Source organism: Echeneis naucrates, chromosome 21 (assembly GCF_900963305.1).
Source record: "Echeneis naucrates chromosome 21, fEcheNa1.1, whole genome shotgun sequence".
NCBI lineage: Eukaryota > Metazoa > Chordata > Actinopteri > Carangiformes > Echeneidae > Echeneis > Echeneis naucrates.
The window spans coordinates 6,471,218-6,615,396 of record NC_042531.1 but is presented as its reverse complement, the minus strand read 5'-3'; the positions used below and the strand labels follow the sequence as shown (position 1 = coordinate 6,615,396).

The 144,179-nt window shown below is 41.6% G+C and overlaps 6 protein-coding genes across 9 annotated transcripts; 4 read left to right on the top strand and 2 right to left on the bottom strand.

Annotated features, from left to right (window-relative positions):
• Positions 1–33,839: 33,839 nt before the first annotated feature.
• On the bottom strand, positions 33,840–37,170 carry zic2a (zic family member 2 (odd-paired homolog, Drosophila), a). Its single transcript, XM_029530529.1, has 3 exons — positions 36,198–37,170; positions 34,790–34,953; positions 33,840–34,595 (listed from the first exon to the last, which is right to left on the bottom strand). Exons 1-3 carry the CDS (start codon positions 37,168–37,170, stop codon positions 34,401–34,403), a joined length of 1,332 nt encoding a protein of 443 aa, XP_029386389.1. The 3' UTR covers positions 33,840–34,400.
• Positions 37,171–42,676: 5,506 nt separating this feature from the next.
• Positions 42,677–45,623, top strand: zic5 (zic family member 5 (odd-paired homolog, Drosophila)). The gene is made up of 2 exons (XM_029530530.1): positions 42,677–43,742; positions 45,181–45,623. The coding sequence occupies exons 1-2, from the start codon at positions 42,701–42,703 to the stop codon at positions 45,621–45,623; spliced, it is 1,485 nt and encodes a 494-aa protein (XP_029386390.1). The 5' UTR covers positions 42,677–42,700.
• Positions 45,624–59,110: 13,487 nt separating this feature from the next.
• clybl (citrate lyase beta like) lies at positions 59,111–111,215 on the bottom strand. 3 transcript variants are annotated; one of them, XR_003842369.1, is made up of 9 exons: positions 111,129–111,215; positions 83,018–83,231; positions 72,548–72,736; positions 67,985–68,086; positions 66,575–66,668; positions 65,971–66,138; positions 62,207–62,331; positions 60,710–60,880; positions 59,111–60,601 (listed from the first exon to the last, which is right to left on the bottom strand). XR_003842369.1 is itself a non-coding variant. In XM_029530692.1 (8 exons), exons 1-8 carry the CDS (start codon positions 111,170–111,172, stop codon positions 60,785–60,787), a joined length of 1,032 nt encoding a protein of 343 aa, XP_029386552.1. In that variant the 5' UTR covers positions 111,173–111,215; the 3' UTR covers positions 59,111–60,784. The 3 variants fall into 3 exon arrangements, 1 of the variants encoding a protein (XP_029386552.1); XR_003842368.1 differs by having other exon boundaries at positions 60,725–60,880; XM_029530692.1 differs by having other exon boundaries at positions 59,111–60,880.
• A 13,652-nt stretch (positions 111,216–124,867) lies between these two features.
• Positions 124,868–126,284, top strand: LOC115061820 (G-protein coupled receptor 183). The gene is made up of 3 exons (XM_029530340.1): positions 124,868–125,216; positions 125,527–126,041; positions 126,120–126,284. The coding sequence occupies exons 1-3, from the start codon at positions 124,868–124,870 to the stop codon at positions 126,282–126,284; spliced, it is 1,029 nt and encodes a 342-aa protein (XP_029386200.1).
• A 6,088-nt stretch (positions 126,285–132,372) lies between these two features.
• On the top strand, positions 132,373–135,951 carry gpr183a (G protein-coupled receptor 183a). The gene is made up of 2 exons (XM_029530339.1): positions 132,373–132,514; positions 134,074–135,951. Exon 2 carries the CDS (start codon positions 134,097–134,099, stop codon positions 135,231–135,233), a length of 1,137 nt encoding a protein of 378 aa, XP_029386199.1. The 5' UTR covers positions 132,373–132,514; positions 134,074–134,096; the 3' UTR covers positions 135,234–135,951.
• Positions 135,952–138,988: 3,037 nt separating this feature from the next.
• On the top strand, positions 138,989–143,931 carry gpr18 (G protein-coupled receptor 18). Of its 2 annotated transcripts, XM_029530402.1 has the most exons (3): positions 138,990–139,101; positions 139,863–139,914; positions 140,304–143,931. In XM_029530402.1, the coding sequence occupies exon 3, from the start codon at positions 140,311–140,313 to the stop codon at positions 141,328–141,330; it is 1,020 nt and encodes a 339-aa protein (XP_029386262.1). In that variant the 5' UTR covers positions 138,990–139,101; positions 139,863–139,914; positions 140,304–140,310; the 3' UTR covers positions 141,331–143,931. The 2 variants fall into 2 exon arrangements, with proteins under 2 accessions (XP_029386261.1, XP_029386262.1); XM_029530401.1 differs by lacking the exon at positions 139,863–139,914 and having other exon boundaries at positions 138,989–139,101.
• The last annotated feature ends 248 nt before the right edge of the window (positions 143,932–144,179 follow it).

Below are 144,179 nucleotides of genomic sequence, written 5' to 3'. Positions count from 1 at the left end.
ACGGACCAGAGACATGAACACTGATGGACTGACAGTGTTATCCAAACACATGATTCAGAGGTACACCTTTTCACATGTGGCTGAAAAGACTCTGTTGTATGATCTGTACTTAAGTTACTTGAAGCGCTTGACAAAGAATATACAAAAGTTATAATTCTGTTTAGCTAAACACACAATTCCACTTCTTAAAAACTGGTTCTAAAACATTATCAAATTAATGTAAACATATTTTTTTCTTTTTGTGACAATTGTGTGTGGACATAGCTTACTCCAGAGAACATACAAAGCCTTGAATATAACATATATAAGCCAAAGCAATTAGCCAAACAAGGGCCTGCGGAGGTGGGCTTTGATCACAGAACTGTGAAATATTTATGAAGAGATGTGATACATGAAATGAGCTCCGAGAATGAGTGTCTGTGGGGGTCTTAAAGGAGCTCCCCTTAGAGGGACCTTCAGGGAAGGACGACCGCTTGAACACACAGTGGGTTACAGTGGGCCAGGATCCAATTCAAAATGAAGGGCAGGAGGGACTGGGCAGGCCTAAAATGGCGGCCTAGTTTTGAGGCGGAGATTGGGAGATAATCCATGGCTTGGAACAGAAGTGAAAGCAGCCATGGTGCCAATGCGAGCCGTGTTCTTTTTTTTTTTTTTTTTGGGTTGTGGGGGGGACGGGACATTGAGCTGTGTTCTCAGCTGACGTGCTCAGTTCCACTTGGTTCCACTCAGACAGAGCTCAGGAGTTTTAACACACTCAAGCATGCACTAATTAAAAATCCACACTCTGCATCATAGCTGCAGCAATCAATACTCCTGATTAACTCATCTATACGTCACTAAAGCACACAATGGACTCGGCCTGTCAGCAACGTCAACTAATTTCACCAATTATTTTCACTTTTAATTCTTAGATTCATGTGTGTGCTATCCTGAAGCACTGTTTATTACCCACTCAGACTCCACGACTATCATCAATTTCTCCTCTTGCCTCTATCATAAAAATCATTAAGATCCATTTCGTTTTCCTCACTTTCAAATTGCAACTCACCTTGTTGAAGGTGTGGTGTAAATGATATACATTTCATCTGTGATTATTGTTAACCAGATATGTATACCACTGCACACGTCTCACTGCTCCTCCTCTTAATTAATTCACACTGAGAAAAATTGAACAAGGGGAATAGTTTTATTCTCCAGCCATGGTAATAATCAAACTGCCCCCTGGAATATTTTCACACTTCAACTTGGTGGGGAACTTGGGATTCTTAAAGCTGCCCCTGCTTCTTTAAGAAGTGCTAATTTGATAACAATCAAATATCAAAAGGGAAAAAAAGCTTATTAATATTTCCTGTGACTTTGGATTTAACTCCAGCAGGGCTGACGTTCACTTTTTGTTTGTTTGCCACTCTAATTAAAAGTGCACTTGTTGAACACAAAACTTGATACAGAACAGCATGGTCTTTAAAAGGAAGAAGGGAAGGAAGGAATCCGTTTTGCAGAATGTAGGTTTCATTTTCTGTGCCAAACAAACTTTTTTGAGTCATTTTAACAGACTTATGACTTTTTGATGAGGATCTGCCAGTTTATATACAGTGTGAGCAGATTCATGTATTTTCCACAATACAAATAGCATTCACATATTATTCAGTAAATCTGTGACACAACTACAGATTAATGGACACCAAGTTTTCAGCGGATTTATACGCCTGTGTTTAATTGCAGTGTAGCTGAGAGTTGTCCCCCTAATATGTCCAAAAGAACAACCACATTGCATGTTGGCCAAAACAGAAACTATAAAAAGACATGAGGTTTAACCTGCTGAGACAAAGCGAGCACAGCAGCCACATCATTTGGAGCTGCAATAAACAGTGTTGTTGGTTGCTAGACCAAAAAATAGATTGAGACGAACACCGACTGTTTTTGTGCTGTTGACTCATTTCACTATGGAGTGACTTTTTAATGACAGAAAAAAAATGCGTGTGGATGTTGTAACCTGCGTGATCCCAGCCCTCTCTCCTTCTCTGTCTCTCCTGTTGTTAGCTCAGCCTGAGTTGGGGCCCCAGCCCGGGCTTCCCATGCTCCTGGCCAAACCAGCTGTTCCTTGAAGCAGGCCTGAAGCGTTTCTCTGCTGTTTGTTGAGAGAGTAGAAAGTAGAACCTTGAACATGACCCTCCAACCGTCTTTTATTCTCAGCTCACGCCAACTCCCTCCTTTATGTCCCACTCTTTGTTTAACCCTGACTATTTGCTGAGTTTCTGCTAGAAATCCAATTAGGTTAATTTGAAACAGTCCTGGTGAGAGAACTTTATCCTTTTGGTGCAGAGATAACTAACCTAATTAAGGACAGACCTCTACCTCTGTCGTCTTTAAGCCTGGAAATTAAGATAAGAAAAAGAAAACTTGTCAGAGATTTAGACTGAGATTAGATTCCTCAAGCAAATACTGCAAAGGGGACGTAATCTTTAAATGCATGTAAACTTTTTGCTACATTTCACTAAAGAATTTCCTGAAAATTTTAATATAATGTAAAAAATTTTTAAAGAACAATTTAAAGTGAGAAAGAGAAACAAAAGGAAAAAAGAGAGGGATGTGATTGGACCACCTGTGAAATTACATGATTGATCCTGTTTTTACAGAAACTCTTTAAAGGTGCTGCAACATGTGAAGCAACATAAGGGTGGCTCTGTTCAGGAAAATGAAACACACACACACACACACACACACACACACAGAGTAAACACAAACAACAGGCCTGCTGAGTTTAGTTTACTCCTATCAGCTGGCTCTGACCAACCAGGCAGACCACCCCAACTCTTCAACTCTGCACTCACTCTCATATTGGGACAGAGAGGGGTGGTGGGGGTGGGGGTTGAGCAGGGGCAGTTGATGGTGGGAGGGGCAGGGGGATTTGGATAGATGGGGGGGATGGGTGGAGCCCAGTGAAGGGGTTTTTAGGGGAGGAGGGGGGCCCCAAATTAAAACCCAATCAATGTGAATCTCCCTCGGCCCGGTCAAAGCCCCTTTTCCAACTAAAGCCTTTTCCCCGAGCCCCCTCCTCACCACCCTGTCCAGTCAGCCTCTATGCCACCCCCACCCCCAGCACATACACAGAATCCAAGCACCCCCCTCCCCGACCCACACTCACCCCGCACTGTCACAGAGCACTGACTTAAGGCACTGGCCTCTATTTCTGCTCTCCACACCAGGCAGAGAAACCAATGAATTACAACAGTGAGCATTAATCCCTGAACAACGACATGCAAAAACCAGCCTGATTAGAATAACTTAACGATTTTTTTTTCTTTTAGCATTTCTAGATAATGTTGACATGTGTAAGGAAGCTGTGGAGGATGCAGCAGGAAAACCTTTGACTGCACTAGTTCTGTGCAGCTGAACAGGAAACATATGAGACTCCGAGTGAAACAACACTGTCCTAATATTTACAGGCTGCACAGCACAATATTAAGCTTTCACAAGCATGCTTTCAAATACACACACAGGCATACGCTCATGCACACACACACACACACACACACGCCACCTGCTGAAGCAGAGATGGAGAGAGTCCTTTCTGGCTGAAACCTAACAGTGGGGAACAATTAAACCAAAGACATGCCTTTGATCACTTGGTCATGCAAACATGACAGGTGACCATATGGCTAATAAAATGTAAATGGCAATCAGGCTTCAAACTCTCTGGAAGTATTCAGCACAAGAAATAGGGAAGAAAATGGAGTGGAGGTCTCTTCTGATGACTGTTAGTTAAAACATCTCATTGCTGGGATTTTCCATGCCCTAAGTGTTACTGGGTTAATTTTTATTAAGTGTACACGTCCGGTTTTTCATCCTAATCAAATAGTTTGGCAGAAAAAAATATGTGCACTGTGAATCATGGAAACCATCCTGGTTATGGTGTGTGTGTGTTTGTGTCAACAAACACACAAAAAATACTAACAGTCATGCAAACATAAAAAAAAAAACATAAGATCATTAGACTTTTATAGCGGGATGGGCAGACAAGAAAGAAGGGAGCCTGAGTAACAGTCGGCTGCCACAAACAATCGCTAGCAGATGCTGCTGATGTTGCTGAACAGCATAGGGGTGAGCGAATGGAAGGTGAGGTCACATACATATTTGTGGCAGGATGCAGAAGAAAAGACCTACTGTGTAATGTGATGGGATGGAGACTTGCGCTTGTTGGCTCATGCAAAGAAGCACTCTCCCCTTCCTTGTACAGGAACACAGCTCAGAGAATGAACTCAGGCCCAGAGGCAGTTTCCATCTAGTAGCAGCAGGGGGAGCAGCTCCACTATTGTTATGACTGAATCCAGGCCCAGGGCAGTGGGCTGGGGAGTGTGGTCAAAAAACTGTTTGGGGTGTATGTTCTTGTAAATATGTCCACACGTTTGAGGGGAGGAAGGAGCGATGGGTTCAGGACTAAAGCAGCAGCGTGCTGCATACACAAGTGACCGGCTGACTGATATTGTTTCCTTGACTTACCCACCCTGTATCAATTCCAACAGCAGCGCAAGGAAGTATAAAAATAGAGGGTGTCTCGCGTGAATGGGAATTTCTAGGAAAAAAAAAGAAAGTTAAATTCAACATACTCTCTCAAACGGTTGAGAGAGAGGCTGTAAATTGAATATAAATTCATGGATTTTGTGTTTTTATGTTCACAACAAATCTCCTGAAAAGACCACAACTGCAGCTTTCATCCAACCGGAATCGCCAGTCATCCAAAAATGGTTGAAAACACTTTATTCCTCCGTTAAAATGACCATGACTGGGGTAGCTTATTTGGAATTACAGTGGTTGCATGTTTGATCTCAGGCGTTGGGTTAGAGTCTGCTTGTTGGACAGATGCTCATAGACGCAGCTTTGTGGTTACATTGTCGAGAGGAACAGACTACATTGTCTTTCTTCACTCTTGTCAAGGAATATGTCACAGAGTGGAACTGCTCACCTCCAGTGTTGTTTAACAACAAGTATGAAAGCAAAAACTCACATTCTGCCAAACATTGCAAATATTTGTCACAGTAAATTCAATTCAAATTCAATATTTTTTCATTATAATAATTTAATGCTAGGCTGATCCTGCAGTACATAAAGTGTACTGATGAATATGAACATGCAGGTACAATTGTCAATGCCCTGCACACATTTGCAAAATTTGTATAATTTCTGGTATTGTGGTTTATCTAGAGAAAAGAGGACAGTTTCTGAAAAAGATTTTCTATTTAATGCACAGAATACTTTAAACAGAAGTCCATTCATTGGTGTAGGAGGAAAAAGAGATCCCAATCTGTTTAATTGAAGTCAAAAATCTGATGTTTCTGTTGTTTTGTGTGATTTTTTTTATATGGTTGGATACCAAAGTCTCCAGAGAGAACATTGAAAGACTAGAAAACTTCACTATGCTGCTGCAGGACAACTGTTGCCATTGTGCGTCTCTTTGTGCCCTTACAGACGGCATGTGAAAGACATCAACTATGTTTGATTACGCTAATTCCCGTTTGTGTACACGTGTGAGTGTGTCTCACACAACCATTACTGTTTTGTGTGCTTGTACTCTTTGTCCCCTCCTTCACAGTTTTGTGAGGACACTCATGGTTACTGGCTGTTAACAGCACACGTGTTAAAGCATCCAAATGTGGACAATTAAAGAGCCGCTCTGGCCGAAAAGACGAATGGCTGCTGTTGGTTCAGAGAAGAGGGAGCTTTTATTCAAGAGCTCACACTTTCTTTTCTTATGCAATGTCTCCAGCTGAAAATAGAGTTTAAGAGGCCACTTCACCTCAAGGGCTGTTGCTCAGCTTACAGAACACACACACATGTACATGCATACACAAAGAAACACACACACATGCAACCACGGTCAGGCATTTTTTTCAGTATATAGCCTGCTTTCTGTAATTTGTTTTTGAAGAGTTTCCTCATAGTAGGTTTTATTTTTCAGAATAAAATGCGCTCATTCCACTTAATTAAGTATCCTCTTCCACTAACTGCTTACTTAATGAAGGTAAAAACGGAAAAACTAGAGAAGGGAAAACAAAATTAGAGGAAATTGCTTGAATGAAGAATTAATGTCAGGTGACATCAGATAGAGACAAACTGAAACACACACCGTCCCATCAATCTCCTCCCTCATTTTGGCCATCACTCTCTCCTCCCCGCTGAACAACAGACCTGAGTCATTTGCCACTGGCCCTCTATACGTGCGCGTCCTTTTACCTCCAACAGGACCCGTCACCTTGTCCATTACAGCTGGCCCGAGCCAGGCTGACCTTGGCTCGTCCATCAACGATTAATTCTGAGTTCTCTCTGTCTATCTTTTCCTCAAAGCCTTCATCTCTCAACATTGTCTCCCATGGTTTGAGTTGTGTTGCGTGTGTGTGTGTGTGTGTGTGTGTGCGTAGTCTCCCATGGTTAGGGGAGCGTACGCATGTGTGTCAGGTCCAGTGAAGGTGACACCTTATGCCTCGTGCCGAGATAATGAAGGCTTTAACTTTACAACTCAAGCATATCAGATTGCAGCACCACAGTCCCTCAGACACGCGCCCACAACATGAGTGATCTGAATGGGTCGCCACCCTCCATTTCATGTGCACTGAGCAGTGTGCACTGAAAAATCTGCCAAAAGGCCTCATCATCATAACCATCGCTTATTTCAGAGTGGGATTCAGTATTGAGTTTAGTGAGACATATCACAGTACACATGCTTCCACAGAAACACACACACACACACACACTCCCTTCAAGGAGGGCAGGCAAGGGGTTGCATACTGTTTACCAACTGTTATGGCAGCCGGAGGCAGGAAAAACAGCTCTGTGTGCATAACCGCAGAACATGTGAGAGTCGAGATGTCAAAAATCATTCACGCACCTCACAACTGGGCTAATGTGGTGAAGAAAAAAAAAAAAACATCCTTCCTAAATTCCCTCACTGCCTGTCTTCTATGCCTTCTCCTCAACTCACCTTTCCTCCCCCTTTCATTCAGGAAGGGTTCTTTCCATAATAAAAGGAACCTGTGGAACTAATCCTTGCAAATCTCCTGTGCTTTCTGTCCTATACCTCCAGGCAACACAGCACACTGAAATCCTCCATTTGCATGCCTAAACTGCACTAACTGTGAATAAACCCTTTTAGCTGCTAATGTAATAACATCTCCATTTCAGGAAAGGAGCAGGGGGTTAGCCAGCCCTCAGAGATTCAAGCAAACTCACCCCTCTCTCCCTCCTCTCGCCTACCCTCTCTCTTTTTTCCGCTCTCATCCCTTCTCCTCTGCAGTACAATAGGCCTGGCATACAGATGCATCCAGCAGCCCGCCATATCAGCCACATCTACTTAGGGTCAGCTTTGGAAATGGAAGTGGAGTCCTGATTACAAGCAGATAAGCGAGAACACACAAACACACTCACAAGCTACCAGTTTCACTTCACCTTGGCTGGATTGTGCATCAGAGGATTAAAAGTGATGTTGAACATGATTTCAATTTCCTTTCCTGTTATTAACAACAGCTGGAAGATAAAGAGTGAGTGTAATTCCCACGAATGGCTTGAAATGATGAAAAAACTTGATATCTCAATTAGCGGGCTGTTCATCTGATAATCCTCACGAGCTAGTACACAAATAACGAACCCTTATGTCTCCATGTTTGATATATATTAGAAAAAATTTGAGCGTGAAAATGAATTCGGGGAAGAGATTCACTGATAGTATTTCAGGTTGTTTTGCATCATGTAATTGGCCACGACAGCTCTTTATTTCTTAGCAGCAATAACCCTGCAGAACCCTATCACTGTCTTTCATCTCTAACTGAATTACATTAACACGGCTAAGTAGCACAGAGGCCATGAATCAGGTTCACGTTACCACACGCAGATCAACTCATATGCAGACACGTAGAGTTACGCGGCATTATTTTCAACAGTAATATCAAAATGAGGGTTAGAATACATTACAAGCTCACGTTTCTCCACCTCAGAGCCGGCAGCAAAAGATGCCAAGATATCACTTTAATTGTCCAATTACATGGAATATAGTTGTTCCAGCCCACCCTGAATTCGGCCCTCCTCCCCAAATTCGTCTTTTTTTTTGGGGGGGGATACATCAGTATGGTTGTTGCAGTGATTTCTTTTTTTTTTTTTTCTTCTTCATCTGAATTAGGGCTTGAACAGGAGACATTGCTCACGTTTCGCCTTCTGAGAGCTGGCGTTCACTACCTCACAGAGTTCACATGAATAATATTAACATCAAAGGGAATTTCTTGGAACCCGTCTGATCAAGCTGTATCATACATCGCTGTGACATGGCTGTAACACATTCCTCCTGTCTCTCTCCTTCTCTCCCACACACACCGTAGATACTGACATGCCTAACATACATTGGTATTCTCCTTGTGTAAGAGGGAGATCCAGTTACTTCAAAGGACCCATTTCCACTACTACTACTACTACTTACTGATACATCACTGATAAGACATCAATGCTGAAAGCGAGCGCTGCTGCCATGGTGCACTCAGTCAAATGCACACAGGACACAGGCAAAATTCGAGCAATATAACCTAAATGTTGAAACACAAATCTCACACATTGTTTGGAGCAACCATTTTCATTCCATTCATCCAGCTGAACATTTTTACCCTTCTTATTAAAAGTCATTAGCAGGAGCCTTCACAAAGGTATTCTTAAAGTCCACCTGCTTCTAAGTATTACAGTATAGCAGTGCATACCTGTACATATATATGCACAAATCCACAAAGACAGACAACACACCTCAGGGGTATATGACGAAACTGACGAGACTGAGAAATGATTATTCTTGATGTTTGATGGCTAAATAAATAAAAACACACTACATGCAGAAGTGGGATGAGAAAAACGCTGTGGGGGAAACAGCTTGCAGCTCTGCCACTTATCCAACCAACCAAACAACCAAACAACCAACCAAATGCCAAGCAAGCCCCGAAAAAACCCACATGAAAAAGATGAACTTATTGAGGTCTCTATTTCCATGGCAACACAGAATAGTTTTGATGATGTTCCTTCCCAGTCGGCAGGCAGGGCTTGGCCGAATCACGGCACAGATTGGTGCTCCGTGGCTTGTTACTAAGGGCTGGTTGAAAACGTGCAGAGAGAGTGAGAGTGAGAGAGAGAGAGAGAGAGAGAGAGAGAGAGAGACGCAGATGGTTGGAAGAATTGCCACTTTGAAGAAAACCCCAACCCACATTCACAACTGGGTTCTACAATATTGATTTGAATGGATAGAAGGGGAGAAAACCTAGTGGCCTATGAATAAGTAAGTACTGGATAATATGGACTAAATCAAACGGCATTCAAACTGAATAGGATATGCGTTTTCATTGATGCAGGTCCAGTGTGTCTTCCTCTCTACATGAGGGCACTGCAAACTGCAGTGCTCCACAGCACTGTCAAGCCTCCTTGTGTCATGTCTTTAATATCTTCCAACTAGAAAGCTAAGAGAGAAGACAGAAAAGCAAAAAAGATCATAAATCTTTTCTAAATGAATGTCGATCTCATTGAAATTAGCTTAACTTCTTTGCTCAAACCACTTTCCAATCACAGAGCTCAGCCTACAATGTCAACTTACAACAGCAATGACTGCTGGCTCTTTCTTTTTTTTTTTTTTGGCTTTTAAAATCTTAATTACAAATTTCTTTACAACACTTGAGAGGCCCCAGTTCTTTTTGGATAAACAACACACAATCATCAGGGGTTTTAATTTACCCAGCAGGAGAAGTTGTGCTAAATACCATCTATTTGAAAAGAGAAAATACAAGAAACTCACTCTCTGTCCTCTCTAAGTATAATTCTGCTCATCTCCTCTTTTCCTGCAGCAAAGAGCGGCACTATGGAAGTGCAGGAAACAGCGAGAGAACGCAGGGCCCCACCAGGCCACAGCGAGCTGTGATCCGTGTTCGACATGACCACACTGCTGTTTAGACAGACACAGCTGAAGACGCCGGGTTGATAGCATGGCATCATTTACACGAGCACAAGGTCCCACACACTGTCCCCGTGTTCTCTCCCCTTACCTCACCTTTTCTGATGCCTCCCCCCTCTTTTCGCTTCGACCCCACAACCCTAAATCCCCCTAGCACACGGCGACATGGCAGACAGGCCGCCACGCAGACAGGTGACCGTAAACAATTAATCAACATGGTGACACCTCTACATCTGCCAGGCCCAACATGGGGAGGGGAGCTGTCAGCTTGCAAAACAAAGCAGCCCTCAACACACAGACACAGACACACACTAGTCTAACATACACACACAATCAAGCTGGTGAGTAGCTCAGTAGCACATAAAGAGTGTCACTTGCAAAACGAAAAGGCTTGTAGATATTCAATATTTACCTAACACACTGGCGAGGCAGCAATATGACACAAAGCTTTAGACAACTGATTTCTTTCATCACCACCGTTTCGTGGCCGTGTCATCAGAAAAGTGAAGTTGGAAAAAACGCTTGTGTTAATCAACGCAAGATGTCAAACTATTTTCTTCACACTGTGGACACCATCCACAATCGAACACTAGTCATTGTCCTTTTCATTCCTGTGCAGTTGGTGTTCATTTTCTATATAATGCAATCAGAGTGAGTGAATAAAAAAAATTATAAGATTGAAATTGAAAGACAGTGCATCCTTTTATCTTGCTACAAAGAACTACTTCTTTGGTAGAAAGCTGTTTGGCTTCAATTTCAGAGACCACTTCCTCAAAACATGACAAAAAAATAAAAATAACAGCATGGGCACCTAAGCTGAACCAGACTGTGTTTGTTTGGTTTGGCTGGGTTTAGTCCAGGGTATCTGAGTTTCATGGTCCCTGACTTGTTGTAAAAACTTCAGCATTTAAAGCAGCTATTCGTAGCCTTGTTGTAGTTTTGATGTCGTAGCAACGCTTGCATCAACTGCTGTTTACGTGCCAATCCAAATGAAACATCACAATTTTACTATCAAAGTTTTTTTTTTTGTTTTTTTGTTTGTTTGTTTGTTTTTTGCTAGCTGCTAATGTAGCAACAGCAAAAACTTACTTGTATCCTTTCTATCTTCTTTCCGTATTTATAAAACTTGGGTGCACTCACTGATATGTCTTTAATGTGTTGACTGATTAAGTTAAGTAATTTAAAACATTTTGACAAAACTTCAAATAATTCCAGTTAAAATGATCAGATGCAGTTTACTCTAAGAAAGTTTACACCTTAATATTGGAGCTACGTGAACTTGACAGATCTATGATGCCACAATAAGTTTTATTTTCCATCTCCTCTCCCGTGTGCTTTCAAATCAATTCACTATGGAGAGATTTTGAAAAGCAAAATTTGTGTGGCATGACATATGTTTTCCATTTTTAATTGATCTTTCATGCGGATGTGATCTATTAATTTGTTCAATTGTATCACAGGGTTGAGGATGTTTTTTCTTGATTTGCCACCTTTGTCTCAATCCACCCCCCTCCCCTCCACACCATGCCCCGAAATCATCCTGCAGGCCAGGGAACAGAGCTGAGTGGCATATTCATATGAATGAGTGGCGCAAACAGGTGATGAATGTCAGAGCCGCTGGTGGCCTATTGTCATCAGGGACAAGGACAATATGAGGGGGAGATGGAGAGGTCAACACTTGGATGTGCTAAAGTTTAAACCATATGACTTGTGTCATCCATCAACATTAGCGCATTAAAATAGAGCAACAGCTCCCCAGGCTACAATGAATTCACTTATGTCCACATGTGTAAAACAACTTTTCTCCTTGACTTTACAGATGTATGAGTGCTCCCAGAAATGGGATTTTCCAAGACTTTTGTATTTTAACAGTATTTCTAGATCTTAGTTGGTCATATCTTGCTGGATGTATTATTTTATTTGGCTCTTTCTTGGTACAAAGATGTAGAAGGATAGAGTGTGCCTGTGCACAAACACTCCCGGGGATTCTAATAACAATGCTTGCAGTCCTGTGGAGCCACAGAGCTGCTAGAGCCATCAGGCCTTTTGTTTCAATGGGCCACTCATTACATTACAATCCCAAAGATAAGGCTCCTACAGGGGGTACAGAGGGCCATGAAGGAAGTGGGATTGTTCCTCACTCCATGCACACCTCTGTGCTTTTGCAAACCTACTACACAGTCTTCAGAGATGAACAGAGTTTTTTAAAAAAAGGATTAATGCTGACAGTAAGAAGATGTAGACAAATGGCACTTTTCACCTGGTGTGGCAAGGAAGGGAGTAAAAAAGAAGAGGAGGAGATTGAAGAGGGGAAGTGAAGGAAAGAAAAAGTTGTGTTTAGATTAGCCGTGCCATTCCTGTAAAGGTAATCATTAAGATGTCAGTAGGAAGCTTGTGGGATGTAAGCTGGGAAAAAAACCTCACAAAGCTCTTATTTGATTTTGTTTGCTCTTTACAGAATGGCTATCAGTTTGAGGGGGAGGTGAAATGTACAGTGGGGGACATGTTTACGGTGGATTTGGCTTTCGGGGGCACTTTTTCTGTGTTCAAGTTCGACTGCATCTCACACATCAAATTGAAGTAAAGTGTAACATGTGAATGTTGTGACAAATGAGACGCACATGAAGGAAAACAGAAGTTGGTGTGAATTGGGAAGTGAAAGGAAAGCTTCCCTAGGGAATGTGTGTGAGAGTGCCTGTGTGTGTGTGTGTGTGTGTGTGTGTGTGTGTGTGTGTGTGTGTGTGTGTGTATATATATATATATATATATATATACACTCACTTTCTCATTTGTTGTGGAGAGAAAGGTATGTGAAGTACAAGAAAGGTTATCAGCTGCAGTCCCCGAGCTGTCAGAAGTGAAAGGTTAATCACTTAAACATAATATTAATGAAAGGAAAGCCTGTCTTCTTCATTTATGGTAGCACTGCTGGGAACAACGTTGTCTCCTACAAGAAAATTTCTATTCTGTAACACAATGTATAGTTACACTAAATCAAAAGCTCTGTTTTAGGTCAGTCAATGACTGGCTCAAGCAGTGCTGGGCAACTTTTATTGTCTAAAGAGCAATTTTTGGTAAGAAAGAAAGAAATGTATGTCTTTAAAGTCAAATCGAAGAAAGAGTGACTAAAAAGACTCTTGCGACTCCAGAGGGATCAAGGCAGTTTTGTTTTTTGTTTTTTTTTTTGAATTTTGAGTTAGAGTTTACTCTCGAACTTCCAAATTACTTCACCTTCAACCTCTGTCTCCCTTTGAAAATGTAACAATCACACCATGAATGCAAAGCTGATGCTGTGAGATTGATATGTCCATTTGAACTAAGTTGTGGTACGTGGAAGTGAAACAAACCGGCACCAGATTGGTGTTTTACACATTGTGGTCATTAAGGTCTAGAAGACCAGTCTATGATGAAAGGGGGCAAAGAAATGAGCATGGTGATCCAAGTCGCTCAGAAAAACCTTACTCCTCTTTTGTCACCTTGCTGCGTTTTTCTTTCTGTGGTCTTTTAATGCTACACAAATGCCACCAAGACCATCTTTTAAGCAAAGATGAAAAGCTGACCGTGGATCCTTACAAATGTTTGATACTTGGCTCTAGTTTTTTTTCCATCTGCTTATAGGGCTCAGTATGTGAGCTCTCTCTTGCAAAATAAAACAGCATTTAACGAGTGAATGGTGTTTTTTTCTTATTATTACATTATTGAATATAAGCAGAAAAAGTATTTCTTCATGACCTGCCTAATCAGTATTTGTATTATTTGAGACTAAATAATGACCCTTTGAAGTGTTTCTTCTCCCATTCTACATTTCCAGTGTTACTCCATTCTCTCTCATGAAAACATTCGTCCATTGATGCACTGGAGAGGAAAACATTCTGACTCTAGACTTGTATATATCGTGTGTAGGTTAAGTTTGCATCTTCCTACCACTTGGAAAAGGGAAATGTTGATCCAAGCTATGAGCCTCGAGGCAACTTCTGTTCTGACTTGGCAAGAAAGGGCCTCAGGGTGTCAACCTGCAGGAAAAGCAGGCATTCTTAAAAATTTTTACTGTAATAAATTCAGCGGCAAATGTTCCTGCCTGCTACTTTTCTCCCTATGTCTGCTCTGCTCATATGATCGTTTAAGTTGTCTAATTATCCTTACAGAAATAATTGGTCCTCCCCCATGCACGGTGACCCTTATGTAGCGTGCATATGCGTGGGCAAGCACGCATGTTAATGCGTGTATGTGTGCAAATCAAATTTTCACCCTGACAATCACAGCTTTAATTAAATTAAAGCAAAGGTGTTAAAGCTGTTGATTGTCAGTTTGAATGGGTGAGGAGCACATAATACAATGCATATCAATGCAGCCGTGAGTGACTGCAGTCCCCCAGGTGTCAGCCAAATGAGTGTGAATATTCAGCTTTTTCCCCTCCACTTAACTCTCATTTCACTCTGATGACATTTTATTAGCCTTCCTTTGGCAGTGCCGGCAGATAGGCAGTCCACAGAAAACAGATTATTTCTATTGGTAATGTAATTCAAATACAGAAAAATTCTAATGCAAAACTACCAAAAGGGGAAAAAAGACAGTTTTAACTTTGTGTGTTTTTGTGCCAAGGTGACAGAAGATGGAAAGAGCTTTTTCATTATTGCAGTGGTAATTTTAGGGCTAAGATAAAGACGTCAATGACGTGAAGGATGCACTTTCCTCCCTCATCTAGATCCGAGCTCGCTGCTGATGGCCGCTCCTCTCCTCAGTTGACCCATTCTTTCCTCTGAGCTGCATATCGATTCAAATGAAAACAAGTTGCCAATCCAAATAAACACCATGTCAAGGAGTCATCCAAGCAGACAGAAATATCTACCCAGCGTGATACTATAGTGCAGAAATCCACAGGGGGACCTGTGCGCCTGACCTCACAGGGGGCCACAGAGGCTTAGAGGAATAGCCTATGTGTGTTTGTGGACGTATGCATCCACTCTTAGGTGCCTGGCTGCACCTATGACTGGCTAATCATGTGTGGGCATATGGCTCTACTCATGACATTTATCTAATTAATAAATGGAACCACTATTGTTGTATCCCTGCACTTTACTAAAGGCAAATCTGAAAATGCTGTAATATAACAGGGAATTACCATCTATCAAGTAAAAATGATTTGACAGACATTTTTTGTAAACATAGAAAAATTGTGTTTGATCACAGAAGTTTGAGCAATCACTTTCCCCCAAAAATAAACCTCTGTCTCCAAGTTTCTGTAGCGCTACATTTATGTGTCCCACTTCAGTTGTGAATAAATAACTCTGGATGCAGGTTGGTAGGATTTGGCTAAAGTTAAAAAAAGCACTTTAGGTAACAGGAAGATCGGGATTTAGGCCACCAGGAGGTCCTCAATCAAGACCACCATCTTTGTCCAACCAAACACTATGAGTGCCAACACATAACTATGAAGTGTCATAATTTATTTGCAGCTAGCTGGTAATTTTTTGCAGGAGCAGATATCATGTTGAAAATAAATAGAATATGTTGCCAGTGAGCATATGCTAATTTGTATTCTGTTTTTGCAATTTGGCAGATTAAGAGACGCTATTGCGTTTCTAACAAAAGTCTTTTGCAAATCAGTTGCACAGCACTGCAACCTTTGGAGACGGTGTGTTAACTTTTTGGAGCTCTTACAGGACACAACTTTTATTTCTGTTCTGCACTGAAGGAAAGATATAAGGCGAGATGCAGCATTCATCACTAACTCGTAATTTTAAAGACACTGGAAGAGACAGCAGGAACCCCCTTGATGCAGTGGAAAAGGAAATTCAAAGTATTATAGTATGCCTCAAGGTGGACCATCCTTAAAGGCAACTATTTGACACCAGTCGCTTCCTGTGCACTCCATTTGAGTAATGGTGATTTAGGGTTAGCACATGAGGAAGCTCCCTTAGGAACCTCGGGAACCCGTGACCTCCTCTTGTGTCCTGATGTGGTCCCCGAGGGCCCTGTGGAGCAGAAAGCCCACAATAATCGGTTGGAGCCCACTGAGTGTGAGCGCAGCCACAGCACACCAGGGTCAGAGAGAAGGACAGGCAGAGCCAGTAGTCCACAGGGCAAAGGGGAGTGCGCGGGGGGTGAGTGCCAAGGCCCTCATGGTGTTTTTAAGGTCATGCTAATTGCCATGGATGTACAGCATGCCTTCAGTTAGCCCTGACTCCGCTGAGGAGGAGGAGGGTGAAGGATAGGGGGGCTTGAGAAGGTGGTGGTACAGGTGTGGACCTTTAATTAAATACCACTGCAAAGGTTAATGCATAAAACCAGGAACTTCAGCCACTGTTAAGTGGAGGACATTTAAACACAGCCGAGAATATGCCCCTCACTGTGAGCATGTGCGTGTGTGTGTGTGTGAGCACGTGCATGTGTACAAAGATATGAGTGATATCAGAAATGGAGGAGAAGGTGAAAATTAAAAAAAAAAAAAAGAGGTAACATCTCTTAAACTTTTCTTTGCAAGTGCATTGAAATTGACTAGCTGTTACAGAATTGTAATGAAACTTGACACACTTCCTAATAATTGAAGTTCTGAAGAAAAGACCAAGTGGGGTAAAATTATTAAAAGACTGTAGCGTGAATGCTCTCCACAGCGTAATCAACTAACTTCATCTTCTGTTCGGTGTGAACTCTGGCATCTGCAAGATTTCTGCAAAACTATATTAGAAGCTATTGTCGCATAAGGTATTGTCACAGCACTGACATCCTTAAACACTTTATGCACGTGTGTGTGAGTGTGAGCATGTGTATGACCCATGATAATTAATGCCATCTGCCGTATGAGGACACCTCTGGAGAGACAGGTTATCTTCACACAGCCGAGACAGACAGCATGACGAGAATTTCCCTGCAACTCACACAGACAACAGCTCCGGCTTGAGCTTGAGATATTGCCTCCTTAATTATTTTCTATTTCTGTTTTGTCTCAAAAGGTGTTGCCATCACACACTATAAGAGGTTCATGGCTGTGTGTGGAGCACTTCGAAATTCAAATGAGGCAAAAATAAAAAGAACAAAAAAACAAAGATGTCAGACCCCTATTACAAATTTGGCTCCGAATCAGCAGCAGAATTAAGAACGTCGACTCACACACAAACACAGCCGCACACGTAACTTGTTCCTCAGAGTCACCACCAGAAAACTGTGGGCTGGAAGAAAAGAGCTGAGGGACTGTTTTCAGAGAAGCAAAGATATTCACAAAGACGAAGAATACACATGGCCCAAATCCACCAATTCAAATATGTCCTCCTCAGAGAGAGAACACTCTTTTTGATCTCACATCTCAAATTAGAGAAAACACACACATCGTAATGTCCTGATTCAACGGCTTGGCATGAAAAATTGTCCTTGCAAAAAAAAAAAAAAAAAATCCAACATGAAAGAAGTCGTTGTGGTCGCAGAGCAGCTTCGACACATCACAGTGCATAAGTCACAGTGATGTGAAGGACTGGGATGAGGCCATGGAGGCCATCCAGTCCATCCAGTGGTTTTGGTTACTCCAACTAGCCGAATCATGTTCTTAGGCTTTCAGTCAAAGCACTAATTGCGTATTCGTGTGGCGTTTTGTTTATTTATCACCATGTTACCATTGCAAGTCTTGGTTCAACACATCTCATTTTCATCCTGGACATGAAAGCCAGAGACAGTGGAATTTCTGCACTGTATTTCAGCCACGGAGCATAATCTCAGTTAACACAAGCCGGTCTCAGTTCTTTTTTTGCTTTGAATTACCACCCGCAGCGGTTTTGTTGTCCCCCCCCACCCCCATCCACTGCCACCACCATCCCCCTTATGTTTTGTTAAATAATTTATTCTGCCTTTAAAATTCACTCAGAATATACACCTTTTTGCATGCAGTGGAGGGAGGGAGGGAAGAAGCCAGCAAAAGTGTTCATGTGGTGAGAAGGTGGCAGTGGAGGGCTCAGCGCGGGATTGGAGGAGGGTTTTGAGGAAAATGAATACAGTGACATGGACTATGATCAGCATGGGTCTCCTTGAGTCATCACTGTTTGATTTGATCCATTCAAACCACACTGAGCAACCTGCACAACTATATCGGTCATGTCTCTCCTCGGCACCGCCTGTCTCGAGCCTCTTGCTCGCTTTCTCATTAAGAAAACACGCATGGCGGTGACTTTTTCACCTTCTGATCCACTCTCCACAAAACCTTTCCCACTTTTCTCCCAACAGGCAGGTGCACCCATGTCACACTGAAAACTCACCACTGACCCAGAGCTCCTGACAACAAGAACAACAAAATCTGCTTGTTCTCAATTTCTACATTGACATTCCATTTCCCAAATCGCACATGCCTTCCCCGTTTACTTCTATCATTCTATTGCTCCTTCCATTTCCTCACCGTTCCTTTCTGCCCCAGCTATGTTTCTTGACTGTTTCCAGGGTTTAGAGTTTGGAGTATGTCTAAGCCGCTGCCCGACTGAGAGCTGAATCTGGCCTCTTTCAGACTCACAGCTTGCGCTCGCCTCTATACTCCTCCTCCACCTCCTCCTTCGCCTCCTGCTCCTCTTCAGCTTCCATGTTCTGGCAGCCACAAGAGGCTTTTGGGAACGGTCCAATCCGAGTAACCATCGCCGCCATTTTCCCGCAACTGCTGAACATAATGTCCATCCATCCACTATGTACAGTGACTTTCACGGAGTGGTTAAGTCTGCAGCTGTTGGAGATATCAGACAGAATGGGTGCAACTTTAAAGTTCTATTTGAGTTTTTTTCTCAAATATTTCAGTTGTTTTGTATTTTAGACTATAGATTCCTGTCTGTAATTGTTTTTTAGGGACCTTTGGAGAAAAAAAGAAGGGCTGATTTCACAACCCTTTTACTGTTATACATTGTGTGTGGTAAATAGGAAATTTTATTCTGTATAGTCAATGTCTTTTGTATTTGTTTAGTTGGAAAAGAAAATCTCATCAGTGGACAAGAGAAGTTTGGGAAACAGGTCATTTAGAATGATCCAGTCTTCTATTGTTCCAGTTTTATTTTTAACTGGAACATTCAAAGCATTTAAAATGTAGTATGAAAATGAATGCTGTGACATGTTGCCATTCAACACAGTGCCCCGTCAGTAAAAACGTCTTTGTGAACTTTTGTTTCTATACAGAATAACTACAACAGCAAATACATTTTGCAGGAAATGTAATCACAGCGTGGCTACAAGATGGAGGCGGAGGGAGAACAGAGCAGGATTCGCATCCAAAGTCTTGTCTGTGGTTAGATTTGGGTAGCAAAAAGTTTTGGTTAAATGTTGTTTGGGTTAAATATAAATGAACAATGTTGTGTTGTAAGATGGCAGGAAACAAAATCGCTGTCTGTGTGTTCGTCAGTATCAATCCATTTGTAACATCCCCAAGGACATAATAATCCAGTCACAACAGTATGTTGGACAGCATAAAACTGCTAAAATGTTATTTTTGATGTTATAAACACCATATTCCCAATAAGCAGAAGGAACAGCCCCCTTTAACCCAACAACTGCAATTAATTAATTCATCCATGGCAAATTTTTTGCCGTTTTAAAATAAACTTGTAAAAGCAGAGAAAAGCCTTGCTCCTTGCTATCATAACATTTTTAACCCCCTGCTGTTCGCTCTCTGCTGTCTGCTTCCTCTTGTGCTCTAGGTGCCAAAACTTGTTCAAGCAAACAGCTCTTTCCACAAATGTGCTGTCACGTCTGAATAAAGCCAAAGGAGCATTAACGTAAAAGTCACCTATGTCGGACTGACAAAAAGCCATCACGTTAAGCGATGGATGGCACAGCAATATGAACGTTACTCCATGTGTGAGGAGGACTCTGCTGACATCGACACGTTACTTGGCAGGAACTTAAATTTTGCTGCAGCTCAGAATTTAAACTTCTGAGCAGAAAAAGAACAGCTTTTGAGTGAAAAAGCAAAAGATCCCATCACTTAGCTGCCTGGCTTCACATCCTTGTGTGCTACTACCTGTTTGAAAATTTGCTGTCTTGATTTATTATCTACTGGATTATTTTTTTAATCATTATTTAATTTGGTATAGCATGCACACGTGTGAACTGAACTGCACTGAACAGTGGGAACATGCAGATGTGCAACACAGTCTTGAGAGGGAGGGAGGAGGCAGAGGACTGTATGATCTCACATATGTCGCAAAAGATGCTAACATGAAAAAAAAAAAACCTCATCTCTGATAAGTGTGAAAGCGATGTGTTGTTTTTTGTTTTGTTTCTCCTACATCTAGGAAGAACTAGGGGAGCCTTTTAATGGTTACACACTGATCTCATCTCCACACTAATTCCCAATTAACAAGAGTTTGTGGTGCAGAGAAGGCCTCTTACCACAAATGGATCAACTTCTCCAAGTAGCTCAGCTGCTTTTCCGCGGAGCTGCACAAACCGTATATCCACTGTGCTGGAGAGTGGTCATCCTCATGGCTGCAGACATTGTTTATACATGCAGATTGAAGACGCTGCATTCAGATGCTGCTCTGTTGCTGGCACCCTGGGCAGAATGGTATAATTAAATGAATTGACTCAAAGGGATGCAATGAATATCCCAACACAGTGTCAGGTCAGGCTCGCTCACAAATTAAAGCCAGGGGCCAAAGAAGGTAAACATGAATTTATCTTAAGTGGGAAAGCAGAGGAATGTATTCAGGACTTGGCCTATGTTTCATTAATGATGTTTATTCTTCTGTGGTATAGAATAATTTGACTTGGTCTGTTTCCATCAGAAAAAAGACTTGTTTCCAGTTTAAGCTCAGAGATATGAATGAGTTATGTTTAACTGTGTTTTCTGGCAGAAAATATCAAAGTAATCTACTACAGATTTTTTTTAATATGCAATATGAAAGAATCATGTATCTTACAACATGTTCCTTCTTCTACTTTTAACTCATTGTAAGATATATATACAAATACAAGCATGGTAGTTATAATTTACAAATCAAACAGCACCTGCATGGTCTCTCTGCTGCATATGCACACAAACACAAACAAATATACCGGAGGAGCATGTGGTGATGAAACTGGAAGCTAATTAAGTGACAGACAACAACACACAGGGGAGGCATATTCTGGGAATCTTAGTACTGACTGTATGAGAACAGCAACATGGAGTATACGAGCTTTATAAGCCACTTGTTGTCAGCTTGTCTTTTCATCAAGAGCCTAAACAGCCTAATTTTCATCTGTACTAACAACTCTAATAGCTTAGTTATTTCTGAGAGAGAAGAAACGACTCTGTCTCTTATAAAATCCAGTTTAAATCCTGTTTAGTTTCCATCAGGAAACACATTTCATAGGGAGGAGGATTTTCTATGAATATGAATATGCTGTTAAACAACCAGCTGTGCATGTATCGGCCCTGAAGGTATCAGTGAGATGTTCATTGTTAACTTCTTTCATTTATGTTCACAGGTCCTTTTTTGCGAGTGCAATTCTCACGTCTTTTCTGGTTGTAATGAGTGTAATGGTAACCCGATAAACCTGTAACCTGCCTGTAAGCCGACAGTGTAACTATGTATTTTTCTTTGTAACGTTATCAAACCTCCTTTCAAATATTCCGTTACAAAGCTCATAGCACACTAAGTTATCGTTACATAGCTGATGCTAAGCTAAACATATTTGCTAACCGTCCATATGCGCTAATGTGACTTAACGTAAGTTACCGATCCGGGTGAGTTTTCAGGTGCCTGATAACAATTTGAAGTAGCTGATCCAGCGTCCTTAACTTTGGTACCTTTCAGTCTGCGCTTCTTGAGGTTGAGGCTCAAGTTTTTGATGACCACACTTAATTACGAACGTTACAGAAGCAGCTGCAAGTGTTCCAGTCGCCATAGTTACCGTCACCTGAGGTACGAGCGCGTGATGCGCGCACGCGATGCCTAAGATGGTTTCTACCGTGACAGGAAAGAGGTGGTGACATTGAGCTTCAATACGCCAGAAAAAGAAAACATAACGATTGTTCACGAGTCCGAGTCGAGTGTGAAGTCTCTGAAGTGTGCGACTCGAGTCCCCGCCTCTGATTTACGGCATCATATCTGAGCTCCATCAGATAAGCTGCCACCACAGCATGGCCAGTGACTTCACTCAGGAAGAAGCGCTTTGAGCTAAATGCTAACATCAGTTAGCATGCTATCAGTCATCAGCTGTCAAATTTGTTAGTTGGCAGTAGTCACATAATAAAAGGTAAGTTGATGAAGATATCGAATTTAACTTTGACTCGTGTCAGTGTCATGATGAAGAGTCAGAGATATGACAAAGTGCAAAGAGAATAGAACAGAGCTTTTATTGTCATTGCACGAGTTCAACGAAATTGGCTCGATGTCTGCCTGATCCTGAAGAGGACATGAATGTGTGAAGGAAAATTATGCAGCGGTTCACTAAAGCGATGGTGGAGCTAAATGCATTATTGATAGGATTCATATTCAGGAGAGCATGAATGTTGAATTAAATGACAAACGATCCTGCAGTTTGAGAAATTCAACACTGCCAATTCCGGGGCCATGCTACATGCAACATGCTTGAGAATATACTATTGACATTTTAATCCTCGTGTTAATAAAGTGAAACCTGCAGGCATAAATAGGCTATAATGACCACAAGATAAGCAATAAACTGGCCCACGCTAACTTAACCATCGAGTGAAATGCCATCCAGTGGATGTTAATTGAGCATAGAAAAGTAGGCTACACTGTGTGAGCGGGACAAGCAAGAACAGTAAGCAGAGCTCAACACTTCACAGCACACAAATCAGTTCCCTGAATATTCTTGCTATCTGAAGAGTCCCGAAATTCAATTCAGTCTCATTAATTCACTACATTAAATCAAATGTGGTCAAGTCGATACGAAGGAGTTTGCATGAGAAATGTGATTAGATTGCAGATGACACCTCGGTTTTCTGACACTCTGCCAGCTACGCACTTTGGCCTCAGAGTGGCCATAGCTGGATAACATTTTCCAACACTGCAGTGCGTTCGCTGGCTTCTAATTGATAATGACCCCTTCTGTCAGAGTGAACCGCTGCTCCATCTGTGGCTGGAAATAACACCGGAACAGCCCAACATGCTCTGAAACTGCACGCTCTACCAGAAAATAAATTTGCATTGTGGGCTCAATGGTGGTTGTGTATTGTGATGTAAATAGTCTTTTGCATAGACATGACTCTAAATACAACAAGATCTAAATTGTCCAATTCTGCTGGCTCTTCCAGTTTTGCATAGCTTGTGATTACAAAAGCATCTGCATTAGAAATGGTTCAACGTGCTTGGGTTACAAACCACTCAAAGCACTTCCAGGTTATTGTTCAAGTTATCCTGTTCCCTACATTCAGCCTGGCTTGACAGTTCAGTATAGAGGTGTATAAATGTGACTAGTGATTGCGCGCCTCCATCCCAGACTTGTGAACCCCCATACTGTAAGTGTCCCATTAACAGTTCCTCTAGGAGATGAAGATTGACTCCTAGAAGCTTTCCTTTGTGTTTTTTAATGTATAGCACTCTTGTTAGCTTAGGTAGAATGCAGCAAGGCAATCAAAATAATCAACCATTCATACAAATATAGGAAGTGGAGTGAAAAAAGCTTTGATAAAAGAAGCAAACGCATCATCCCTGTCACAATTGAAAAACCAGAAATTGAATCAGACAGGATATGAAAAATAATGAAAACACTTTAAGTGTGTTCAGCTTGGACCAGAAGGTTGTTGTTTATAACGCTAAACTGAGGAGGCCGGGAACAAGTCTATTGTGTGTAAGGCATGCCTCTTATTGGTGAACAGAGCCCCTGCATGTCAAGCAGAGGTGGGGCACTATCCCTAGAGTCCACTATCACAGCAGGTTAACCTGGCACTGCTTTTCTAAGGACTGATTGCCAGGCACCCCGCAGCTCGAGGTAAACCGACAATTTTCCATCAGCAGGGAACGTGGCTTTATTAGTAAAAGTAGAGGGGGGTGGTGGGAGGTAAGAGGGGAAAAAAAGTGAAATCAAGTTCATGGAGTATTTGTAGATGTTATGTAGGAGGGCAATAGACTGAGATGGCCGACGCTAATCCTAAAATTGATTATTATATCATGATGTGTGGTGAAGTCATTTCAGATTACAATCAATATGGACTGATTTTATTCAGCCTTTAAATGGGAGGATAAAAAATAATAAGATGGCGCCTACTCTTGAAACTCAAGCACAGAGATTTTTTCTGAGAAATTTCTCAAATAAACATCCAGAGAGGTGAGATACTCTCTACAGACCAACTGTAATGTGACACACGGTCTCATCATGCACAGACTTTCTGACAGGAGAGGAAACATTCACCTGAATAAAAACTGCAGCCCTTATCAGAGATAAGACAGATTCTGCAAACAGCAAATCGATACCATCCCCAGGCTGTGAATTTAGAAGGGCCAACTCTGCCAAAGATATTGTATTTCTGAACAAAACACAAGTAAATCTACAAACTAACACAGACTGTGAAGCTATCTGGGTTATGAAAAAAGAACAACTTGGAGGGCAAACAAGCAATGCCTTATGGTTTTCAAGGTCTCCATTTGTTTTTCCGTGTTCTACTGTCAGGTGAGGAGAGAGAAGAGAGCAGTGGAGAGAATGGCGAGCCATAGAGGGTTAAAAGGCCGTGGCTGGGATTATAGCACAAGTAAGGACCCCATACTGTGCCTTGACATGCCTCCCAGCTTACAGTGCAGTTTTCTCTGACAATGCAGGGTCACACACGGTCAGAAGGCATGAAATGTTTTCACACACATGTTGAAAGACAAGTGAAATGCTCAATGTTAAAGAGCCTCCTTCTCAAAGGTTACCTGATAGTATTATGCTTTTTTTTTTTTTTAATAACAAAGTCATGTTGCAAAGTCAAAATCAAATTACAGGGAAATGCCATCTTTATTCCCTCCATGCTTGTGACGTTTGACCTGAAAGGACGCCGTAACATGCTCACCTATTTGCTGGAAAGTTAATAGTTCATTGTGCGTGACATTTTTCTCTTTAGTTTAGGAAATGTGTGGAAAAAGCCCAGCAATCATGACCCTCACCTTGAATAATTCTGCAAGAAAGCCTATATGTACACAGAGCAGTACGCTCTTTTCACTGTTAACAAAGAGGCCACTGTGCAGGAAGACAGCGAGGGCCGCGTGCTAGTTACTGATCAGCATGGGAGTGAGCTAATCCTGCCACTGATGAACTCATCTATCTGTCCGTCCACTCCACCCTCAGACATGTGCTAACATGCCATAATCGTCATAATTCTACTCTTGCCTTGGCTCTGCCACCTCAGTCACCTTATTAAGGCCTAAATCCCAAAGGTATCAGTGATAGCTTGAGTAATTCCACCCTTAGCCTCACACCAGCCCCGTCTATAGCTTCGCCATTAAATATGTCACATCTTAGAGAGAGTGGGAGACGTGTTAAAGTGCAAGGAGGCAAGAGGGGCTGTTATTTCGAGACAAACTCTTTGTGCATCTGACAAAAACAAGGATGCTTCTCAATGTGTCATCTACAGTGCTCCCTGATGCAGCATAGGATCGTCTTTTATCAACAGCCAGCATTGACACTTTCCAAATATTTAACACTTGGGGGAATTTCTCATACAATGTGAGTGCGTTTAAACTGAAAACTGTTTACTCTTAAAAAAAAAAAAAAAAAAAGCCCCTCCTCCAAATGTTGTTTTTTTTTTTTTTTTTTTTTTCCCCAGCCGTGAAAATATCTGTCACAAATACCACTCTTTTCATGTAATTCCCCATCCTCCTGCTTCACTGTAAGCTGCTGTCAACAGTGTGTCTGATTTATTTCTCAAGTGTTGGTGGGACAGGGGCTCCCGCATGGCTCACCTGGACCAGGAAGTGGCGGGGGGGGGGGGGGGGGGGTTCCAGAGGGGGCAAGCAAAGCCTCAGTTCCCCCCGGCATGGGAGACTCGAGGTGGAGAGTAAACTTAGCAAACACTACTGAAACGGGGGGCCGCACAACCATCAACGCCTCCTTTGCAGGTGAGCGGAGAACAACAGGAGAGAGGGGTGGGGATGTCAGTCTGCAGCAGATCGCTGCAAAGAGCCGCACGTGAGCCACTTTTTGGAGTCATGTTTATATTCATGTTCTGCAAGACAAATATGGATCCTTCAAAAATATATGCACACACCTGACACTGAGAGGAGTAAAAGCACACTGACAAACGCGTGGCACCTTGACACTTTGTGCACTTCTTATCACATGTGCACACACATGCAGACAGAGACAACGCCTGCCACTATCCATCACTGAGATGCCACTCATTTTTGTGTGTGTTTCTGGGGCCTATACTCCCTGGCCTTTCCCTCAGAAAAATTTCTAACTTTAAAAACTGAGCAAAAGAGAATCACAAATGCAGAAGTGACTCAAACTCCTGTCGTTCCAAGTTACCTGTTAATATTTACAACCTGACAACTAAAGGAACAGGCATGAAATTCTTGCTAATGACAACCACGTTTTCCAAACAAAAATTTAAGAATGTGAAATCTTTGTGTCCCCCCGGTGTGCACTAAGAAACACACGCTAAATGCAATAACAACGTCAAAAACCTTGAAACTACAAAGATACCTTTGTGCTGCATCACATAGCAGATAACACAAACTGGTAGATTTCTGGCAAATAAATCAATCGCATCAATGAGAAATACACAAAAACACCCAGGACAGGGCATTGACATGTCAAGTGCTAACTGACTGCCTGTCAATACACTCACTGACCAGAAAGGTCTTCCACTGTCAAGGGACTGCGAGAAATAAAGCAGGGTGTCGGGGGGGGCGGTTGAAAGTCAATCAAACTAGCTCCTTCCGGCCCACTAGACTCAAGAAGTGGAGGTAAAACAACCAGAGGCTCTTCTAAGAGAACTGACTGTCTGTGGGGTGCAATCTGAGTGGCACCCTGTGGAGAAAGGCCAGGACTGATAAACCTGGAGAAAATTCTCGACTCTTTCACTTTTTCAGTAAAAGCAGAATACTTTGTCAAATTAAAAAAGCAAAACAAAAAAAAAAAAAAAAAAAAAAAAACAATATCGGTCTAGTGACCAAATGCTGTTTTTGATTGAAATGTTGAAAAAAATAAATAAATAATCAAAACAAAAAACTGCTGATTTGCATGTGACAAAGCCTACACCAGTGCGCTATTTGTTTGTCTCCTCTGGTGAATGGAACCCTCTGGAGAGAAGCAGACAGTGAAAATGCTGTTAAGATCAGAGTGATAATGACTTACTGGATAAGAGTCTGCATCACAGGGACTGCAACTGGTTTGATCCCTGTCCTCTTTCATTTCTGTCTCATTAGATAAACCTGTGGAAGTCAGACAGCCTTTTACCACCAATGTGTTTTAAGGCATTAAACATGCAACACAGTCATGTCACAACATATCAGAAATTAAATCATCTCAAAGAGAAGGGGAATTTTTAAAGAAATCACTCACTCACTGTTTCCTTTAGATTACGCGGAAGTCAAGGGTTGTCTTGTAAGATTTGGAAAAACAACAAAAATTTAAATGGATTATTAAGAAAAGATACCTGAAAAGAAGAGATAACGTAGCAGGCGACAGATGGGAGGCTATTGTGTGCGTTCGTGTGCGTGGAGGGCATATTCAACTCATTCCTGTGCCATGTCATATAAATCTGCTTGAATACGAGCTCTGACGTTTGCTTTCTGATCACTCCTGAATTGAATATGAGTGACAGTCGGGGGGTTGAACACTGTGCTCACACACACACACACACACACAAATAACAGTACCTCAGAAACTTTTCCAATGTGTCACCATAGATGTGAACACAAAAAGATCAACATGGAGAGATGATTATTGGTACTTTTTGATTTTATACTCTTTTTTTTTAAGTGATTTTAAGAGTTTCTTTTTTTTTTTTTAGTTTGTTTGGGTGTTGTTAGGGTGAGGGGGGAAGAAAGCAAACCAAATGCTACCCCCTATCCTGTGCAACTTGAATGACAAAAAATAAATGTGCACATTTCACCCGTCTACCTGGGCTGTCTCCTTCGATAAAGATGCAGAGTGACAGCTCGTAGATGATCAGGTTTGCCTGTTCACCACGAGCGTGTTCTCGTACCACCAACGACCAGCTAGTTTGGTGTCAAAATGCATTTGTTTCAATAGTTTTTGTCTGCATTGGCGTTCAAACATATTTAGAGGGACTTTTAATTGTCTACTAAGGTTGGAATAATTTCTAAATTAGTTTTCAATGATTTTCAAGTTTAATTATAATTCCTTTGGTCTGTGTGGTTGAACTTGACTATGACCTGGATCATGACATTGACTTTGTTTCAGCTTCATCTGAAGCAATTTTAAAGATACACAACTTTTCCAATCTCAAATTTAAAATATGAAAAGCAAAAATGGCCACAAGGTATGTTCCAATTCTTGCCAGCATTCCCATAAAACAGAAAACACACACACACACACACACCACCCAGTCACCTTTCTACACAGTGTCCCTCAGGGCACGGCTCTGGTCTGTTTGAAGATCAAAGGAGCTGCGGTAAAACAGCATGTTTACAGGTGTTGGGAAATTGAAAATTTCCTTGGCTGAGTGTGGTTTTGAATGGAAAAGGAAGTCTACGATCATGTGTGGGTGTTGGTGCCTGAGCGAGGGGGGAGACATGGCATAGTTACAGGTTCCACATACAGTATGCATCAACCAAAGATGCACCTTATACTGTCTTAAAACGGGGGAGGAGGATGGGGGCGGGTGGGCGATCTTAGCTGGTGTGTGTGTTTGGTTGGTTTTGTAGAAAACTGTCCTCTCATGGTACAGCTGTCTGTGTGTTGAGCAGTTACCTGAAAACGCTTGCTGCTCGCAGCATATTTTGTGGCAAATACACTGAATTGGCGAGGTGTTGGGTGGGAGCCATATTGAGACCCTCGCAGCAAAAGCAGCAGCAGGGGAGGGTGCTGAGTTTGTGAGGGATTAGCTGAATGCTAACACTTTTTTGGAGGGAGACCACAACAATAAGAACACCTCAGTCAAACTCAAGTATGTCATTTACTCTGCACCTCTCCACTTTGTGTTTCTCTGTGTGCATGAGAGGACCGGCCCTGCCAAGCTTTCTGCATGAAAGGGAGAGTGTTTAGCTTTTGAGGCTATTTGTGCTTCTGACTCTGTGGTGTTTGTGTCCGATGGGAGGCGCCTGCGCCAGCTTCCTTAAAGGAGTAAGGGGGTTTTGTTTGTCTCTCTGCCGTGCCAGGAGAAGTGACAGCCATTCTGGCTCTTTCACAGAAACACATTCATCTGTGTGAGAAAAGGCGGCCGCTGAACTCAGATGAAAGGGCCGTGGGGGCTACGTTGCACAGGAAGGCAGACTGTACATCTACTTCAGTACAAACAGAACATAAGCCATGTCACAGACAGACAGACAGACGGACGGACGGACGGATGGAAAGACCCTGAGAAAAGAAAGAAAATAGAGAACGAAATGTTTCATTTACATGTTGATATCTCAGATTATGTATTTATTTGAACTAACAGTGAGGGGCCTCCATAAAGGGACTCCAGATAGCCACAATTAAAACCTTCAAATAAAGAGCTGACATAGTTATCATCCAGATTCAAATAAAAATCAGTTTGATTCATATCAGGCAACAAAAGTCTGCATGTTCTTTAAGACGTTTGCAGCTAACATATGAATAAATTACAACAAAGAATCTACTGGATTTATTTGACGTCTTTTGTTTTGTCAATATTGAAATGTACGTACATTCAGTTTTAGTTTAGATTTGGTGGTGGAGGTGTGTGTGTGTGTGGAGGGGTTGGGGGTGGGGTGAGGGACAGGCCCACTGTTTGAAGTGACACCAACATGACTATAAATAACACAGACCGACCAGCAGACACATTCATTTCATTAGAGCGGTTGAAATTCAATTAAAGGATATGGCGTTTGTTTTAAAAGTTTTCTTTCAAAACATGGCGGCCGATAAACTCTTAATAGTGTCTCTGTTGTTTCTGCTCAGGAGGCCCATCTGTGGAGAGGAGGGGGAAGGGTGGTAAAATGGACCAACGAATGTGGCAAAAAATAAATGAATTAATTAAATGAAAAATACAATAAAAATAATACCAAACTATGGATGTGAAACTTTGGATCATATTTTAAACTCCAGAAATGAATTATAGGTACTGATTGATTTTATAATGATCCAGCTGTTATCATAAAGGAAGGCCTGCAAGCAGCTGTGAAAATGAATAATGTCTCCTTCACATGGAAGACATCGGGTGAATTAACACACGGGCTAAAGTTTCAGGGGGGCAATTATTTATTTGCGTTTAATTCCATTAATTGAATTAAATTTTTTTGCACTTGTTGTATTGATAAAAAAAAATAAATAAATAAAAACTCGGGCGTAAAAGTAAATACTGTTCAAAATAAACCACAGCGCGTTATTGTTGATGTTCTGATTTATTTTTAAAATAATGATTAAATTGCGGAGTACCATTTTTAGATTTTTTTCCCCCTCTACAGCATTTACATTTGATTTTTGAAGTTTAAGTATTTCGTCCTTAAATGCCGGAAACGATAAGGAGCTCCACACAGTGAATTGTAACGCGTCACAGCTCCGGTCACCGGACTCAGCTGTGTTTGACCTGATGGGGCCGTGAAAGTAAGGAAGACTTCACCTTTAACAAACAGTTATAAGGGAGGAAAAACTATCAGGGTGCCTCACATAATGAATGGAGGCTCTCCGGACTGTTAATGCTTCAGATGTACGTGTCGTGGCCTTCAGGGATTATTATAATCTTATTTTTATTTTTCAGTCACATACAGTTAGTGCGATATTCGTAGAAGAAAAAAAAATCCAGCAGTGAACCCTGCATGGTCAGTGTGTGTGTCTGTGTGTGTCTGTGTGTGTCTGTGTGTGTGCCTGAGAGCAGCAGATGAATCCACCTGAAATGATTGACAGCTCTGACGTGTTTGTCGTGGTTTCACACCAACAAGTGCAGTCCGGGACAAACACCGACACGCTGTCGTTCGTCGCTCCAACGCACCGACTTGATTTCAAACCCCAGAGCCCCCCAACGCCCCCCCTCACCCTCTCACCCCCTCACCCTCTCACCCCCTCACCCCCTCACCCTTTCTCCCAACTTCTGCCTCACCCCAGTTAACACAGAGAGGCTTTTTGGCTCACTCGGTGAACTGCGGACTTCATTTAAACTATGTTGTCCCAAATATCGACAGACTGCCCCCGTCAGCTGCTCTGATCATGGAGGTGACCCCCCCCCCCCAGCCCCCCCATAACGGCCTGCAGCGGCACACACAGACACACACACCAAGGAGGGCGGAAGATTCATCTTTACATTTGTGGTAAATAAATTTGCGTTCAGTGACGGCGGGGATTTAATAAGTAAATATCTGCCGTTCTGGTATAATCTGCTCATCCCCCTCCCAAACATACACACATGACATCAATAGGTGTTGATGACGCTGTTCAAGGCATCCAGGATAAAAAAATATTTATAGGGGAAAAAATCCAGAGCCCTGATTTTGTCTTTGACAGTGAATCGGTTTGAAGAATGGGACGTTACATGAGTCCCAGCCAATCAATAATGTGGTGAGACCCCCCCCCCCCCCCCCCAGATATAATGAATGTGGATATGCAGGTTCAAGTCATCAGTACTGTGGGTTTATCATCGGACTTGAAATATTACCTCTAAACTTTGACCTGAGATTAAAAAAAAAAAAAAAATCACCGATGAGCTGCATCAGTGGAGCCCTAAGTTCTTACAGTAGGATAACAATAGTAACTTGACAACACAGTCAACAGTGTACAAGAGCTGTGACAAGAAGAAGAAGGAGGAGGGGGGGGGAAAGCGCTTCCTTATCCGCGGATCAATATGAGCTCAGCAGGAGCCGAACAGGAACCGGCATCGACACAGTGAGCGGAGCTGACCTTTCCCACTCCCCCCAGGTCACACCTTCCTCCGCCGGAGAGGTCACCCAGCCATTAGGAGCTCATTTACACTGCTGAAATCAGCTGCATGGAAATTAATAATTCTCTCACCATCTTGTGGGGCAGAGTATAATAAATATTTTTTTTTTTTAAGTAAAAAAGAAAAACATGTTAACACACTTTTTCTCTTTTGCCAAAATAAACAAGAGTTGGCCCTCTTTTGATGGGCTGGTAATGAGGTGTAGCATAAGAAATGAAAACTGAAACTTATTACAAGTCTTTTTGTGAGGATACGAAAACACAATATTTTAGTGGGTTCTAACTGATTTTAATTGATCCCATTGCCTGGTTGTAATCAGCAGCGCTTCCCCGGAGATCCCTGCAACTTTTTATTTACTACATAATTCTGTGAGCCCAGTAATGTGAGCAGCTTGTATAACAAGAGACAACAGCAGCTCCAGAAGACAGACACACACACACACACACACACACACACACACACACACACACACACTGAGAGTGCCACTTGTAGCAGCAGCAGCGGAGAGCCGGCCTGCAGCGATATATCCACCATCACTAACAAGTCCCACAACGTGTTTGCTGTTTCTCAACATCCATGAAGCATGACTCACAACAATAAAGACTAAACTTATTCAGACCGAAGCATGTACAAAAACAAACAAACAAAAAAAAAAAAAAAAAACCCAACAACAAGCAGCTGGAAAACGCTTCTTTCCTCATCTAAAGGCTGCAGCGTCCATTCAGGCCACACTCGGACTGAAGGGTTTATTCTTCACTGACCAATCAGCGTCATTCTCTTTACTCAAAACACCGAAAAACTCCTGAAGCATCCCTTTTTTTTTAAACCATGAGAATGAAAATCAGAGGCAGGAGAAATTTGGTTTATCACCCATAACAGGCTACAACAAGCAGAGGACCGAGCCAAGTCAAGTTCAAGTCCACCAGGCTGTGCAGCTCAGTGTACAGGCCGGGTGGAGGTGGATGGGGGAGGAAGGTGGGAGGAGGAAGGGATGGGAGGGCTGTTTTTTTTGTTTGTTTGTTTTTTTTTTAAATAAACTCGGTAACTGAGTTGGGAAATCATAAAGTGACAAGCTATGATTTATGGAAGAGAAAAGCTTTGTTGGTCTCCTTTTATGAGCAAACATGTCATAAATGCACACCAGCCCTGAGTGTGTGGAGCGATCATGATGAAAAATGTTTGGTCTGTTTTGGTTTTATTCATTCCAAATCTGAAAAAAAAAAAATCAAAATGAATGAATAAAACTGAAAAGCAGATTACGACCAGCCACAATTTAATTCCTTCGAGCAGTTCACTCTCAATAAACTGCACAGATCAAGGAGAAATTCCTAAATCATATCTACAGCACCACAACAGCCACATTGTTTAGGGGGCCACAATGTTCAGGGGCCTAGAAGCATTGCTTTGCAGAGACTGAGGTAAAACAGCACAATGATCTTAATCTTAAGGAGCAGAATATAAAGCATAAGAATTTATCAAGAGCTGATGACGACCTTTTCAAATCTGAGACATTTGGGATTTTTTTTTTTTTTTTCTCTTGAGGATGTGAGCTCAGTTTCATTTCCTCCAAAAGCAAGATACAACTCACTAAACCGCACCGGCTAACCACAAAATGGGAAAATCATAAGAGAGCAAAGAAAATACTTAGCACTTGCAACACCTTTTATTATATTTGTATGCAGTAAAATTCTTATCACAATAAGGAAGAAAACACCTCTTAAAACTTTGAACAAAAGCACATAACGAAACAACTGCCCATGTTTAGCTCATAATTGTACATATTTATAGTAAAGAAACATTCTTTATAAATACTGTTTCATCTGTAGCAAGTAAATACCATAATTTAATTACAAATGGATAAATATGGCAGTTGATATTTACAAAAAGGATGGGTGTAGTTACAGAAAATCGAACGGCACAACGCTTATTTTCCTCACAATCTTCCAGATAGTATTTCACAATTCAAACTTGCAAAGCACAAAACATCACAAGTTAAGCCCAGCAAACTAAAATATACATTCACAAGCATAATATTGTGGTCTGTCGGAGTTAAATGTTAACTTTGGCACTCTCTCCAGTTTATAGGTGTTTAGTATAGTACAATCAATTTGCCTTAAGATCACAATATTCAACATTATAGTACAATTTTATCGTAATATGTGCACTAAAAGTCCAGTTAGAGAAATAGCTACCATTGAAGGAACATCTATACACCAAAGACTGACAAACTATCACAACCAATGGGAAAGTGGGCTTTTAGTAATTATTTACAATATGAAATACACCTTAACTATTTTACATATTTTCCTCTGTTGGTAATTGTCATCTTCCCTGGTGAATCAAAAAATAACAACATAAAAAATAAACAAATGTTTTGTGTGCCTCTTGTGTGCACGTGTCCCAAATCTCCTGCTGGATGTTGTTCCAGTGCTGTGAAATGAGTGTGTGTTGCTTCATTTCGTCTTAGTCCTACACATACCATTCACTGAAATTGGAGGATAGGCCGCTGTGACTGGTGGTGTTGTGGACGGCTGAGGCTGGGGACAGGGTGGTGTTGCTTTGGGTCTCGGTGGTGGGAGACACCAGGCCTGGGGGTGTGGAGGATTCATACCCAGAGCTGGCTGCTGGTGATGAGTCTGATGCTGATGGGGATGATTCGTGAACCTGGGGAGATCGAAAACACAAGGAGGGAGGGACGAGAGGGAGGGGTGGGGGTATTTAAAATCTGATAAAATGCTTGAGATAAGAATAATTTAAAATTCGACATCAGGGGCATTCATATCAGCACTTTTGTATTAATGACAAACAAGCAGTACACACAGGCCTGACTCAGACATGAGGATTCAGCATGTATTTACCTTCATGTGTTTTCTTAAGGAGCTGGGATGTGTGTAGGACTTGTCACACATTTTGCAGAGGTAAGGTTTGTCCGACGTGTGAACGTGCATGTGTTTCTTTCGGTCGCTGCTGTTTGCAAACCTCCTGTCGCAGCCTTCAAACTCACACTGGAACGGCTTCTCTCCTGCAAGAAGAAGGGGGGAAAAATAAATACACACACACACACAAAAAAAAACGGTCAGATATTTTCTCCAAACCGCCTCGGGCTGATTGTGTAACAGCAAGGAGTTTTTCTCAGATCAAGCAAAGCTTAAAAATTCAAAAGAAAAAGTTGAAAATTTCTTTCAAAAAAAAAATCACAGCAATCTGAATTTTAAAACAACTCCTACTATCAGAGAAACTTTGAGGCGTTTTTTTTTTTTTTGTTTCTCTAAACGAGATGGGGTGATGGGGGGGGGGCACACATCTTATTTAGCCTAAATAATGCGCATAGTGATTTAGAGAGGGGGTGGGAGAGGACGGGTGGGTGGGGGGTGGACAAGGCCGTCCTCAGAAGGCCTACAGAAGGCGTACCATTTGCTGCGAAACAATAAAAATCTAATTAACACCTGACCAGCTCCGTGGCTCGGCACCATCACGGATTTCCCAAGAAAATAGGTCCAAATGTGAAAGGCTGGTAATGGCCCCGTCTAGCACCTCAGAGCTGCTGTTACAGGGACGCAGGAGAAAACAAAAGGCGCATAAACAGTGTACTACTACTACTACTATCACCACCGCTGCTGCTGCTGCTGCCAGCTCAACCCACAGCACACAACTTCTGCAGAAAATAAATCCTGCTAATTTTTCCTCATTCAAAAATAAAATCTCCGTGAAGCGAAGCTGCAGAGCGCAGATTCCTGGACAGGCTGCTTTCAAACCATCGGAGGTGATTTACTACCAATGCAGCCCCTCTACGATTGCACGCAACGCGCTCCCACAGTCCCCTTTGACCCATTTTAAAGTTTGCCCCCCCCCCCCCTCCCCCTTCCCCCCCTCCCTCTCTCAGAACAATAGCACATCTTACACACGCTGTTAATTTGGTTTTCTGCGCGTTTGGGAAATGTTTTCCAGCCACGGACGTGTGAAAATAATACGGCCCCGTTACAGTGGTGCACCGGTGAGGGGAATTATTCCGTTCTTCTAAACTCATTTACTCTCTCTGGATGTGCTGTTAAATTTTTAATCTGTCTCTGCACCCTTACTATCTGCTTTAGCAGCCTAAAATAGACGCTCGATAAGCAGATCTTTATTTGCGTTTGTCGTGACAGCAGCAGAATAAATAAACAGCATGCACGCTGCAGGGACGAGCAATAACAGCGACCTCGCTATTTCAATTAGATCAATAATAATAATAATGACAAAAAGATTTCAGTGTGTCTTGATAATTACCTGTGTGCGTTCTCTTGTGTATCTTCAAGTTTTCCGACCGTGCGAAGACCTTTCCACAGCCGGGGAAGGGGCACGGAAAAGGCTTCTCCCCGGTGTGCACCCGAATGTGGTTAACCAGTTTGTATTTCGCCTTGAACGGTTTGCTCTCCCGGGAGCAGTCCTCCCAGAAGCAGACGTGGTTGGTCTGCTCCGGTCCGCCGACGTGCTCCACCGAGACGTGCGTGACCAACTCGTGCATGGTGCTAAAAGTTTTGTTGCAGCACTTCTTCGGGTTGCTGAGCTGCTCGGGGTCGATCCACTTGCAGATGAGCTCCTGCTTGATGCACTGCTGCCTCATGTAGCGGAAAAAGGCACCGGGGTGGTGATGGGCTGCCATGTTCATCCCCATGTTCATATTCATGGAGCCGTACTGGTTGTGGAGCTGCGCGGCAGAGTAGGGGTCGGTCCTCGGGCTGGAAACCTGGTGGTACTGGTCGGAGCGTCCGAAAACTTCTCCCGGTAGTCCGAGCCTCATTTGCCCGTTCAGGACATTCGGGGATCCGTGAGAGCCGTGCTGGTCGTGGATCCCCGGGAAGAGGATGTGGCCTTGCGTGTCTGTGTGGGAGTGATGGAGGGATCCCGCCGTGGGGCCAAAAATAGTATGTTGGCTGCTGGCCGGAGAGGATTCTCCGAAGCCACGACTGCGAAAGAGAAAGTCCCTGGTGGAGTTGAAAGGAGAGCTCGCATACGACGTGACATGGGCGGCGTGAGCCCCCAGAGCCGCAGCGGGGTAGCCCGGCGCCTGGGTGGTGAAGGCTGAGCTCTGTCCCGGAGAGAGATCATGGTTGAGCTTAAAGGCGCCCATGTGTGCCGAGTCTACAAAGCTATTCTGCGCCAAACTCAAGTCTCTTTCCTGCATCTCGCTCGCTGAATGATGCCTGGCAAAGGAGCCCACTCCCAGTCCGGGGAACTGGTGACCAGCATCCAGTAACATAATTTCACCAGGCAAAAAATTTCTTCTTTTTTTTTTTTTTGTTTGTTTTTGTTTTGTTTTGGTTTTTTTGTTTTGTTTTGTTTTGTTTTGTTGGTTTAAATCAGCGCCGGGCTCGGTGCTACAGCGAATAAGTTAAAGAAAGAAATCAAAATAATCAAATGCTGATGCTGACAAGCAACGATTCAACTTCCAACCTTGGAAACACCATATCAGGTGTGGTTCAAAACGCTGCTCCGATCATGACGGGGAAGAAGAAGAAAACAAGAAGAAGAAAAAAAAAAAAAAATCAGCTTGGCTTGTCGAAAGACTGAATTTACTTCTGGTTAACTTGTGGCTGGAAAAATCCAAACGAAGTGAAGAGTTTCCCGGCGTCCTCTCCTCCGGACCTCGGCGGTTGGCTGCGTTAAAACGCACTCGGAAGAATTAAATAATTATCTTTCTAGGTGTCCTCTGCGCACACAGAGCGAGAGGACCCGGAGCATCTCAAAAAATCGCCGTTCCGATTGGGGGCATGTATTTATTTCTCTGGCTCGCCTGTGTTTATCGCGGAGGGTCCCTGTTTCTCCGTGGACTGGCTCTACCTCCTCTTCCGCCCCCTTTAACTGGAGCCCGTTCATTCATTCCTCGCAGCCTCATTGGCCGCTGAGCCTCATCAATCCCAGGTGCCCCTCCAATAGCAGGTAGCGCTTTGGCGACTTAATAGCGCAACGCCATTTTCCACTAATAATTACCGCCTACTTTTAGGAGAACATTTTTTTTTTTTTTTTTGGAGAGGGGGGGTAACAGGCAAAAGGGAGCACGACAAGAGAGAGGAGCGAACATGTTTCTGTTGTTTATACTTCGTTGGTGCCAAGTTGTAGCCTGTACAATAAAATAAAAAATGTACCATTTGATGAGATACAATAAGACCGAAATATTCAAATCAGGGTTAAAAAAATGTGGAGTTTTAAAGGAAACTCTTAAGTTGTTGATTTAATCTAAATGTGATGCAACCCGTTTTACATTTGCAAGCTAAAAAATGAGATAATCCCTAATAGTTGTGTTCATAATCTATGGAGCAGTATCGTTAAAGACGTTACACTCTCAATTAGCCGCCATGACAACTCTATAATGACACTGTCTACTAACGCAACACGTTTTGTGCGCATGTCAGCATAAGTGCAGAAGAAATGTCAAATTCTACAGTCTTCACTCCTATTTTTAGTGTGTGTGTATATATACAGCGATTTTATTCACTTCCAGGCTGGAGCTTCTGAGGGCGCTTCACATCTATGTGGCTAAACGCGAAGTGAACCAGCTCTGCGTTCATGGAATTATGAAAATCTGTATTTTATTAATTATTATTATTATTATTATTATTGTTTCTTATTAAACGGTTGAAGTATCAAATTTTAAACATTTTGTGTAAATCATCACAAAACCTAATTGCTATCTGAGGTTACTGCTGTAGATCTGAAAAACGAACAGATCATAATAAACTAAATAATAAATTTCTAAAATCATTCACGTTTGACAAAAGTCTTCTCTCCCCTTATCTGAGCAGAAAGACAGCACATGTGTGTGTGTGTGTGTCTCCAGATGGAGGTCCAGTGGGTTTTTTTTCTCTGGCTGTAGAACCACAACTGGGCCTTTAGTGGTGCTCCAGCGCTCACACTGGCAACCACCAGCGGTTGTTGGTTCTTTTAATGGTTCCATATGTCACTGGTTCTGCTTCCTCGGTGGTTCTCACATTCACCACACCAATTAAGTTACACGTTATGGTGCTGAACTGCGCTCAGATCGGAGTGAATCGTTAGTGACCTGCAAGGTCGAAGCTTTGCTGAACTCAAAATAATGAAGTTTTCGCTATACGAGTAATTTTTTTTTGTTACATAATGAATTAGGATGTTATGATGCAAAGCGTGTTTGCTTTTATGCCCCAAAACAATGTGCTGCAGAAAACAAAAGGCTGCATTACTTTTTTTTTTTTTTTGGTAATACTGTTAACACACACTTTCACTATAGGATTTCCTTTTGGGCACAAATAAATAAGAGGGAAGTCACACACACGAATAAAAAAAACTAAACTAAAAATAAAAGAAATGCGGATTCGATTAATTATCTGGCAACTTTCCATTACAAGCACTGCACTGAATCTGCGTTCAAATGGGGATATAGGCTGCACACAGGCCATAAACCGCAGCTGCTCATTCAAGTACACGTTAAAGGAAGTTTACTTACATTTTCACCAAATCCAGATCCCACAGGCTGTTCCCTCGCTCCCTCTGCTCTCTGGTGCTCCGACTGTAAACGACAAATAACGGTGAAGGAGAGGGAAACGTTTAAAAAACTTTTTTTTTTTTTTTTTTTTTTTAATAGTGTCTCTTAGCTCAGAGTGGGACAGGCTGAGCGTTGTGTGCCATTCTTCCAAGTCTATTTCGACCCGCACCACAGGAAACGCAGGAGCTGATCCAAGTTCAAAGTCACGTCTGCCGACCCCTATAAGAAGTTCTTTATTTCTCTGGAAAACCACAAAACCTTCCCCAGATAGGGAAAAAAGTGAAAGAGAATTAAAAAGAAAAAAAAAAATCAATCGGGTAGAGGCACATGGCTGCGGGTTTTCCCTTCTGTGTGGGGAAAGAAAAGGGCTCTAGCCTATTGAAAATCCCCCAAAGACCAGTATTTCAACAGGTTTAAGGAACAGCAGTCTGCACTGAGAAATGGCCCACAGACGTAAAATATAAATCACATAAAATATTACTGAGGCTGTGATCTGAAGTCAGAGCTGACAGAAATAACAGTTTCATATATGTAGCAGAGTTATTGGTGAAGTCAGAGGTGTTGATCACATAAAGGCTCTGTCCGTCTCTTCCAATGGGGGCCAGAGGCATATTTCTCCTCTCTGTTATCTGACAATATCAATATGTTGACACACTGGAAGGTTACTTGTGTGGCTCCCCTGACCTTGTGTTTCATGGGTGTTTGACCTCTGGCCCGTTAAAACCACATATGTTGGCCCCTTGACTCCTTTTGGTAAAATAACCCTGTTTATGACAAAGCGTCTTTGTTTTAGGGAGAAAGGGAGGGAGGCAGAGGTATAAGACGCCCCCCCCCTTTGTGTGAGGCATCAGGAGCTTTAAGTTATTTGGAGACTATAAGTCAGAAGTTTGAGTTTCTTCCCATTTATTTAGATATATATAAAATGGTTCAGTGCTTATGACATCTGAGAAATGGTGAATAAAGCCATCCTACAGTTTGTGTTAATTCTGCAGGCACATGGATTAGACCCAGGGGCCAATAAATCAGAAACAATACATCCACTGCTGGTTCCAGAAGCTTGCACTGGAGCAGCGCATATATGATTAAAAAAATAAAAATAAAAACCAATAAACCCCCAGGACAACAGGACAGAAGTCTGAACGTGAGGTTTTAAGTCAGTTTTAAATTTTGACAATCACACAAATGTGACACATGTGGTATTTGGGCAGGGACCGTGAAAAGGCTGCATAAGAAATAACCTGATGAGAGCAGAAATAACCTCAACTACAGTATGGAAAGAGCAACACAACCATACCGAAACATGACGTTTTTATTTATTTTAGATATTTTTTGTTGCAAAAATGCAACACTTACTACGCCAGTTTGAAAAGTCCTGAGTGTTTTCAATGCTGTCCTTCAGTTTCTGCACATCGTAAGTTCACAAAACTCGTAAAACAAACACAGAACATGTAACTAACCCCCCCCTCTGCGAGACTGGAAGCAATTACTGCTGATTTAAACCGTGTTAATTAATATATTTTACGTTGAATCGTTTTCAATCCAGCTTCTGTTCAAGTCACAAAAATCCTTGCACTGAAGGATCAGGAAATGGTCTGTAGTTAAACGACAGCTATCACTGATCGATTGGAAAAGGTGTCTGAATGAAGACATATCAATGACAGATCCACGTCCTGCTGTCAACAGGGACCATTCAAATGGCCTGAGCCATCATATGAAGTGAGCTTAAATTGGGTTTAACGAGTGAGTGCCAGCCTCATTACACAAGATCACAGAAAAATGGTAAACAACGTTTAGTTTAGTTTCTGTGCTTGGGGAAAAATGTAAAAAAAAAAAAAAAAAAAGTATGTGTATATTATATATATATATATATATATATATATATAAATAACCACCATTTAAAGTAGCTGGCAAGATACTCAGCTGAGAAATAAAAATGACACATTAAGGTACTTGTCTTAGAACGTTTATGGATCCTACAAAGATCTTCCTTAAATTGTAATGTATTCAAAGCCAAGACTTCAATTGTTTTAAATTGAACATTTTAGTTATTTATTTATTTAAAAGATCTACAGAAATGAAAAAAGACATTTTTATTGGTGTTGACTAATTTGTGATGGACGACACCACCCAAGATGCTTTTTAAAGTTTCTTTAAATTCAATTTCACTGATCCTGTTATGTTATTCAAATCAACATACGAGGAGAGAGCGTTTTATCCACATGGTACTAATGATGATGATAATTAATGAGCGAAACGGGAAAATTGATTATAACATCTGGGGGGAAAAAAAGAAAAAAATATAAAACATATTTCCTTTGATGTTTTTAATCTATTGTATTTATTACTTTTTTCACCCGGTATTTCTCTTTCTCGGTAATTTAGTGAGTAGAATTCAGCCATGCACCGTTTTCCCACATGTTCGCACTTGTTATTCTACATTTTGCTGACAGATCGTGTGGGATGTCCGGAGCTGCATGGAGTCCAGATGCTTCTTGGTCACTATAAAATGTAGACAAAAAAAACAAAAAAACAAAAAAACTAAAACAACACAAACATAAAAAAAAAAAAAAACTCCAAACAAACAAATGAATAAACAAATAAACCCTGAGAGTGACGGCCGAGGTGTTATTACACATCCATGCATGTCCACGTTTGTATTCGAGCCTCACATCATTCACGCACCGGCGTCTTTATTTTCTGTCTCTCTCCTCTTGTTCTCTCTTTTTTTTTTTTTTTTTTTTTTTTTGAAGGGGAGGGGGGGGGTCATATAGAGACATGAAATGAAAACCAAAACACTAGGACAAACCAAACCAGAGGCTAAACTAGGGCTGCACTTGTCAGATAAATTGACATTTCGGTCATCCACATGCGCCGGCGCCGGTGAGGAAAAAGAGACGCACAAACACAACTGCTGCTAACTCTGTGAGTACAACTTTTTGGAGTCAACAGCGATAAAGAGAGTGAGGGGGCGGATCCCTGCTGAGCCCCTGCGCTGAACGACAGCCAATCGCTTCGTTCTCCTAACTGCCAGTCACCGAAATCCGTCCAATACCCGCAGTGCCATTTCTAAACTGTATTCCCTACTGTGTCCTCCAACTGTTGTATGTTCTGCCAATCGCTTGAGGACAGAGTGGGAAAAGGAGCAAGCAGAGTTAGAAGCCGGACAAAAGAACTTATAGACCCCTTATATACATATTTTCCTCATGTTTTAGAGAGCGTGGTGTGGTGAAAAACAATTGCGGTGAGTGCGGATGGACTTGTCAGTGTAGTTATGGAGCCCCCTTTAAGCAAGAGGAATCCAGCGATAAGATTAGCGGATTTGGCAGCGACTCAACCCCTTCCTCATCAGAATATGACAGGCTTCCCGGGGCTAGGGGGGCATCACCCTCTCTCCCATCATGCCCACCTCCACCCTGGGGAGCTGGGCAACGACCCCGGAGTGGCACTCACTCCATTTGGACCAGAGCACATGGCACAGACAAATGCTCTCAAACTTAGCCCATCTCAGCACATTCAGAGCCATCCCGAAGCCCAGACCGCGGCATCTTTCACTTCAGCTCAGACCACAGTTGGTTTCCCCGTGGCTCACCCCCACTCAGGCTACTCAAGCAGCAGGGACTTCATCCTCAGGAGAGAACTCTCAGCCTCTGCTATGCATGCACTTGGCGACCAGCATAGTTCCGCCTCCTCCCCTCATCACCATGGCATGTTCATCTCCCCAACAGGTGCTTATGGGCACACGGAAAGTGGGGCCCATTCACTTTTCACTGGACTTCACGACCAGGCGTCCCCAGGTGCCCACCACCATGCCCTCAACGGGCAGATGCGTCTGGGTATACCGGGGGACATCTACGGCAGGCCAGAGCACTTCGGGCACAGGCCAGAGCACTATGGACCCTCTTCTCTCCACAGCTACAACTCCATGAACCTCAATGTGAACATCGCTTCTGCTCCTCACGGAGCGGCGGGGGCGTTTTTAAGATACATGCGGCAGCCCATAAAGCAAGAGCTAATCTGCAAATGGATTGACCAGGAGCAGAGTCAGAAGAAGCCCTGCTCCAAAACTTACAGCACCATGCACGAACTGGTCAACCACGTCACGGTGGAGCACGTCGGCGGACCGGAGCAGAGCACCCACGTCTGTTTTTGGGAGGAATGTCCGCGGGAAGGAAAGGCTTTCAAAGCGAAGTACAAACTGATCAATCACATCCGAGTTCACACGGGAGAGAAGCCTTTCCCGTGTCCTTTCCCGGGCTGCGGGAAAGTGTTTGCGCGATCGGAGAATTTAAAGATTCACAAGAGGACTCACACAGGTCAGTGCTTGCAATTGTCTCAAACTGAAAAATCGTTGTCGATCTCGATCGCAACGCATTGCAGTGAAACGGAGGAGACCGTGTTTTGCCGTTCACATCCTTAAAGCCGACCGACGGCGCGATCGTGCGTAATTGCGCGCGTAGAGCGAGAAAAAAAAATCGGTTTTGTTCAATGACGCGTTCGCACGGCGAGTAAACGTGTTTCATTTCCTTTTCATAAATGTAAACTTTTTTCTTTTTTGGGGCCGAGCCGCCTGCGGTATGCGTGAGAGGATTAGGGCATATGATTTGTAAAACGTGCTTACGTACACGAAGGCAGCGCTAGAACACACGTAAATGTAATTATCTTCAGGCACAAGACGTTTACGCAAAAACTCGGTTTCTACCTCGACCGGTCAGGTTCAGGTGGTTCGGGGTAACTTAACACACGGCGGGGTTACTAGTTGGAAGCAGGCTGCAGTCCCTGTGCCACACCGTCAGTAGACGTGCAATCCATCCGGGTAAGTAGTCCCACCAAAACAACTGCCAGCCTGCTGAAATGTTGGCCAGGGAATTTAAAGTTGAGGGCAGAGAGTCTGTGAGACAGTGAGCAGTGTAACTTCCCACAAGGATAACTTTTCACCCACTGCTGTATTTTCAGTTGTTGTTGTTGTTGTTATGATCCAGACTGAGGGTCTGGGTCATTTGGCCGGAAAAAAAAAAAAAAAAAAAAGGCCAAATCTGAACTCTCAGATTTGGCCTCCTGCCACCAGCACAGATAGGCCTCGACACCTTAGTGAATGACTTGAAATCCCGAGGGAAATAAACTACCAGCAAAATATAAATCATCAGAAAGTAGTCATTAAGATTATGAAACAAACTCCGCTCCAATCCAAAGATGTGCACGTCTGACATACATAGTCTGTAAAAAATAAATAAATACACGTTTGTCATTTAAGTGTGTCAAGCGTGTGTGTGAGACAAGTTATAGCGTCCACCACAGTACGTAAACGACTCCTGGTGGTCTCTTGAGTACGTACACACACACACACACACACACACACACACACACACACACACACACTCACTCCCACATACACATGCATGTAGCCAGAGGGCCTGGAGGCATGTTACACGTGTTCACGCAGGAAAATGCTTTGGACAAGTGGGTGTGTTGTGGTTGTGGCGCTGCTACAGTAGATGTTAAGTGAATAAGCTGAGCCCCAGTGGAGGAGTGCAGACTGCAGCACGGAGCAGTTAATGAGGAATTGACCTCATGTTGTATTTATTTAAGGTGATTTAAGCTCATTGGTGAAATTAGTCCATCACGCTCCAGGACTGGAAGAAGGGTGGTGTGTGTGTGGTGTGTAAAAAAAACAACACAAAAACAAAAAAGCTGCATCTGGACTGAATATCGATTTCTCTTTCTGTTTTGTTTTTTTTTTTTGATTTTTTTAAGGAGAGAAACCTTTCAAGTGCGAGTTTGACGGCTGCGACAGAAAATTCGCCAACAGCAGCGACCGGAAGAAGCACTCCCACGTCCACACCAGCGACAAGCCTTACTACTGCAAGGTCCGCGGCTGCGACAAGTCCTACACGCACCCCAGCTCCCTGCGGAAGCACATGAAGGTGCACTGCAAGTCTCCGCCGCCCCCCTCCACCAACGTCACCTACATCTCCCCCACGAACCCCCTCGGAGACCCCCTGTCGCCGGGCTCCGAGCCGCACAGGAACCGCTCCGCCGCCAACCTCTCCCCTCAGGTCACCAACCTCAACGAGTGGTACGTGTGCCAGGGCAGCGGGGGCCCCAACCACCTGCACACCCCCTCCAGCGACGTGCCAACGTCCGACTCGGACGACGAGGACTCTTTCAGAAACTCAGACCCGAGGACGATGCTCTGATGCCCGCTGACCTCCCCCTCCCCTCCTCCCCTCCTCCCCTCTCTCTCTCTTTTAGACCGCATGACTGTCAAACTCGTCATCTCCAGTTGACCCAGTAAAGTGTGTAAATCCGTGGTGGGCCCACTGGTCACTTATTCCCACTGTCTGTTAGTAAACGCAGCTAATATGCTTTTACTGTGGATGCAGCACAGGCCAAAAAAAAAAAAAAACTAAATTACAGGAGCAGGAGGACACCCTCTGACGGTGACCCCTGACCTTTCTAAAGATGTGGTTCCTCACTGTCAAATTGAAAACAGTGGAACTAAAATTAAAGGCTAAACGTCATATCTGAGAGGAGCATTTTTTTTTTAAAATGAGCCCATTTTAAACACAGAAATTACAATAATGGTTATTATTTTTCCCCCAAAAAAACAATATGCAGGGTTTATTCCACTGCATGTCTCAACACTCAACTGGTGTTCTGAGGTGACATCCTCCATGTGACCTCCCATCATCCCTTTGCAGTTTTAATAAGTGGCCTGCTATCCATCACTGTCACATTCCACATGTATGGAAAATTTATGGTACAACTTGTAAACACCACAAATGGCAACAAATAGTTAACGGACAGAATCTTGTGGTTCCAGTTCAAACTCTTTTTTTTTTTTTTGCCTCCCCCTTCTTTTTTGAAAATTTTATTTCGTGTAATTTCTCTAAGATGTGGTACAAACTTTGATAAACCAATAAGGAAAACATAAAGAGAGTGTCTTAAGGGTTCTCATTCACCTATTCAGATTTATACAATACATGTGTTTGGATGGAATTTTGTAATATTTAAGAAGTATTTAAGACTATATTTTATGCACAATACACAAGTGTTATGCTCGTTAAAGAGTATGAGTAAGTCCCTTGAGACCCTAAATGTCTACACTGACAGGCTTTGGCCCTGTAGAATTTGTATATATGTAACTGTACTGATGCTTGTGAATGTTGCGTAGTTTTAATTACAAAAAAAAAAAAAAAAAAAAAATGTTGTTTTGTACATCGTAATTTATTTGCTGGTATCAGTGTTGTACTGGAATTACAGAAACACCAAAGAATAATAATATCAGTTTTGGTGATGCGTTGTACCCTGCTGATGTTTTTTTTGTTTGTTTTTTTTTTTCCTTTTTCAGACTTTTATTGAACTTTTTTTTTGTTTCTGATTTTTCATTGTGTTCTGTAAGAAAAGAAAACATTTACTTGAATAGGCTGTGTAATGTGAAAAGTCCCTTTCTCGCATGCCTTTTGTAGTGATCTGTCTTTCTCTTTGAGGTGCATGGTGCCGTTGGACATGATGGATAAAAAAAGAAAAAAAAAATATGAATCAGCTATGAATGTGCAGACCCTTGATATTAAAAAAAACAACAATTCATTTACAACAAAATTTTTGCAAAAACTTAATTTAATTATTCCAGCACATACAGCTAATAATTAGCCTGTGTCTGATTAATAAGGGCCTTGGACTTTAGAAAATTTCCCAGATAAAAATGGACTGTTAATACATAAATTCAGCTGCTGATTTTGAGATTGCTACCTTTTTTTTTTTTTTTTTTTATAAAAGCTGCACCTCTCCTGTCAAATGATTCAATTTTTTTTATGTGAACTGTAAATAAGAGTCAACAATACGTCAATGTCAGTGTCACGTCAAATGAAAGAAAAAAAGCTCTGTTCACTCCTTATGACATTTCTATAACATGTCCAAGTGTTATCTCAGAAACGGGCCTGACGGGCCAAGGAGGCTGGAATAAACTAATCACTGAGCTAATGGGAAAACTTATAGCCCCCTGATGGAGCTACCTCTGAAAGCACGACAGCACAAAGCAACCGAGGCATGAATCATTCATGGAGAAAAAAAAAAAAAAACAACAACAACAAAAGATAAAAAGATATCAGACAATAAGAAAAGCCTTGTATGGAGTGTACAAAACAAGTTCCCCCTCTTATTTCCTCCATTAAAACGCACAAGCTCACTTTCAAAGAGTTGCCTGACCGCTCTATAGAATTAAAATTGACCAACGCGAGTCCTCAAGCTCTTCAAAGGCTGCTGCCACACACACACACACACACACACACACACACACCGTTGGCAGGTAGATTACACACCAGACAGCTTTGGGTGGTGTGAGAGAAAGAAAAAAAAAGACAAAAGCAAACATAAAAAAAGAACAAAAAACAAAACCATTTAAATAAGACGTTGTCAGTACACACTCGCTCAGACTGGAGGATGCTGGGAATGTGGCCATAAAAAAAAAAAAAAAAACACTCACACTTACTCAGCACTGGAGTGTGAACAATCTCAAATATTAACCTAATTTTACAAGACTAGAAACACTTCTGTATTATGCTTTGATAAAAGACAGCAGCCGCCTCACTGCAAATACATGACCTGTATCAATTTTATAGCCGTCCTGTGGATTTCTTTAAAAAACAAACCAAAAAAAAAAAAAAAAAAAAAAAACACTCAATCTGCTGCTTCTTTCAAAGCAGAAGAAGATGTGGGCCTTCTCTGGTTTTGTATCGTGGACTTTTATGGGCGTGAGGAGCCTGAAGAGGAGCCTGCTCTTGCAGGCCCCCTGTTTGGAAACAAGCGCTCAATGAATGTTGCAAAAATAAACACGATGAAAAATAACCAGAGACAGTTCCTTCGGCATTAAAAGGAGGGGGACTTAATAAAAAAGGATTGAAGCAGTCACCCTTCAGTGAGAAACGCTTTGAAGTAGAACTTATTATCTGAGAAATACTTTTTGGTTGTCCTAACGACGCTGCTGAATGGGAAAGGCGCTCCTTTGTCAGCGATTTGTTCTCCTTTAGTGGGATGCCCGTGGAAATCACTTACATGGACCACCTTAACATACTGCCTGCAAATCAGTAACTGGCAGAGTCAGACATGCAGACGCCACTTTGGAGAGGACAAAGCAAAAAGTCGCAGTGAAAACGCCGCAGCCTCTCAATTGCGCCCTTTAAAGTGGTTGAATGATAATTTCTCAGACGAGCGTAGAGCCAAAACAAATGCCGTCTTGTCAGACTTTACAAGCATTATCCATCTCCTGAATACTGTTGGCACAATGTAGCTTGTGAAGTGATTTTTTTTTTGTCACAACAATTTAAGTGTCTCTCTGTTTAAAAAAGAAAAAAGGAGGAGAAGAAGAAGAAAAAGGAAAGAAAGACGCGCGTCATTTGATCCAAGCACCTGCGCCTGGACGCGGCAGTGCGCTTGGCTCACCTTGAGCAACAGAAGTGGTCAATTATTGGAAGGAAACAGGGGACGTGTGTGTGTGTGTGTGTGTGTGTGTGTTTAACTTTATTTATATTTTAAAGGTAAGTTTGAATGTTGCTGAACAATAAAGCAGGTGTGGAGAGGAGCCCACCACAGCCAGGCCTAGATATTAGAAATAGCAGGAGAGCAGCACCATGTGACAGCCCTGGTCAACTTTTACCTGAATGTGACAACTGAAGACGACAGACTGACTGATGACATGAGTGGGTGTAAAGAAGAGCGAATGTGGGTGAAGGGCCAAAGACATATCTGACATTAATTCACATTTGGTAAAGTCGGACTTGGGCTGTTTTCACACTGGGGCCTATTGGGGGAGTCAGGTTTTTTTTTTTTTTTTTTTTTTTTTATTAAGTTGGCCTTCTGCTGCTTTTCACATCTCCCTCTAATCCACTGAGGACAAGTCCAGACAAAATGGCTTGGATTTAACAGCACTGCACTATTATTTATACACAGGCTTACTTTGCCGTGAAGCCAAATTGTGATCTGAAGAGATCTTTGTTAGCTTCTCTACATTTAATGTTCAGTTATATGCATAAAAAGCGCCACAGAAGCAAACACCTGCTTGTCTACATTAACTCTAAACTCTTCTCCGGGTGCTCTGACTCCCCTTTCTCCAACAGACGGCCACGTGTTGTCCATCCAGACATTTCCCCAGCTCTTTCCTGAGCTGCCTGCCTACAGTCTTAAATTGCAGGACTAGAGTCAGAAGCCAAGGCGGTTCCTGTTGCTGCTCTCCACCTTCTCTCGGTGGGAGCAGAGCGCACCCATTGGGCAGCTCAGCTCTGCAGGCACAGCCAGCACTCAGTGTAAACTGCAGGCTCTCTGGTCTGCAGGTGACAATTCAGCAGTTAAAGTTAGAGGAGCAACACAACTATCTCCCCCCTCCTCCCCGGTTTGCGGCTTGTGGACGCTGAGGGGGGAACTGGAAATCCTTTGTCCGGTTTTGTGCTGGGGCTGTCGGACGTGTGCAGGGGGAACACCGCTCCTCTCCAGCCCAACTTCAGCAGCTGTGCCTTCACCTATTAGCCCCGATGTTTTTCCCAGAGGACCCCGGGAGTTAAACATCTGACAATGGGCGCGCCGGGGGGGTTAGGCGACTGACCTGTACTTGGTTTTAGTTTCAGAGGAGCTTCATTAAATCAATTACCCTGCGAGCACATCAGGATTTTGTGTGTGTGTATTTTTAATAGCTCAAATGTGTTTTTTCATTTTTTCGTGGCAGCATCTAGTTGGTGTCTTGCAGATTCATTAAAATGTAATTATAACTTGCATGACTTGTGAAGATTTCTTCTCATCCCCAGTTTCCATCTCAAAGTTAAGAGGCAGTCAGACAGCAGCCACAACAGCTGACCCTGTAAGGAATTTCTAAATGTGTGCGTCCATTTATTTCATTAGTTCAGTAAAAATTCAGATTGGACAGATTCACAGCGGCCATGGAAGGGCTAATATTTCATTAAAATAATAATAAATCCTGTGAAAAGGATGTTGTAATGAAAATGGTCGTGTGTTTTTTTTTTATGAAAAAAGGGAAAGACTTAACAAACAAAGCTTTTTTTAGTGAAAAATTATCATATGAGGTGCCAACATGAAGGCTTCTGGTTAAAGACAACAAATGTATCCATGTAATTAACGGGCCCATTTGTTATATGTATTCATATTAGTGTCATCTTATTTCTTTGTCATTTTTAGTAGAAGCAGATTTTTGAAAACAGCCACTTTGCTGTTTACTTTTATCCCATAATGAGCTGCTCTACTCCGACGTGACAGGTTAGAATCGGGGTCACAATTTTAAAACGTTAACTAAATCATTGAGGGATCAGATTGCTTCAATGATTTTCTGTCGTCAGGTGTACCGCAGCTACTTTTGCAGTCACGCACTGCTACTGAGAAGAGGCATGATGCATCACTCAGAAACTGACATAATATCTGGTGGCTCAGTAACATCTGTGGGGGTAGAGACTTGGTGCCGGTCCAAAGCCCCATCCCAGGACTGGGAGCCGCTCCAAGGCAGTAGGTGAGGAGAGCAAGGTCGTCCACGGACAACCGCATGAGCCAGGCCCTGCTACCTGGCCCTTATATAGCCCAACAGCCAGAAAGTAGAAACTAAAGTGCAGATAAGCGTGAGCATGCTGCCCCAGTAGTCACTTACTGAATGACAGGGCTTTCCTAAAAGCCTCTAAATGCAGGATGTAGGCTTCAGTGTACTTGGAAACTACGACTGAGCGGGTGGAGGGAAATGGTGAACTATACACTCTACCAAAGAGAACCAGATGGACTTTGTAGTGTAGGATATTTTGATTTGTGCCCAGGGATGATGCAGCTCACAAGGTGCTTTAGAGTGAATCAAAGAAACAGTTTCGTCTCTGGCACACACAGGATGTCCTCTAAATATGTTTCAATCTGTTCTAAATAAGCATTTTTCACTGTTTACGTGTAAGAGGAGGTCCAAAACCAATGCCGATATTATTGAACATGTTGATACTAACCTGGAACAAAATACAAGATCGAGGCCTTTGCTAATATCAAAAAGGGATTATTTCACCAAGCTAACCCCAGGTGATTAAATTTAAATCCATGTATCTGCTTCCTTTTCAACCTGTCACATCTTAAAAACCTATCTGTGATTGATAAAAATGATTTCTAAAGCGTAGTGCCAGTCCACCATTTTAATCCACCCCACTCTGCTTCCTCTTTCTTACCATAACTCTCTCTATTGTGGCCAAAGATTGCTATCAGTGCCAGATTTGTGCAGAACTATCGCACCTGCAACATCAGACAGCTGACCCCGAATGCATCTGGTTTTATTGCAGAAAAGGTCAGCATTTATTGTTGGAGGGGGGGGATCATTCTATCACAGCTGGGGAGAGGGGACATCTTTTGCAAAAAAGAGAGAGGAGGGGAAGGAAGAGGGTTATGTCCAGGGAAGAAGAGGGGACACAAGCGGAGTGGACTCAAGAATCGGTCTTGGCCATGAAAGAAAGACAAGGGGCCATCTGTGCCAACAGCAGATAAGGCCTCCACTCCTGCTCTGTCGAACCAACATCTGTCTGTCCTCACATAATCAAGCCGCTGTTTGTTCATGGCGGGCAAACTGGTGAAGTTGGTTACCAATCATCCTCGGCTTCCACTCTCCCTGTAGGAGCTCTAATCCAATGTGATAAACCACTGCACCAGCAGCAAAGCATCCAGTGTGGAACCACCACTGCCTCCTCGACCGTGCAGAGCCAAGACCTCCCTCGGATTTTGTGGAGCTGTCTGCGTGGATCCCAAACATCACAAGCCTCACACCCATTCTCTTTAACCGACTTGGGTTTGGCAGTGACAGATACGGCGCTGAATGGCCAGAAGAAAATGTGCTGTCTTGATGCTTCCAACTGACCTGGGATAAGCCGGAAAGGAAATGTGACTGGATAGGCAATGAGATTGAGATATGGGGTCTTCATCTGACCGACGGCTTCAAAGAGATGCGATTTTGGTCTGCTGAGGCCCCAGATGAGGCTTAAGCCATAAATGATTGAATACCAAGATGACCTATGGTATTAATGGTCTCCATCCACCTTTCCCATTCCTTCCTCTGCTTTGTATCGGGGAGCAGATGTTGAAGAAACATCATTTAGGGCCGAAAAACAAAAATGTAAGACATGTTGAAGCGAAGAAATCACCCCACCCCCGTCTGAGAACATAAGCAGCCCAATTATTAAAGCGGGGCTCTTTTTTTTTTTTTTACTTGCCGTGAAGATGCTGATGACAGTCATAATGTGTCTGCTTGTCCCACAGGACACTTAGCTCTGGACTGTCCCAATCACAAGACTAATTGTATAATTAGGCCGGCTCTGTTGGGGACGGCCACCTTTTAGCCCTTTGCAGACACTTGCCATTGTAAATGACGGTATATCTCACAAACTATCGACGCGTATCCATCTTAGTGACACTGAACCTTGAGAGATGGCAATATTTTATTAACATGACTAATAGTTGAGCAGAAACCTAAGATGTAAATTGCAACTCTGAGGACAAGATTATTTATCACATAATGTGTGATGATTAGAAAAATGTCTGGTCTGAACTCATCTGCCTGGTTTATAACAACAGTGTATGTTTTGGTTGGAATCTGTAATTTGACTTTTTATAGCAGGCTGTTTGAATAAGCTCTTTCCCATCTGGATGGAGAGGACCAGCCAGCAGATTAAGTATTCATCTCTTCAGTGGGAGGCTGCAACGGTGGTGACTTTCTATCAGACGTGAATTGGTCCTGAGGAGAACCGAAAGAGCCCCCCCCCTCCCTTATTTCCCTTCTACAGCCCCCTCCTTAGATTTTCAGCATCGCCATGCACATCATTATCGTTGTCAAAAGTTGTGCTTGGAGTATGAACTCTTGTTGACGGGGGGATGTTGCAGGCTCGGCACATGGGTGGGGGGATGGTGAGGAAGAGCAGAGAGAAGGGGGGAGTTTAGGAGGGGAGGGGGGGCGCGCAGGTGTCTCGCGCCTCATTTCTGACCGGCCGTGGAGAGGTTAGGACACTTCTCCATCCAGGAGGGCCCCATAGGTGCCCTCATTACGCAGGCCCCTGGAGCACCGAGCGGCGTGCGCATGGAGAGGAGAGGTGCGACTCCGTACGCTCCAAGTGTACCTCTCCCACCTGGCCTCTGTCTGTCTGTCACAGCTCCTATAGGGAAGACTCCCAATATGATTCATAATAAGCATAATAATAACAACCCCGCGGTTGCTGGAATGCTGAGGGGGGGTTGGTAATGGCGCATTATTAGGAGCAGTTAGGCGAGCATCAATTTCTCATCGCCTCTGACACGTCACATAAACCGAGTCATCACTTTAAAAGTAAACTACACACTGAAAGGCTTTTTTTGCCCCCTCTTTCTATTTTTTTTTTTTTTACTGTGACAAGAGTTCAAAAATCTCAGCTATTTTTTTTTTTTTTTACGGTGCACGTCTGCAGGGTGAAGTTTCTCCAAAGTTGCGCGCTGCACGGTGACCGAGATTCAAAGGGCAAGTGGTGCTCCATTAACCAGTCCCCCCCACCCCACCCCCACCCCCGGGACTCACACAGTCCGGATTAATGTCAATTATCTGTCATTTTATAACACCTACTACAATATCTTATGTCCAGTCGGACGTAAAAAGCAATACGGTGCATTTTGATCTCTTCACAAACTGTAAATGAGAAAATTCCGTTTCAGCAAATATTTTCAGCCTCAGTGGAAAATAAATAAAACGGCAACGTCACGTTAACAATGAAAATGTTTGATATTATTTCTTTCAATTTTTGGATGTTTTAACTAGAAACGTGCTTGCAGAAAAATTGGGTTATCACTGTTACAGCTATTATAATATGTGTACAAGTGTTGGGACGGGGGATTGAGCACTGGATGTTATCTGTCATTATTTTAAAAAGGCGTAGGTCTAATCTGCTTAAAGCATTGAGACAAACGACTAATTAGCCACACTTTCAAGATCCAAAATTTGCGTATAATTGTCTCCTAAATCCCATTTAGCCGACTGCTTGGATTACAACAAGTCTGGAGTGTTCGACAGAATCATTAAACACACCCTAGATGTCATGTAGTTATTTTGTCTCAGTATAAGGTATTCTCCTCTCACACGCACTAACAACTGTCAGCAGCTCACTGAAGGTGATTCCTGCTTTTAAAAAGGCCCGAATAAAAGCGGCTCGCTATGCACGATGACCGCACCAAACAAAAAGCCACAGCACCGGACAAAGAAAACAGCATCCAGCTCGAGGACCAATGAGGGGTTTCTTTCACTTTTCAATCACTTTTAGTCGTGCCCGGGATTAAGAGAGGGCTCTTGACTCCCCTCTTTCACACAAAACCAAGAGTGCTTGTCAGCAACTTGAAGGAAAAAAAGGAGAGAATAATACTTGAGTCCAGGGTTATCGTGTTTAATTGGATTAGATCGTGTCATGTTGAAGTCCGGAGCATGACAAACAAGAGATAGAGGGCCACTTTCATCCAACTCCCAAATATCTCTCAGAAAATTAGACATCTAAAATGTGTTTTATCTGCGTTTATGGTTGGGTATGAAATTGCTTTTCCAACTACCACATAAACTGTCCACGTCTCAGTGGCCCTGCATTTAACAAAACAATAAATAAAATGGAGTGAAACACACTCAGGCTGAGCTCTGTGCTACTTTAGAGGTTTGCATTGTTGGGGTTGTGTTGTTGTGTTGTTGGCTGTGTGCTGCGCTCATCTGCACGTCAAGCAGCGGCAGCAATAACAAGGTGCGCGCAGCTGTGCGTGCAGGTGCGCGCCCTCCACCTGCTCAACTGCACAGAGAGGGGAGGGGTGGTGGTGATGGGGGGGGGGTCAGATCAAACGCTTGTGTGGTGAATGAAATGGGAAATTACCGGCCGATTGTGAATCTCAGTTTGACAAAAACATGTAACTAATGAGATCGGTGCAGGTTTCAGGTTTAGGTGCATTTCACTTCCGGGTACAAGCTTTATGTTATCATCATTTAAACTTCAGTTTAAAAGGGATGCACACACACACACACACACACACACACACGAAAACACAACCTTGCTCTGTCGAATATGCATTCGCTTGTTTGAGAAATTGTTTCTTGGAAAAGTTTAACAGAAAAACATCCAGTAAAATTTAGGGCCTTCGTTTTGGTTTTGGATTTCCATTTTACTGCCTCGCGAGCTGCTTCGGCAGGTGTGAGATTTGTGCACCGTCTGTATGGCCTCCGCCGACCTGCCCATTTTATGAGGTGCCACCGCCCACCCCCACCCCCACCCCCAGCTCCGGACTGACTGCCGCAGAAACTTTGTGTGTTCAGGGACAAACAAACAAACACGACGGAAGCCTTTCAGCCTCGGCGGGTGCAGTTGCATCATTTCATCCAGGAGAGCTGCCGGTCCTTCCGCTAAATATAAATAAACGACAGCAGGATTTAGTGGGCTGGAAATAAAATAATAAATTTGGGCTTCAGTGAAGCTGAAAGGAGAAACTTTAAAAAACAGTCAGCCCGACGACAGATGGACACTCGAGGTAACACACACACACACACACACAAAACAAAACCAAAAAAAAAAGAAGAAGAAGAAAAAACAGGGGTAAAAAAAGTTGCAGAGACTTTTTTGTGGCTATGTAACGAGTCTCATTTCCATGCCCCCCCCCCTCCTTCCGACACCCTTCCTCACTCCTGCCAACAGCAGACAAAGCGGGCGGGTTCTCTCTCTCTCTTTTTTTAGTGGTCTCCGCCGGGGCCGGTGAGTCTTTGATCTGGGGGCCCGTTAAGGAAGAAGGGGGTGGGTGGGGGTGGGGGGGAGTTCAGGCCGGGAGGAGGGTTGGTGGAGGAAGGTAAAGTCACCTCAAAAATATTCTTACCTATAGGTTACATCTCTTTGTAAAGGAGAGAATAAAAATAAATCCTCCGACTAGAATACAGCAGCTCCTTTTTGTATTGTTGTTTTGTGTGTTCTGGACAACACACTTCTTTACTTGCATGGACCCCAACACCTCCCGAGGGCGGCGTGCTGCGAGCCGAGAAGTCTGAGAGTTTTATGGGGCAGCATCATTACTCTTTTTACTGAGCCAGGTGAACACGCCCAGACAGTCTGGACCTCCAAGAGCTCAACTCCACATGCGGAGGCCTGAACAGCCAGATACCAGGTACAGATGCCCCCCCCCCCGCCCCTCCTCGGCCTGTAGGACCGGCCCATGGCAGGTGGGCTGCACCACAGTGTTTGTACACAGTTTGTCTGGTGCTCTGAAAAACATAGAAAAAAAAGCTAAATATAGATTTATCCAGAAAAAGTAGGATCACTTAGATGACATCATGACGATCATAGGTGAGTGCATCAAAAAGACTCACGTCCTGATATAAAGGTGAGGGGGGGGGGGGGGGGGGGGTTGTGTGTGTGTGTGTGTTTTTTTTTTTTTGTTTGTTTTTTTTTTTAAACATCTCTGATCCCGATTCACGCCACAGAGCACCGTCCCGTCGGACTGCTGACGGACACACTCAGACAAAAGGGCTCCACAAATGAAGTTAGTAATGGTCCACATGTGCCAGATCAGTCATGCAGCACAGACAGGCCGCGGCGGTGAGTTTCATATCATGCAAACGAAGTGAATGAAAGGGAGGCTGGACATCAGCCTGTCATCGGTGCGGGGAAATGAAAGGTTTGAGCGGTTTCAGAGGGAAATATCAAACGCATATTCCCTCTGACACGCAGGATAAAATAGCAGATAATAGCTGGATGAATCCAGAAGGCTCGTCTGCCATTGCAAACGTGAGAAATAAAAAGTAAATGGTAAGGAAGGAGGATGCTTTTGAATGAATACATAATAATCATAATAATAAAAAAAAATATATATTTTTTTTGCATTTTACAAAGGATATTTTGAAAACTGTAGTTTCTACCTAATTTTTTTTGCAATTCTGCAACAATCTTATCTCAAAAGGAGGCAAGGGAACTAATTTCTTTTTAATTGAAATTAGTTTTTTATTATTAATATAATTTTTGGAAAGCAGTAATTGATAAAGAAGAAAACATTTTGTTTTGTGCCCGAGGGCCATGAAATGCTGAATATTAAAAAGTGATTATTATGGTTCTGTCACCATTTTCTCAGCAGATGGAACCACTCTGAAAATGTTCTCATTTATTTAAAACCCCGTTACTAAATATTGAAACTGATTTAATTAGTATAAAGTAAATGTTTTATGTTGAACAGCTCTCCACACATTTGTATTTTGGCTTTTTCCATTTTTTTTATTTTGCTAATGACTCTACACTTCTCAAACTGTGCTGCAGCTCCAATAACGAGGTATACTATCGCTTTAGAATAATCGTTTGCTGCAATTAGTTTGTCATATATTGTCATTAGAAGTCTATTAAAACATCAAGTCATTATTTGGGAATCCCCGGGCGGGGAATTAGAATAAAACCATCTTTGCCACACGGGTCCCATTTAGATTAATGGAAAAATATGTAAAACATTTCGTTTTAATTTTCCTCTGACAGTGTTTTGCATACATGCATTTTCTCCGCCTGCGCTGTCCCTCATAATTTATGAAAGCAATCTCGACCAGCACATTACCGGGCTATGAAGTACTGCTCGCAGCCTAATTGATTCCCGTCACAATTTTGTGAGGTTATAATCGTGTTAATTGTAATTTACTCTCTCAGGGAATACCGGAGAGATGTATTTAAATAAAACCGTCGAGCGGACGCACAAGATTGTATCAGTTCCACACATAATAGAAATGTCATGTAGAATTACACAGCAGAGGCAGACAGGGATGCATTCCTCTAATCTACACAGATGTCACTGAAATGTTGTACTTCTTTTATCATTACTGTTATTATTATTATTATTATTATTATTATTGTTATCATTATTGCTCCCATTTGGATCCGAATTGAAAATTCGTCGTGGTGCACCGAAAACTGAGTAAAGACCAGAGGAGTTTGTTTCACCTTTAACCAGAGAGGGGAGGAGAGGGGTTATAAATAAATAAATAAATAAATAAATAAATAAATAAATAAATAAATAAATAAATAAATAAATAAATAAATAGGAGGATGTTGTGTTTTCTTTAAATGTAAACTGGCCAAATGATTTCCTAATCATCATACTCAGAAGAAGAGTTGTCTTTTTTTTTTTTTTTTCTTTCCTGCTTCTTCTCTGCAGGATGCCCTGGGCTGCTTCCTCTGCTTTGAGATCTCCCTTCCTGTACTCTCTGTGTGTGTGTGTGTGTGTGTGTGTGTGTGGGTGAGTGGGTGGGGGCACCTGTTGTTGCAGCTCGGAAAAGCCAAGATGTCCCATCAGACCGGTCTCCTCCAGCACTACAGTCACCTGGTCAGCCTCTGCTCGGCTCTGAGTGAAGGACATTCACAGCCATGACGAAGTGAATGACTCTGCAGCCTTTACTGCCGCTCCACTGGCTCCTGACTCAACAAGACTCTCTGGATTATTTTGTGAAACATTTGAGAGGTCAGAAAAAAAAACTGAAGTTGCATCTTAATGCTTGTGTGTTGAATTTTCTCAAAGAAAAAGAATCAGACATATTTTCTTTTCCTTTGAAAATGCAACAGAATTATTATCTGACAGAACTTGAAGTCATTAATACAAAAATGAAATCAGATTGTACTGCAACAAGATTCAGTCACAAAATGATTAATTCAAATTTTAAGTCAGAGTGAAGTTTAATGTCAATAGCTTCCTTAAATGACAAACCAAACAATAACAGGATACATCATGATGTCAGATCAATACAATACGGGCTAAACAGACTACGAGAAACCAGATTGAGTCATTTCTTAAATATTTTAACATTTACGTCATGCAGGCTGAAGATATGTCATGTTCTACAACTATTCTGCAGAACCCCAGAAAGAGGATCTGAGCAAATACCGTCTGTGGATTGATTTAATCAAAGTCATTCATACCAACTGCTTTATCCACCAACCTCAGGATGTAATGCTCGATTTGGGCGAAAACAAACAAACAAGCCAAATGCAAATTCACGACAGAAAAAGTGAGCCAGGGGTGAGAGAAACATGTGGCCAAATGCCAAAGAGACAGCTTACTGTTGGAGTCTTTGGCTGGGTGCAGGAGTGGTTTCGATCTTTTTGTCTGGTCTGGCCTGGCACAGACCACAGTCCTGCCCCAGACACAATAGATCATACAGTAGGTGAGAGAGAGAGGGAAAGGGGGGGAGGGGGGTGAGGTGGGTAGGGGAGGTATGGTGCCTTTCATTACCATGGTCATCAATGGCACTATTAACCATTCAACACCCCCCCAATTATCCTCCCATCCACAGACAGAGAGACAAAGCCTCGGTCCTGGTCTGCTGGAGCAACATGGCCTCTAATCTGTCTCACTCCAACATCGCACCCACTTCACTGTCTCTGGAAGTCAGATGTGCACAAGCCCTCCACAGAGCCCCGTTGTGTGTTCATTTGTGGCAGAACAACAAACTACTTACTGACCTGGTTCAGGAGGTAATTTCTATGAACGTGACTACTTGTCACCACTGATAAAACGAAGTGCGTTCTCCTGAAACGGTAAGATGAAAATCCAGGTTTAAATGACTGTGGTGAAGTGCGATCAGGTGAAGGTCATGCTGCTGTAACGTGCACATATGCAGTGTTTATTTCTTGTACAGGTCATTGTGTGTCTGATGCATCACGCCCTCCTCATCAAGACTGCAGGCTCCCAACTGCCACAGAGTGAGCTGCCTGTCTTCGCTAAAGAGATGGACACAAAAACACTAAATCGTGAGTTTATGCACTTCCAATTGTGTTTTGTTTTTTTTTCCTCTCCCCCCACAGAGAGGGACTTTGATGTTTGTGAGTCAGACCCTGGGCAGGGGGCTGAGGCCTGACTGGAAGACTGGGGCCCAGTGAATAGATCCACAACAGTGGCTTGTTGTGTTTGTTTACCCTTTCGCCCAGCTGCCTGGACCGATGCAAGAGCATTCATCACGACCTAGGAGAGGCATGCATGGGCACACACACTCCGTAGAGTGACATGATGGCGCACACACTGCACAGAGAGCCAACAAAGTGTCCACACAGGGCAATAATCCTCCACACTCTTTCCAAAGGTTTGGTGTTGTCTCTGGCTATGTGGACTTTGTTTGGCTGAATACATTCCAGGGCACAGCAGTAGTAAAACTTCACCGCAACTGCCAAGAGAAATTCATTTCATGAAAAATTTCAACAATGATTAAAACGGCAAAATAAAACCAAAATTTCCACCATCTTAAAAATCAGTCAGTTTTTACAATTTCTACTTTTTGTCATGAGACCTGAAGCATCTTCATGTTCCTTTGTCGTGCAGTTCCTTGTGTTTTCTCTCACGTTTCCTGCTATTTCTCAGGCACCGTTGTGGAAAGTGTTATGATATTCTGCGCCTGCTTCAGCGAGGGCATGTCAATCATGCTGCCATGGAAGGTGAAGGCACCCTGAACAGTTTTGCAACAGAAACAAGAGGAGAGAGGATCTTTAGAGCAGAGCACGTAGACCATTCAAAGTGCATGTACTTTGGATGCAGATAAAGGAAGCAGATTACTGTGTGAAAAACATGACACAGCACTACAGGACGGATATCAGTGTGCACGCCCCAGATACACACACACTCAGTGTGCATGTGTATCGGGGTGGTGCAGCATGTAATGTCTGAATTTCTACGTTTTTTTTGTATTTAGAGTTTCAGTAATAAATTGCATCAAAATAAACCCATTAAACAAACCACAAGTAAATGTAATTAAATAAGAAAATATTTGAATTCTAAAATAATACACAGAGATCTAAAAAAGTCATTTAAAAGCACCACAAGGGCATCTGTTTGTTTTACAGAAAGAAACATCTCCAGGAAGCTCAAGTCAAAAATATAGTCAATGTCTGGAGGTGAGAATTATGAAAAGCAAGCACCTGTCGTTCTGTAAAACAAAGAGACTGACCCCGCACACTGTTTAAACCATAACACATACACACACACAGAAGGATACACACAATCACACACCACGGCAGAGGGATGGGTAGGATATGAATCCCTCGGGCGATGCTTAGTAGGAGCAGCTCTGGCAGTGAGAGAGGTGTGGGCAGATTGTGTATTACCTCAGCAGATAGCCCACAGAGCTCAACACACAGGATCCAACCATGCACTAAATTAGGAACAATAATATTGTACACTTAATTTGCCCCGTTCCCCCCACCCTCCATCCCCCACCTCCTATGATGTCTCTGAGAGTCACCCAGGGGTGTACAGTATGTATTCTTTGGAACTACAGAGGTGTGTGAGAGGATACACAAAGGAACAGTCTGAGGCTCTGAGCACAGAAAGACCCCTGTCATCTCCACACACAGTCAGCACAGATATTGAATAATGCCGGACACACACAAGAAAGTTCTGAATACCCCAAAATCCCCCAGATTATTCAAGATACCTCCCCGTTATAAATTGATGACAGGATTTACAAAAATGCTTTGTGAGGTCAGTTTAATTTCTGACTGAATTTGATGAACTGAAGAGTTAAAGTCACATTCAAATAAGATTGTAACAACTGACAAACCACAACCATAACAGCAGTTCAGCTGCATGTTCTTTTGGTTTTCTTCACATCTACATCTTTCATGTTATCTAACTCCTTTTCTTTCTATGAGTTTGTTCAGAAATCATCCCGCCAATGGAAAAAAAATGCAAAATTATAGAAAATATTACTCTAACAGAGAGATTTGTTTGTGTAGATTACAATAACGTGACTTGTGGGAGAGGATGTTAGCATTACCTTGCCCTCCTTCTGATGTTGGTCAAAAGCAGCAATCAGTTCTTTGGCCCACTGGACTCTCTCCTGACTGGGGGAGAACTCTTCCTGGACAGCCTGGATCTGCCCTGGGTGGATAACCTGTTTACCTGAGTGCATAACCACACACAAACCGACACACAAACAGAAAGAAAGTGGAATTCAAATAAATGCAAGAACTGTGCCAAAAAAACAAACAAACAAAAATACACTTTTACTTGTTGTTAATTACCCCTTTTACATAACAAAAAAGTTTAGATTTTTTAATGAAGACTGTGGTGCAAATAGCCACAAAAAATAAAAAGGTCTGAAAAATTGGAAAGATTGCTGCTGGCTTCACTGTGAGAGAGACCAATGACACCACCGAGAGAAGAGAGACTAAACTGTGTGTGTGTGTGTGTGTGTGTGTGTGTGTGTGTGTGTGTCAGTATGTTCAGTGACACTGAAGTGAGTCAGTCGGACGTTGTGACATCATGAAGGATATCAAGTATCTCCTCTCCCCTCGCAGCCCTGCTGTCAAGGAGAGACTTTGCTGAACGCTTAGTTAGACTTTGATATGTGAAAGAAGTCAACATGAGCAGCAGACAGAAGGGGAAGGTGGGGGAAGCAGCCGATGAAGGCACGGCTGGGCCTCAACAAACACAAGCTGACTACTACTTCATTTTAAAAATGCTGCAATTTATTTTCCAGTAAAAAATTCTTTGAGCACTTTCTTGGATAATGTTTCAAAGCTGAAAAAAATAAATTCACTCAAATTGTTGCCTTTTCTGTGAAAGCATTTCTACAAACACATCGTTTTCAGAAGTTGCACACCTTTTCTATGATAATTTCAGAAGGGACATCTTGTATCCAATTGAAACAGAAACCCCACATGTAACGTGGAGTTACCCCCCCCCCCCGACTCTCCTGCTCCCACTCCCTCTCAAAATCTGGGCAAACGCCACAGACATAATCCCGTGTACATTTGCAGATCAAACTTGTAGTGATAAGTTAAGGTTATGAAACGTCTGGTGAGAACGACGGCTCAGCGGCAGCCAGCAGGAACTCGACACTTTAGGGCTTAGCTCTGTCACCGACAACAAATCCTTCAAGGTGGCTGCTCAGGCGGGCTGCACGAGCAAAAAAGGAAAAAAAAAAAAAAAATTGGCCCAGGAGAGGTGAGGAGAGACAAGGAGGGGAGAGAGGAGAGGAGAGGCGAGACAGGGGAGGAAGGGGGAGGAAGGGGGAGGAGAGAATCCATTCCCTTCATCCAGCTCTGCTCACCCCAGTTAACCTCAGAAAAAGACACACCACTGTTACACAATCAACACGCTGTAGTTAAGTGCTTGAGCAATTACTGTCAAGAGAACATATTTCATAAACGGCAATTCATAATAAATAGATACCTTTTAGGGATGTGTGCACATGACTAGATATGCTCAAAAGCCATTTTCTTGCTGTGTGTGTGTATGTGCGTTATTACAAATGCATGATTGCTGGTGTGTGTTTGTTAGTGTGAGGCAGACAGGCTGTAACTGCACATTTTCTGTTGGACAAACAGCCTGAGGACTCCCCTGGGCCACACTGGAGATGAGTGAGAGTGTGTGTGTGTGTCTACTATCTCGTATCTGAGTGTATGCTTTGGTTTGTGTGTGTGTCTGCAGTAATAAATTAGTGGCTGAGAATTTTGGTTGTTCTATTTCAGTCCTATGGGAGTATTGTAAATTATGTTTAATTGAAACAATATCTGTGTGTGTATGTGCCTGTTGTGCTTATGCATGTCTGTGGTACATTCTATGAGGAATGACAGAAGAAGAGTGAGTCCTCCTCTGCCACCTGTTTTAGTTTGCTGCTGTAGACGGGAGCATGTTACCACACTGGAACTGGCAGGCTAGAATATACGGTGAGAGGGGTTGTGTGTGTGTGTGTGTGTGTGTGTGTGTGTGTGTGTAGGACAACAGGAGAATGACAGAGTGAGGAAACAAACAGGGTGATTCAGGTGCCCTCCGGTTACAACCCATTGGTTCTCTTAAAATGCATCATTCATGCCCTCCAGCCAATCCTGGCCTGCCATGTGGTGCTGGCATCTCATTGGAGGATTGCTATTTAGCAAAGTGCTCTCAGGCGAATGATGGGCAGGGCCCCGGGGATAGAAGTAAAGCATGGTCCTTGAAAGCAGAGAATATGGTGGAACCATTTTATATTTTCTAGAAGGCAAACATATTTACTGGGATCATTAAGTCAAACACATGCAGTTAATAGTTCGTAAAATAAGATGCTTATAAAGTAAAGATGCTACTATTAAATCCCATAGATAGTTAAAGTCGTCTTCTATAGATTCAGTGTCAATGTTTATGTAGGATTTTGCCTTCTTGCTGTCCTGTTTACCAGTAAGAAGCACTGGGTGCTTGTGTTTCACCAGTACGCTCTGCACTCAGTGCTAATGGGTGCTATAGGTGGCTTAGGTAGTGCCAAGGTCAATTACTGTGCAGGTAGAAGCTTTTGGCTGCACCTTATTATTGCTTAAGCACATTCGGGCCAGTAATAGCTACTAAGATTATACTGTACAAAGTGCCCATGGCTTGTAAGCCACTAATCCATTGCTTTGAATGGTTCTTTCCATATCAAATCTGACCATTAGTTTCATTAAGTGGCTGTTTCCCTTCATCAGCTTTTACCACATGCAAACAACACCACATGCTTTCAACTTCTATTTGTCCAAGAACCAGCAGAAGTAAGCATTACATTTTACATCTTTGCATCCATTTTAGGGAACTCTCATTAAGCTAAGTCTCACATTAGATTGGATAAATATTTCATGTTAGAATTATAAAAATTCAAATGTCAAGTTGCTGACCTCCAACATGTTTTGAAATGCAGGGAGTCTGCTGAGGGGTTTCTGGGTTTTCTTTACAGTTTTTCTTTGCAAAATTCAGTTAAAGCAGCAAACAGCTGACCAAAGCACTGTGCATGATTAAGAAAAAGCTGACTAACTCCTGACGCCACTTCGTTCCTCAAATGACTCTACATTGGAAGATAAATAACAACAAAATACTATGCACAGGTGTCAGAACAATAAACTGTAATTTAGTTCAGGTGGTTTCACCCAACAGGGTCAGTTCCTGAATTTCTTACAGGGATGAAAAGCCATCTTTTGGACTGCAGGAAATAAAATTAATGAAACATTCACATTTGAAAAGCCTGTCCTGCCTTCTGTGGTCTGTTCCATGAAGCCAGTGGGGCACAGACAGACACACAGACACACAGACACAGACACACACACACACACACACACATATTCTGAAAGCGTTGCCTGGCTACAGTCACACACGGCATGCTGTTAAAGTAGATGCTACCAAACTTTGCTAATAACTCCCTTTAATCATACTTGCACACATTCTCACATTTGCATACGAGCAGGTAAGCACCGGAGTGCACACAGAGACACGCAACCACTCATGGCAGGCACAACAGAAATGTCAGGCAAGCATTTAAAAAGAACTGCAGGGTTGTTCACAATCCACTAAAGCAGAGATAAAACTGATGAAAAATATATACATATATCAAACGTTTAAAATGCATTCTTTTTTGGAGTGAGGCGGAAGCAAGACAGTTACAGAAAGACAGTTGAGTTGTGTCACTTTGTCACTGGGAGGAATACAAAGCAAATTTAAAAAAAAGAAAAAAGATGTGAAGCACCTAGATAAATGAGGGGATGGATTTTTTGAGCTCAGGACATGATTTGCAAATGCAGACAGTAGGAAGTTCACCTGTAAAGCCCATGAGAGATCCCTCTCTCGCCTGTCGCCTCAGCCCTTCCACATCTTTGTAGTCGATGTAAACCAGGTCGATAGCCTGCAGCCCAAATGCCTTGGTGGTCACAACCACCTTCTGCCTGGCGTAAAGGAGCTCCCTTGCATCCTTGGTACGTGTGGCACCTATGGAAAAATGAGGGGGTTAATGTTGAAGGAAATGGGGTGAGGTTCAGAGGAGGAATTACAGTGACATAGATTAGATCAGTCTCTCTTCTTTTCATATCTACACACAGTTACATCTGGCCTTTGAATGTTTCATCTTTCTTTAGAAAGAATGAGTTCAAATCCTTAGATTTAGCTGATAGGTCCAGGTTACTGTGCGTCACGTCCATGGACAATACCTATCATTGCTTTTAGTTGACTCATTTTGTGATACCATCCATAAATCACCCCACAAAAACACTATATATGGAACCATTTTCCCTGCAAAACAAAGAAGGGTGAGTAAGCTGAGACATTTACTGTAACTACAGACAGGCTATTAAACTTTTGGAATTTAACACGCAATAAAAACTTTTTGGTCTATGCCTAAGCCCTGTGCAGTAGGTGTAGCAGCTACCTATGCTGGCACAGAAGTCATCAGAGCCAAACACCACGCCGTCATGGTGAAGACCAGCCTTGGGAGCAAGTCGACGAATTTCCTCACATACCGCCTGCAGAGACGAGACGTAGATTAGCATAACACAGGCTGATGAAAGTGACACAGATGCAAACAGGGAAGAAAATATTGGATGTCTTGGTACAAATATCGCTGAGTAAAACTAATTATGCCACAGTAGTTCAAACAATCTGGGGTTTCCTTTGCAAGCAGCAAAAGCATCCGAATCAGGTACCGTCGCAGGATATTCTATATAATAAATAGCCTAATAAATCCCCAGATATCAAACCGGAACCTTTGATAGACGCATTCTGGCTGTACCTATAAATTACATACACGGGAGAAAAACGAGCACTAACGAATAGTCTCAAGAAACTTTGTCATCAAGGGCTACATATTGAAAGTCCACAGCAAGTTTGAACCAGTCAGGTACAGAAACAACCACATATTTCCCAATTTAAACGTTATTTAGGCTTATTGGAGACTGCCTTTTATTTGGCAATGTTTTGTTCTGTTGCACATGTATGTAGATGTGAATATTTTTTATAAAGAAAAAAGGAATTTTGGTCACAAACAGAAATATTTACACACACCTATCCCTGTACTGACATCATCAGCCAAGAGTATTGAATGGAAATTAAAATGAATTGATATATCCGGATTGTTATGGTCTATGGTGAAGAGTGCGAAACAATGAGAACACATCTCCTGCTTTAGTTGGCCTCCAAATTAATTTCACCACTGTGCCAGAGCGATTTTTTATTTTTTTATTTTTCATGTTTATAACCTGGGGTTCAGTCTGGGCAAAGATACAGGGTGTTCTCAAGAAAGCACACAGAGGCACCCCCTGTCATCAAAACACACAGACACACAACCGCAAACACAATCACAGAATTAGAGTGGGGAGCTGAACGACAAATCAAAAGAAATAAGGACAGCTTGCTTCTCCCCAAATGCCCCAAACCATGCCCTTTTCCCCATGTAGCTGAAGGTCGTGCTGTACTATAACAGGAGTTGCTTTGATGCTTGCCAAAATATCATTAAGAACTTTTCCACTATGATGATATTAAAACAGTTCTAATTAAAAAATGTCAGCATGTCTGGAAAGGGATAGAGAGAGACACCCAGACAGACACATTGAAAGGAAACAAAAAAAAAAAAAAAAAAAAAAAAAAAAGGCTCAAAAGGCTCATTTTGCGAGACTGTCCGAAAGCTTTGAATCCTTTTCATTTTGAACACGTGCAGCGCTGGCTGATGCAGTCTTTAATCTAAAGTGAACAATGGAGAAACAGCAAAATATCTTACGCAGGCAGTTTTTTTTTTTTTTTTTTTTTTTTTTTGGGGGGGGGGGGGGGGTTGTTTGTAATTTACCTTAAAATTGAGTAGGCCCACAGCAGTTTCCACAAAGGTGACCAGGCGAATGGGTTCTGTCAGCGCCCGTCCTTTCAAGTTGTGTTGAAACCTGTCAACAAACTTAACACAAAAGGCCAATCTCACGCACAGCTCATTAACAACACCTACTGTTCTTGTGAATAGGAAACAATAAACACCCAAATAACCACAATGAATTAATTTGTTCTTATTACTTTATGCAATCACAGTTGTCACATTTATCAGATTGTCTGTGTGTAGTTGGAGCACATATATCCTCTGTGGCTTTTTGCTGTTATAAGAATAGCTTTCGGGCTTGAGATCAGCTTGAATCCTTTTGTGGTGCTGTCGATAATGGTTTTAAAGAAACACTGTAGTTTTCTTCAAGTTCTTGCTTTTCTGTAGTGGCAGATTGTTTGTACTGCTCTCAGTGGATTAAATCAACACATTATTAGTTATGAGAATGGGAAAAACTGGAAGCTCACACGGATACTGTACTATTTTGTTGAAGAGAATTTAGAACTGGAAAGAAAAAAAATGTTCAGCAGTAAACGATACGACACATCTTTCAAAATACACAGTGTGGTAAGACAGACCGTAATCTTATTGTTCAAAAACAAATATTGACACCTTTATTACCTACACTGTTTCCACTGCAGTCCTTATTTAGAAACACATCTATGAGGGTTCAAATAGCAGAAAAACGAGCACAGGAGAGCAGCAACAAAAGCGAGTGAAATGAAATATTTTACATTATCACCAGGGTTCCCCCCATCGTCTGAAGTCTTCTCCTCTACCTTCTTTCTGAGGCTCTGTGCAGCTACAGCATGTGCTTCCCTTGAGAGTGTGTGCACACATGTAAATGTGCCCATGCACGTGCAAGCACATGCATACACATGGCAAACCAAAGAGGAATGAAAAAATAAATAAAAAAAACCTTTTAAAAAAAAAAAAGGAGAGAAGAAACAAGATTTGGAATGTCTACGAATGTGTTTTACTCCTACATTATTCTGTTTTTGCATGCACACCCCCCTGCGTCTCCTTCTCCTCTATGTGGTGGAGAACACGGAGACTGGAGCAACAATCAGAGTGTGATGTGACACTTTACTGAGGCCTTTATTCTGCATGACTCCTGCTAATATGCAAGCTCACCTAAGTAGGGCTTTAAAACCAAGTTTAATTCTTTGAAGACCAAAGCATTCCAATTTTTTCCAACAGACCAGTTCACAGCTAGCTCTGGACTGCCAGTGGGGTAGCCCAAATTCCTAAATCTATCATCTGGAAACACACAAAAGCCCCCTTCGTCAGATATTTCCTTTCAAAGCCAGTGCCCCCCCCCCCAAAAAAAAAGGAGTTAAAAAAAGCTCAGAGTAGAAATGTCTAACTCCATGTCCCCCCTTCCTCTCCTTTTTCTCATTCCCTCTTTGACACACCAGGAAAAAGACCGATATAAATAACCTCAGGTACAGCACTGCTATTTTTCCAAATAAAGAGCAAAATAACCCCCGTGCTCGCACTCACCACTCTTGTTCTTGAAACTGAAAGAGTGGGCCTCCATTGAAGGATTTCAAAAATAGGGGCAATTTTAATCATCTCTCCATTCAATCTCAGTTGGATAAATCATATCTGAGAGATTTGCATAAATACAAACCATCAAAGACTTTTCATCTTCAAAGAGGTTTTCAAGACCCAATAGGCTTTGTACTGTAATCATCTGAGGTCACAACCCTGTGGGAGCAAGGCTGCTATGGCAACATAAAAACTAACGCTGGGGGCTTAGCATAATATCCCCCCCCCCCCTTGCAAACACAGGAGTGTGTGTGTGTGCGTGTGTGTGTGTGAAAAGAGGGAGCAGATAAACCTATTGCTGTGACAGAGGGAACTAGGTGTATGTGGCCCATTGCGAGGAAACCTGGCTGATATTACACAGACAGATTAGCACCACTACGCTGCGCCACACAAACCTGAGCATGGCCGCGGCGAGCCACGCAGACTGTTTAGATTGTGCTGACGGAAAACAAGTGACGGCTCAATGCAGCACCACTGGCTAAAAAGCCTCCGAGGCTCTTTGATTACACGTTTCTGTCGTTCTGCTGTATTCTCTTCTTCAGCTATTATACACTTTGAGGGCCTGATTTACACTGCGTAAGAGCTGCTTTGGTCCTCGCCCATTGTTCTTCTGGTGCATCCAGCAGCCATTAGCTGTCAATGGCTCTCAAAACTAGGACCCATTAAAGATGTTATTCACTAGTGAATTGATAAAAAGAAAAGAAAAAGAAAAAAGAAGAAATAACACTTCTTCTTGCCATTCAAAGACACGCTACAAACAAGCCCTCTGACAATTTCACCACCCAATCATGAAAAGAGAAGGAGGGAGAGATGGAGCTAGAGAAAGGAGGCTATAGTGGGACAAGTTTCAATTAATTTTCTTCAAAAGGGGGCCAGATTAAATGTTTCCGGCCTGCTGAAGTGTTCATTTCACAGAGGGGAAGCGGAGAAAGGGATGAGGGGAGGGGACAGGAGGAGGAGTAGAGGAGGAGGAGCAGGACAGGGTGTGATTCTTTTGGTCCCAGTGCACACCAAATAGTGTGGTGGGCAAAGAATGCACATGGCTCCGAATCTGTGTGAGAATTGTCCTCGGACAAAGGAGGGAGTTACGCCTGTTATAGCCCAATAAGGCCTGTCAGTCACACAAGGGCTGGGGGAGAAGAGAAAGGCAGAGCTAAAGATTTCCACACAAAGGGAAACAAGCAAGTCCATCTTTTAGCAACAAATCAGTCTGGAGGTTTCTGTGCTAATATCAATAAAAAGGGAGAAAAATAAACAAGTGAGGGATTTACTGCGCTGTCTGACAAGAGTGGAAAGAAAAAAATCTGACATGCTTACAACACTAACACAAGGATACATACACACACAGACACACAAAAGCGCACAGATGCACAGAAAGTCATGTGGAAAGCAGACCCAGCAAAAGCTGACAGGGACAAAGATAAGATTAAATGGGCATATATGAAAGAATAAAGGTCCAGGGCTTCAAACTTGACTTTGCCTCAGAAACACACGTGCACCTGCTGATAGATGGGCAAAAACCACAATAAACCGGAGGTGAAAACAGATTTACAGCACACTTAGAAAAGAAACGTAGTTTGGCCACTGCCTTGTAAGTGTTTCTTGCCACAAAAAAATATTTTTTTGGTTTAGTTTTTTTTTTTTTAAATCTAGCCAACCAATTATCCACATTTTAAAGCTCAATGAGTTCACAGCGACAGTCAACACAATAATAAAGATAAAAGTAATGATGAAAATAATAACAGGTGATTTTTTTAATGCTCCATGTAGAACAAAAGCTGCGTCTTTTAAGTGAGGAAAAATAGCAGGAGAAAAGGCCGAGCTCAGGCAGAGAATTAGTGAACACCTGTCAGCAATTATAGTGGGAAGAAAGAAAGGGCAGCAGGAAATAGACATGTTCTAATTAAAACCACTAGTTAAAAACTTCCTGCTCCTGCCCAAGACCACGTCTGAGTGTATGCTATGTGTATGCATATATCTTATAAAACACACATATGCATGTGTGCAGACTAGACACCTTCCCGTCACCTCAAATTACTCCTCCGTCAAATTTTAATTTCCCTTCTTGCTTAAGCTGCAACAACTGTGTTCACACTTAAAAACAGTAAAGGAAGCACACATGCAGCCTGGTTCCTCGTGGGAAGTGAACCATATGGAGCTGATCAGAAAGGCCAGCATTAATGATGTCACTGTCTCCTGACCTTTTAGGACCTGACATCCGTACGGCGCCCCTTTATTAGAAAGCCAGAGGGATGGCCAGGCCGGGCAAACACCTCTTAACTAGGGCACGGTTCTAAGTTTGTATGAACAAATTGCTAACGGTAATTTCTAAGAAAAAAAAAAAGAAAAAAAAAAAGGGAGGAATATTGGTGGGCAGTCTTTACAGTAAGTCAAATCTGCTCAGTCAGTTTGTGATAGATACGCAAGTTCCCTCTGATCCAATAGAGCATCAGCAACTGGGGAGTTTTTTCTAAAGTGGACAGTGTATTTACACGATCGGTATATAATATGAATGTATCATAGTATCATGTGATATTTTTATTTTGTATCTCTGTCTGAATGAGTACTTCTAAAAGTTAAATTAAATACACTGTTAAGGCAGTCTCCAGCAAGTTTAGCAGTGGCAAAAGGCACCTTTGTGTTTTTCCTGAAAGCTATCGGCCTTCTGAAGCTAATCCGAAGAAACGTCATCCGTTTCTTGAGCTGCGGCCAAGAAAAACACTTTGTCTGTCCCTGAGTCCTGCCACAGGGATCAATTCCCACTTTTACTGGGAAATATATGGAAAAGTTTGTTATGATTTCTTTGAAGATTTCCGTGGTTTCCAATTACTGCATGAGTTAGTATAAAATCACCCTGCGTTTTTAAAAAAGGCACACAGACGTGAAGAGAGAAGTGCCTTTTAAGATTTGCTTCATTTTTTCTCCAATGTTTTTTTCTTCTTTTTTTTTGCTCATTTGGCATTATTTTTGTCTTGTCAGAGAATTGTAACTTACCCATTGCACCTCCTGAGTGTCTTCAACTTTGGGTAACATGATGGCAGGAGGGAGAACCTCACCCTGCAGGATGACCTGAAGGTCAGCTTCAGCTAAGCCACTGGACACCGAGTTCACCCTCACACACTTTTCAGTCCGGCCCAGATCCAGCTCCCCGAGCATCCTGGTAATGGTTTCTCTGGCCTCCGCCTGCAGCAAAGAAACATAAAACATCAGCAGAATACCTGGTTAATGTAATGCATTTAGTCTGATTACAGTTTAGAATAATTAATAAAGATGCTAAATTACTCACACTGTGTGAAGTTGTGACATTAAAATGTCTGCCTATTGAAAGCAAGTGCAGTCATTGCGAGGCGCTGCGATCACTGTATTAATATACTAATTAAAAAGCTCAATTAGGATGAAACGAGAAGTGCCATTGTATATGCACTTAGAATAATAAAAATTCATGGATGTAAACCACCATCAATAGAAATAACTGAAATATTTTTGAAAACTGAAATTTCCTTTGAGGAAGTGTCCCTCCATAAGAAATATTGACTATTTTATTCATACCATGCATGACTGTACTTATAATGATAAACAGCATTACAGACACAAAATCTGCATGCTCAAAAAGGGAAATTTATAAAGCACGTCAATTTGGGATAGATCACATTATGGTGAGGCATTAACATTAAAAAGACACACAATTCAGCACACTTCTGCGCTTTCCCTTGACTCAAGTTCATCTATACACAGTAGGCCACAAATCAACAGAACGGAGGCTGTACACTCAACGGAGGCATTGTATGAGCTGGGCAGGAAGAGAGATGAGGAGGATGGAAAAAAAAATATCAAAGAGAAGCCTACAGTTCCAACTTCTATCAGTAACACAGTAGCACACGCTGCTTTATTCAAACCAGATGCTGGTCTACAAGAATGAGAGAAAGAGAGATGGAATAGGAAGAGAAGTCAAGAGAGGCTCTCTGGAAGAAATGTGGTCCGAGTTAAGCAGTATGAGGAAACGGTAGCTTAGGAGTTGTCAGGTCAGATCAGATGCTGGCGCTTTCGATTTGTATGTATGTTTAGAGAAGCTAAGATTGAGATTTTTGTTTGGTTTTTTTTGTTTGTGTTTTTACCTCCTAGGATCATTCATGTTGCTAAAAATCTTTTTAATAAGTGAAATAATCACAAACTGAAATTGGTTACAAACTTTTATAATAAAATGAGGGTATTTAAAATACTGCTTCAGCTGGTGGCAAATGTGGCATCCTGTGAGGCAACGGAACCTTGTGCTTGGTGCTAACTTGCAAACGCACTGCAATTTCTTTCTTTCTTTCTTTTTTTTTTGCTCTAATAACATCTGAAGGGAAAATCCAAACCAAATGATCATTAGTGGACTTATCACTGAAGTAATGTGTGTGTGCATGACAGAGAAACTGTAGACAGATATAACGCGGAGAGCTCATAGATCACATTCTCTTGTAAAAACTAGTGGACTAGAGTCGACCCAGGTTCAGTTGTATTAGATCTTATAGGGACCCCTCAAGGGTCACAGGACTGCTTCTGAGACAAAACAGCCCCTGCTCTGATCTCCTGGAATGCAGAACTGTACTTGATATTATGAACACCACTTCACTATCAATAAAATATGGTATCAAAGTACATATCAAAGATTTGCTCGGATTTAATAGGGGTCATGAGCGGGCTGGACTGCTGCCTGTCATCTGCATCTCCTTGTTCCCTCATTGAATGGGACACAAGGGATTGTCGCACCGTATGATGAGTGCACTGTGATCTTTGACTCTTACTCAAGTGTTGCTCTAACCTCTCTGTTGCTCTATCCTACTGTCGCTCTCATAAAGCCAGATAGACCCATAACTATATGGTGGTAACTTAAAGCGGATGGAGCGATTTATGCAGCCATAATTCACTATTCATAAACCTGCTACTTGGTGGATAAAATTCTGCCTGTCCCACTGCAATTCATGGTTACTGGAGAAAATTGATATGTTAGAACCCCTGGCTGCTTCATATGCCAGGAGTCACACTGATCCCTGCCCAAACAAAATAAATAGCGATCCAAATGATCAAAAAGCATGGTTTATAACATTCACAGATCAAGTAGACTGGAGAGGGCTGGTTCTCTTGCTCCAACCTCAGTCTGACATACAGGCAGCCTGCATGTATAGTCTAAAATTCTCTTGATGTAACAAGATATCACCCATTGCAGTGATCGTCTCCGGCGCTTTTCTCCTTTTGCAATAGCATTTCTGAAAACATGACTCCAGGAAGGAGCTGGCCAGGTCACAATCCACCACCCTTGCTTTTATCTCTCCAAAGTAAGAGAGAGATTATTCTGCCAGAAACCTTGACCCCTATGGGTTCTGCTACTCCGCTCTGAGCTTGAATAAAGCCCTTTGAAAAGGAGATATTTTACATTAATGGACAGGCATCCAACAAGTTGCTTCAAAGCTCCCTGCCCAATCACCTGGTGTCCTATGGAGAGCTCACCCCAACGTCAGTTCCACCTCTTCTTTGATTCCCTCCATCATCTTCATCATTAGAAGCTGACACGCGGGCAGGTGGGCATTGCAAGCAGTCGGCCAAGCAGGCAGGGCCGCTGAATGCATATATGCACACACTTTTCAAGTGCAGAAAGGCTGACCTTCCAGGAGAGCAAGGGCAGCTCCTCAACACACAGCCCGAGACTTGATGCCCAGGATCCTACAGAGTGCTGTGTATACATGACCCAGCATGGCCACTGCCTTGTAGACACCACATCAGACTGGAGCATCCAAACTGATGTGTGTACAAGTCACAGCGGGACCACCTTCCTCTCCCACATTAGATCATGGATGTCCAGCTCCGCTGTCACTCTGCTTTAAACAACTAACGTCAAACATCGCCTCTGGACAGACTCTGAGTGTAGACTCACACTCACTGTCCCTTCATTCAATTTGAATTACATCTCAGTGCTTTGGTAGTTACTGTACATACTGGACAGGAAGGACGGCATGACACGCCCTCAGAAAGAGCATCACATGGGGTATAATAATTTTTTTCTTAGTTAAAACAGCAATGATGCATAAAGAGAAAGAAAGTGAAATGGCACAAATTGGGATTAAAAAAGTCATAAAAAAAAAATCTGCAGACAGCAACATATGTGATGCAAGGTGTGGTGCACAGACACATCACACCTTGTCTAGTCTGAAAGAATATACTTGTGGTTTTGAGTAAAGTGGGTGATCATGAGCCACAATCGGCATTTTTTTCCCCTTGAGAACTGACATTTTGTACCCTGCTGTGCAGCTTGCAATGCCATTTAAAATGAGCTGCAACCTATTGCAGGTGATGGCTGCCTGCCTTAAGTGTGACTGCGTACGCATTTGTTTGTCTGCCTGAACAAGAGTGTGTGTGTGTGTGTGTGTGTGTGTGTGTGTGTGTGTGTGCGCAGTTGCAAGCTTCAAGGTATAGCGGATAGGTTTTGACAAGTGACATGCTGCACGCCAGAAAGCTGGAGTGTGATGACTGACTAATTCAGGCTAGATTGATAACTGAGATGTAGCAGAAGGAGATTCAGGCATTCACCCTGTCAGCTGGAAACACACTGCGTTATCTGCTATCCTGTCAGGGCAGACAAGATATAACTAACAGGACAGAGAGGGAGGAATTTGTAAGTCATGAAACCTGCTTGTCATAGTTGGTGAAAACTGACAGACCGAGCTGGGAAAAAAAACAAAACAAAAAAACCCAAAACAAAACAGATAGTTATTACACAGCACTTATACACTTTAATTAGCCATGAAAAGATCTCATTAGAGCTATTTAGTTACACTTCATCACAGGCAGCTTTTCAATCTTTTCAGGGAATAAAATCCCAAGGCTTTGTATCCTCACTGAACTGAGGAGGGAGGGCTCATCATTCAGTATTTTAATGTTTGTACTCACAACAACACTAACTAGGACTCACACCCTGACATCAACTGGTTTCCCAAATGAGTGTTTGATTTTAAGACTAGCTGTTATCAAGATAAGTGGCTGGGACTAAGATCAGTTGTTCAAATTGATAGCGTAAGGAGCAAGACCGTGCTTGTGTGCACATTATAACAAAAATAATCATTTGTAAAAATGAAGCACAAATAGAGTCAATAAAATATGTCAAGAATATTGTTTCATGTAATCTAGGAATGCGCTAGAAAGTTCTTGAGGCTGTGCAAATGAAACTGTGGCTGGGTAATGAAGCGGAAACAAAATACATTTTGGCAGATGCCTACAAGTAGTGATGTCTTTCCCAGCTGCCTGGAACTGACTCAGCCTGGGGTCATAATTAGTCTGTGTGACAAAAGGTGAATATGAAAGCAAAATAAGAAAATAAACTGTAAAGACGAGGTGAAAAAAGGGGGGCAGTAATTAAAGAGAGAATTTTGTGCAAATCGATAATGCAGTTGGCTATTAATAGAGACCCAGCGTCTATTAGTAGGAGGCCACTACCTTGAATAGTTATTTTAAAAAGGTGTATTTTACTGTTGTTTCCAAGTTTTGAAATTATTCACAAATATCAAACTTAGTCTATATCCTCTACATACTGATTTAGTAGGTGAAGTAGTAAATCATTTGAAAATGATTGTAATAGCTAGGTAACTTCTCATTCGCTGCCATTTTGACAGAAAATGAAGATATATTAAGATGCAAAATGAAGACATAGCCACCCCCCCCGTCTCCCTCGTGCACCCACATCTGGTCCATTCCTCTTCCCTGCCCATTCTTTCATGTTTTCCTCTCCTTGTCGCCTTCTCCATCATCACTCATCTTACTAGGGTTACTCTTCCAAGTGTTGGGTGCACTGCACAGCCCACGTAGCACAGAGCGGTGCGGACAGCAGCTCTGCCAGTGAAAACATAAGAGTGTAACAGGATAATGAGAGAGGGAGCAAAGATCTTTCTATTCTCCACGGCTCAGCATTTTCTAAACCCTCACTCAACCTCAATTCACGCTCCTTGCCCATGGTATCTGGAGTTGCTGCAAAAGGGAGTGTTTCAAAAGACAAATCGAATGAGAAAGCTGAAATATAATATGCGAGAACTACAGCTTCTATTTTAAAATAAAAAGATGATTAAAACATGGAAATCATTTTTTAAGCTTTTACTCTTTAAAAGGCCTACTTTCTTTGTGTGCAAGAGAAGACCTGTTCCTTCCTTGATTGGAAGTAATGAATGCTCATCACAGCACTGTCATCACTCTCTGCTGTACTGAGACCTCACATTCGCCTGTGGTACCCACCCAAAGGACTCCAAATGATACCTGACACACAACACTATGCAACAATTTAAGTAGCAGCCTCAATATGATTTAGATGGCACACTAACTTGTAATAGAGAATGGAGCCACTTTCATTTCCACGCCACATCCCAAATGCTTTTTCTTGCACTTTGTAACAAGCGTTTTGGTACAAAGTGTGTAACTCGTTACAGCCTTCAATTAAAATAGGTCTTAAGAAAGCCACCTATAAAAATAACTTCTCTTTATCCTCACTGTCTCAGAACAGGTGAAGATACTAGTTCCTAGCATTTATATTTCAGCACACAACTGCAACTGGTAGCTCCACTTCTTATCAGTTAGATTGGCTCAAAAATCGAGTAGACAGCAGAGGACAGTGAGATTGCTGTTGTTGCGTTTCTTGCCAGAGTGATCGACAGGCTCTTATTTCCTGTGCATGAGCTGTTTGGAGATATGATGTCCCCTGTATCATTAACCGCTTGTTCCCAAAGCTGAACACAGCCGGAGTAATTACCACTTGTGGCTGTAAAGGCTCCTGTTGCCACTGCACTGCCACTAGTTAAATAGTCTTGGTTTAACACACACACACACACACACACACACACACACACACACACACACACACACACACGATGACAGACAGTAGACAGAGTTTGGAATTGAAGTCTTTCTGATTTGGCTGGAACAGGGTCCATTTTCTGGCTGAGCAGCTCCCAGCCCTTTTGCAAAGCTTGGCAGCCTGACTGGGAGTTTCTTTCAGGTCTCATGGGTCTCCCAAGAAGTTGAGCACACACATCCACACGTATATACGGGGATGTAAACACTCACACGCGCGCACACTCATACTGGCACAAATGTTCAGTATTCATAATTCAAGTGGCTAACATAATTTCCCAAGAGTTCATTCTGTCAAGAGTTTAGCCATTTGAATGCACTTAAATGGAGAGCAGATCTCTTCAGTGTCCTCTGGAATAACACAGTGAGCACTGAACTGAGGTCATGTATCAGGTGACAGTTGGCTGCATAATTTATGTAAAGTTGAAAATCTCTGGTGTCAGACACAGTTCATGCATAGAACATTGCTCATACAACAACTGCACTACATCCAAAAAAAAAAAAAAGGCAATGGAGTGAAGATAATAATTTCATGCACTCAATGTGGCCTCTGTGCTTCCCTCACTGCAGCCAGAGGGGTGTATCCCTGAAACGGTGGATAAGGGGTGGAGAAGCAGAGAGGGCATCAGTCAACCACCACTGTCAACAGTTCGTAATTTCCCCGAAAAACTAAAGAATTTGAAATAGGACTATTAATAAACATAACATGATCAGCTCAATAGGCCAGATGTGGTTTTATGGCTTTCTTGTATTATAATACAGTACCGTTAAACTTCATGACATACTGTCTGTATCCTATTATTTTAAATCAAAGAAAGTCATTTTCCAAATATTACTTCACTACAAAAACTGATGGGCAGTTTTAATGACACCCATGTACACACGAGACAAAAATATGGCTTCCAGATGGGTCCAATAAAAGCCACTAAGGATACTGATCGGTACCAACAGTGGATGTTTTAGGGAGTAACATATTGTGAATGAACTTATTAAATGCTGACAAATGGCTTTAGTTCTGTTCTGTGCTGATTTCAGGATACCAGTGCGTCATACTTGAGTGATGTCCAGTTTCCTGCCAACTGAAACGTGTTGTGTATTCACTTGCATGTTTATGTGTGCGTGTGTGAACGTTTGCCTGCATGTCTACATGCGCAGACGTAAGTCTCTGTGCAACTTTGTGCTCTGCATGTCTTGTGTGCTCGTGTGCATTTGTAGGCACGCGCTTGTGCGCGAGAGGCGCACCCCGTCGTGCCGGCTGCGCCACCATGCCATCTGGAGAGGAAATCGAGTGTGAAGTACAGTATAGTTTGGGACCAAGCTCCGTGGCAGTGGCTCAGCAGTTAGTTCATTAGTTCCAAACTTCCAGGGATTAGGAGAGAATCTCTATGGCAGGGAGGCAGGGGGGAGTCAGGGAGGATGGAGGGACCCATGTGGGGAAAAGAGAGGGAGAGACAGAAACACCAGGAGGAACACCGGACTACAGGGCACTAAGTAAGAGAAAGAACATGAGGGAGAGATAAACAATCTTAACCCTGAGGACCCTGGAGAGGGGAGATGAGCGAGAGAGAGGGACAATGAGGGAACAAGATGGCAAGGGAGAGAGGAGGAGAGAGGACAGGTGTAGCCGTCAGTTCCGCTCCGGGGTTTCAACCTGCCCTCCCTCTTCCTCCACCCCACTGATCATACAGATATGATGATATGTGTAAGAGTGTTAGAGCAGTCAGCCTTGTCCTCCCTCCCCTCTCCCCTCCTTATTCTCTCCCCTCTGGGTCCGTGGTGACAGTGAGCAAGCTCTGGGAGGCTCCTACCCTTTACTCCCTTTATCATCTTCCTGTCTCTGAAGCAGTCAACATTACCTCCAAGATGGAGCATAGACATTTCCAGAGTCAAAGCAGCAGGCAATTAAAGCCAGCAGTCCTCGATTTCAATTTTCAAGAGCAGGAGGAGGTGTGGGGGGGGGGGCACTAACCTTCATTGTGCACCTTTTTGTCATGAATATCCTTCCCTGTTTTAAGGTGAAGGTGAAAGATAATGAAAAGAATACATTAATGAACACATAACAGGAGGGTGGGTCAGGGCAGTAGCCCTATTTAAGGCCTATCCATGCATGCTCAGAAACTAACCTCACGTTTCACCTCACCTATTGTTGTCTTGTGGTTGAGAATGGCATTTAGCAAGCTCACTCTCTTCTTAGCTGTCATTCTCTATCCCTGAAAGCACCAACCATACATTAAGACTCCATTGTTGAAGTCTGGCATTTCTTGGCGAACACACAGCACCGGCTGAGCTGTTGTCATGGTGAATATAGTCACAGCTAATGTATACACTGTACTGTAAAAGCAAAGTCTCACCATTTCCTTTCAGATTTGCAAATGATAATCATGCATAGGACAGATGTGAGCTCACGGGAGCAATATAAATTTATCACATTAAAGCTTTTAGCCAGGTGAATAGAACATGTTCCCTGACAAACACAAAACTGTTGGTCTGCGACAGCACACATTCTTCAATTTTAATTTTATCTTGGAAATAAAAAACTATGTATTGCTGCACAAGTTTAACTAAGCAAAAGGTGTGCCACAAGGTACTACTTTGGGGCACCTAGGCCTGTTTCTAGGAAGTTGAAAAAAAAAAAAAGTGCACAAATTTATTAAGACTCAGATGTGATTTTTAATCTCTGAGATTTCACGAGTTAATTTCCTATTGCTGAACTGTGCCGTTTTTAAAAAAGCTTCTAAAACCAAACTTCTTCCTCTCAAAGTTGCACATATTAACAGCTGCAAATTTGCATTGGGGTTTTTTTATGCATAAATTTTAACTACCATTATTGTTCATAACATTTTAATTCTATGTCCATCATACTTAATAACAATGCTCTAATTTTTTAGAGTCTTTAGAGTCAAAGTCTTTACACATTGGATGTTTGGTTACAATGACAAAAATGACTTGCTGAAGTAATTTAGACATACCTTATTCCCTCACTCGCATATACATGAACACAAAATATTTCCTCAATACAGTGTTCAACATGGCTAAATACAATTTACAATTAAAAAGAACGTACGAGGATTTATGACCTCTATTCAGACAGTAAACTACATATTTAGTAAATGTAAGTATGCATTAAATAAGAAAAAAAATAATGATTATGCCAAATGGATTTCAAAATAAAGTTACAAAGTAGTATTAATTTCAACTATCGCACATACGCGCACACACAAACACACACTGTTCATCCATCAGGAAAAAAAATATCTTAAGGGAAGGTATAACTACACAACAACCCCCATGGATTTCCAATTGCCACAGTGGTGAAGGAAGCTGAGAGTGTGGGAAGTGTAGAAAGGATGCCAGTAGGAAAGGCACATTTTGTTATTTGGTAAATAACTAATTTTTATATTACACAGTATGACCCGGCTTACACATAATAGGTTACAGGATTTTTGGGACACTGTGTCAGACTATGGCAGCAAAGAATAGCTGAAATCCGTTCTGGTGCCATGCTCTATACCACACAGTACTGATGGAGCTGGCTCAGAGAAGAAAAAAGAAATGGGATTATAAAGGCAGAAAACAGTTGAGGTATAGCACTATTTCTCTGCGTTTATTAGAGATATTTTGATTCTGAATACTCAGAATTCCACCGGCAGGAGGAGTAGCCAGCCAGCCAGCTGAGACAAATTAGTCCTTATTTATGGTAAACCATTGCTGTCCTGTAGCTAATGTAAGTTCCCCCTTTATTTATAATAACATATAAAGGGTCAATCACAATGCTCTTCAGGAAAAACATGTAAATGAACCAAATGTGAATCTTATATTGAAACTCCAGTTGTTTCTTAAAAACTCAGACAAAAGGTGAAAATAGTGTGCATTTTATGTGAAATAAGTGGTTTGACGGATGAAATAAGTGGATTGCTGCTGGATATTTTTGTTGAGACATAAACCTGTCACATGCTGAGCTCCTCAGACTTCAATGGCTGCCTCAGTGCTACATTCCTCCCCACATTTTCTCCTTAAAAAAAATGTAATAAAGACAGAAGCGCTGACATCCACCAGCACCATCGTGGGGTCACAGTTTTGGCCTGTCAGTCACACAGGGCATCATCTTATTGTCTTTGTCTACTACAGGAACAGCCTCCAGCCATATCAATCATCTTTATTATCATGACTTAAAAACCTTTGTTAGTTAACTTTTTACCCAGGCCCCTTCTTTATCCTGCTCTCCAATCACAATTTCATGGGCAGTTCATGAGGGCCAATGGGGAGGTCGAGTGGGTGGGGAAGAGAATGCTTTTAACCTGCTGCATCTGGTGCTTTCCCGCTGCTCACCCAGTGGGACATGGTCACCTTGTTTTAAAGGACTCTGATAGGGGGCTCCAGTGCCTTTATGCCACCATAATGGGGTGAAATGTGCTTGTTTTAAGCATGTCACTTAGGTAGTTTTCCTTTCAGTGATTAAGACCCAGCACCTGTCTGAAGGAAGAAGGAATTAAAATCATTCTGGAGCACAGCTGTGCGCTCCGTCTTTGCGTTTCCTTGCTGACCTGTTCAAACGAAGCTCCGTGCAGTTTACACATGTGCGTCTTTATGTACCTTTTTGCTGAGGGCTACACCATCCTCACAGTCTAAAACGGCACAGTCGACATCCAGCGAAGCCAGTTTCCTCAATTTTCGCTCATCATTGCCAGGGCAGTAGAGAACTGCCCTGCGGGGTATGAAGCGCAGTGAGGGAGCTGCAGAATGATGGTGAGGGCGCCATGCTTCAGCATTCAACCACCAGACTGTGGGCAGGAGCCAACCGCTCTCCCTTTCAACAAAAACATAAACATACATAAGCACAAGGTAATGATTGCACAGATTACTCATGCATACTACAAGTATGAATAGAAAGGGCAACCTCTGATTAAAAGGTTGATGCTGTATTCATCTTTATAATATCTACAGTGTTTACATTATACATGAAGATCCTGAAGGAGGCCACATCCTCCAGACTAGAGTGAAAGTCTGGAAACGTTTCATTTTGGGAGTTCTGTTTGCCCTTCAGCTATTCATTGAAGTAGATGAGAGACGTTGACCTGTGCTTTGGCACTCTTTGGTGAGAACAAACTCACCCAAACACTAAGCCACTCATATGCTAATGTAGCCACACTGCTGAATATCTAGGCAGGACAGAAAGTGAATGAGTAAGAGGCAAGAGGTGGGAGGTGGGTGGGGGTGCGGGTGAAGGGGGGCAGCAAGAGTCCGAGCTGAGTCAGGGAAAAATTTTGGTTTGGGACAGACAGCTGCTGTGATTTCCTGTGGGGGGGGTTTAAAGGTCAAATTCTGTATTTTTTTTTAACTACAGAAAACATACAACAAAAAGAAAAAATTACAGATATTTTAAGATGGTGTTTTAAATGTCAATGACAAAATACGAGGTTGTAACATTCATTGAACAACCATGCATGAAGATTTTTGTGATTTTCCTTAGTAAAGAGGAAAGCCATACGTTTTCCTCTTTATTTATTATTAAGGGGTGTTAAAACAATCCCTTTGTGAGTAATACCATAAAATATGACACAGTTTGATGTATGTAGGATGGAAGTGTTACCTCAATAATACATATTTTTATTTTGGTGGTCATTCCATTTTCAGAAGTTTTCAAATAAATAAATTTTAAATAAATCCAATAAAATGTGCATAAAAGTACCACTTTACCAATCTGACACACTTGCTCACAGCTCCTGCATATTTGTGAACACACACACACACACAAAATGATGAAACACAAAGCAATATCGGTTTGCATAGTACTCCCCTCCCATCCATATACATGTACACACCCACCCAACTGTACTCCAATATTCACAATCACTGCACACTGCGACTTAATTATTCTTTCCATCAATCTGGAGACAATTGGTCCTTCTGAATAGCTAAATGTTTAGGATCACATATATGTAATTATAGAGAGCAAACAGCATCTCCCACCAATAACTCTCGCTGGGCACAAGAATCCCTTTGAGGCATCTTTTTGGCAAAAGAAAGACAGAAAGAGGGGTATTTCTTCTATTAAAAAAGATGGGGGCGATTATTCTCTTTTCTTGTCTTTTGCTCTCTTTAAAAGGAGCTAAAGTGACTTCAATAGCCAATTAATCCTGTCAACTACGCTTCCACATGCCCTCCAGTCCCAATAAGGCCTAATCTTAACTGAGATGCTGCGGTCAGAGCAGGCAGTTAAAACCAGTTCAGATTGCTTCCAGCACTTCAGTGCTTCCAGGTACACAGAGCGTATTTGAGATGGGGACAGTACTCACAAAAGGTTTGGCGAGAAAACATGATAAAGGTCGGAGAGAGGACCATGGCTCACCGCCATGCAAAAAAGGCACAGCTAACAGTCATTTAGGGACACAAAAACAGGATCTAAATTGATGGAGAAGAAATTTTGAAAATGGAAAATAGTGGATAAGATGAGGAAAGTGGGGGTGTAAAGTGGTAGGGGGGAATGAGAGGGTTGTTGAGGTCAGTCTATTCAATGCGCACTGCTCAGGGGGAAATGTTCAAAAGTGCTCACTTAAAAGGCAAATATAGCTTGTTATAACTGAAGTATAAAAAGATGATGGCAATAATTTAAGAGTAGGTTCCATGATAAAAGGAAAAGAAACAAACAAAAAAAATAAACACAAAACAGAAAGACAGCAAAGGCCAGTATATGCACCTCCCTACCTTAATCATGCCACTCTACCTCCATCTGCTTTTTAATAGTTTTACAGTTAACCGGTAACAAAAGGGGTAAAGACAGAATGAGGCAGATAGGCCAGGTGGGACTTTTTTTCTCATCCTGTTATAGAAGTTAATACAAGAGGTAGCTCGGTATGTCCTGTACATATAACAGCATTGATCATAAAGATGACTTTGCCTTGATGTTGTTTTGTATTCTGTTCAGATATATTGGCCACCTCCAAAAGGGAGTGTCAAGGCGCACTGGGCTCCATTTATTACATAGTCAACTTCATGTAATGCTCAATGTTGATGCTTTACATGTAAGACAAGCGTGAATTATAGGAAGCTACATGACAGCCACCATAAAACTGTGTTTCTAATAATGCCAGTAGACTGGAAATGGGGAACACAGCCCCATCAGTGTCGGCGCTGACATTACATGGATAGTTACTGTTACGCCAACATCACTCTAGAAAGGAGGTCCTGCCTTACTGAGGCAATAAGCTCAATCAATCAAATGTTAATATGTCTTCTTTTGTTTGACCAACAGTTCAAAAGTCACAGATGGTCAGTGTATGCTAATATAAAACACATCAATAGCAGAAGTAAAATCCTCACTACAAAGAAGCGGGAACTACAGACTGTTGGCATTTTCTCTTGAAAAATGACATAAGAGATTAATCAGTAATCAGTTCAGTTGCCCAACACTTCTGTCGACTGTCAGTGTGATAAATATGTTTCATTTATACTTCATATTAACCCCCATGGGTATCTAATTTTACACTTTCCATACTTAAGCCCACATATTTCACTCATTTTGCAAGGTTTTTGTCTGTTAATTAATATATATAATTATTTACAGATTTTACTACAGTTACAGTAGTAACAGTCATTCCTTCTACTAATGTCACACACTATGTCAAAGTATCACAATGGAATATTGCAGAAAAAGAGAAAATCTGAGGAGCAGTCAATATTTTATGTCCTTATTTCAATGTCTGACCTGGAGGAGGCAAATTAATTTTTCACAATATGGCACGCAGTTAGTACCAACATTTTGATCAGTTGTAGGCACATCTGGTGAGTGCAACACTAGCATGGTCACTTCTAAAAAACACTTTGTAGATATAGATTAACATCACAATATATCACAAGCTGGGAATTTTTATTTCACCCTTCCACATCTGGATGATATTTTCCCATTATTATCACTGTATATACACTCATGTTCTATATATTTTACAGTTCGCAAATGGCACTGCACCTTTATCACCAATTTCTTTTCCTCTCCTCAACATTTTTTTTTTTTAGCATCAAGGGTTATGATAACACAGGGCTGTGTGGCTATATTAGCAGCTGTAAAGTGGTGGGACCTGGCCACAGTGACAACATTTACTGGTCTGAGATCAGAGGTAAGTGTGTGTTAGGGGGTTTATATGGTGCTGGATAGGACTGGTTCTCATTAGCTAAGAGGCAACAGCAGTCCCAGGCCTACAGTAGTGCCACTGAAGGGGGAGGACAGGGAAGCAGAGGGGTGGAATGTGGTGAGCTGTGTGTTAGACAAGACATGGGCCTTCCTGAGACACGTACAGTCGTTTTCCAGTCCACACAATACAGTCCACCATATCTGGCCCTGCTGTCTAACAAGTAGTTACCAGGAATATCCAAAAAAACCTTGTTCTTATAAACTGGGTAGCAGCTCCTCTGTGGCTGAGCAGCATTTGACATGCAGATTCTGACATCAACGAGCATCTTGGACAAAGCAGTTCGCTGGTGTAGACGTACCAACTGATCTTCAATTCAACAGAATAGCCTCTGATGATCTGACATCCCCCGTCAGTTCCTCTGTGCTGCTTAACTACAATAAATCTACCTTGAACTGCATATCCTTGAACTTCACATCTTATCTCCACCACTCTCAGACAACTATCTGACTGATGTACAGTTTTGCCACATTCAGCTCCCGTTTCACCACCCAAGTTTCATCTCCTTATCTCTGAAATCCCCTGTCATGTAATCCAGACTGGGTCGCCCATATTTCCCAAGGTAACAGGTAATATGGTGTTACTAAGAAATGTCAGACTGCGGGAGGGACAGACATACACAACACCTAAACCCTGTTTCAGATTACGCATCTCACATTTGGGGGGTTTTGTGACCATGCAAGTTTATCACAGAGCTACTCTTAATACCACGTATAGATGTGAGATAATCCAAAGTTGTCATTAAATTGAATGTATCTAGGTTGGATGACTGTATTTAAAAAGTAATCTAATATCAATGTTACGTCCTTCAGTAACCACTGCATCATTCACAGTCAGTGTTTACCCTGTGGCCTGGGCACTTGTATGTGATTGATTAAATACATTAAATTATGAGCAAACAATCTAAACGCCAAAGACTAGGCTTTCTGAGCTGCAGCACACAATATATTACTATTAGATACACATTTAATTTCATATAAAATCGGTGATTGTGGTCTGGCAGTAAATAAATGTATTAGAAATAGCCTGTAGTAATTGCTTCATTATCATGACGTGATGATTAACATTTCCTGTAACTCTGCCGGCCTCCACCTGGCAGCATAATGGCCTAATTCAGGTGGTAATATTCATCCTACCACATGAATTACAGCAGATAACAAGTGGCCCACTTGAAAACAGGCCCCCACGATAGCCTCCCTCTAAATATGTAGATTTCCACAATTATATCAGCATGGTGGAGAAGGCAGAAGCTGTGTCTAAAATGCACAAAATTAAAGATCTGTGTTTCTACCCCACGATAATCAGCAATTTCTTTTAAATATGTAAACTACAATCTGTGGTCTATGGTGCTTAAGATTTCAGACTAAATTTGGTGAAAATAAAGATGAATAAAGAGTAGGGAGGAAATCGATATTGGTGAAGCACTGACGGGGCCTTTGTCTGGAGAAAGCTGTCTGCGGGCGGAAAATGAAATGGTCAAAAAGTCATCAATATTTACCTAGCTTCGTGTCCACCTGCCTGTCTGACACTTTTTTTGTTTGTTTTTCAGAATGAAAAACCAAGCTGAAACATTCCCCACACAGGGTCTTCCTCACAGCATGTTACTGTATGTGTATGGGTTTTTTTCTTTCTTTTTTTTTTTTTTTTCACACTGCCTCAGGTCTGAAGATACAATTGGATGGCAGAGAAATGCTGAAAAATTAAGCAGAGACAGTCAAGACAGGGAAAGGAAGGAATCAAACACTTTTCTTCTACTGCTTCTATTTTCTTGCCCCCCTGCTTTCATTGCTTGCCCTCTAGCAAATTGGAATTTGGGATGAGCAATCCGTCCCTCTCCAGATTAGATCAGGTGGGGGGGGGGGTTTACTGTGGGCTGGCCAAAGATGACCAGGACATACAATAGCATAGTGAACCTGCTGACATTTTGTTGATTAGAACTATACTGACTGTAGTGCGTTACCAAGATAACACCACCACACTAACCCTAACCCTTATCATCATAAAAGTTCAGCATGCTGCCCCTATACTTAGAGGAGATCATGATTTATTAATTATTAAACCATTTAACGTAATTCAGCATTTGTTGTTTGGCACAGACGAGTGTGTGCATGTTTTATACATCATCAGATTGGTTCATCACTGACCCTACTCCTTCCTATCCTTCTCTATAAAAAGCTAATTCCAGGGACATCAACAAAACCCCTTACTCATCCTCCCATCCATGTCTCCTGCCCCTTTCCAGTCTCATTAGTTTGGGTTTTATGCCTTAATCTACACAATGAGGATGAAGTCATGGCGGTTATCTTCAGCAGCCAATGTCTGTCTACCTGTAATCCTTCTCAAAGTCCCCGGCTTTCTCCCAGCTCACAAATCGGCACACAATGCCTTTATGTAAGGCCTTTGCCGTAATGCCCAGAGACGACTGCAAACCCCCCCACCCGCTTCCCCAATCCCTCATCCCTCCACATCCCTCCACATAAAACTAGTTAAATCCCATTCCCCCTTAAACGAATGAAGACGTTTTTATCTAGGTCTCCGGACAGGCAAAAGTCAGATTGTAAAGGAGGCAAGAGCCATTTGAAAGGGTCACAAACAGCCTGGTTTTGATGACTGGCAGTTGTCGCTTGAGTACTTAGTCACAGACAACTTTATAAATCCATTCAGATCAGGTACTGATCGTTCAGTAGCCGTGTGGGCTCATTTAATTTGAAATAAAGAAATGAATGATATAACATCAGTGAAATGTGCACAGCAAATAATCTTGATGATTTGACTGTTAAAAAAAAAAATCTATGAATTTATCTTTAAAAGTTAATTGAGAGGGGACTTAAAAAGGTCAAACAAGTCACTCCATTCGAGGAGGGCATAAGGGGGTTAGCTTTTAACTTAGCATTTTTATTGACTCTGGCAAAACAAAATGAGCGGGCTCTGTAGGATTGTGCACTCTGTATTGGCCATTCAGGCCTTCAGAGCCCCATTGTAGTACTTTGAAGAGAATGAAAGGAAACCCCACTGGTGGAAATGCAGTGGAACAGCCCCACAACAGGCCACAACTGTTCCCTTATGCATGAAAGGCAGGGACATAAAAGACAAGATGGACTTCTGAGGTAGGGCCAAAAACAAAGGCAACAAAAGTGCTGATCACGAGGGGATGACACGACTCGTCTCGGCAGAAGGAGCAGGGAGAAAAGGGGCAGGGGACAATAGCACTCCCGGCCAAATGACATGTTGAAGAATTGAAAAATCCACACAAGAGTGTCTTCTCAATTCACTAAACCCACAAGAGCTGGGTGACTGTCGGCTGGACCCAAGTCAGCCTGAGGGGGTGGGGGGGTGGTGGACAATAACTGCCCACAGCTTTTCTCTCTTTAACTTTCTTTCCCAAATCTTTCCGTGTTTTGGCAAACAAGTTGGCAAAGGGCAAAAATGGACTGGGGTGACAGCTTTAGTCTACACACACCAAACCCAAACCAAACCAAACCTAATCAAAGCATGGTGGGTTCCGCTCCCGCAGCTTCCGTTTTGATCTGTTGGCTGTCTGTGTGTCTGATCTGTTTCTGTTTGGACCCTACACACAATTATGCTACGGCATAACCTCCATGGAAACAGCCAGACGAACAAAAACATGTTTGTTCTCATTCAAAAAGCATCCTTCTTTTTAGCGACAGTGTAATGGCTGCTGATATTCCAGCCAGCGTTTCAGAAATTACACTAAATAGCGCAGCATTAATAAGAACGCTTCCTGCCGATTTCTCCCTGGTAGCTTCCAGGATGAGAACAACTGTGCATTTCTGGTTTCCCATTGTACGAAATAAGTATGAAGAGGGACATAAATAGCTAGGTGTGCAATACCTTAAATCAATAGCTGTAATGTGAAATCTGTCCATGATGTTCCATGAACCAAGGAGAGAAATTTATGTGAAACAATGGCAACTTAAGAAATCTGCAAAATTATTTTATTGAAAAAAGTAAAAAAGAAAAAAGAAATGCAATGTATAACATATTTAGAAAAATTATTTGTCTTGTGCATAAAAAAAAACTGCAGATACATTTAAAGTGAGGGCTAGGACAAGTTGTTAAACTACACGCTGAACAGTGTACTCCACAGGTAAAGGCCCTCCTCGTCGATAGCCTGAGGCCTATCCCACAATTCTTCACACATACCCACGGGCCCTTTCACTGGCCATCACCCTGTCTGATTAATGGATCGATGTGGTAATTGATTAAGAGGAGGTGGGAATAAGAACATAGGTCAAACGTCAATAATGTCCCCCTGACAAAAGGTGGAAGACGTAAAATGTACCAGTGATAGCCTGCAGCCAGACTTCTACCCATCAAAGCCCTGGCAGCACTAACATAAAGGACACGGCCCATTCTCCAGCCTGCCCTGCCCTCCCTCCCCAATGCTCCTTTTCTCTTGGTAATGCTGTCTGTTAAAGTGACAGGAACCATTCTGGGAGCTGCTTGTCAGCTCACCTTCATAAAACAAGCCGTAAAGCAGCAAATAACAGGCTTATATGGCTTCATTATACCGGCTATGCAGGATCACAGCCCTGGGCTGAGGGGCAAGGGGTGGGGGGGTCTGTGCTAGTAGTGGAGAGTGTTGGCAGTACAGCCTGGTTCTCGTGGAGGTTTGTTGTCCCAGCGGCTGTCACCATGTCCATGTTTGCTCAGGATAGAGGACCACTTGACCCCCTTCAACCCTGTATTCCCTGAAATCCTAAGCAGGACAAACAAAGAGGTATGGCTCACTTTGGAGATGTTGTGACAGTTCAGTCTAATGAGAATTCTTTAACTTTGGCATCCTGCTACACACTTGGAATCAATTCTCAGTTACACTTACACTAGCAAGATGCTAAAATCTAAAAATTAAATTGTGCTCTCCGATAAATATCATCCATAATAAAGAATAAACCGTGATGGTGCATCTGAACAGTTAAAAAATGAGGAGAACAGGGCCAGATGGAGCATACATCTGCGACAGTAAACCTTTGGCCGTGGCAGGGCTGGACGTGAGAAAGATTCTCATTTATTTCATGCAAATATCTTTGGGTCGTTTCACAAGCTGACAGTGGGGGTTGCGAGGTGGTCATTATCTCAGGTTGTGCCTCCAAAACATTCCCCCCGTTTTTCAGAGTCAGCCACGGGTGCCTGGCAAAGAAGTCAGCAGAAACTGCAGCATAAGTGATCATGAGCACTTGTGTGCTTACCGGTCTATGGTACAAATAGGCAAGTCTCTTGTCTTCCAACATAACTCCTGGCATTTCCCCACAGACCTCCACAATTCAAATGGAAACTCAGCTCTTCCCTAGGATCGCATCTTTTATCACCTTTGGTTTTCAACATTTAACATAGAGAAAGGATTCTTGTGTACATTTATGTTGTTTAATTATTACTCTACATATAAATTAACTAAGATCCCATTAGGGTTCAAAGCATCAACAAGAACTATAAATAGGCTGCTGATATTAGCAAGTCAAATATGCAGCATAAAGCTCGCAGAACATCTGGTAAGGCGAGCTTACACGATGTGCACCAAAGTAACTGTCCCTTTATGTGCTTATCTGTCATGTGCCCAGTCCCAGTCGTGTTGAGATCAGTCACTTATCTCTTTAGCAAGGCTGTGAGGCAGCAGCACAAGCGCCATCACTGTGATCATTGTATAGTTAATTGTCACCTCCATCAACATTAGCACTCGCTAACATGCTTAACAGAGGGGGGAAAAGGGGGTACTGACTGCACGCTCTATTCTGAGGTTGACACTTGTTCTCTGAGGGGAGGTTTTTGGTGTCAGGATTACAGTGCATGGGAGAAAAGAGGCGGAGGAGAGGTGGGGAGCCTTCCCCACAACTCATGTCACCAGGTCTGTCTGTAATGGCAGCAGAGGGAGAAAGAGAGACAGGGAGTCAGGGAGGATTGATGGGTGTTTACTTTTGAGCAGTCCCTCAACCAATGACAAAGCAAAGAGACCAGCATGTACTGGGACCATCTTTCCTTGACAGCCTGTCAGGGGATAACTAATTAACCCCCCACCTCTATGGCTGGTGATACAAACTCTGACCATACAGTCACATGGCCATACACAGGTCACGTGCCTCATATAAACCTATTTGGATATAAACTTTACACACACACACACACACACACACAAAAACAAACCAAAAAAAAAAAAAAAAAAAAAAAAAAACCACACACATACACAACGTCGGGAAGGGTTCAGTGTAAAGACAGTAACACACAGACACATTGGGCAAAAGGCCAGCAGGATTCAAACGTGTCACTACCGAACCATATGGATACACACATCGAAGCCTAATGTAAGAAACACTGTCGTGCACACATGCATATCCTGGCCTGCACACAGACACACATATCCGGACTGTAAAACAGAATTGCCATCTTGAGCCCCCTGGATCACTGGGACCATCTGACACTGTGGAGCCTGAACGCATTAAGACTGGCAAGGTTGCACTTTCCATTTCAGCTGGCAGAGTTACATAACCCTTCATGATATGAAAGCATTAACAGTATTAGTTCTGCAGGTGAGAACACTTCTCACTGCTCCGAATGATAAACGCCTCACATTTACATAAGAGATGATGTTGCTGCAGGATGTCAAACCAACTTCCATTAAGTTAATTATCTGAGGTAAAACAACTGCTGGTGCACCCGCAAAGCTGACTGTCAAGGGAGCGCATTTAAGCAGAATGCATGGTTTCACTTCTGCATAAACCCCACTCACTAGGATTTGGACTCAGAGCTGAGTAGATGATGCTTAGTTGACTCTACAAGTGTCAAGGATCCTCTTGGGAAAAAATGAATGAAAAGAGGGGGTGCAGAATAATGAAGGGGGGAGCTGAGGAAGGATAAAGTGCTGGTTAAGTTAGAAAAAAACAGATAAAGGAAGGAATGGAAAGCCTTGTCTGTTTACCAAAAAAAAAAAAAAAAAAAAAAAAAAAGTCTCCACTGTGTAGAATCCGCTACACGGAACAATCTGGGCTGGGGTGTGCCTGGATATGGATATTACTGGAACAGAAGATCAGTCAGTAGATCAGACTATTAGGATATTTGGCTTCCGATGTGATATGTACTGCGTCTGGTCTCCTGCCCCAACCGATCCACCCACCCGGGCCCAGACACAAAAACGCCCCCGTACCCCTCCTCGGACCCCAGGAAAAAAAAAAAAAAAAAAAAAATCTGACAGATGGGTGTACTGTAAGGATCCACTCAGGAGACCAAAACATACTAAGGCACTGTCTGTCCAACATTTTGGATTTGGAGGAAGAATACAACAAGAGACAAACAGGCCAGAGAAAAAAGGGACATCTGTGGTATTTGTCTTATTTCCTCTCTTGTGGGACATGATGTGTCATAAGTGAGCACAGAGTCTTTTGGATCATATTCCATTTAATTAATGAACCCAACCCCCCCCCCCCCCAAAAAAAAAACAAAAAAACACATACCGTCTCTCTCACAAGCACACACAAACAAACATACAGCACACACACCGGGTCATGGCTGTTCATCTTCTCCCTGCAAGTTGCCTGTGCCACCAAGTGGCTGAACATGGCAACTGCATCTACTTCACAAATGAATCTGTTTAAAACTTCGACTGGGGGTGGGGTGGGGTGATGGGGGGGGATATAGTTAAACCGTCACTGCTGTGTGTGTCATTGAGAACAGTAAGAGCTATTAAGGAGGAATTTGAAATAATAAAGCTGATGCTCCCTATAGTGTTTAAATGACAGGCACTTCATTCTCCTAACCAACAGGGATGCCTTTTGCCCCCGACTTCTGGCCAGCCCCAAGCCTTTAATTAAGACTGGCTTAGAGCCGATTGATCCTGACACACCAGGAAGTTTCTTGAATATCTGACCAAGGAAGTATTATATAGGCCACAACCCCCTATATTAGCCCACAGCCCCTTACCCGCACCCCACATGAAAAGAACTGTAAGCAGAAAGCCCTTTTAGTCAGCTCTTTGGACCTTACATGACTTTCCTGTCTGCATGGAATAGTGAGGAAGGGGGGGGCTTTTTCTGACTGTGAACATAATGTGAAGAGGAACATTTCTGTACTGTATGTTTGCACTGTGCTACAGCATGACAGTATCCTAATGAGAATTGAGTAAGTCATATTGAAGACTCAAACCTCGCATCAAACTTGTATGTCTTTGTTAAGCCAAATTTGGGGGGTGGGGTGGTGGTGGTTGTTAGCAAATCGTCTGCACAACAACAGGCCTACACACCACATCATTAAATAAACAACACATTTCCTGTAGCAAAAGCAGTGATGCAAATAGGAAGCTGGGATTGTCAGATTGTCGGAGCTCAGTGTGCTGCGGGTGTTGTGCACCACATGGAGAGAATTCTTGTACCGGCTTTCACCGCAACACAGCCACTGATGAGTCAGTGAGCCCCATGAAAGTGCAGGAGCTTTAGAAACACTGCCTTCTCTTCACTGTGTTCCCGGATTCCCTTGGACCAGAACTGTTTGATAGTGTTAATATAACATTGGAAATAGAGGATGCTTGATTTGAAAAAAACCAATAACAATAAAAACACATTTGTGGCCTACAACAAAAGAGATCAGTTGGACCATTAACATCCGATTGACTGCACTGCCAAAACCAAGCAGATACAAATTTTAAACAAACCACTCTGTCTCTTCACAGTATGATAGACGTTCCACATGATAGCCTGAGGGGCTTGGACTTGTCTGAGGAGAGGAGTGAGGTGATGCAGTTGAGAGGAAAAGAGTTTATAGTTCAAGACTCTGATCTACTGGTGGAGAAATTCAACCAACCAGCCAAGCTGTTACCTCCAGGTGTGGACACAATAAAAGGCCAGGCAATGTAATGCAAGCAAATACAAAAGCTATTGAGTCATCAGCTCTATTTGCCAATACACTAAAACCATTGAGTGTTGTGGTACCAATCTGGGTCAGATCATCTGTCTTGATGCATTCACATCAGTAGACAACATGTTTCCTGAGGGGGGAAAAAAAAACAAAAAAAAAACAAAAAACATTTGCCTGTTTGCCATTTCTATCAATGGGCCCACAACTTGCCCCAACAGGCCTCAGTCATCAATACCAAGTATAGATTTACATTTATAATATTACAATATTTAGACTCCTTGAAGCCTTCTCTGCCACAAATTGCACATTTATGTGTTTCAAAAATACCCACTACAGCAACAAAAATAACTTATTTCATTCAAAAATTCAAACAAAGTTCTACTGCAATCTCCAACTAGCTTTTAAAAGGATATATTAAGGAAGGGCTTTTATATTTTTTCCAGATATATTTCACAACAGACAATGAGAGGTGAATTTCAAGGACTACTGGATGTTCTTGTAGAAAGAGATAAATGATGCCTAATGATTGTCTACTGGTGAAGTGACACTGAACAGATGATGTAGCAAATGTAATGAAGCTGTGTTCGCAGAGGAAACATCCAGAAACATAAACACAGGCACAGCTACATGGTGGAAAGTGACAGGCAAAGAGCAGGACCCTCACCTTGGCCTGTATTGGGTGTGTTGGAGGTGGGGTGGGCAATCACCAGTGCCCCTTCCTTCCCTTTCTGGGAGGATCATGGAAACTAAACGCGGTGTCACACTTTTAACTTTCAACTGGCATCAACTAATTTCACCATAAGTCAGAAATAATGCTTTACAAGAAATATATCTAATCAGCCAGGCAATCAAGAGGTTTAAAGGGAAGAAATTAATCATTAACTACTCAAGATCGGATTTAATGAAGTCGAAGCATATAAGCAACTAACTTCCTCGCTACAAATAAGCAAATAAAACTGAGAATATTTGTCAACCACACTGCGGTTATATGGAATTTCGATTGAGTGTCACAAGTACAGGGCATTTAGATGAGATTTGGCACCATTGGCAATCACATTAAATAAAATTGCGTCAATGTCAAGGTCAAAAGACAAGTGCCGTCACACTAATTCGTCGGTGAAAAGCAGATAGCAACAACATGCATCAGGTACAGGAAGTCATTAAGAATATTCCATTTGGAGTTCGTAAATGGTTTCCTGAAAAGAATGCAGAATGGGCGTTGCCATGTTGTTGGTGGAAATGTCTGCTGATCGACACGGGGCATGACGGTTGACATGCTGCAGACTGGTCATTAGGCTGCACTCCAGTCAAAACAAAGTGTTTTTGAAATGTTATGATATGGAAACGTTTGTTAATCCACAAAAAAAAATTGTTGATTTTATAAATAAGCATACTTATCAAAGTGCCAACAGAGGAGCTGACTCTGAACCATGTGATCAAGATATTGGGAATATATCTACAAATATGAAAGTAGAAATGCAGGCCTTTTGAAACTCAAATATGGAGCTTGGAAAAGTAAAGAAATCTGAGTTTTCTCCTCAGTTTAGCACCCTTAGCTGCTGGCTTTGTCACTCTGTAGAGGGCCTGTAGTAAAGCTGGACTTCAAAAGAGCCTTATCACCATCACATTTTCTCAGAAGAGAACACAGTAATGGACACCGGATGCACAGGCTTACACTAGGTTAGGCTAACACGAGCAGAGGAGAAAAGAAATGCTTTGAATGCAGCCTTGTAAAGGGAAGAGCTCCTGTATAGGCCTCCTGACCTTCCCACTGCACTTCCTTCCTGAGAAGTAAAGGAATGCTGTGTCAGGTTTTATAAATTTGAAGGACGTGCATTTTAGCTTTCCCCTCTACGGTGATATTTTGAGTAATTTTTCCTGTGATGTGACCACACACACAAACATTAACTAAAAAACAAATAATTGGATTGTTGGAGCATCACAACATGTAATTAAATGTTATGAATTGTTATGAGCATCGTAGTCAATATAATAAAAGTCCATTTAAGCATTACAGCAATAATAAGCCAATCGTGCTTCGGATTTGTTTCTATATTGTGGTAGCTCTCAACCACACTAAATGTGCCTTTCCGACTGAATCCTAATCCCATCCTCACAAGAGCTGTTGCAATTGACAAAATAATCAATTTGTCAATTGGCAAATGCAACAATTCTATAATCAATTAGCATTTACAGTGAAAATACCAAAAACGACATTTGTTCACTCTTAAATGTGAGACGTTGATGCTTTTTTGACTTTATGATATAGTAAATATTACATTTTGTTTTTGGACTGATGGCCATATAAAAGTGATATACTTGAAAATGTCACTTATTTTTAGTAGTGTTTCCATTTCTGTGGTCAGGACAGATCAAGGAGCAGTAAAATGGACCAATGGGCAGTTTGACAACATGAAACTAAAGCAACCTTAAACCCATATGTCTTTCTGACTTACACCTCTTTGGTAGACAGACATCGCAGGACACGGTTTGCTACAGTTTCTATTCACATAGAAAGACAAACAGAAAACATAAAACAGAGTATTCATGCGTTTGATTCTTCCTCTCGTTTTGTGCATCTCTGCTCATCTCTCTCGCCTCCATCTTTGCTATGGCCATCTCTGTCTAACACAAGGTCCCAACTTTGACTGTGGCTTCATCCTGTATTTTCCAATTATCACCTTTTAAAGGCCAGCTGGGTGCATTCCAAACCATCAGGGGGCAATTCCATTTGCATTGCTCTGAGACAAAGTCATGCCCAAGTACTTTCATGCTAAAGTTCATAGCAGACATTCAAAAAGGACAGTATGACTAGTAAAAAAAAAAACAAAACAAAACACAAAAAAAACATCACAACTGCAGATAGACGAATTATGTCAAACTGAGCTCCCTCTTTATGAATCTCCTGATTTGGATTCCACAGAGAGAGTTTTAAAAAAACTAAAAAAAAAAAAAGTTCTGAAGGAAGTTGGTTGAGAACTTTTCAACTTTAAGGTAATAAGTTTGTTTGACAGAAACTGTGAGCACTTTCTCATTTAAGACTGATCAATGTGGCGATCCTTTGAGTGCTGGGCTCTGTTTACAGTTTGGGCTTATTATGCTGATTTTATTCTTCTCTTTCATTAACTTGGTTTTTAAGCAGCTCAAGGAATATTTTACATCTATTTTATTTAGGTCAATTTTGTTTGTCCATTCAAATTCCCCACAATCAAAGGGCACTGAAATGACCACTGCAAGTGTGTGTGCATGTGTGTGTTGGTCAGAGGGGCAGGGGGGAGTAACTGTTCCATTTACTTTGCACATTAATGAGCAGTGCCTTCTCTGACTGCCTTTAGGCTCTCTTTCTAAATGCTAGAGCTGTTCACTAGTGTAAACCTGCATTTGATTTCTCCTCTCCTCTCCCTCTCAGACTGCATATAGCAGCATTTAGCTGTGAATTAATTTTCATGTTTGGATATACCCTGCTGAGGTGTGATGCCGGTGGTGCATAATCAAAATCTGCAACACTACATATGGGTAGATAAGCCTTGTGGGTATTTTCACAGTAAAGATCTGTAGCTGGGTGGGGGAAAATAAAAAGCAGAGAGGGGTCAGCGGCCATGAGACGAAACAGAAGTCAGAGGTAGGACAATGGGACATTTAACACAAAAGAATAAATTTGTTGTCTTTTAGATGAGTATGGAGAGAAGGATACCTTTTGCAGTATGTGCAGCTGTGTGTGTGTGTGTGTGTGTGTGTGTGTGTGCGTGCGTGCGCAAGAGATAATGTGCATGTCTCTGGCCATGGGACAAGACACGCACCCTCAGCCACAGCTCAAACACCAGCAGCCCTTAACATGGTGTGTCTAATGCTCCTATTTAGTGTTTGGGGTGCAGCGGCGCATGGCCTGAGGTTTTTGGGAGGGGAGCGTGGATAGCACCTAGCCTGACAGCTGTGCCCCAAACTGGAGACAAAAGCCTGAGGAAGTATCGCATCATCGAAGACGGGACTAAAAAGGCACGGCATTTTGCTCGCGGTCTGGTCTATACTGTGATCTGATTCACTCTTCATGGTGAATATGGCAGAATAACAGACTACTCTTAAAATGTGAGCTGGAAGGAGAGCTTTAAACAAACTCTACTATAAAAAGGACTAGGTATCACGTGGGGCACTTAGATCAAAAGCAGAAACATAAACTGCTAATTCATAACAGTCTTCATTTCAAACAAACACAAACAGAAAGAACATAGGCCACCTTTTGTACAGCAGTCTTTTCAATGGAGTTTATTTGTAATCCTTTGAAAGGTGGGAGACTCTTTGTCAATCGGTGCACATCAAAGATAAGCTAACTTACCATGCTGCTTGGGTGTGTGTGCACGTCTGTGTGTATGTGTGTGTTTTTGGTTTTAACAGCACAGCAAGACAAGTTTTTAATCTATTGATTTAATAAGCTTAGGTAGCATGCTGTTGGCTCAACAAACGCACCAGTTGTGAGCATATAGGTACATATAGGCACATCTTCAGACTAAAAATCTGATGTGTTTGATGAATAGCTAAAGGAATTTACATTACAGAGGGTAGCCTAACTTTCTGTGAAGAACACAGAATTTATGAAAGCTGATGCATTTTCATGAACACAAATTCTTTGTCTAATAATGTCTAATATTTTCTTATTTGTTTGAAGCTCTGCACGAATACACAGCGGGACAAACATCTGGTGAATGCCGGAGAGAGCACACAGCCACAGTAAGCAACAAAAATTCATGCTTGGAGTGATCAAGTTAAAATCCAAATTAAATTTACAAGTATTTAGCACCCAGGCTCAGTTTTCATCAACAGAAATCCTTCATTACCATATACAGCAGTGACACGATTCATGTTTTGGTCTATTTGTAGCAAAAAGAGATAATTTATTGTTTGCTGCCACATAAGCTGTTGGTTGATAATTAGGCCAAGGTGAAAATTTCAGCCATTTTAAATGGCTTCTTTGATCTGTACACATGCTCCCAAATGGATGTGTCCAGCATTCAATCCTGTTATTAATCAAATCGCTACTAAAATATTTATCACACATACAGTATGTGGGTGGAGTGAATACATACTGCAGAGCAGATTAAGAAAAATGTCAATCTGTCATCGACAGAACATGTGTTACCATATCCTATTAGCATATGGCGAAATGTAAGAGGTCAAATGCTGGTGAGCCAAATTTCTTTTACATTTCATGACTCTGCTGGATCTAGCTTTTGGCGTGAATAGATACTGACTCTGTGCTTTACTTGGAGACCAGTAAGGCTGATGAAACATAAGTTAATGTGAACTGTGGATCAAGAGGTACTCACAAAAGGGTGGTGCAGCCATTCCTGGCATCGATATCAATGAAGGGCCTTGTTATAAAATGGAAAACTAAATATTTAGAATTACATTTTGACAGCAAAATAGGAAAACTATCCATCCCTCACATAATGGAACTTCCTTTATTATGCCCCTGTGTCCTCTCACACACACACACACACACACACACACACACACACACACAAAAATACAAGTCTAATTTAAACCAATGGATATTTTGAGCCATTTCAATCCCCTGACGTCAGTGTGTGTGTGTGTGTGTGTGTGTGTGTGGGGCGCATCTGTAGTGGCTTGACGGTGAGTTGAAGCAGAGAACCAAGCATGTTTCTGGCCTCCTCCCATGGGCGCAGCAGAAACAGTACAACAGTGTCAGATCACTAAAGCAACAGAAAGGCGTGCAACACTAGAATCACACAATGGAGAATTACAGGCCTTGTATACAACTAACCCTAACTGTAAAATTAACTTACTCAATTGTGATAAATGAGGTATAAAATTTAAAGTTCCATGGTAATGGTTTTACAAGGCATGGAGTGTTCTGGCCAAACAGAGTCCAGTGGTAAGCAACAAAAGGGACTTTTTTTTTTTTAATGGGCATGTTCAGTTTGAGTAACAGATCAGCGAGTTTGATTATGAATATGATTTTTGACCAGAAATGGTTTACATGATGTTACCTGCCAACTGTTTCTGCTGTTTTATCAACAGTTCATGCCCACTATAACGCCTGGAACTAATCTCATTTTTCAGACGCTCGTGATGTTCAGCCACAATTCATGGTCAAAACCAATGATTCAACTCTACGCTCTCAAAGGAATAGAACTTTTTACAGACTGCTGAAGGCTAAAGACAAAAGTGCAAGAGAGGCTTTCTAAGGGGCTGCTAACGTTAGGAAACCAAACACATCATTTACCAAATGAAACTTAAGCATATCATAATATTTTATCTGATATGTTCACAGGCGAGCAACCAGAAGCCCATCTCCTGCTTCTTTCCCACCATTTTTCCTGTCTCATCCCTGTTCAGTGGTTGATAGCTATAGAAATAACATTGTTTGGAGTTGTTAAATAACTGTACTCAGTAATACTACTGCAGTACTACTTTGTCTAACCTATTTACATACATTATAGAAACAAATTACTTTCTCTTAACAACACTATTGAGAGCTGGCCCCATGTAAATTCAGCCTATATTGCTTTTTGTCGCTCAATGTTATTCTATAGTTGCAGAGAGTTCTGGCATGCTAAAAACACTAGATCTTCTTATAGTGAGAGTGGCTAGGTCCTTAGAGGGCATTAGTACAGGCTTTATCTTGTTGTGCCAGACAGTTCAGTGGTAAGCACCCTGGCAAAGGGCCTTGTAGTAAACTCTGATGGAACTGCAGCGCAGAGCTGGAGTGTTGTAGCCGTCCTGGCATGGAGATATGGGTCACTCTGGGCTGTCCTTTCGCTCACCCCAGCACCAGAGCCTAAACCCTGATGAGATTAGCTGGCCAGCCAGACGCTCAGTGGTGGTAAAACACAAACACCACTGATTACGCGAACATTAAAGTCAGATCCCCTCAACACTTCACCTCAGATCCCCTTGTGCGGGGTCACGATCGTGTTAGTGTAACGACTGCGTCGCCATTTCTGACTTATACGGCAGCACTACCTCCATCTTGGCACTCACCATGGACCCTGACAGATAGTAAACAAACACATAATTATCCTGTGATTACAAGTGACATAATCTGATACGTGTGCGCTGAATTTCTGTGCATGAAAGAGGAAACAGTGATACATTTGGCTCTCTGAAATCCAACAAACTGTTTAAAACAAAGAAATTGTGTCTGTCTGTCCCCTTTGATGAAAAAAAAAAAAAAAAAAAAGAAAAGAAAAGAAAAAAAGAAATGACACAAAATAGGTTGACCCCAACTTTTGGGAGGTATTTCAGTGTATGCAGTCCTTGGTCACTACTACACTGCGTGAAAAATCACTGCTAGAAATGGGATTAGACAGGTTGGAATTCCAGGGTAATCACTCATTCAGCAGCAGCCAGAAGAAAAGACCTCTTTAAGAAGAAGGGGTGGGTTTTATATAGCTGAGAGCTTTGATTACTGCTCCGTCTTAAAACCGCATCCGATGAGTAAAGACATGCACTGGTCCTCCCCCACATTTACTGGGTGAGTCGCCCTCCTGGGTTCTTGTAAATAAGTGATGTCACAGTGCTTAATGATGCCCAGACTAGACTCAGCAAGGTTCTGAAAACAACTACGTACCAGCTTCATCACTAGAAAGCACATCACCTAACCGTCATGTCAACAAAGAATTAGTTTTGCACATTTCATCCCATTTTTGGGGTGGGATTGCTGATGATGCAGTTGAACTGCAGAGAAGTGAGCAGGCTCAAACAGTAGTCTGTCATCTTATATGAAGCCAGTAAAATTCACAGATAAGGACAAAAAACATTGTCCTTATCTCTGGGTCATCTGCTTCATCTTTGATGAAGCTGTTCATCAGATCAGAGTACATAGAATGGAAACAGGGGAAAAAGGAAAAAAAAAAAAAAAAAAAAAAAAAAAAAACAGCTCCCCTTAGCTTTCTCTTGTTCCCCCTGACGCAGACTGGCAGTGACAGTTGTTTCCAGTTGCTACATATAAAGGGCCCATCATAAAGCCTGGCTAGAGGAAACAGGATAAGCGCTTGAGCCAAGGCAGTAAAAAGCTCTCTGGGAACTTGAAAGCCACACAAATGAAGTCTGCATCTGCCATCTGGAAACAATAAACAAACAAAACCCAGCAGCCAAACAAACACCACGAAAGGCAGAAGGGTTGGGAGGGGGGGCAGCAAGATAGAGAAATTGTAGCAGTAATGGAGAGTGTGAATGACTGAATGATAGGGAGAGGAGGGTGTCAATGTTGCACAACGTGTGCAGCATGCATCATTAGCAGACACTGATGAGAAGACAGACAGAGAGACAGACAACCCTTTGTATAAAATCTCTTTTGATGCTAGGGAGATGGCCCTGCTGTTTGAATGTGTGTGGTACCACTGAAACCTGGTTCTAATGAAGTGTAGTGCTAACAGGAGGCCGCCTGTCTGCAACTTGTGCCAGTGATGTGATGAGAAGTTGTAACCCACTTCCAAATATGGCAAAACACCAAAACCAACCAGCCAACTCTTCTCTTCAATCCCAGATAAATTGAAATGATTTGTCTTTATTTTGAGAATTTCAAAGAGAAGTCACATCTCAGCTGTCTTGCTTTCAGCGGAGAGTTTTGAGCATGACTTATCATCTCGCTGTTCAAAATGTTCTAGTCAGTGAGACAAGTTTTCTTACTGTGCAGAAGCTGCATAACCAAGCCAGCTAAGAAGGAAAACAAAAAACACAACAGGACTGTTATAGGAATTTCTCCTTGTGGTTGAAGGACCAACACAACTTTACATCACTGCCACCACATATATATTTTGTTTCGTTTTTTTTTTTTTAGCAGTACTTTAAAATTACATCTTTAATCTTATTCAATTTGGTGATATTACTTTTAATTTACAGCGCAGCATCGCTTTAATATGCAGACAAAGCTGTTAACATTCCAAACCAAGTCGTCTGCATTTTCAGTAAGTGACAGTCTGGAAATATTAAATAAATAAATCAATCACCCGTATGAAGCTTTAGTTTGTTCATGGACAAGAATCCCAAATTTCTCTAAAGACCTCAGCACCAGGCATACTGTCAACACTGACACCGAGGGGTTAAAGTAAGAACTGCAGCCATGTGCTCACAGCACTGAACCATGTATGATTATAAATAGACCCTTCTTTAGGTGTACATAGGCTGTAAACAGTGTGTTGCTTTTGGAAAATAACAGGGACACTCTCGATCTCTCACCCAAACACCTCTAGCTGTGAGGACACTGACATAGTCGCTCCCTCCCCCTGACCTTAACCATCTCAACTCAATGCCTAACCCGACCCAAATAAAATAGCACTTTTAGTGCTGGCCATTCAAAATGTCCCCATATTTACAAAAATATCTTACATCTATAACTGAAAGTGGTGCTGACAAACACAGAAGTACGTACATACACATGCACGCACAAAGACTCTCCCCCTCTGTGTCTGGTTAACAAACACTCTCCTATAAAAGCAGGCCTCTTACTCATTAGGATGCTGTGTATCAGACAGGAAATGCTGGGTAAATTACACCTCATCGCCCAGAAACTAGCCGACCATCACCATGGCAATGAGCCAGCCTCTGTGCCGTGAGAAAACCAAAAGCACCACCGTGGCAGAGAGAAAGAGGACAAGACAAAACACGGTTGCCTCTCATAACAGAGCAAAAAAAACAAAAACAAAAACAAAACAAAACAAAAAAAAAAAAAACATCAAATGTCAGCAATGAAAATTTACTGCTTTCAGTTTCTGGGATGTAAAATGAACCTGAATCGTTATCTAACAGTCCAAAGAGCCCCCTTTGGCCTTATGACAGAGGTGGTGACTACAAACCTGGAAGCAATATCCTGCCCACACACAACTCTGACTGCTACCCAATTAATGCAACGTGGGCTAAACTGTACCAGACCAACAGACTTTTCATTTATTAGAAATTCTTGGTTATTCCTACAGCTCTCAAAAAGTTCAATAAACAGCTCAACTTAGGCTGCAACTTGTCATGACGATCGCTAGAATATTGGGTGGTCTCCCTTACCTGGGTATGAGTAACTTCTACACCAACTTGACAGCTGTTCTCAAACTAAATATGCTCATAACATCTGAACTGATTAAGGCCACGCTGCTTAACCCTAACCTCCAACCACAGAACAATTTAATAAAAAAAAAAAAAAAAATTAAAAAAATAAGATCTTTACCTTAACCTAACCTCCAACCACAGAACAATTTAATAAAAAAAAAAAAAAAAAGATCTTTACCTTAACCTAACCTCCAACCACAGAGCAATTTACTCAGACCTGGGGGGGTATAACTGATAGTGATTTCATGCAAATGTCATTTGCCATTCAAAGGGTAGAACAAGAAGTGCTTCAGTTACCAAACTGCTATGTCAAAATTTTTTGGCTAACGCGCATTAGTCCATAAAAGGATCATTTCATCACAACACTTGTATTGGCTTACATCTGTAAAAAGCAGAAACACAAGTTTCCCACTTGTGTTATCATTAAAAACAGAGCATATTTCCCCAGCTTCTCATTCGATCCGACCACCACGCTCAAACTCTAAACCACATAAACCACCCGTTAGCCAAGTCCACCCCATGTTTCTAGAACAAAATTCTTTTGTTGCATTGTTCACACATTCCTCCCAGGCTGTGTTTATACAGATGCGATTCCATGTGCGCTCTGGGGTTTAAGAAGCCCTACTTCGAAGCTGAAGATGTGCTGTTGATCAAAGGCTTCAGTGCAAGAGAAGAGACACTTGCTTTGGTTGTTTTTTCTTCTATGGGGATGCAAGGGTAACATATCCATCTGTTGGCCGTATGGATCCACCTTGGTCAGTGCTAGGACAAGTGTAGGCCTCTCTTCTCTGCCACCCCACACCGCTCCCCCAACCACGTTTACTCAGCTGGTCTCCACGCCAGTTACCAGAGTTTTGTTTTCACACAGCAACATGTGTTAACTTAATGCTCTGTAACAGATTTCAAAGGAAAGATTAGCTGGGTCAACAACAGGTAATAGAGCGATTTATTGATTCACTGACAAAAAAAAAAAAGGCAATGTACAAAAAGAAGAAAAAACGAAGACATTGCACTGGTAAAATAGATGAATAGATTATAGATAGGCAGTAATACTGCACTAGTGTACTATAATCACATATTTCACAAATCTTTAATTCAGTTTTTATGACTACGTGTCTCATACATAATGTAAAGGAATAGAAGATGGGATTTGAAAGGGATTGACACGTTTTTCAAAGGAATTATTTTTTATGAGGTAATGAGCAGAGTGTGATTAGTAAGAGATTAGATAAACCAGGGTATAAAGTTTAGGGTGTGAGGTCACTTGGCCAACCTCCCGTAGCTGTAGAATTTGGCTACACAATCCTTGGGGTTGTTTTCTTGCTTGATTGGATTATGGCCACACACCTCAAGCTCGGCTTCCACCACCAATCAATGAGGAAATGAGGTGTCAGCACACTGGTGTTTATTCAACACTCATTTATTTTTCTACCAGAAGCCAAAGCCAGTTCGACCACAGACGACACCAGATGAGCAGAGGGATTTTCTTTAAAAGACTCCTTATTTCAAATTGAGATGATTACAAAGAACAACTTTGTGGTTAGCAAGAGGCAATTATGTTGACTAATCGCTCCATTTTAGTTCATTATGCATATATTCCTTTGGTATTATAATGAATTCAAAACGATTCATACCACTAAAAATTGTGCAACACAGAAAGTGTAAATTAACATTCCATCTTGTCTTGTCTGATCTCTTTTACAACTGAGAAGACAGGCCTTCAGGCTGTGCATATGACCAAGCTAAAAGGAAATAGTAATGGGAAGACACCAGGAAGTCTGTAATGCTTCCAGTCAGCATGAAGTGCCATCAAAATAAAATTCTGCACAGTAGCTGCTGCTTTAAAACAACTGGAGCAATTGAAAATTCCCTTGCCAATTTATGCCAAATGCCACTTTAAAAACATTCTAGCTCAACTGCCAAGTGTCTGCACTGCTTTATGCCCCTTCTCTTAATTGAAAACGTTATAGGGGTGCATTACACTCGGAGGTTTTATAAGCTGTGCTATAAAGCCCTAGCAGGCCCTGAGAGGGGAAACTGCCCATTAACTTATAAGGTCCAGGCCTTGGCTCTCTTAATTGACAACCTCTAGGCTACTTTCATCACTTGTCGACTTCATAGCAGCAGCCAATGCTTCCTCCAGGATGCTGTTGCATCTTTGACACGAGGGTGTTTGTGACAAAGAGCAGTCTGCCGCCAATGCCAGGGCGAGGGCTCTAGGCTGTCCATAAAACAAGCACACACATTCCTCCCCCTTGTTCCAGCCCTCGGAAAAAGCTGTATTTAACCATGTAGGTACTGTTGCCCACGAACAGGCAAAATTAAATATGAATCTTATTGTAACAGCAGACAGGTTTACATGCCAGTGTTGTAAACAAGTCTACTTGTGGCATGCCATAAAAATCTTTTCCAAAAACAAGAGCTTTCACATAAAAAAAATAAATAAATCACTACAAAATACTGCAATATAAATGTGAGAGGTTAAATGAAAAAATAATTTTTGAGAGTAAGAAAATGCTTCACTTGTAATAATTTCAGGGTATCGAAATTATCGCGCACGTACACACACACACACACACACACACACACACACACACACACACACACACACACACACACAGAGTAGTGTGACAGTCACTTCACACTAATTTGGCAGGATCATCAGTTTTCTGGAAATGCATGGACCTTGAATTTGAGTCACATGTTACACTGTTGTTGACCAGTTCAGACACATTACTAGACTCTCAACCCTTCTTCAAAATTCTTTGCAACTAAAACTTTTCACCAAAACATTTCTAATTGTCAGTTCAACAACCTCCACACTCCCATTTTCAGCCAATTCAAATCACAGAAGAACTTGTTCCAAGATGGATGAAAAATAAAGCTGGCAAGTTGGCAAGCTCTGTTACTTCTGTGCCAACATATAGTTTTGACCAGGCAAAAGATTTAACACGACCAAATTCAATGGCCAGTTGCAAATATATGATTCTGGTGAGCACATAGATTAAGAGCAACTGTTGCAGCCGCTTAAATACCACTGGACAAGCCCTGCTTCACCAGCCCCAAGTTTCCCTCAAAAACAAAGATGGATTCAACAAATCCATATAGACAATTTACAAAGAGTGACTCAACTGAGCATCTGGCACATGACCCAAACTTGTAGAAATGTTTAAGCAATGATATATTTTTGTGACATTCTTAAAAGAAGAGCTCGAGCAGTTCACTTTAACGCAAAATGTTGAAGTTGAGATAAAAAAAAAAAAAAAAATCCTGACATTTAACCACTCATATGAGTCACTGTATTCTCTCTGATTAGGTACGCCTACTGGCCTTTGCTTCTAGTTACAGGTATGACTCATGTCGTAGGTCTGTGTTTGCCTCAGTTGTTCAGCTGTTTCATCTTAGCTTCATTATATTAATTCTACGACGTGTTCAATTTACATACAATTTACATACGGGGGCTATAGTTGAGTGAATATTAGATATTGTTGATTGGAAAAAAATTGTGACAACAATATTTTCGATGGCTGGAATTGTGTAGGTGCTCAGAGTGACTAAGAAGTCAGTCAGTGAAGCAGAAAACCTATTGCTGCACTTAATGGCTGACATGAGGCTGCTAACACTTTCTGAAACATAATCATGACCAAAATTAAGTTAGGAAAAGGAATCCAAAGATCATAAAGATGCAAATTACAAGAAATGTTAATTTAACATATAGATTAAATAAACAATTTTGATCGTGAATTTCTATTTTTACAGCAGTAAAGTCTGTAACACACACAATACAACACCACTTCGAGTTGCATAGTAGCACATACACATGCAGTTCCACTGTGCCAAAAACTAGAAGATATACTGGACTATCCAGATGACTGCAACTGAAAAATCTAGTCATACAGAAATTTCTAGCAGGCATTCAATGCTGATCGAAATGACTGTTGTGACTAAAAGGCTACCATAAGGTGTCGCTAGTATCTTTGGTAATCTTGTAATAATGTAAAGAGAAAATAAAATCAGTCTGAAGATCACAGTGCGGTAACAAGGCAATCACCATAACAGAGGGAGATGCTCTGCAAAGGAATGAGCGGATGGAACATAAAAGGTTACATTGCAAACCCTTAAGACCACAACTGCCTTTAGACTTGTGCCCATTTTTGAAAATCATAATACTTTTGATACAGTGTGTCAAAAATGCAACTGGGGCCACTGAGAATAATTAATGTGTGTAGACAACACAAAACAAAGGCTCTTTCTCTTGTTTAGAACAAAAGGTAGAATCAATCATCATCAAGAAGACAAACATATTCACTAGCTCTGGTTTTTGTTTGCTGTGTTCTCTAATGAACTGCATATTCAATTAGATGTTGCACTTGAAGCACAGATGTAGAGGTATTTGTGGGCCACAATGGACATATGCACTGTCAGCAACATCGACTTTCCTGTCATTTTAACAAAGAAGTACAGATGATGTATTTAGACTAGCCTGGTCAGTGTCTTTGGGAAACTATGCACTTTCTCATAAGATCCTCTGCACTTCAAGACTTACACAAACGCATTCTACTACAGAGAAGCTACACTGAAAAGCATCTACCAAATGAATGGATGCAAATGTTTTTACATGCTCTACAATAACTGAACTATTTGCACTTATTTTCTTTTCAAATTGCACATTTTGAAATGTAAATCTTCAAACGAAGATATTTCGAGTATTTATGCATATGTGGAAGAATTTTATGTTTCTCAGCCCCTGTATTTCAAAATGTTGACATTCATACTAACATACAGTTGTGATTTTCAAGTCAAATACCATGTGAATATAGTTTTTCCATCTACTCGTGCTTCTCTTTGACATATCAGACAAATACAACAAATACACTGAAACAAAAGACTCTAATCTTCCTGTCCTCTAAAGAGCTGTGCAAATAGTGACTTCCTTAGATTGTCATTTTTCTTTCTTGTAGTTTGCCAACTCAAAGACGCTTGATGCTGTATTGTTTAGATAAAAATATAAAAACAATTAAAAGTCCATCCTAAGGCCCAGTTTCTGAAAACAGGCCGTTTGCAACTCTTGGTGGATTGTGTACTCTGGTAGCTGCCCCATTATTTAGCAGGTAGAGCAGTTTTAAAATCAAAGTCTGCTCCATAGTATGAGGCCTTTAGCTTAGCTATCCGCTATGCTACAAAAGGACTCTGGCTTTAAGGTATTTGACCCAGTAGGACTTATCAACATCTTTGGTATCAAACAACACCGTGATATGATTCCTCCCCCTGAAATTTCTGCTCCGTCAAACACATTAAAGCAGATAGAAATGTTGGGACGGTATAAAAGCATTCATTGCAGAGAGTCGTTGGAAGAAAGGAGTTTCTTTCAAAGTTTTTTCACCTCACAAATGAGAAGATTCCTCCATATTGTGTGAAACGCGACCCGAAATCACAAACAAATTCAACCGCTGCAGCTACAAAACAAGCCGCATTTGTCCCAGAATTGCTGACATTGAGAAATATTGAGAAAGCGAACCGTGTGAGTGATACTTCGTGAGACGGGGACACATTCAGAGAGCACGGAAGCTTAAAAACAAATACAAAAAGTCACTCACTGTGGAAGAAGTCGTCTCACAGCTTTGGTTATGTGCGCCGCCATGTTTCCTCCGATGACGCAGAAAAAGAGCGGCCAGCTATTGGCTGCGTAAGAAGCCTACCGACGCACGCCATTGGCTGAAGCGCAGACAGGGGGCGGGCTCTGGGAGACCACAAGCACATGGGAAGGTAAACAGAGAAAAGTGAGGAGGTGCCGCAGAGGAGGATGTCTGTGGGTGAAACAGAACTAACCACACTGTCATTCGTTTCAAACGAAATGACCTCAATAAAAATCAAGATGCAGTTGATAAATCTGAGGAGGCTCTTTGAAATCTACTTATTCTCACAGTCAGTAATGACTCTGGCGGTTCTGCCCAAAGATACTGAAGGGACAGAGACACGCCGACGGGTGGAAAACGGTAGGAGTACAGCAGAGGAGAGGAGAGAAGAAAGATCCGAGCACAAGGTGTGTCACCCTGGGAGAGCTCTCTCACAGCAGTGGTGAATTACTACCACTACCATCAGCCAGGTCCAAGTGTGGTGCACAAATGACAAGCAATATTTGCCATGATTAAGTCAGCAGGGGATTTGCTCCAAATGTCAGTATTCAGTGGAGTCATTGGCCTGTGGGTGTATTTAAATGTTGAGTGTGCTGCTGGACTTGGTTTATTTCATCAAGGTTGTGGAACCCAATGTTGCTGGTGGCAGAGATTGAGTTAAAAAAAAAAAAAAAAAAGAAAAGAAAAGAGAGAAGGTATTAAGTCCATGATGGCCATTTCTTTTTCTTGCTTCAGGAGTTTCCTGTTCTGACATCATAGTTAAAATCAAATAAAAAAAAGTGTTTTTACCCAAGTGATATTAAGAGCAACTGTGGTTTCTGTAGGTAGTAAACGCTCATGGCTCAGTGGATTCCTGTATATAATACAATGTTTCCCAACCTGGAGTTGAAAGGTTGAGCCCCCCCCTCTTAAAAAAAAAAAAACACAGATTAGGAAACATTAGTCAGTAGCTGAATTGCTTATATGAAACCTATTACAATGGCTTCTGTATAGAAATTGCTTCATTTTTAACATTCACAAATCAAAAGATTATGTGATCCAGTCATGTGACTATTGGCTGTTATTTATTGTTAATTTTTGCTGAATAACTGGCATCCTGAAACATTTCTGCTCCTCCATAGGCTGCATGCATATAAAACATATATCTTCACAATGTTAGAGACAGGAGTGATCCTCATTGTTTTTTTATATCTATAATAATCTATACATGTAAATCTGGGACTTTTTCATCACAGATTTTCCTTTTTAACAAAGAGGGTTATGTGCACATCTATTCCTACATGGGATAAAAATGCAATGGACTTGGAAAATTCCAACCATGGGTTACTTGGAAACTACTTCTTTCCCTCCCCCATCCGTTCATCGAACACAATTGTTGTCTACTAATCCAGTTTTGATAGCATTTGGCACACTTTCTTTGGATCACAGCAAGATGCTCAACTTCCATTCTGGTCTCCCCTAGGAACCTCTGAACCCAAGAAAGCAGCCGACACCAGGTCGCGCCAGAGCAGGGGGGTTCTCTGTGTCCTCATAAAGCACAGAAAATTATTTTTTGATTCAAGTCGCCCCTTGCCACATGCACGCACACAGAAACACACAAACGAACACACACACACATACACACACAAGATCATCAGTCTGGCAGCTAATTCCAGATATATGCTGAATATGTGTTTATTCTTGTCAATCTGTTATGTTGTTAAATGTTGCAGTCACCTAATGACCCCCCTATAAGGAAATAGAATATAAAATACTATGTCAAAGGCAAAAGCTTTTTGCCTTTGTCCCCCCTGATCCAAATGGACAATGCATCACTAGGCCTTGATGCCTCAGAAGTCTGGGTTCATTAAAATCTTGAACGAGTGCCAAAGCTGTAGTCATAGATAAAAGGAATATGAAAGGATAACGAAATTTATGGATGGCAAGTCACCACCTCACCCTGGCATTTATAATAAACAAATGGTTTCTGTTTCCAATTTAAATTTCTCATTATACTGTGACTTTTGGAAAATGTGTTTTGATTTACCAACATTTTATCTGAAAAACTGTATAATTGATTAGATTTACATGGCTCTGATTTTAATGCTGATCGCCTGCCTTCCTCAACAACCCCACCCCCAGCCCAACACTCACCAAAAAAGAATGATCTGAACAGCTCCTGAGGCACATTAACATCATATAAAACAAACCTACATATCAAACAGTTTTTTTCTGATAAAATAATTGGCTTTAACCAGCATAGAATCCAATTCATCTCTTTGAAAGAAACTTCTGTGAGGGCACCAAAAAAAAAAAAAAAAAAGAATGGCGAGATAGACTTCACAGCCCGAGTGAGATGGACATCAATGCAGTGTGCCAGCAATGGTTATATTAACCCATGGCTAAATCCCATCACACAAATGTCAGTGTATCCGTTATGAAACCATGACATTTAGATCCAAGGTCTCCATTGTGGTTTTAGAGGGAGCTGATGTTTGTCCATTCTTTGCATCCATCAAACCTGTGCACAGCCTACTGTACTCCCAGCCCAGAAAGGTTAAAGATCATAAGGCTTTAGCCATTTAATTTCATTGCATGATAAATAATTATGTGGTGTATAACAATATCATTAGTTTTCTTATAGTATTACACCATAAAAGATTTTTCAAAATACAGTCAGCAATTTCTGTTAAAGCAGTTAAAGCTTATGGTCAACTTTGATAACTATAACTATATAACTATAAGTAAAGATCAGTTTTAAATTTTATAATAAAATTAATAATACAGTACAATACATAATACATTTTTTAATACAGTTTACGTGTTTACATGTGTCCATATTTTATTCATGTTCATATCTTGTTGTGGAAAATTTGTTCAAATCATCCTGCTCCTCATAATATGCCCAGCAGTTGTATTATCTCTAGTGTGATAATACTGAGACCTGACAACATTTGACCAATTCCTTACTTACCCTGTATTACCTCCACAACATCATCACTATCACTGCAACACAACAGGACAGGCCCAATCTGACACATCACGGCTGCCTATGAGTCATGTGTAATGAGGAGCAAAGCCCATATTCGAGGACAGGACAACGTGTCAAAAAGGACTCATGTTAAGAGTCCAACACCTATAAGCAACTTGGCTGGGAATCACGAGATGTTTAATTATTGCCTCCTTACATTAGCTTAGATCCCCCCTCCCCTCCTTCGGGCATCAGTTTGGGAGTGAGGCTCGGGGGCAGAGGGAAGGACAGGGGGCAAAGACTGGTGGAGATAGTGAAAAAGAATACAGCCCCTTCATTACCAGAGCTCTCTCGCTCCCTCTCTCTTTCTCCAACCAACGGCAGTCCAGATGAGGAATTACAAATGATATCATGACAATTTTTCACGCTTTTCAAACCAGTGATGTTTTACCGACTCATTTGCTATGATACCTTGTTACGGATCCAGCTGTGAATCAGGGACGTGTCATGGGGCTAGAAGCCCACCGCCTGCTGAGCCTGGCCAATGACCTGGAAGGCAATAGGGGATGCCAGTGCCTGCAGCATGTGCTGCACTGACAAAGCAGCAGGGCACTGTCAAAAACCCTCTCATACAAACTTTGCAGATCACTCCGTTTTTAACAGATGAGTAAGCACTGATGCTGACTTCTTTTTTTTTTTTTTTTTTCTTCTGCCCTTACACAAGGTTTATGGATTTCCCTTCACAAGTCTCCGGCTCTGGTTGACGCATGGCAAAATCCTTGCCCACAAGGGGAATAGTGCAGTAGTGGATCCGGGGTAGAAGGATGTAGATAGCATGTGGCAGGGTCACTGCACAGGTTAAGCAACAATTCAGTTGAGTGCCTGTAAAGGAAGTGGAGTATGGTTGGAAAAGACCAGCACACCAGCTACAGAGGCCACACAATCCAGATTAAACTTTGGCCTCTGAACAGAAATTACAGCATCGCCTCAACTCGCTCTGTAGTAGACTTTATCATGAGCACACTGTTCCCTATTCCCTATCGTGACCACATTCAAGACGTTTCCACAAAAAACATCACCAGTGCCAGACAATAAGGTGTAATCAGTGAGACAAAGTACAACATAATCCATTCATTAATTTTTGCATTCTTCAACAGGAATTCAATGAGGTTAAGGTTGTTTGGGTTTCCAGATGAGAGCCCTCACGCAATCCCAGGCCCCGATGACTTCTGCATTACTAGAATGATGCGGCCAGGAGTGATGGAGCTGAGAGTGTCAGTAGGCATTAGCCTTTACAGCCCAAAGCTGGTGGACAAAAAATGACTGTGCCCCCTGACCTAGCCCACCGTCAAGTTACTGACCCAGCAACCATCAGAGAAACATGAGAGAGGAAAAGAGCTGTGCTATAAAAGAAAGAAAAGTGTCAGGGGAGTGAGAAAAGTACAGTGAATATGTATTTACAGTGCAAGAGAAGGGAGGTTAAAGGAGGAGGAACGACAAATACTGAGCCTCTGACTTTTCTGCATGTTACCCAAATCACAGGAAATGGTTTTAAGGGCTTTTTTCCTGTTCGGTTCACTCTGATTCCCCCTCTCTCACTTCATTTAACTGAATTAATGAGCAGGTCCAGCCAGACCTCAGAATATTAACATGTCGGGCATCTGTTATTTAGTCGAGGCATTGAGTTTTTGCCATTCCCTGATGGCAGGGACTGATAAATAGACACATTTATTTTTTATTTACATGTTCCATTTAAATGGATGCCACTCTTAAAGACAAATATATGCTGTCAGAAAGTTCAAGGACGCAGAGTTCAATGTGAGCAGGTTTATGAATGAACGTGTCCCATAGTACTCTTCTCAGCACACTGACGCGGAAAAAGCACAGTGGGATGGGGGCCTCGTAACGCGACACTGGCAGACTGAGAAACACCTACATCAGAGAGGACCTAAAGCTGTGTACACATGGTTCACCTCAGGACAGATCTGCTTACAGCACAATGTTGATGTTGGGCTCCCTCTGTGCACTCTGTTGAATGCACCTCTGTGATGGTACAGTAGATGCTGTTCTCATGGTGCGCTGCGGGCCATATCATACAGGATACACTACTGAAGCAGTGGATCTAGTGTTTTGTACACTGAAGCTCAGGAGCAGGAATACAAGCGCTTATTTCCATATGTTGTGCATCCCATCTGATTTATGAAATGATATGAGTTCATTCATTATTCATACTGGTTGTTGGGTTATTACCATTTTCCCATCAGGCTTGCCACTGACACCATAAACATTATGAAATCACAGTTCACCCAAGGCATTGCGGCTGCTGTGAAAAGTGGTCACAATTGACTAGTTAGCACGAGCATGCAGTACACTGGAGACAAGCACTAAATGCCATACAAGTGACCCGTGAATTTTTAATACAAGCAAAGCGGTGACAATAAGACAAGTGACAAGGAGGAGGAATGCCTGTGGAACTGAATATTATTGAGGCATGTTCTGCTTAAAACTTTGAGAGGAGCCCCATTATTACTCACTCCTAAGCAGCACATGAGCAACAGAGTGCATCCTGCCATGCCCTTATGTCCGTCGTGAATGCACGGGGGCTACACTATATCCTGCCATGTCGTCCAGGTCCAAAGTGTACTGTTATCACACCAGGACCTAACATGCAATCAGCAGGTTCCATTTGTAGATGTCTGACTTTGATTCTAAAGCTAAAGTCTTTTGCAGTGAATGAAAAATTTCACACCACAGCAGACTTAGTTGTAAGCTAATTTGTCACAGGCTTATCAAGGCCTATTCATCACTGATCGAGTAATTACCAAAATGAGCTACAGGATAACCCCCCCTTTGTCGCCCTCTTTTCTCCCCCCAGCGATGGTCAGCCTGTAAAACCAGGATGTGTTGGCACCTTTATGATATAAATACTCACACACCCTGGGCATAAGAAAGCTGTCAACAGAACATTTGTTTTCCATTTTTCACCACCCAAAGCACTTCAAGCTGAGGGGGAAAAAAGGAGACAAGGCGTTAAAAATGCACTGCAACACTAACTATTTTGCCCCTTGGTGGATTTTGGTGCCGAAACAGATGGGACTTGAATTGGTTTCCTTTTATTTAGTGCAAAAGGATTGTCCACGTTTCCATTCAACAGGCCCTCAAATCCACACATGGTTGGTGGTGGTTGGCGGACTGAGATTAAAAGGAATAAACACACATGTGTTGCACTCACATACACTTGATTATGTGTGCCTGCTAACACGTTCATCCACACACACACACACACACGTAGCAGCTGCTATCGCTGCTCTCTCTTAATGCCCATTCATCACTACACTTGAAAAACACAAGTGCATGTCAAGTGAACTGAAAGACAGGGGATGTCAGAGGTGCGTGATTTGACCCACGCATAGAAGTAAGCTGTTATGAGCCCCCCGTCCACCGTACCGTAAATAGATCAAAGCACATCTGTTTCTGTGTCCAGCAGCCACACATCTATAATTGCAAACTGGCCTTAATAGCTCAGAGCGACTCATCAGATGCTAAACAGTTTGGACACAGGAGATGCTACAGCATATGAACGGAGTGCTACCATCAATAACCACCGGACAGGGAATTCTCTGGAGCCAGATCGGTGACTGTCTGGTCTCTAGTGGACTGAAATAGATATCACAACCTCAGCCCAGGGATGGAGGTCTTGAGGGGCCAGAGCTGTCTGCACAGCTAAGCTTAAGGGGCAGGGGCTGACCAATGTCAGTCAGGGATACCATAAGCAAGAAGAAGATAGGTGTGCAGAAAATGCTGATTAAAGATTATGTGAATTTATGGATAGGGGTCATGTATTCCAGGGATAGAAAAACATTTTTAATCAGTGCAGCAGACAGCGAACCTTGAAGATCTTGTTTTAGCCAAAAGAGAAAAGCCAGAACAGTTAATAGTCTCAAATGAGGCCTGGGAGTGCTGGCGCTGGTCTTAGCTGAACGGACGAAGTACCGAGTGACGAGAGAAGCCTCAAGTTGGCCAGTTGTCACAGTGTGACACTGATTCGGCCTAATGAGCGTAGTGCTGTCACCACACATCTGCCTCTCATTCACTTGTAGAATCTGGCAGACTCAAAACCTGCTGGAGTCACTGCTAGATGCTGGAACTGGAGACACTGCCACCTCACTGCATCAGGCCTGGTTGCCAGATCACAAGGAACCTCACAAACCAACTTCATAAAACCCCAGAAAAAAACCTAACAACAAACACACATACATGTTGTGTCGGCCACCTGGAATAACGTTAAGGTGACGAGCACCAAAAAAGTTTGAATGACTACAATTCATGTCACATTTTAACTTGATGACAGCACCAAGGTGTTTGTCCTGTTCAGCACACTTCTCATCAAACTACCATTAGCATTCTATGGAAAACACTTTGTTGTCAAAGGCACTCGTTGGTTTGCATTTGCATTATTTCTTATACATGGTTTTTTCTTAATCAACTATCTTTTTCTTTTTTTCGACCTACATGGTCATTAAACCTAATTTGTTGATGAATATCACTCTAGATACAGTTGCATGATGCATAAATTTAAACTCAAATGACAGCCTTTCCATTGGTTTATCAAAACAAATGCCATTTTGTCTTAGACTCACTCTATGTAATTCAATAGATGAACTGTTACAGTAATAACACTGGAGTGAATGTGGCGGATATTAGCCTTTCTGCTGATCAGAAGAGACAAGAGGACATTGAGAAAGACTGTATGTCCTTTAAGGTGATAATGATGATTAAGTCGTGTTGTGTCTGATCTACAGAGGACAGCGGCCCTCCCATCTGTCCCGACTCTGAGGGTGTTTCTGTAGACAGAGCAGCTACACATAAATTCCTCATGGGCACCCTTGTGGAAAATAGCACAAAGGTTTACTAAACATCATTGTGGCGGTGGCACCAATTATTGTTAATATACATCAAATAGCCTCAGCCGAGTCCAAGAAACAGACTGATCACTCCAATGACGGCAACTGTCAGTCTACTTCCCAATAAAGAGAGCTGTTGAAATAATTAGTCCATGCCCCGTGAATAAAACAATAATGCAACAGCAGAGATGACACTCAAAATATGCACATCGTCTCAGATGACCTGAAAACCTGCCACGACACGAACCGTGGAACAAGGCCACATCTTCAAACGCTGCCTGAGCCACTGGCCACAGATGAATGCAGGCTTTGTTTAAGTGTAGTATGTACATATTGGGGTAACATCAGTGAAGAGGAACAGTGACCAAACACAGCAGTCGCTGTTGGAACATCTTTTGTTTGACCTTATGTTCACACGTTTTGATCTTTACACACTGAAGCTTCAATATAATTGAAATCAAAGTGAAAAACTCACCATATCTTTTTTTAATTTTCTTTTTAAAGATACACATAGTATGAAAATCTATTTAAATCTGGCAGCAGAAAGGAAACAATAGAAACCAGGTTTACATACTGTAAGTACAATCAACCAATTACCATTAACAGAAAGATTACAGATAGGAAAAATGAATGGAAATAGTTTTACTAATTAAAATAGATCAGATGTAGCAACTATTTTTTGTTCTTCAGAATTGTGAAAATCAGTGTGGAAAACATAGGCAAAGAAAGTATACACACAACATCTCAACAACAAAAGGACACCTTTGTGAGAGAACTATTCACACTGAGTTCCTGAACAAGTCACTAAATCACTAACAGCCCCAGGGGTGTTGTAATGACCTCTGACCTCTGGTTCACCCATGGAGGGGAAGGAGTTAAGTTGACAGGAGGATCAATAATTTATCACTTTATTTTTTAAAGACAAAACGATTTAGAAACGAGGGAGCTGATCAGTCACTTCTCTACCGCGTCCACCAGGCTTTGTTTGTGTTATGCAAACTCTTCTCTTGTATTCATTATTCAATATCCAACAATTGAAAAAGCAGCAATGAATATGCACTCGAGCTCACTTTTGTCAGTAAACATTGTAAATGTAGGGTTAGAAATGTTTTGTTTTGAAATTTGTGCATTTCTAGTTTACACAGAAAAATGCCCAGCAGCTTCAACTCTGTGGATTTTAATTAAATCAAGCAAACGCGTTTTGCTTCACCTCACATAAAACAGTGCTAGTAGTTAAATGTTCTGTCTGAACACTCAGATCATGATTAGTGCTGAGAACGTTGGCTGATAAGAAATGTTTAACCCGATCTTATTCATGTAATGCTGAGCTGATATAATTTATTAATTTATCTTTTCCTGTTTTGACCAGTTTCCGTTCACCCACACATAATTTCTCGGAAAGCAAAACCAAACTTTTTTTTTCTCTTCTCAAAGCAACAGCTTCTTTAAACAGAGTGTAAAAAAATACAAAGAAATAATTTTGACACTTCAGCTCCAGTGTACTTCAAAGGACACTACTACACACTGAGGCACTTCATCATAAAATATGATAATAAAATGCCATGTTTTGGTTTTCCAGTAGTTTAACTTTAAATGCTGCATTGTAGAAGCAGCAATAAAGCTTTTTCTGTCAAAAAAGTTTTTGATAAAAATGCCCAAAAACCAGGAGCAAGCCTATTAAAAATTATGCCTCTGGCACTGATGATCAGAACACCGAAAGTCACTGAACTCAATCAGTTTTTCAAATTTTGGCAATCAAGAAAATGCTAAATCCCAAAGTGTGTGCAGCCCAATCAGAGCTCACATCGGCGGGCGCTCAGGTGAGGTGTGTACGAGCAGAATGAGCCCATTACACCGATGAGTTCATGTACCATGAGACTTTGCAGAGGAGGGATGGAATTCACAACAGGATGATGGGTGTGAAGTCACAGACAGTTCAGAGGGACGCCAGGCCCAGTGAGCTGGTGTGTGCTTTTCACAACCAGCTCGCACAAGACATAACAAATTACGACTCACAATGAAAGGAGCAGGAGTGCAGACGGTGGCGTCCACAGATACCTGTGACCGCATATGATGTTGGTTCTTCACACTCACCCAGCTGTACTCAGTGCAGCTGCACTTCTTCGCTTTTTATACTTTCACATAGATCAAATGAGGCGTGCTGGGTGGAGCTGTGCCCTTGCAACAGACTTAAAGCTGTTAGGTGAAAAACAACAAAGAGCTCATCACTAGTTAAGGTGACAAGCATGAACGACAGTGTGAACGGAGAGTCTTCACGCGAGCATGGTAGAGCAAGGGACAGACCCTGAGCAGGGCAGGCTGATGCATGGTGGGAGATGGTGATGATGAGAACAGACATGAGCCACATGAGGCCCCCTGACAATGTAAGAGTCCCCTGCGGTATGTCCAGCAGTGTACTTATACACACACACACAGATGCACACAGATGCACACTTGCATGCAAGCACGCAATTTTAACACTACTAGACTGACTTTGTAAAAATAGTATAGTGAAAAATATAAATGATAAATAATTTCTGCATGAAAAAGAAGTAAAATGTTCGTGAAAAAATTATTTAAGCCTCAAACATTTTGCTCAAAATGAATTTTGTTTGTTGTTTTTGTCAGAGCTGGATTATTTTCTGGGAGGTGATTTGTAATGATTGCACACCCTCTAGTGGTCTCATATTTTATAACAGCAACACTAGTAACACCAGGCTGAATGGCATTTTTTAATTTATGAAGTTCTGCTGCTATTTTGTATGTGTGCTTTTGTTCAGTTTTGCGCTGTTATTTAAATGTTTGGCATTTATCTGTGCAGCTGAAGCCTTTTTTTCATCCACCATCAACGTTCTTATGGAGCTGCTGAACAGGCCGACAGCAGCAAAGTGAACTTGGCTTGAAAACACAGACTTAAATTTAAACTGTGTGGGGGAAATTTCATACAAAATTCATTTTGGCAGCCAAAAACATCCTAAATTTGGTTAGGCACCGTTTGTGGAACCACGCTGGCTATTCTACACATGCAGACACCAGAAGTCGTTCCAAGTTTGCCTCACCAACACGCCACTGGTCCCCCTCCACCACGAGGGTGCCTTTAAAACGATATGCCTTCTGGGGTGTTCTTTTATGGGCTGCAGTTCCACCACCGATGATTGTATAATTCTCATCAAATCAGTTTGTTCACCCCCCTCCCCCATACACACTTTTCACGTTCCCCTACCCTCTTTCTCTCTCTCTTTTTTTTTTCTTTTTTTTTTAGCCCACCCCTGACTTAACAACCAGAAAAAGGTCACATCTCTGAGAAGTGACTTCCATGCATGTTCCATGCTGGGTCATCACTTTCAATTTCCTAAAACCTTTCATGTCACACACCCATCAACCCAGAAAACTACAAACACACTACTACACACCACCACGTGCGCCATTCTAACTTTTCATGGTGCTGCTGCGATATGTGAATTAGAAATCTTTAAAGGATGAATGAAAAAAATCCTTTAACAGTCGTTTTCACAAATTAAGTCAATCCAACATAACTCGGATACAACGCGTTTGATTTTCGAGGTCAATAAAAAGCTGAGAGTCAGTAGCGCAGCTCTTACATAAATCTTGACATGCAGACATGTGTGGACATTACTCAAGCAGATGTAGGCGACTTAGGGAAAAGTGCAGACGTGATCATCTCCTTCTTTGCATATCATCCCGTGCTCCTGCAGTATTTAACACTGAGAGACCCCCGGGGCACCCCGGTGAGCGCTCAACAAACGACTGTCTTTTCCTTTTCCAGCACGCCGTTCAGACGGTACAAGATGTTTAACTCTGCGCAAAATTAATGGAGCATGAAGTGTAAGCCTGAAGTGCAGCAGGCTCCGAACCTGCAGGTGACATTGACTACATGAAGCCCTTATTGTGACCTAGGCGAGCTGTATTATAACAGCATTTGACTGGTGACAATTAGTGACCTTTTGCCTATCCAGCAGCCATCCATTTGAATTACACCGATCTGGAAGGCTTTGGCGGGGAAGGAGGTACAGTAACCACGGCACTTCTACTGTCCCTCTACTGTTAGCCTGGCAACCAAACTGTACTGCTAATCTTACGCTACTTGGCCTGCTTGATGCGAGTGACTGCTCATAAATTCAGTGATTCTTATTAAAATCATAGTGGTCGTGATTGTGATTGGTCTCTGCATTTTACTTTGACCTAAACATGTCAAATGGTCTTGATGTGATTTGTGGTTGGTGTGGTTGGCGTAGCACCAGAACGATTACGGTGCTATGGCTATTGCTCTGAGATTTCTGGAGCTGTTCAAGTTTTCAACATCTGAGTCCTCATCAGTGTTGGCTTGTTTTTCTAACTGAACCTGTCACATATACATTAGTTCCCTTTTTAAGTGATATTTAAGACCACATTTGTCATATTCTTCTGTCCTTGTGCCTGGTGGTCAGTATCTAGTTTTTATCGGTTCATGGAAACAGTCAGGGGAGTTTGCAGGCTGCAAATGCAAAAAGAATTTTGCAATATGCAAATAGTTTGTTTTGTTTTGCTGTAGTGAGGCTGTTGCACTTTCCTTTGTCTGAAGCAGACATATGTTGCCACAGTCTCACCAACTTGACTATTCTCAGAATCTATCCATGTAACTTTTCAGTTGAGATCGCACACGTTTTTAATCTTTGTCAGTGGTTGAGAAGTGTACAGATGTGACATTCTTCAAACTGCTGTTGATTCATCCACACATCACAGAATTCTGACAGTCTTCTCTTTTGTTATAGGCACCAGATATACTTCAGCTTCCTCCTATATCTTCCATCAGCTCCACCTCAGGCCTGCCTGCATTCACCTCAGCTACACAAAGTACAAACTTGAGAAACCTCAGAGGCAGGAACAGTCTATCACTTCATCTAACCTTTCTCAAAAGGATTGTGCACCAACTGCAAGCAGGGGCACAAATACCTGTGCTGTGTTATTAAACTTGGAGCGAGATGGATATCACATTATGAAAACGTCAGCCCAAAGGCTACTACCAACACATGTATTCAAACCCTGTAGTTGGATGTCACTTCACCAGTTTATCATCATACACATGAATATGAAGCAGAGCAACCACACTGATGGATTCCTCATCTACGCAGAAAAGATGCTCACTCTCTCTCACACACACACCCTTGTACCTTTAACCATGCCGTGGAAACAAAAGGCCTGAACATCAACAAGTTGTAGTCAGGGCTGTGAGCCACTTGTACTAATTATGAAGAAGTTACTAGCATCCCCATCTCATGTGTCAAGCATCCATGTGAATATCTTTTGAAAATGCTTGTCTCAGACTGTGCAGGTTTATTGTACAGGATATTTTCCATAATGTCCTTTAGGAATGACTGCCAAGCTTTGGATGGGGACGAGATAGAAAGATATTAGATGAAAATGTTAATAAGGTGAAAAAGGTGGAACAATAGTTAGTGCAGAAAATGACAAAGAAGTAATTTACGCCATATTTTTCTTCATCTGTTTAGTTAGCACTAAACCACTGGTGGGCCCATAAGGCTCATATTTCAAAGCTGCTCTACAAAGTTTGCCAGATATGATGTCAAAAAGAAGAGGTGGGATTTGAGCACTTCACACAACTCTTTCAGAGGGATTTCAAGTATCACAGCTCAGTTTACAACTGCAATCAGAAGACTCAGTGTCATTAACAGTGAATTGCCTTGGCTATCCTCTCTTAGAGTAAGTACTCCCCACACTGGGATGATCCTTATTCATCACTCAGTGGCCTCTTGTTCCCTTCCTTTTTTTCCTGCTCATGATATATGATTTACAGCGTGACTGTTTTCCTCAGAAGGACAGGTGGGATGGATGTTGATAACATCACCATGGACTCCACTGAAAACTCTGCAAACCAGAGCAGCTGTGACGTGTTTGTCTACCAAAGAGCTGCAGTGGTCCTTTTCCCCATTTTCTACTCTGTGGTTTTCATAATCAGCGTGTGCGGCAACAGCTTGGTTCTCTATGTGATCTGCCAGAGGAAGCAGAAATTCAACTCCACCTCCATCTATTTGGTCAACCTTGCGCTCTCTGATTCCCTCTTCACACTGGCGCTGCCTGGCAGAATTATTTACTACATACGTCACTTTGACTGGCCCTTTGGTGACCTTCTCTGCAGAGTGACTACGCTCCTTTTCTTTGCTAATACGTATGCAGGTAACTTCTGTGTTTCTGTTTCCTGTATGCTCTCTGTGTTAATCTGCATCTCACCACATACAGTACAGGCCAAAGGTTTGGACACACCTTCTCATTCAAATGAATAGGAAAGTGTGTCCAAACGTTTGGCCTGTACTGTACAAAACCACATCTCTACAGCAGGACTTGCCATTTTTATTTTTCCATGTGTGAAAGACTTCTGCATGCATACATACATAACAGTATCAACTAAGAGTTCATTCAAAATCAAAACTTAAAACGATGGACAAAATTAGTATATGAAGTACTTATATATATATGTTTCCACCAGGTATTGGGTTCATGACTTGCATCAGCTTGGACAGATATCTGGCCATGGTGCATCCACACCAGCTGCAGTGTTTACGGAGTGTGAGGGTGGTTCGCCGTGTGTGCCTCCTGGTCTGGGCTCTGGTGTGTCTGCAGACAGCCCCCCTGCTGTTCCGCAGCATGCTGCACGAACACCAGGACAGACAAACCTGCATGGAATACTTCAACTTCGAGAGCTCTCACTTCACCCCTTATCTCCTGCTCTTGGCCTGTGCCATCTCCTTCTGCTGCCCGCTCGTCATCATCATGGGCTGCTACGCCAAGATCAACTTGAAGCTGCGAGTCACGGCCCAGCGGAACTCGGTGACCAGCCGATCGAAGAGGAACCACAGGGCCAACACCATCATCCTCCTCATCCTCCTTACCTTCATCGTATGCTTCAGCCCTTACCACCTCAACATTATGCAGTTTATGTCCAGAAAGATTCACCACCAGCCGGCCTGCGAGGAACTGAGGGTCTTTAAGATATCTTTACAGGTACGAGCTGTAATTTCTGACTGAATTTCAAACATTCTGCATCAGTTACCCTTTTCACACTCCATCCTGTCCTCGCAGGTTACAGTTTCACTAATGAACTTCAACTGCTGCTTGGACCCTATCATCTACTTCTTTGCCATTGAAACTTACAAGAAGCGCGTGATGAGCCTTTTTAGGGACTATCTGTATACTTCTGGTGCATCTTCTAAAATGACTGCTGACAACAGCAGCAGCAACAGCTGAGAAACCACACTTGAGGTTACCATGAGATATGCCAACACCCACGGTCAAAGAGGAGACCTAATCTGGTGATTGAAAAACAAGCCTATTTTTGTTTCTTGTTTTCATGCTTTCGTAAGAAATGACTAAAAGGACTCGGATTTGAGATATTGTAACAAATCTGCAAGTACATGTATAGAAATTCAGATTTGCTTCTGTCTAGTCTCTTCAAAAAGTCTATCCTTCTTGTGAGTTTGATGCTTGTTTGAAAGCTCTGTATAAAATCTAGTGCTTCAAATTTATTTGTTTTATATGATGATTTAAATTGTTTGCTTTTTTTTTTATTCTTAATACTTCTCTTGTTGTCATACACCTTTGCTTATCAATATTTTTGTACCAGAAGGCGGTTTGTTTGATTGTGTATGCATGGAGGGCAAAGGATAAATATTTGTTTTTGTGCACTACAAGAACAACATTCACTTCCTCTGAGTAGAAAAATATATACGGATCAATTCTTGTTGCCACAAATGTCAATATTGGAAATATTTTTTTAGGATTACTTAATTAGACATTTGAATGACTCCAGTAGAAATCTGCAATCTGCTCTAGTAATGTGAAACACATAGTAGTGGATATTTTAGAAAAAGAAAAGAAGAAAAAGATGCCACTCTTCTCTTTCTCTCTTTCATACCCACATCTGTTTTCTGTGTGGGAGTGCAGATCAAGACAAACACCACTTCCTCTCCCACCTTTCCTGCTCCCCCTCACAGGCCTCATTCCTCCAAGTTCCACAACTTGTGGTGGGGAGCTGCTTTGTTTTTATGTGTGTGTGTGTGTGTGTGTGAGACACATTCAAACAGGTGCACGTTGTCTGTTTGAATTGCAAAGTCCCGTGTTTAAATATAACCTTCATCATTTCCTGGCTTTTTTGGAAGACCTGCTCTCTGATCTGCCATTGAAAGTATGAGCACAAATTACATCAGAAGCAACACTAAACCATTTTGAGCCCTTACTGATGTGATGTGATATTATTATGCTGTTTCAGTATCAGAGGGCTGAAACCAGTACAACACTTTGCTTTCTGTTTTGGATCCTTCATTAAGGACTTCTAAATGTACCAGTACTTCTGCTTAAGCAAACAGTTTGAGTGCTTGTTTCACTACTGAAAGCAGCCTGCTTATATAAATATCTGAGCATCATCTGTGGAAAAAAGTAAGATTAAGTCTAAGTATTTATGGAACAGAAATACAGTGGATCCGTCACTAGGCTGTGAGGTGCCCCAGATAAAAGATTCTGTCAAATGCGACCTGAGGCTCTCCTCACTGCCTTCTTAAAGAGTTAACACTTGGGTGGACTGCACAAATCAAAGTATCTTGGAGACTAAAGGTAAGCAATTTGTTTGAGAGAGATATGAGGATGACTTCTCCAGAGAACAAGAATGTAGCCAGAGGAGACTGACATGAGGCATAAAAGGAGTCAAAAAAAAAATCCTGCAGATTGAAATTGCAATTTCTAGGTATAGAGGACAAACATGATGATTTTGGACACTTGAATACAAAACAGAAAGCTTTAAAAATTTGGCTGTGAAGGCTCAGCTCTGTTCTCTATCTAAGTATAGCATTCATTTAGTATATTAACGATGTGTAAATGCCACATTGCGGAGGTAGCTTCTGTGATGCTGCCTCCAGGTTTACATAAAAGGGAGCCAAGGTTGCAAGTAAATCTGATATCAAGTAGTATCAATCAAATCAATCTTCAATCACCAGGCACCCATGAAGGATTAATGTTTTCTGTACATAGACCAAGAATTCATGCAACACGTTTGTTCATGCCAATAACACTGAAACAAAGAAGCTTCACGGTCTGTACAGCCAGTGCCCTTTTGGCAAGCAGTCCACTATGTTGTTTATTCACAACTTGTTGTGGGACTGCACCATCCCTACTTCCTCATTATAGAGTCTGTACGTTATCATTCTGAATACCATTGAAAAAACCTCTTCTGCCTTACCGTGTTACCTGTCATTACCCCTAAAGAGGGCCCTCCCACCATTTAAATGAGGAGAGTTGTCACATTTGGACATTTGGAGTTGCTGGCGGTGACTCAGGGCTGCATCCTCTGAGAACTATTTACTTTGAAATCCTCTGATGATGAGTTGAAAATTTGTCAAATGAAAAAAAAAAAAAAAAGATAGAAAGCAAACTTGTCAGATGAAGATAAAGTGATACCAACTCCTCAATCATGACATCAAACTCGATTTCTGTCTTCAGGAAAGGGTTAGAGTTGTAAATGTCAGATACAAAGTGTGTCCTGTGAGAGGGAATGTGGGGTGACTGTGACATTTGTCGTCCTGCATCAGCTGTCACAGCTGCATATTATATTTATTCAACAGACTTTTGGCGCAATGAGTCATGTCAATGCCAAAACTTTTAATGCCTCGGCGCCAACAATCTTTTCTTCAGCTATTTCTTCAACAGCTGCGCAAGATGTACAGAAGCATGATAGCATGATAATATTTCTCAGATTGTTGCTTGTCATTTACTTTCCAACAGTAAACACTTAAAAATCGTTCATTTGAAACCACAATTATATTTTGTGATAGTGTAGTGTAGTGGTGTTTTTCTGCCTGGCTGTTTCAATTCTGTTATCCATTGCAACAGACAATTTCTAAAATAAGCTGTTATCAGATCCTAGCTTAAAAATGTACAATGAAGCAATTGGTTTTTTTAGGACGTTTCTCAAGTTCAGACTTCTGGAAAGACCCAATGACACCTGCAGGTCAAGGGGAGAGGAAACTAAACTACAGCATCGCAAAAAAAAAAAAAAAGGTTTACTCATTTCTACTTTGTACGGATAAACCAATAGCTTCCTGCTGCAGGACTAGACAAATGAGGCATGAGGAAAAGTATGAGATAAGGTTATTAGCCACAATAAACCTGCAGTTAGCACTGTCTATCCATTATGAGTGTTGTGATATGGTAGAGACAATATTGTTGTTCAAATTAATGTTGTGTTTTATCTTAGTTGTATTGGAGAGTAGTTAATAAAGAACAGTAGGTAGACAAACTTGTATTAATAACTAACCAAACTAACCAAACTGAAACACTCAGGCGTTTCAGTTTGGGTTTTCTGTGTGGCCCTGCTGCTTTGTATAAACCATGGTAAGCAATATGCATTACAAGGTAAACATCTCAGTTGTTAAGACAAACTTTAGACACCGGCAATGTCAGGAAGTTTCATATACACCCATATGCAACAAACTGTTGCTTTATTATTATTTTAAAGTTATCTGGATTTCTTTTTTTTTTTTTTTTTAACATGAAGTTGGCCAGAGCTATGGTTGTGTAACAATGACAACGTTTTACTGTCTTCTGCTGCAATGTTTAGGATGTCTTTGCAAGACAGTTTGATTCCAACAGAGCATTCAAGACATTGCTGCCATCCTGTGACGTTTTGAAGTTACAACACAGATTTTTTCTGGACAGTAAATGGCTGTCAAATTCAAACCTTTAACCTCTTTACTCTTCCTTTATCTATATGAAAGATACAAGCCTAAACAGCTGTCGTACTCTTCTCTAACAAGAAGGGAGAACTGTTCATCTCAGAAGAGGTTTTAGATGATAATGAGGTTTCGACAACCTAATCGATTTTGAAAGAAGTTCTTATGGCACGTCACAGCAACAGTAAGTGTTACAGTGGCAACAGCATAGTCCTTACAATACATCCTCTCCTGTAAGTGGAACCCGTTTGCACTGAACAACAGCAAAAACGGTCAGTGCAGTATCATGTCAGAGCAGGTTCAAAGTTGTATGACAGTGAGATGTTAGTAAGTGTTAAAGGTTTGCATGACATCTGATCACAGTTCAAATGATACGGTCACAGTGAGGTTAAAGTGCTGAAGCCATTTAACAGTATTCATCTTTTTTGACACCCTGTCTGTGCAGAATTCACACCTCTGTGTTAAAGGGTACAATCTCTGCACAGCCCATCACATGCAGGTGTTGACAGTATAATTTCACTTCTATATTAATAAAAAATGAAAGTAAAAATAATAATTCTTAGGCTGTAAACATCTAGAGGAATTCAAGGAAACGTCTTCAAGACATGTTAACTGGCTGACGCTCAAAAAAAAAAAAAAAGTGATTTGACGCAGAAAAAACAGTTGATTCTTCTTTTACCCAATCTTACTTAGATATCCAATTAATAAAACCAAATGGTGTCCAATTCCACCAGATTCAACAGGTTTGTAGTCTTGTGAATTTTGTTACCCAACCAATGTTTTTTTTTTTTCCACTGAGAACAAACTGCCACAGAAGTTTCCTGTAAGGCTGTTGTAATCTTATCAGGGCATGTTAAATGTGCTGAGAGTTTGCAGATAACGCTAGTGATGTTCATCGCCATACATTCAGCATGTACAATTCTGTCGCACATTTGGTATCAGCAGTGGGGGGTACAGGTACTAAATCATTACCAAATCTGAGAACGAGCTAAAGAAGCACTCAAGCCACACACGTCCTGTAACAACTCACATAAATGAGAGCATCAGTTGAAGGCTACAACAGCACTGTAATGTACACAGTTCAAGAGGATTTCCTCTTGAAGTTTCTCACTCACGACGTCCTGATGCACAGGATGCCTACTGCGGGATATCAAGAGCTTTGCAGCAACGCCAGAATCACACTGCTCAGCCCACACCTTTTAATTTGTACAATTAATATAATCATTATTTCTGTTTGATAACATGTCTAAAGGAGCAGAGGGTTCAGACAGGAATGTCTTTTCTTTGGCATTCAGCTCCATTCTCTTCTATGAATAGCCATGGCAGAATACCATGCCTGTCAGTGATGGGTGTGATCGGTCTGTCTGAAACCCAATGACTCAGACCCACAAGGCCAGAACATGAGGAAGTTACGCTGCTTCCTCTGCTTGTTTTGAACAAAGGAAGGTTTGTGGTCATTATAGAACTTGTAAGTATATTTTATTTGATATTTCTTCAATTTTAACTATGAGCACAACATTTCATATTCCTCACGCAGTAAGAATTCTGATGCATGGGCTTGATTTCTGATCTGAGCAATACAGAGCATGTTCATTCATTTCGATGAAGGCACAGGTATGTGCTCATATACACTATGATTATTTGTTCTTTCCAAGAGGTGTGAAACCACAAGAAAACTGCCTGTGTGTGTAAACCACTTCATACAAACAAACACTAATAATCTGCTGCTTCTTGGGTACAATACACAGTAGTTTTTTTTTTTTTTTCCCCAAAAGAAAGTGTATTTAGTCATTTTTGTAGTCACATTATTTTGTGTTCCTCTTCCATTCATTTAATTTAAGTGTTTCTATGGCCTCAGACATATTTCTGTTGCAATGTGCTCCTGCTCTTACATCTGAAACTAGTCTACATTTGTTTATGGGGGCTTTTGAGAAACCATCACCTCAAAAACTAACTGGTTGGGTAAAAAAATTACAATAGGTTTGATCACTGCTGATCGATCACTGGCACACATTACGTGCAGTTCAAAGTAAAAGAAAGTAATTCTGAGCTCCCATTCAGCAAAACAAAGGTGTTTGTGGAGTAAAGGGGGAGTTCCTGATTTTACTCTCAATCATTTGCCTGGTTGGAGGGGGAATTTCAGAGACTAAAGTCATCTGAGAGTAATGTGATGTTATTACATTATGAAAAAACAGCAACAGTGGCATTAACAAAAGTAGTCCCTCTGAAGACAGCATGTTAGAGGCAGCTGAAGCCACATCCTCCCCAGAGTATACACACATGGCACAGCAAACTGTATGAAACCTAAAGTTTTTGGTCTCGAAACATCTCAACACAGATTTATTAATGACAAAGGTCAAATTAAACAATTAAGCGTGATTGGCATCAATTATGGTGGCTTTTTATTTTTTACTTTTTTTAGTGTGTAGTCATTAAGTGTTTGCTGTAAGAGATGGAGGGTTTCAGAGGTTTTAGCAAAAAAAGGTGAGAAAGGTAGAGAGACATATAATAGAAGGAAGAGAGAGAGAGAAAGAGAGAGAGAGGGAGAGGGAGAGCTACAACAGGATATTTTGTCACCATGGTTACTGCTAGCAGATAGGATCTTGATTTCTGTATGTCATGCTGTTCATACTCAGTGAAGTTGTAGTGCCGTCCAAACAGCTCCTGTAGTTGAGATAGACTCACACCAGAAGTTTGATGTTTTTTGGATCAATGCAGCTTCTGTAAATCGGAGGATAAACATATTTTATCTGTGAGGTAAGATTTTAAAATATTTGGTAAATATATGTTGACGTGTAAAAAGAGCAGCTCAATTTTGCAGTTTTTCTTCTAATATGATGCAGTGAAAAATATTCTGTTTTTTTTTTTTTGTAATGAGCGACAAACTGGCACATAAGCATCACGCCTTTGACGTAGATTCAAAGTGATGAACACTGGATTAATGAGCCAAATGTCAGTGCTAAAAAAAGAGTGACAGCAATCAAACGCAGTTTTGACACTCAAAGTTTCAAGCAGAGCACCCTGAAAAACTGTTCGAGTCTCATCGGAAAATGTATGCTATTAATTAGAAAAACATTTTGAAAACGTGGTTACATGTTTGACCCAAATACCCCTTCACTTGCACCACTGGGCCAGGAAATGTGTTTCTCTGCTGCACGAGGAGATGGACACAGCCAGCGCGGGTCATAATTTCTGCTCAAACAATATGACTTTCCAACTGCCATTCACTCTGAAGCAGGGCACCCTGGGGAAGCAGACTTCCTCATTTACAAGGCCACCTCTCAACACCATGTTGTTTTGCAGTATAAGTGTGAGGTTCTTGCAGCTGCATTCAGAATCACAGTGAAGCTGTATTGTTTCCACACTTCCTTCATGTCACTTTAAGGTATCAACATTATTAAAAAAATAATAATAATAACAATAAAAAAACATCCTGAGTATGAACAGCGGTTGAAGATGATAATTGTAGGTGGACTTTTTGAAAAATTGTCCTTTTCTTACTCCTAAGAATCCAGCTCTCACTTTTCTGTCTGACTTTTCATGTCCACTTTCATGTCCGTGCCGATCTTTAGAATAAAATGCACTAAATACACAATAATTATGTGTGAAACAGTTTAGATGCTTAACAGCTTTATAGTCAGACACCTGAGCATGTAAGATCCTTTATTTTTAATTTATTATCAACCTTTCTTTTACTTGTCTTGCTTAACTCTGCCTTGTTTTTTAAACTAAGGTAAAAATTTATCTGGTCTCTGCTTAGAAATTTCCTCAAGGTGGCAGCAGACACCACAAAAACAATTTTTTTAAAAGTTGTGACAAATAACCTGACTGTGGGTTTGTAATGGGGTGGCCTGCATTTAACACAACTTTGTGGCTAAATGTGGGCCAAACGTGTAAAATTGCAGTAACTGTATCGTTCACCAGAGGTTATTTTTTTAGACAATTTTATTCATTTCAGAGATGCATAGTTTGTTATTACAGGTAAAGTTAAGATTGACAGTCACGCCTTCAGTCATATTGGCCATGAACAGATAGTAAAAGAGAGAAGGAATGGTCTAGTCAGCAGCTCCTATAGTCTGGGAAAGGAATAATGAGGACCAATGCAACTTCTATACTTCCTGTTTGAAGTCAAGGTCTCCAGCCAATATGCTCTTGCATCATAGTTGAACTACACAAGTTTCATTTCAACATCGACATTATAGTTATAATTTTTTGTTCCCCTACACATGGTGCCCACAGAACACAAAAGCAAAACAAAATTAGGTGAAATTTCCAAAGTTTAACCAAAACATTGGTTTTCCTTTCCTTTTCTACAGTTACTGGTTCCTTAAAAATCAAGATGGGTTCTACCACTATGCCTGTGGCCTCTAACATCTCAAACTACACCACCTGTAAGACCCTGTACGACCACCGGAACTATGCCAGGGTCCTCATGCCTATTTTCTACTGCACTGTGTTCATCGTGGGGCTTCTCGGTAACTGCCTCGCCCTGCACGTCATCCGTCCCAATCTAAAGAAGATGAACTCCACCACCCTTTACTCTCTCAACCTGGTGATTTCCGATATCCTTTTCACACTGTCCCTGCCAGTAAGGATTGTCTACTATGCTTTGGGCTTCCACTGGCCCCTGAACGAGACGTTGTGTAAGATCTCAGGCATCATCTTCTACATCAACACCTACGCGGGGGTCAATTTCATGACTTGTCTCAGCATAGACCGTTTCATCGCCGTGGTCTTGCCTCTACGCTTTGCCCGTTTCAGGAAGGTCAGCAACGTGCGCTACATTTGTATTGGTGTCTGGATAGTGGTCCTCGCACAGACCCTCCCTCTCGTGGGTATGCCTATGACCCACAGTGAGGGTGATGGCTTCATTACCTGTATGGAATACCCCAACTTTGAGAATGTCGACCATATTGCAGTTATATTGATTGGCGCAGTTGTTGTGGGTTATATTATCCCTGTGGTCACCATCCTGGTGTCCTACTCTGTCTTATGCTCCAAACTCCTCCTCACAGCCAAGAGTAACCATTTGATGGAAAAGAGTGGTCGCAGCCGCAAGGCCATCGGTGTGATCTGCTGTGTGTCCCTGGTGTTTGTCGTCTGTTACAGCCCCTATCACATTGACCTCCTGCAGTACATGATCCGCAAGCTGGTGTCGAGCCCTGACTGTGCTGAGCTCACAGCCTTTCAAGTGTCGCTGCACTTCACAGTGTGCCTGATGAACCTAAACTCTTGCCTGGATCCATTTATCTACTTCTTTGCCTGTAAGGGCTACAAGAGGAAACTAAGGAGGCTGCTGCGGCTGCAAGTCAGCATGTCCTTCTCCAGCGCTGTGAGGACGTCACCTGAAGGCTCCTCCAAGGATATTATTGACGGCAACAAGATCCATCTCAACAGCACGACTATAGGTACAACCAGTGAGAGACTCACAGAAAGGAGATTTAACAGGAATGAGCAAAGTGAAGAGTCGCATTAGACGCAAGGCTCGTTTCTGTCTCAATGGGCCAACTTCAATCTGGACAGTGTTTTAGATAAGCTGATCTGAATGTTCAAACGGACAATGGCCTCACAACCCATCCCACCGCCACTGTTGCTTAAAGGAAGTTTTATGATAATGTGGAAGTAGAGACTCACAATCAGACATATCATGTTTCAGTTCTGCACAAAGTTGTTAAACTTTGGGGGAGGGAATGTCATGTGAAATATAGTTTACAGACAGACATTCCTTTCTTCCCCATAATTGTTCACCTTTGATAATTTAAAGATCTTAAAAGCAGTAGACACTATGGCATTACTGGTTTTGTCTACATCCATATTTTCTGTATTTGTTCAAAGTTTTGAAGATATTTGATTAAAGAAGAATTGTGAAGTGTGTCAGAGTAATTGTCAGCTTCTTGTTGAGAGCTGAATTGATACACTGTGTGTATGTTATAGGGGTTATATACATTTCATGTTTTACTTAACAGGCTCCATCTTCTTATTTTTAATTATTTATGAGTTAAAGCTGAGTTTAAACTAAATGTGAAGCATTGGGAAGCCTTTGTGAATGAACTCACATACTTAAACATTTGATTGCATAGGTTAATTTAATTTGTTGGCAAAACGCATTTTTAAACTATTGAAAAGTTAAGTTTCTAGGGTATTGCAACCTGTAATTGTTTCCTTTACCAAAGAATAAAACTTTTTTTACTTTATCATTACTTATTTTTTTACAGTGCACCTTGGCGCCTCATGTGCACACTGGCAGATGGGAATTCCTCATTATTACTGTAGGAGCTTATGCTATAGGAAATCTAAATTCATCTTCTTCTTGAGGTGACTCATTCATCTGAATTATTTCTACACTTCCCAGCATTCAATTTTAAAGTGCTGTAAAGCAGCCTGGATTATTGTTGTGTCTCAAGCATTTATTCTACGTTTGGTGTCATTCATCACTTCAAGTCAGTTTTACAGAGATCGATGTGGGCAATGTGGGAATTGTGTACAAATTCATTCTTGCAACTTTAATAAAAACAAAATGTTAAAGTACAGCATGTACCATTTAGGCTTAGTCTTTGATGACCTATGGATCAACTTACTGCCCCTCCCTCATTTCTGCCCCAATTCTAAAAGCAAAAAAGTACTCCTTGGAAAAAAAAGGAACTTAAAAATAACTTACAAATTTATATTTATTACTGCATAACTACTTTAGATACAGCGAAGATGAAAAACTACATTACTCTGGAGAATAAAGAGTGTAAACATGATACACTCTGTTGAGCCTCTTTAAGTAAATTTAAAAGAGTTTGGTCGAGACCTGCTCTATTTGTAAAGTGCCATTATGTAACTTTGTTATCTGGTGCTATACAGATAAATTTGATTTGATAGTCTAGAAAACATTTAGTTTGGAAGTAGCGGATGTATGTGGTTATGGTTTGAAGAAGACAGGTATTTTGGTCTCTTGCAGAGTATGAACTGTAACCTCGAACACCCATCCGTTCCCCACACTCACATCTTAAATCAGCCACTAACAATATAATTGCCTGTGAAGCGTAACTACCTGTAAAAATTATCTTTTAACTTTATTTTTACAGCTGTCTTTAAATTAAAAAGATCCCAAAAGCATATGTTGCTTCCGTGTGAATGTCAAATATGATTTGTGCAGATGACACAGTTTAAATTGTGCTCAAAATAATATTTCATTTTATAATTGAGATACAAAGCTGTAAATTACACAAATATTGGATAGCATTAATATAGGCTGTTATTGAAAAACAGATGGAATATATTTGGCTGTATAAGAAATGTATATCTAACCGTTACAGCTGCTTGGCCTTTGTGAGCTGCCAGAGAAAACTGAAACTGGTTTGATATGTAGTTTGACAAAGTGACAGAAGTGAAAGACAAGCAAATAAATAAATAAATAAATAAATCAAAAGCAATATTTATCTCAACCTGTCCTTGTTTATCTGTTACATCCATTCATACATCCTGCAGGCAGAAAGGTTCAGCAGCTTTCTTTTCATTGCAACAGCAGTGTCTAATACACAACAGTTTGAACTTCACAAGGTTTTTATAATTCTTTTTTGTTGCATTATGATCTTATGGGAATGCTGATTTGATGAGTATGATTGTAAAACCACAGTGCAAATGGTGTCAACAGCTGGGGGAAAAAAGTGTCTATCAATGTAAAATGAATCTTCATCTTTCTGATCATCAAGTTTGCTATTATTCACTCACCAATTCTCATAATTGCCTGAGATTTTATGGAAAAAAATACAAAAAACCAATACTGAAGTCATGATTACTGATGTAAGTGGAATATGGTTATTGAGCAGAGACTGAGATTTGTAGTATTTGTGTTCAGCCTCTAGAGGACAGTGTAAAACAGGTTAAAGAGCTAATGGTAGCTTGTTTAGTAAAAGAAAATAAGTAAAATTGTCTTTTCATAGGCGTCAACACATCATCTAAATATTGACAGGTGTGATGGAAGAGAAAATATTTTGCAAAAATTGTTCCGTTGATTGTTTAATATCAATGATAAGTATAAATATTTTAAGTGATGAAACAACAAAAGACAGAACCTAATGTGTAGATTTCTGTAGGTAAAACTTCACTCCATGCTGTTTAAAGGATATTCTTTATTAAGGATTTATTATGGAGTGGGGAACTTACTAAGGCAACCACATGACAATTTTCAAGGAGAGGAAAACATCACACAGACTGTTGTCATAACAACATATTGCAATGAGCACAAAGTACCATCTGGTATGAGATTTTTAAGACACATCAATAGGACAAGCCAATAAATAATTATTTCCCAGGAATAATTTGACTGAGTTAGTAGCTGAAAATGCAGGGGTAAAAATAATGTCGCTACCATAACAAAGGGTTCAACATCAGAGCTGACCAAATGGAAAATCTGCATCATAAAAGAAATCTGTGACAAATAGTAGTAACCTTTTTGGAGGTTGACAAAAAGTCAGATGTCAGATGACAAAAAGAAGAAATGTAAGTCATGGTAAAGAACTATTTTCTTCCTCTTTAACAAGATCTATGACAGGAAAGGGATCTACCAGATAGGTGACTGGAAAGAAATTAAGTTTTGACTGCCCAACATTCCTTGAGCCAAAAGTCCTAATTCATAGTTGTTACCCACTCTCTCATGCATGCACACACACACACACACACACACACACACACACAAACATACATTAATCACACACATTCATCTGTATTCAATTCAGGTCCAGACTGACCTTGAGCGTTTCACCTGAGGTATGCGGTTTGCATCCATTAAGTCGACGTGGTGTAAAACTATCTCACAGCATCAGCGTGAAGTGTCTATTACCACCATCTTATTTCCTGTTTATATGGCAACTGCCTCAACATCCTGTTTTTAATTACTTCTCTCCAGCAGCAGATGCTTCTCACAGCAACCTGCTGTGGATTACTCCCCTGAGAACTAATGTGCTGTGACAGACCCCACTTTTCCAATCAATAACTCGCCCTAAATCTGCCATCTCTCTGCCTGCCAAACACACTCCCACTTCTAATGGCACATCATTTTCTTTAAGGGGGTGTAATTGCAGACAGTGGAAAGCTGTAGTCCTTTGTGTTTCCAACTACGTTGATACTGTAAAGGAATCTAAAGAAAGAGAAACTACAGCCCACGGTCGCAACAGGAAGTGATGGGGGCTTTACACACTGCTTCATCTCACCACCATTTCAATCAAATTTGCCCTTTGAGAGAAACTATTCACTTCCCTGTTTTGGCTGTTGGAGAAAAGTTCTCAGATTAATCGCTGTGCTGCCTCATAAACCTGTTGGTGTAAGCTTGACAAGATGTTTGTTTGATTTCTGTGGTAAGTGCAGTGTTTTATTGTCCAGGCTAGGCTAACCCGATCAGTTTGACCTTTAAGTTGAAGAGGAAAATGTAATGTTGACTATCGTGTTTTATAGCTACCTGCTCTACTTGTGTATTAGTGCTGTGTGTTTGGATAAGCTGATTTATAACCGTACTGATTGATGTATTCCTCAGTAATAGTTTTTTTTTTCTTAATGATAACAATAGACAGCTGAGGCAGTACAGTACAGGGGTAAAGAATGAATTCTGAATTGTGAAAACAGAAGTCACATGATTTCTTATCAAAACATAGTATCAGTCTCTGACATAACAATTCCACATCTATATTTTTGCCCTCATTTCAGATACCACTGCTCCATTCTGTTCTTTCTTTATTGTAAAATCTAAAATTTTTTGATGACACAATCTAAGATTTCGGTAATATTTAAAAATGAAACTCACTCACCCTGGACATGCCTATTTGTCTTGCTCTGTACTTCACTGTGCAGCTGCACAGTGTTTAAAAATAAGTATTCAAATTATCAAGCAGCAGGTTCTGCAAACTGTAAAGTACAGACATGTCCATATTTAGAAACTGCCTCTGGCTACTTAAACCCCTGTCTTCCTTCTGGAAACCTAATTGTTTCACACACATCTTTCTCTCAAACGCACAGCTTTGCTTTATTTCCACTTTGGCTAAAATGAAAATCCAAGTTTTATGGATTTTTTCAAATGTTTTTTTTTTTGTTGTTGTTTGTTTGTCTGTTTTTCTTTTCAAAGATTTCAAACTCAGGTGGAGCAATGAGAGATTATCTCCACACAATGGTTAAAAGTGAGCGGCATTGCCATGTCATATTATCAAAACTTGAAATAATTCAAACTGTTCCAGCCAAATGTTTAATTAAAGTAGACATCTTTAACTTTTCTGTACTATTTTTGCAGCTGACATTAAGTTACAGAGATACTCAGCTTTGATTAATTATCTTCTGAAGAGACACCATAGATCAAACAGTGTCTTTATTCCTCACTATGACCTTCATAGAAGCACATGACATTTCAAAATAAAGGACTTGAACTTCATCAAAGTAAATGGTCAGTGAATTTAGAAAAAAAACAAAAAACAACAAACTGAAAAAATGTTTATTGGAAACCAAAAGAAATATCTTGTAGTATAATAGTTCACTAAACAATGCTTTGTTTTTTTCTGCTGAATTCTTTAAGTTTTGCGATGAACCTGGATCAGAATATCTCCAACATGTCAGAAGAATTTGTCCCTGAAAGGCCAGAACAGGGGCCAGTGGAGTACCGCATAGCAGGACTCATCTTCTACTGCTTCGTCTTCATCATAGGAGTTATAGTCAATCTCTCTGCTCTGTGGGTGTTTTCCCTCACCACCAAGAAGAGGAACTCAGTCACTGTCTACATGATAAATGTAGCGGTGGTAGACCTCATCTTCATCCTTCTACTTCCCTTCAGGATGGTCTACCACCATCAGGACTACTGGCCCTTTGGGGACCTGTTCTGTCGGATCACTGCCGCTCTCACTATTTTCTACCCCTGCATGGCTCTGTGGCTGTTTGCTCTGATCAGTGCTGATCGCTACATGGCCATCGTCCAGCCAAAGCATGCCAAGGAGCTGAGGAATGTTCCCAAGGCCATGGTGGCAAGTTGTGGGGTGTGGTTAATGACTTTGGGCTGCACCGTACCTCTGCTCTTCCCTGAGTCTGACCCCGATCGCATCTCCAACTTCACCACCTGCATCAAGATGCAAGACATCATCCATTTGCGCCACAACAACCTTGTCAACTTCACACGGCTAATTTTCTTCTTCCTAGTCCCCATATGTGTAATGATTGGCTGCTATATTGTCATAGTGGATAACCTCATCCACGGCCGCACCTCTAAACTCAAACCAAAAGTGAAGCAGAAATCTATCCGGATTATTGTGACACTCATAATCCAGGTGTTAGCGTGTTTTATTCCTTTTCATTTGTGTTTAGTGCTCCGATTGCTGGGGGACACCAAAGACGGGGGATTTAACACATGGGCGGTCTTCACCACATTTCTGATGAACATGAGCACTGTGTTAGACATTATTCTTTACTATATTGTCTCAAAACAGTTCCAAGACCGGGTGATCAGTGTGATACTGTACAGGAACTATCTGCGGAGTGTAAGGCGCAAGAGCAGGCACACACACACGGGCAGCATCCGATCACTCAGCAACATGACCAGTGCCATGATATGAAACAGCCACCAAACTTTCATACCAAAATGCCACACCTATATATTCTGTGTACACAGTAACACTAGATGCATCACTGTGTGCATGGTTCATTATCAAATGGATCAAAACTTGCAATTAATTTCCAAGGTGTTAATTTACACTCACAGTATGGGAGTGCTGCTTTTATAGCAAAAACATCTGTGTTCAGAGCTGATTGACTCACCCATGAGACTCGAGATATTTTCTATGCATCTTTGCTCTGTCAGACAGCACAGGTTTCTGCGGCTCAGGTGTACTGCATGTGTGCGAAAATAGAGCAGGTAATCATTTCAAAACATTTCCCACAGTATCTCAGTGTTTACTACGTGTAACTTTTGGAACTCTCCACTCAACCCTCTCATGACATCTTCCGAGAACCATAAAGCATATGACAGCTTGGAGGTGGGTTTTGGTGGGAGGGGGTGGGGGGCAGGAAACGATGGTGGGTTCTCTGTTTCTGTTTAGTCGCACCACCAAACTTCCCCTGGGTAGCACACCAGTGTTGCACCAAGATCAGGTAAATATGACATATAAAACATATAATTGCACACATTTCACAAACATCTTCTAAGTTGTTGAATATTTGTTGACCAGGTGATGGCAGCATGGCACAGCTAGATCATATCTACCTGGCAGAGCAAGATAAAGCAGGGCTCCCTTCCTTTTACTATTCATGCACACAAGACTTCTACTGCACACTTGTGCGTATGTATGTACATGTATACATACCTAAATAATATATACATACATACATACATACATACATATACACACAGAGCTGGCCTTATGAAAGCCAAATATTTCAGTTATTATTCTGACTATTATAGGTTCCAACCCCTCACAGAGAAGTTGTTAACTGCTGTCGTAACAGCTTCCTCAACCAGAAATCAGACTGAAGTGTGTTTATGGTGCAGTGCGAATCATATTGATTAGATGTTAAATGATTCAGTCACTTGAAGTGCATTTACAGTAACATCCTCGAGAGATGTCAGGGAAGCTATTTACTAGATTTAAAGCAACCTTAACCTTAAAAGAGAGAACCTTTTGTGCTCAGGGATACTTAAATTTCAAGTCTCTACTACAGGGATAACCCCCACATTACAAGATCCTTCAATTTATTCCTCAAACGACAGACAAGTGATGAGTTAGAGGATACTACATGTGTGACAGTTTTATCTGTGTGGAGAAGACAATTAATTTAAACGAAGGACCAAAAAAAAAAAAAAAAGACAACAAAAACAGAAAAAAGAATGATGGGTATGGTATAGGGTGTCCTGCACAAACATTGCCCGCCCTAAGAAACTGATTTAGTGTTACAAATTGCAAAAATAATTAAGTTAGTTTATCTGCCACACCAACACAGTCTTAACTGGATTAGACAGTGAGTCAGTATTGTGACGCAACTATGCAGTGCCTCACACAATTACACAGGCAATGCACCCTGCGGTGAGCCCACATTTAGCATAGCATATTCTCTGAACGGTTATCATATGGTAGATCAATTGCAGACACAACTAAATAAACGGCGTCAAACTGTGCTATGAGAAGGTTTTATTCGTGTTTCCCCACTTTTTCACAAGCACATCCATTTAAGTTCCCACTGAGATGAGTTATTGAACCACAGTGGTTAAAGGATAAACTACACCGTGAGTCCAGATGGTTCTTTGTTAGTTCGTGTAGTGCACATGCTCAAGAAATGGCCAGACTAACACACAGAAGAGTCAGATTTACATTGTGTTTAATACGAGGAGGCGGACTACACAATTTTCATCTCCCACTGAATTCTGGGAACTGCAGTTCATCACACGACGATAGCTTTATTGGTTGGTGCACTACAAGTAGATTTATAACCGAGAGGTCAAAGGTCAAATGAAACATCAGAGGGTCATCTATCTGTCCCACCTGTTAGACATCAAAGAAAAACCAGCCACGCTGCTCACAGCAACTGGCATTTAAAACAATTAAGTTTCCTGTCAAGTCCCTGTGATGAATTATCCGGAAGCTTTACCGGCTGTAATTCTAAATCTTCCCAACAAGTGCCTTTGTTGTAGAGAAATTAATGAAAACAAGATTGTCTTTCATAGGAGCTGATCTAACAGCGCGACAGCCAGCTGCTCTTCTTTGGGAATAAAAACAGTCAGCATTAAACACAGCTCAGACAAAATACTTTTTTTTTTTTTTTCCTACCACTCGTGTGGAAAACAAATCAGGCGTTGAGCGCAGTGGCCATCTGTTTTGTTATTTGATATGTGTGAATACATGTTGTAATGACTTTGTTTGTGAATCACTCTGCACGGCAGAACACACGAGAGCTCTCGAAGTGCTGGAGTGTTCAAAGCTAATCATATAATTGGACACAATAGTCGATGACAAATGGAGACGCTTGGAGCCAGCCAGCTGGGGAAGTGAATATGTAATCATTGTAAAATCATATCATTTTTGCATATTTGAAGACAGCTTAATAGAGTTTGCATGTCAGCACAGTATCAAATGATGATCAGAGACAGCGTTGCTGTATTTGTTTTTCTAAATTGTGTTCTGCCGACTATTTATCTTTATCGTGATTAAAAGTTTGTCTCAAGAGTTTGTTTCTTATATGTTCATTTATGTTTCAAGCTATCATCAATGTCAAAACAGATTTGGGACGAATGACCCTTTCCGATATGAAAAAAGAAGGAATATGGTGCAGCAGTAAACAGCCTTTAGCAGTGATTGCCAATTGGTACCCCAGGGGTATTTCTGCAGTTGCCAGTAGGTATGTGAGGACTGCTACATGTTGTGGTGACTGCTGAAAGAGAGAGTGAGAAAGAGAATTAGACACAAGACTAAAT

Excerpts from the sequence above, each read along its gene's own strand:
- zic2a (XM_029530529.1), bottom strand. The coding sequence starts at position 37,170 with ATGTTACTGGATGCTGGTCACCAGTTCCCCGGACTGGGAGTGGGCTCC. Across the intron at positions 34,954-36,197 it reads ACACAAGAGAACGCACACAG|GAGAGAAGCCGTTCCAGTGT; the intron begins GTAATTATCAAG and ends TTCTTCTTGCAG. Across the intron at positions 34,596-34,789 it reads CCTTAAGAAAACACATGAAG|GTTCACGAATCATCCCCATC; the intron begins GTAAATACATGC and ends CGATCTCCCCAG.
- zic5 (XM_029530530.1), top strand. The coding sequence starts at position 42,701 with ATGGAGCCCCCTTTAAGCAAGAGGAATCCAGCGATAAGATTAGCGGAT. Across the intron at positions 43,743-45,180 it reads TCACAAGAGGACTCACACAG|GAGAGAAACCTTTCAAGTGC; the intron begins GTCAGTGCTTGC and ends GATTTTTTTAAG.
- clybl (XM_029530692.1), bottom strand. The coding sequence starts at position 111,172 with ATGGCGGCGCACATAACCAAAGCTGTGAGACGACTTCTTCCACA. Across the intron at positions 66,139-66,574 it reads TGACTTCTGTGCCAGCATAG|GTGCCACACGTACCAAGGAT; the intron begins GTAGCTGCTACA and ends ATTTTTCCATAG. Across the intron at positions 60,881-62,206 it reads AACATCAGAAGGAGGGCAAG|GGTGCCTTCACCTTCCATGG; the intron begins GTAATGCTAACA and ends AAAACTGTTCAG.
- LOC115061820 (XM_029530340.1), top strand. The coding sequence starts at position 124,868 with ATGGATGTTGATAACATCACCATGGACTCCACTGAAAACTCTGCAAAC. Across the intron at positions 125,217-125,526 it reads CTTTGCTAATACGTATGCAG|GTATTGGGTTCATGACTTGC; the intron begins GTAACTTCTGTG and ends TGTTTCCACCAG. Across the intron at positions 126,042-126,119 it reads TCTTTAAGATATCTTTACAG|GTTACAGTTTCACTAATGAA; the intron begins GTACGAGCTGTA and ends CTGTCCTCGCAG.
- gpr183a (XM_029530339.1), top strand. The coding sequence starts at position 134,097 with ATGGGTTCTACCACTATGCCTGTGGCCTCTAACATCTCAAACTACACC.
- gpr18 (XM_029530401.1), top strand. The coding sequence starts at position 140,311 with ATGAACCTGGATCAGAATATCTCCAACATGTCAGAAGAATTTGTCCCT.